A 115756-nucleotide genomic window follows, 5' to 3' on the forward strand; every position below is an offset into this window, starting at 1 on the left:
CCCCCGCCAAACCCCTCTGCACCCCTTTGTCATTCGCCCGCACCCCTATATTACAGTCCCCCACGCCATAAGAGCCCGGACCCCCTGGACTCCCACACCCCTGTACCATATCCCCCTATACCACAAGCCCCGCACCCCTATATCATGGCCCTTCCATACCACACCTCCCTGTACCATAACCTCCCGGGGCCCCGTCCACCCCTGCACCCCCACCCCGTGCCCCGTAAATCGTCCCAGTATACCCCCTCTCCTATAGCCCCATAGCACCCCCCAAACCATCTCACCCATACCATACCCCCCTGCACCCCAATACCAAAGCCCCCCTCTATCCCCACAGCACCCCCCAACCCTCGTGCTCCCCATCCCATCGCTCCTGTACCCCCATATTGCCCTGGCGCAGCCCCCAAACACAGCAGCCACACTGGTTGTCTCTCCTTTAATAGCTGTCCCCCGAGGGGTCCCCGCCAGCACCCCGATTGTCTCTCGCGCCCCCACCCTGCCGCCACCCCCGGGAGCACTCAGGCGGCCCGGCCGCCCCGGCACGGTTTCGGGGGACCGGTGGAAGGGGGGTGTAAACATTTTTGGGGGTCCCGGCCCCCCCCCAGAGTCACCTCGGGGCAGCGAAGCACCGTTTCCTCCTGGTGGTTTTTTTTTGGAAAAGAATAAAATTGGCCAAATTCCCCCCAAACTCTGTTTTGAGGGGAGTTAGGAGGGGCAGGGGGGCACAGGGGAGCCCCCCACGGCACCATGCCGGAGGTCGATGGGGTGTCGGGGGATCCCGGCCGACTCCAGCGCCAGTCCCCTCACGCACCCTGAGAGGCCGGAGCTGAATTTGCCAGCGGTCAGGGTGCGGGGGTCAGGGGCACCGCCTGCGGGGGGACACAGGAGGCACGGGGTGGGGGGCACGCATTGCAGGCACACACTGGGCCCACCCATATCCTGGCCTGGGACACGTGCCCGTGTCTATCTTGTGTCCCATCAGGTGTCCTCACGCCCTGTCCCATCCTGTGTCCCATCCTGTGTCTATCCCACGCCTCTCCCTGCGTCCCATCCTCTATTCCACCCAGTCCCATCCCATGTCCTTCCCGTGTCCCATCTCATGTTCCACCTGGTGTCTTATCCCAAGTGTCATCCCACGTCCATCCCGTGTCCATGCCATATCCCGCGCTGGATCTGTGTCCCACCCCATGTCCATCCCCTGTGCCATCCCATGCCTCACCCCGACTATCCCACCTCCACCCCATGTCCATTCCACGTCCATCCCACCCGGTGTCCCCCATGTTCCCCCTATATCCCCCCACATCCCCCCCATACGCCCCGTGTCCCCATGTCCCACCGTACCCACGTAGACGCTGCCCTCTGTGTTGGCCATGATGTTGGATCCGGGTGATTCCCCGCTCACCGGCTCCTCTCCATCCACCTGGAGCTGCCCACGCCGGCCCTCCCTGTGGGGCACTGTCAGCACCGGCACCCCAACCCCACCCTCACCCCACCCCGTGCCCAGACCCTGCCCACCTTGTCACCGACACCCGGTGCCACTCGCCATCATTCACTGGGTCTTCAGAGGTGATGGTGGCCTCGCCACTGCCCAGCTGGTAGCTGTGGGAGGGCACGGTGTCAGCATGCAAGGACCTTAGGGGGCACCCTGTGGGGCTCAGGAGACCCCTGGGTGGCACACGTCATGCCAGGGGACCCCGGTTGCCCCCTCACCTGAACACCAGGTGCCCATCCTTCAACCCGAGGCCAAGGAAATCTTTGGCTTTGCCACCCTCGGTGGGCTCCTGTGGGCGCAGCAGGGGGTGAGCAGAGGGGGCACCCGGACCCCCACCCCGAGGGGGGTCTCACAGCCCGGTGCCCTCCCTGTCACCCCGTTCCCCGTCTCACCGCGCCATGCCACAGCAGCAGCCCCTGGGCGCTGCGCGTCCGCAGCTCCAGTTCGATGGTCTCGGGAGCCTCGGGGGGGCTGCCGGGGGAGGGGGTGGGTGTTGGGGGGGGTGACTCAAAAAGGGGGTGATGCCGTGGGGGGGCTGCAGCACCACAAAAACAGGGGGGTGGCATGGGAGGGATGCAGCACCCGTTTGGGGTATCCCGAGTCACTCACCCACGAGGGAAGAGGTGCCCAGGAAGGGCCAAGTAGGATCCGTCCTGGAATGCAGCGCTGAACTGCCCAGGGGCATCTGCGGGAAGATGGGGGGTTAGGGGGGGATGGGAGGAGGGGGCCCCACCTGCATTTTGTGGGGAAAAAGGGGAAATGGGTGCAGGGACCCACCGCCACCCCCGCTGCCCTCCTGCCAGTCCTGCTCCAGCTCTGCCAGTGCCGAGCCTGTGGGAGAAGAGGGGGTAAAGGGGGGGCAGTATCCCCTTAGTGTCCCCAGGTGTCCCCCCACCATGTCTCCGGGTGCCTCCAGTTGTTCCCAGGTATACCCACGTATTCCCTAAGTGCGTGTCCCCGCCATGTACAGGTGTCCCTCTGTGTCCCCAGTCAATCCCCAAGGGTCCCCCCCCTGTCCACAGGTATCTCCAAATGCTGTCAGGTGTCCCCCCGCTATGTCCCCAGGTATCCTCCAAGTGTCCCTGAATGACCTCCTCCCATGTCCCCAAATGCCTTCCCACGTCCTCACATGTCACAAATTGAATCCAAGTGTCCCTAGGTATTTCCAAGCATCCCCAAGTGTTCCTGGGTGTCCCCTTTGTCCCTCCATGTCCTCCAGTGACCTGAGATGTCCCTCCATGTCTTCAAGTGTCCCCAGGTGTCCCCCCTTGCTCTTCCATGTGTTTCCCCCTCACTGTGCTGGCAGTGTCCCTGCATGCTCCCTGTGTCCCCAGCTGTCCCCAAGGTGTCCCCTCATGTCCCTGTGCTGTCCCCTCACGGTGCTGGCAGCGGGCCCCACTGTGTCCAGGGGGGCAGCGGCAGGAGCCATGGACACAGGAGCCACCGTGCAGGCAGGGCTGGGAGGGGTGACAGCCTTCGGCCTCCTCCTCCTCCTCCTCCTCACAGCGCAGACCTAGGGACAGTGGGACACGGTCACCGGAGGGGACAGGTGAGTGTGCACGGCATGCTTGAGCACAGCCCCCGCAGGGCACACTGGGCACAGGTGTGTGCAGTGAACAGGTGTGAATTGCGTGTGCGCATACAGCCCACACACGCAGTGCACACACAAGCAGCATATGCCCACGCACACACACAAACACACGCAGTGCACACACAGAGTGCACACACACACACGCAGTGCACACATAAAACACACACACACAAACACACACAGTGCACATGCAATCAGCACATGCCCACGCACACACACAAACACACGCAGTGCACACATAAAACACACACAAACACATGCAGTGCACACACACACAAATGCACATGCACTGCATACACACATACACATGTGCAGCACACACATGCAGAAATCCGTGTGCAAACACACATACACACCCACATGCAGTGCACACACAGAATGCACACATACACACACAAACACATGCAGTGCACACAGAGTGCACACACACATACATGCCATGCACAGAGTGTACACATACACAAACACATACAGAGTGCACACACAGAGTGCACACACACACACAAACACACAGAGTGCACACAAACACAAACACATGTAATGCGCACAGAGTGCACACACACATACATGCCATGCACACAGTGCACACACACACACAGAGTGCACACATACACACACAAACACATGCAGTGCACACACAGAGTGCACACATACACAAACATGCAGTGCACACAGAGCGCACACACACACAAACACATGCAGTGCACACACAGAGTGCACACACACACACAAATGCACATGCACTGCATACACGCATACACACGTGCAGCACACACACGCAGAAATCCGTGTGCAAACACACACACACACGTGTGCAAACACACCACATCACCCCCCGCTCCCGCTCTCACCACGGGTCCCTGGCCGACACGGGGCGCGGTGGCTGCAGGGACGCACCCCCCGGCTGCGCAGGAACCGCTCCCGCAGCTCCAGCCGCTTCCCACTGACGGACACCTGTGGGGACACCGCCCCCGTCACCTCCCTGCCGGTGGGGTGACTTCCCGACTGGGACATCGACGGGGTCAGCCCCCGCAAAGGGGACGCCAGTGAGAGTCACCTCTCCAATGAGGGAACATCAACAAGGGAACACCAATGGCACCATCCCCCAGCCAGGAGGGTCACTTCCAACCAAGGGGACACCAAGGTGTGGCATCACCAACCCGCTGAGGGAACTCCAACAAGAGGATGTGAAGGGAAGTCACCTCCCCACCAACCGGGTCACCTCCCAACCAAAGGGACACTGCCAGAGGGGTCATTTTCCCAAGGGAACACCAAGAGGGGTCATCCTCGCAACAAGGGGACATCAGTGGGGGGTCACCTCCATCCCCACCAAGGGGATCATGCCCCCAATATGGGGGAATTCCCTCCGCACCTGAGGGAGGTGACCTGCCCTCCAAGGGGGCACAACGGGGGGGGTCTCACCTCTCCGATGCAGCCACGGAAGGAGGCATTGGTGGGGGGGCGCAGGGGGGGCTCGGCGCCCCCCAGGTACAGGGGGCTGCGCAGGTTGAGCCCCTGGCTCTTGCCAGGCGAGGAGCGTTTCACCGGGGCGGCATTGTCCACCACCAGTGTCCCATCCTTGTGAACCCGTTCAGCTGTCACCCAGTGCCACTGGCCCAGGGCCACTGGCTCTGCGCTCCGCAGCACTGCCGGGCCTGTGGGGAAGGGGGTGGTGTTACAGGGGATGCTGGAGGACAACCAGGGATGTTCGGGGACCTCAGATGTGCCCCGGGTGATGCTTGGGGACCAGAATGACTCCCAAGGACCTCAGTGACTCCCAAAAACCTCAGTGATGTTTGGGGACCCCAGTGGTGCCAAGGGACCCCACTGTCCTTCAGGGACCCCTTTCATACCAATGAACCCTGGTAATGCCGTGTCACGCCTTACTCCCACAGTCCCCGGTGTCACCTCTCCACAGTGTCCCCTGCCCTGTGCCACGCACCTGAGCCCAGCTCGTAGCGGAACTCGAGGTGGCCACCAATCATGGCCAAGGCCACGAAGTCCTCGACAGGGGCAGCTTTGCCGGCGCTGAAGAGCAGGAGACCGTCGGGTGCCAGCGGCAGGAACTCAACCTCCAGCCGCAGCTCGTGGTGCACGTTGGTGAGGGGCGGGTACGAGACAAAGGCTCCCTCCTCATCGAATGATGGCACATTCACCACCTCACCTGCACATCCCAGTCAGTGTCCAGCGTGGGATCCCCCATCCTTGGTGGGACCTCCAGCTCCATCCTCAGAGCAACATCCATCCCCAATCTTCACCCCCATGATGGGATCCCATCATTCATCCCCAGCCTCTATCCCCAGCCTCCAACCCCACAGTGGGATCCAATGTCCAACCCCTTGGTGAGACCCAACCTACATCTCCAGGATGGGACCCTAGCCTCCATCCCCATGGAGCCCATCTTTCCAGCTGGTCCTTATCTTTTGCCAGTGTCCCCAAGGTGGTACCCAGCCCCACTCCATCGCCATCCCCATTTCACCAGGCTGGTCCCAGCCACATCCCCATTTCACCAGGCTGGTCCCAGCTATGTCCCCCTTTCACCAGGGTCGTCCCAGCCACATCCCCATTTCCTTGGATGGTCCCAGCCCATCCCCACATCCCAAGAGGGTGCCAGCTGCGTCCCTGAGTCACTCACCCTCAGTGCACCTCTCCCCAGTCTTGCCCAGGTGGCAGCGGCAGGAGTAGCCCTGCCCGTCCGGCCGGTTGACACAGGTAGCATCGGGCCCGCATGCCTCTGTGGGGTGAGAAGCCATGAGTGTCCATCCTGAAAGGACCCTGGGATGTCCCCATGGACGGAGTAAGGTCACCTACCCGGGTGACAGTGCAAAGCCTGCGAGTACTCGCAGTTGCTGCCAGTGAAGCCGTGGGGACATCGGCAGATGTAGGTGCCACTCTCATCGTCCTGGCACACGCCGCCATTCTGGGTGAGGGGTGACATGGGTGTCAGCAGTGGGCAGGGATAGGTGATAGGCATCACCTCCTTGCCTCCATCCTCACCTGGCATGGCCGGTCCTGGCAGGTGGGACAATTGATGACACCATGTGCCTGCAGGTCCATGTCCCCAAAGGCCACCTCTTCCCCTTGGATGCGGAGCTGGCGCACGCAGCCTGTGGGATGGCGGAGATGGGCAGAACTGTCACACGATCCCCAGCGTCCCCACTCCCTGGTGCCCCCCAGAACCCCTCACTCACCCATGAAACCCCGGCTGAGCCCCGTCTTTGCCACAGCACTGATGTCGGGGTACCCGCCCAGGTACAGCTCCTCGTTCAGATCCAGCCCTTGGAACTTCCCCTGCAGGCACGAGAGGGTGGGCACCACCTCCAGCATCCTGATCCATGCCCCACACCCCACACCCCAGCCCAAGCTGATACCTGGGAGGTGCCGTTCACAGTGGGGTGCCCGTCCAGGCCCAGCGAGCCCCAGGTGAGGTTGCGGAGCAGCCGGATGGTGTGGTACTGGCCCAGCCGCAGTGCTGTGGGGTGACGGATGGTGGCCATGCCCGAACCAGCATCAAACCTGATTTTTTTGTGGGTACAAAGGGTGTGGGTGGGTGCTGGCACCCATCTCCCACCTCTCCCATAGCACCCACTCATAGTTCTCACCTAAATTCGGGGCGACCACCCACCAACCCAAAGGAGATGAAGTCAGCACCGCTGTTTTTCCGCTGCCCGTTGTAGAGGAGAAGCCCTGAGGGGTGACAGGGGATCAGATGGGACAGTCCCCATCCTGAGGTGGGGAACACGTCCTAGGGGACCCCAAAATCATCCCAGAATGGAGGAGAAACCCCCCATAAACTGGAGGCTCTCAGACGCAGAGAATGGGAGACAAAGGAGGGCAAGTGGAGCATGAAGGGAGGATGAAGGCAGGGAAGGGAGGGGGAAGGGAAATGATGGAGAGAACATGAAGGGGGACACAAAGGACATGTGGGGCACAGGGACTCACCATCAGCAGCATCAGGTCGGAACGTGATGAGGATCTCAAATCTCTTGTAGGCATCCTTGATGGTGGGCAGGGGGAGGAAGGAGCGGGACGACTGCCCGAAATAGGGGATCACGTGCTCTGCAGGGATGGGGGGGTAAGAAGGGGTGGCGTACATCACCCCCACTCCCATCCATCCATCTGTCCCTCTGTCTGTCCTCACCTTGGACCTTCAGCACATAGTAAGCTGTCTGCTGGCCACGGTGGTTGGCGGCCACGCAGGTGTAGACGCCGGCATCCTCGGGGCGCACAGCCGGCAGCGTCAGCACATTCCCTTGCACCCTGGCACCTGCTGGCAGCTCCCCCTCCAGCTGTGGCACAGTGGAGGGGGGTCAGCACCCACAAGCAGCCCCCACAACCCCTGCCACATCCACCCCTCCATGGCACCTTGCTCCAGGTGATCTCTGGCACTGGGAAGCCGGATGCCAAGCACGGCAAAACAGCTGCTGATCCAAGGGACACCTCCTTCACCTCCGGCTGCCCGGCGATTTGAGGAGCAGCTGGGGACACACAGAGGTGTGACCACCCTGCAGTGACACGGTGTGCATCCCCACCTGTGTGTCTCCATGCTCACCTTGCACGTGGAGGATGACGTGGGACTGGACGGTGCCCACGGCGTTGGTGGCGGTGCAGCGGTACTGCCCGGCGTCCGACCGCTCCACCTGCTCAATGGTGAGGGTGCCAGCGCGGACCAGCACCCCGGGGCGGATGCGACCCCCCACTTTGCTCCAGGTGACGTGGGGACGGGGTTCCCCCAAGCCCAGGCACTCCAGCTCCACTGTTGTCCCTGCCAGCACTGTCTGCACCGCGGTCCGGATGTTGATCAGGGCCCTGGGGAGAGCTTGGGGGACAGTGGGGTTATCAGGTGAACCCCTGGAACAGGGAGGCATTGTGATCTGGCACTGGAGTGGGAGATTGGGAGAAGTGGGGTTTCTGAGGGGATGAAGGACAATTGGGGTGGCTGTGGTAATGGGGAGAGGTCAGAGGTGTTGGGAGTCCTCATGAGCACGGGGTGACATGGCGGGTACCAGGGTGGTCACGGATGTGGGGACAGGGGGCACTGGGGAATCCGTGGCTCTGGAGAGAGGCTGATTGTGTCGGGGTGTCCATAGGCATGGGGAAGGGTGGGGGGTATTGGGATGCCTGCAGACTTGAGGAGAGATTTGTGGTCACCATGGGCATTGGGGGGGTATCAGGGTGCCTATGTGCATAAAGAAATGGAAGGTGCTGGGGTGCCCCTCAGTGGGAACATGGATGTCCCAGGGTGCCCTTGGTGCCGAGGGACAGGTCAGGGGGTGGACATGTCCCCTGGTATTGGGATGATGCTCCTACCCTGGACAGTGAGGGTGGCCCGGTCCTCTGCCTGCCTGCCCAGGGCAGTGGCCCGGCACACGTACACGCCCTGGGCCCCCGAAGCCAGCTCCGGCATCCTACGGGGACACAGCCAGGGTGAGGGACCCCACAGGGGACCAGTGTGAGCATCCCACCTCCCTGTCCCGTGTTCCTTACCGCAGCACCCCGTCCCGCACACTGTGAGTAGGGGGCAGCTCCCCACCTTCCTTCAGCCACTCCACACGGGCACGGGGGTCCCCGGAGACAGAGCAGGCGAATTCGGCAGTGCCACCCACCCCCTTGACGAGGCTCCCTGGTGTCACCCGCACCACCAAAGGACCACCAGCGATGTCCCCACCTTCACCAGCATCACCTGGAAGGGATGCAGAGCCACAGTGGTACCCACTGGCAGTTGCATCATCCCTGCAGGATGCAGACCCCCGGTGATACCCAATGGCACCACCCAAGCGGGGTGTGGAGCCCCGGTGGTACCCGTCAGCACTGCCACTGCCTGGCCAGGATGCAGGGCTCTGAGGGCACGTGGTGGCACTGCCACCACCCAATGTCAGAGCACCAACGGTACCAGGCTGGGGATGGGCTCACCATGAACAGCCACACGGGCGAAGGCCTCGGCGCTGCCGACGCGGTTGGTGACGAGGCAGCGGTAGGTACCGGCGTCGGCAGGGGCCGCAGGGCTGAGGCGGAGGAGGCCGGCACGGTGGGCCACGCGTGCCGAGAGGCTGCCATTCACCTTGTCCCAGGTGTAGTGCAGCGGGGGGGTGCCGTGGGCCAGGCACTGCACCTGCAGCGCATCACCTGCCCGCACCGCCATGTCCTCTGGGAGGATGGTGGCATATGGAGGTGCTGCAGGAGGGGTGGAGCCGTCAGCCGTGATGAGGCCAGGAATGAGTCAGTGGGGTAAGAGGGGTGTTGGTGAGGGTTGTAGGGAGAGATGGAGATGGGTGGCTGCTGGGATAGATGAGAGTTAGATGGATCCATGGGGATGGGGTGGATAGAGCAGTGTGAGAGGAGACGGAGATATGGATGGCTGGGATGGCAAGGAGTGATGGATGAATCTACCAGGGAAGGAAGGGATGGATGGATGGATGGATGGATGATTGGAGAGTTTGAGAGGAGGTGGGGAGTTGGGTGTGTGCTGGGATGGATCAGATGGATGATGCACAAAGAGGAGATGGATAGTAGAGTTAGGAGATGGATGTGAGATGGGATGGTTGCGTGATGGATGAGTCCACAAGGAAGAGGTAGATATGTGGGTGGATGAATCAATGACTGGCAGAGCTTGAGAGCAGATAGCGAGCTTGGCATGTGCTGAGATGGATGAGATGGATGATGCACAAGGAAGGGATGGATGGAAGGGTGTGAGAGGAGATGGAGAGATGGTGTGTGCTAAGATGGACAAGAGATGGGTGGATGCTCAAGGATGAGATGCGTGGAGGGGTGTGGGAGGTAACAGAAAGAGGAATGTCAGCTGGAGTGGGTGAGCAATAGATGAGTCCAGCAGGAAGCGATGGATGGAGGGGTGTGAGAGGAGATGGAGAGATGGACGTGAGCTATGATGGATGAGATGGGTGAATTCACAAGGACAAAATGGATGGAAGAGTAAGGAGATGGGGAGATGGGTGTGTGCTGGGATTGATGAATCCACCAGGAATAGAGAGATGGAGAGGTGTGAGCAGAGATGGAAAGATGGACATGAGCTGTGATGGATGAGTGATGGATGAATCCACAAGAGAGAAAGGATGTTAGAGTAAGGAGATAGAGAGATGGGTGTATGCTGGGATGAATGAGATGGATGGATCCATGAGGAAGAGATAGGAGGAGAGATGAGCAGAGATAGAGAGGCGGATTTGAGCTGGGATGGATGAGCCATGGATGGATCCATGATGAATGGGTAGATGGAGGGATGAGAGAGCAGAAGTCGAGAGGAACATGCACAGGGATGGGACAAGCAGGTGGACAAATCCACGGGAAGGGTTGGTGACGGAGCCTGAGAGGAGCTTGAGAGGAGGAGGATGAGCACTGCCATGGAGCGAGGAGGGTCCCATGAGGAAGGGCTGGATGTAAGGGTGGAAATGGAGATGGAGGTGGCCACATGCAGAGGAAGGATGGTGATGGCCACAGCAGAGGTGGCAGAAGGAACCCAAGGGCACCCCAACCCCCCGCTGTCCCCTTCTTACTCTCCACATCAAGGGTGATGAAGACTTCGGTGGAACCAGTGGGGCTGCTGGCATTGCAGATGTACTGGCCCGAGTCCTGCTGCGCGGCACGAGGGATAACCAGGCTGCCGTTCACCACACGGTGCTGCCAGGGCAAGGGTGCCCGCAACTTCGACCACTCGATCCGAGGCACCGGGTCACCTGTGACCACATCATGCCCATCACTGTGGCGTCAGGTACTGCTCAGGACATCCCTTCTCTACCCCTGTCCTCTAGGCTGCCCATACCTCTGGCCATGCAGTGCAGTGTGGCAGTGTCCCCTGCTACCACGGTGACAGTAGATGGTGCAGTGACCTCGGGGGCCCCAGGGTGCCGCTGCGCTGACTCCACACTGACGTCCACCCGTGCCTGCGCTGAGCCCAGGGCACTGTGTGCCGTGCACACATAGGTCCCGGCGTGCTCTGGCTTGGCTGGTGAGAGCTGTGGAGGGGACAGGGTGGAGATGAGCACCGGGCACTCCCCAGTGCCCCATGGTGCCCATGGGTGCCCCCTCACCTGCAGGATGGCCTGGCTGTCCATGTGCAGCAGTGTCTGGTGCTCCACCTTCTGCCGAGAGCCCAGCCGGCTCCAACGCACCAGTGGCCGCGGCTCGCCCCGGCCCAGGCACTCTAGGCTCAGGGATTTTCCCTCCTTCACTGTCACAGGGCCTGGTGGCATCACTGACACTGTGGGGGCACCTGGAGAAGGAGGAGGGCATTGGGGTGGGGGTTGGGGCACCACCATGAAGGGCACCTGGAAGGTGCCTGGCCATAGGGGCACCCATCACCCTGGGCGCGTTGGGAGCATGGGAGGAAATGAGCATGAGTGTGTGGATGGGGACACAACATCTCAGGAGCATCCAAAACCCATGGAAGACATCTGCACAGGGATGGGAACATCACAACTCCTGGGGCCCCTGGAAGGACACCAGCATGGGGACATGGGCACCACCACTTCAGGAGCACCTGAAGCATGGAAATGAGATGAGGATAGGGACACCATCACTCCAGTGGTATCTGCATGACATGGAGGACATCAGCATGGTGACAGGGAGACCACCCTGAGGGCACCTGGAGCACATGGAGGACACTGGTGGGGACACCAGTGCCCTATGGACTCCTGGAGGACACGGAGACAGGGACAGGGCCACCCTGGCCACCTCATACCTTGCACGACAAGGTTGACGACGCTGCTGGCAACGCCAAAGCGGTTGGAGGCCATGCAGTGGTAGGCGCCCTGGTTGCCCACATGGGCATTGGTGATGGAGATGACTGAGCCGTTGGCACTGATCTTCACATTGTCTGGGCAAGGAGGAGACATCAGCACCAGGGCCACCCTGGGGACCATGCCAGGGCCACCCGGGGGACTGCCATACCTTGGAGGTGTTGGCCAGGCCCCATCCGCCAAGTGATGTTGACAGGCTGGGCTCCATCGTGGACACGGCACTTGAAGGTGGCATCTTGACCTGGTGCCACCGCCATGCTGTGTGGGTCGATGGAGATGATGGGGCTCTGCAGACCTGTGGGGACAAAGGGACAGAGAGGCTACGAGGTCACTCACATCACCCATCTCCCCTCAGAATCCTCCTTCAACCTGTGCCTGCACTCACGGTAGCTGGAGCTGTCACGGGAGGTGACAGTGACAGAAACAACGGCCTCACGGGAGGCGCTGCCTGTGTCAGCCCGGCACACGTACTCTCCCGAATCGGCCACCGAGAGCTGTGACAGCCGCAGCCGGGACCCCGAAATCTGGAGACATCATAACAGAAGGTGGTGGTATCACCCAGCCATGCACAGCAACCACCATCCCCCACCCCAGTGGTGTCCCCACCTACCTGGTGCTTGGCTGGGAGGGCCCCACCGCGCTTGTACCAGGTGATGGTGGCCTGTCCCTGGCTGGCCACCACACAGTCCAGGTCCAGAGTCTGTCCCTCAGTGACGGAGGATGCTGAGGACTCAATGTGGATGGGTGGCGTGATGCTGCTGGCTGCATGGGCAGGGTTGAGGGTGAATGGCCCCAGTGGTCCCTGACACCAGTGGGAACCTGTCCCCGGGAGGGTGGCACTCACAGTGGGATGGGTTGTCTCCGTCATCGATGGTGACGATGAGGGACGTCTCCTGCGTGATGCCGCCCGATGTCACTCGGCACACGTACTCCCCTGAATCCGCTGCTGTCACCTGGGGGATGCGCAGGCGGGTGCCCGACACCTGGAGGGAACAATCAGGGGATAAGTCAGCACTGTAGTGCAGGGAATGGGACAAATTGAGAGTGACCTTCCCCTGTCCCCTACCTGGTGGCCAACAGGCAGGGAGCTACCACGCTTGTACCAGGTCACAGTGGTGGGGCCAGACCCTGCCACCACGCAGTTGAGGTCCAGGGTCTGTCCCTCGGCGATGGCCGAGGACAAGGACTCGATGCGGAGGGGCTGGGAGATGCCAGAGGCTGGGGGAGGACAGGGAAAGGGAACATTTGTCACCATTTGACACAACTGTCCCCAGGTGCTGCCCTCTCTCAAACTCACTGTAATAGACGTTGGCATTGCTGGGCACGGTGACAATGACAGATGCTTCCTGGGTGATGGTCCCCAGGGTCACCCGGCACACGTACTCCCCTGAATCGGCCACTGCCACTTGGGCAAGGCGCAGGCGGGTCCCCGACACCTGTGGACATGACAAGTTGGGGACACATCAGTACCTGACGCAGGGTTGTGGCCTGCAGGACAAAGCCACCTCCCCCATGTCCCACCTGGCTGTTAGGTGGCAGAGCTCCCCCACGCCGGTACCAGGTGACATGGGGATGACCCTGTCCTGCCACCATGCAGTTGAGGTCCAGCGTCTGTCCCTCGGTAACAGCAGCGGAGGAGGTCTCGATCCTCACAGGTGGCGTGACACCAACAGCTGGGGGTGGCAATAGGGTCCACAGGGTCACCACTGTGTTCTCACCACGTCCCTATGTCACCTCTCACCCATCCCAGTACCATAGGAGGAGCCAGCGCCAGTCTGGATGGTAACTATGAGGGATGTCTCATGTGTGACACCGCCTGATGTCACCCGGCACACGTACTCCCCTGAATCAGCTGCTGCTACCTGGGGGATGCGCAGGCGGGTGCCCGACACCTGAAGGGGTGATACACATGAGAATGGGGACATAAACCCCTCAACACCACCAAAAATCCCTTTTCCACTCCAAAAACACTCCTCAGTATCCCCTACCTGATGCTTGGCTGGGAGGGAACCCCCGCGCTTGTACCAGGTGACAGTGGCCTGTCCCTGTCCGGCCACAATGCAGTTGAGGTCCAGAGTCTGTCCCTCGGCCACAGAGGAGGACGAGGACTCAATGCGCACTGGAGGGGTGACACCAATGGCTGGAGACAGAGACAGGAGGGTCACCCCAAGGACTGCAGCACTGTCCCCCAGTCCTCGGTCACCTCCTCCTGTCCCCACTCACGGTAGGTGCTGGCACTGCTGGGCTGGATGGTCACCATGATGGAGGTTTCCTTGGTGGTGGCCCCGCTGGTCACCCGGCACACATACTCGCCCGAGTCAGCTGCTGTCACCTGCAGCAGCCGCAGCCGGGAGCCGGACACCTGTGGGGAGGGGACACCGGGGTCACAGAGACCATCAGCTCTTGCAAGGGGTCATCTGGGACTGCACAAGGCCACTCGAGCTTGCACAGGGCCACTCTGGGTTTGCATGGGATCATTTTGGCCTCCTTGGGGTCACTTGGTCTTCCACGGGGTAACTCAGGCTTCTGTAGTCATGGGGCCACCAGGTTCTGCCCAGGACCAGCCAGCCTTGCACAGGGTCCTCAGGACTTGGTGATCTTGCCCAGACCTGTATGTCATCCCTATCCTCCATGCTTGGTGACAACCCCGCTCCGTGTCGCCTACCTGGTGCTTGGCTGGGAGGGTCCCCCCACGCTTGTACCAGGTGACAGTGGCCTCTGCGGGGCTGGCAATGACACAGTTGAGGTCCAGGGTCTGTCCCTCGGTCACAGGGGATGACAGGGATGAGGACTCAATGCGCAGTGGGGTTGTACTGCCTGGGGCTGTGGACCAAGAAGGGTTAGAGACTGACCACCACCACACCATGCGTGTGACCGTCCCAGGGACACTGGGAACAGTGTCAACCCGCAAGGGTAACCTCCCGTGTCCCCTGTCCCCACTCACAGTAGGCACCAGCGCTGCTGGGCTGGATGGTCACCATGATGGAGGTTTCCTTGGTGGTGGCCCCGTTGGTCACCCGGCACACATACTCGCCTGAGTCAGCTGCTGTCACCTGCAGCAGCCGCAGCCGGGAGCTGGACACCTGTGGGGAGGGGACACCGTGGTTACTGGGGACACTTGGGATTCTCTGGGGCCACTTGGGATTCTCTGGGGCCACGTGTGCTTGAATGGGACCACCAAGGCTTGAATGGGGACACCTGACGTTTCATGGGCTACTTGGACTTGCGTGAACTACATGGGCTTCCATAGGTCACCTAACCCTTCATAGGCCACCAGGGTCTATGATGACATGGTGTTTCCTGATATTGTATGGGGTCACCTGGGCTTGTAGGGGCCACCTGGGCTTCCATGGGACCATCTGCATTTGCACAGGTCACCTGGGCCTGCCTAGGACCAGCTGGCCTTGCATAGGCCAACAGGACTTGCACGGGCCACCTAGGCTTGCCCAGAGCTGTTGGTCAGCCACATCCACCCCCTTTGGTGACATCTTGTCTCCCTGCCCCCTACCTGGTGCTTGGCTGGGAGCGTTCCCCCACGCTTGTACCAGGTGACAGTGGCCTGCGCGGGGCTAGCAATGACACAGTTGAGGTCCAGGGTCTGTCCCTCGACCACGGCAGAGGACGGGGAGTCGATGCGCAGCGGAGTCACGTTGCCTGGGGCTGGGGACCGAGACAGGAGGGTGACACTAGTGACCACAACAGGACCTCGCCAGCACAGGCACCTGAGCCCTGGCTCAGTGCTATGACACATAAGGACTCCCCGCTGGCACTGCCACCCTGTCCCCACTCACAGTAGGCACTGGCACTGCTGGGCTGTATGGTCACCATGACCGCGCTCTCCTTGGTGGTGGCCCCGCTGGTCACCCGGCACACATACTCGCCCGAGTCGGCCGCTGTCACCTGCAGCAGCCGCAGCCGGGAGCCGGACACCTGTGGGGAGGGGACACAAGGATGACCAGAGCCACCGGGGCTTGCACACGACTGTGCATCAACCCCAGCCACCCTTTGCATCATCACCCTCTGCTTCCCCTACCTGGTGCTTGGCGGGGAGGGACCCCCCACGCTTGTACCAGGTGACAGTGGCTTGCCCCTGCCCGGCCACAATGCAGTTGAGGTCCAGGGTCTGTCCCTCGGCCACGGTGGACGAGGATGCCTCAATCCGGACAGGGACACCTGAAGCTGGTGGTCCTTCAGGGGAGGACAGAGGTGTGACCATCTGTTGGGAACCAGCTTGTTCCCTCCAGTGCTGCTGAGACCAGTCTTACCATAGGATGAGCCTGATGCAGCCACGACGGTGACAGTTACAGATGCCTCCCGGACAGCGGTCCCCAAGCTTGCCCGGCACACGTACTCCCCTGAATCAGCTGCCGTGATGTGGGGGACACGGAGCCGGGACCCTGAAACCTGCAGTTGGGGACATGCTTTGGTATCACAAAGCAGGGGACAGGGCAGCATTTGGGGTGCTGCCTGCCCTGCTGTGCCCTACCTGGTGGCCAGCAGGCAGAGAGCCCCCACGTTTGTACCACGTCAAGGTGGCAGAGCTGGGTCCTGCCACCACACAGTCCAGGTCCAGGGTCTGTCCCTCGATGACAGATGGGGACGAGGACTCGATGCGGACAGGCGGCATCACCCCTGTGGGGAGCAAAAGGGGTAACATGGGTGGGTTGTAGCCTCCCCCAAACCATCCCAAACACTGTTGGTGTCCCCCACCCTCCTCACCTGGTACCACGGCCACCTCAATAGTGGCGCGGGCCGTGCCAGTGGCGCTGGTGCCCACGCAGAGGTAGATGCCACCATCAGCCGCTGTCACAGCAGGGATGACGAGTGTGGCAATGTCACCGTGCTCCGTGCGGGACTGTGGCACGAGGGTGGGTGTCAGTGGTACCTGTGGTGCACCCGCACCCCCTGGAACACCCACGGGTGCCAGCACCCTGCTCACCTGTGGCGGCAGAGTGCCTCCCTGCTTCTCCCAGGTGATGGTGGCAGTGGGGGAGCCCGAGACCCGGCAGTAGAGCCGCACTGTGGAGCCCTCCTGCACCTCCGTCCGCTCCGGGCTCACCTGCACCTGGGGGGTGCCTGCGCCTGTGGGGAGGGGGATCAGGGCGGTGCTGGGGGCAATGGCGGGGTGGGGACAATGGGAGTGACATGAGTGATGGAGATGATGAGGGTGGAGGGCACCGTGGGATGATGGAGGCGATGGGGATGATGGGGGACAAATGACAGTGGTGGAGATGATGGAAATGAGGATGATAAGGGTGATGGGAACAATGTAATTATGGGGATGACAGAGATGATAGGAGTGATGGGGATGTTGGGGGCAATGAGGACAATGAGAGCAATGAGAACCATGGTGTGGATAGAGATGATGGAGATGTTAAGGGTGATGGGAACAATGGAATGATGAGGAATGATGGGATGGTGGAGATGAAGGGACAATGGGAGATGAAAGGGAAGAAGAGTAGGGACAGTGATAGTGACAGGGATGGTGGGGACAATGAAGGGCTGTGAATGGGAGCTGACGGAGACAATGGTGGTAATGATGGGATGATGGGGACAAAGGGATGATGAGATGATGGGATGGTGAGGATGAGGGGGATGCACAATGGGAGGTGACAGGGATGATGAGGGTTATGGGGATGATAAGGATGACAGGGATGGTGCAGACCATGGAGACAATGGAGATGGACAATGGGAATAATGGGGAGTGACAGATGATGGGTGATGATGGGAGCAAGAGGGGTGTCAGGGACAATGGGGACAATAGGGGTGATGAACATGACAGCAGTAATGGGAATGATCAGGGTAACAGGAATGATGGAAATGATGGGGATGGGGATGATGGGGAAAATGAGGTCACTGATGATGAAGATGATGGGGATGAAAGGGTCAGTGGGGTGACAAGGACGATGGTGATGTCGCTCACCTTGCACATGGAGGAAGGCACGTGCTGTGTGCTGCCCGGTGCTGCTCTGTGCCCGGCACTCGTAGTGCCCCATATCAGCGGGCTCGACAGCATCAAAACGCAGCGTTCCGCCCTGAACCACGGCCTGCGGCGGCAGTGCACCTGCAGGTACACGGCCTGCCATTACCCCTGCTTGTTGCGTCCCCCTACATGGTCCCGGTGTCCCCCTGGCCCCAGTGGGCACCTACCGAGCCACTCAAGGGTGGGCTGGGGGCTGCCGGTGACCACACAGCGGAACTCGGCCGGCTGCCCCGGTGCCACGCTCAGCTGCGCCGGCTCCACGGTGGCGGTGGGGGCGCTGGCAGTGCCGGCTGCGGTGAGACCCAGGGGGGCTTAGAGCTCGCCAGGCCCCCTGGTGCTGTCCCCGGGCAGTGGGGCGGTGGGAAGCGGGGTGGCGTGGCACAGCCGGCGTGGGGCGCATGTGGAGCCCCGGCATGCAGTGGGTGGGGGGAGCGTGTGGACTCCCAAGAACCCTCCCCTGGTGACTTACCCGGTCTGTGCCCCTCCATGAACTCAACGGGTCCATAGAACATCTGAGTTTTCGAGGCAGCTGCAGGAGGGGGTGGGTCTCAGAGGAGTGTGCCCATCACCCTGGAGTCCAGGCACCAAACTTGCCCACCACTGTGGTGTGCAGGCACCAAACCTACCCATCCCCTTGGCACCTAGGCATGAAACCTGCCCATTGCCCCATTGTCTGGGCATTCAGTGTGCCCATCATCCCAGCATCTGGGCACTATGCATGCCCATCTGCACTATCACTGCAGAGCCAGGGTGGTGACTGAGCCCATCACCTGAAGGACTGGGCACCAAGCAAACCCATTGGCCTGGTATCCAGGCATTGCAGGTGTCCATCACCCTGGCATCTGGGTGTTGACATCCAAACAGCAAGCGTGCCCGTCAAACCCGGCATCTGGGGGCCAAGTACAACCACCGTACCGGTGCCTTGGCACGGTGTGTGCCCATCGCCCTGGTGTTGCCCCATCACCGCATCACCATGGGGTGAGCCACAGCGTCAAGGCTCACCCTGGACGTAGAGCGTGGCAGTGCCCTGGTCCATGTCCAGCATGTTGGAGCCGGTGCAGACGTAGACTCCAGCGTCCTGGGGCCGCACATTGCGCAACGTCAGGATCCCGTTGAAGTCCATGGCGCCTGCCGGCAGCGTCCCGTGGTTCTGCCGTGTCCACACCAGGGTGTAGGCGGGAGACTGGGCCGGGGACAGAGGTGGGGAGGCCTGAGGTCACTGGGATGGGCACATGGTGGGGCACGTGCCTGGCTGCGCACCCACAGGAGAGAGGTGGGCATCCAGGGAAGTCCCACAGGGATGGGAACAAAGGGGCTTGGGAGGTCCATATGGGCACAGCTGCTCCTGTGCTCTGGATGTTCCCATGACTACATCCTTGGGTAACCCTTTGCTCTGTAAGACCAGGTGGGCACCCAGGGGCATCTCCACACCCTGAACATCCCTGCATACACCCAGGGGTAGCCTGCAGCACCGCTGCCATGCTGTGCCCCCTTCCCCTCACCTTGCTCTTGGCAGTGCAGACGAAGGTGACATCGGCGCCGGGCTGCACCCGCTGCACCCGCTTCTCCTCGACGGTGACAGTGATGGGCTTGTCGGGGGTCTCTGCACCCACACAGAGAGGTGAGCCCTGCTCCTGCCTCCCCAATATGCACGCCCCCCTGCCTCGGTGACAACGACCTACCAGTGACGATGACCTCAGCGCGGCTGGAGTTGCTGTGCCGGAGGTTGCGGCAAGAGCACACGTAGACGCCGGCTTCAGAGGGCTGGATGCTGGGGAAGTGCAGCTCCTCACCTGGAAGGACACGCAGGTGACACCCCACACCCTGGGGACACCCCGATGTTCCCCCCTGGAGCCACTCAGTACCTTGTCGGCGGCTCTGGGCGCCCTCAGGGAGGGGCCGCCCATCCTCTCGCACCCAGTGGTAGTAGAGCGGGGGCTCTCCGGCGGCGTGGCAGCGCAGGGTGACGGCGCTGCCCTGCGGCACCGCGGTGCGCACGGGGTGCACGCGCACGGCCAGCGCGGGCGGTGGCCCCACGGGGACACAGCCATGTCCCCGCACCGTGGGGTCACCCGTGTAACCCGGGGCACAGCTGCAGGGAACAATGGGGACACTGCGTTTGTGGGAGCGTAGTAGGGTACGAATGGAAGGAAGCATATTGGGGTGGGTGCATCGGGGTGTGTATGGGGATGAGCGTTTTGGGGTACACAGGGTGGGTATTTTGGGGTGTGTATGGGTGTGTATATTGGGGTACATAGGGCGGGTACATTGGCGTGAACACATCACAGTGAGTACATCAGGATGAGTATAGTGGGGTGGTGACTGTATCAAGGCAGGTATAAGGGTGGGCACTTTGGGGTGTCTGTATTGGGATGAGGCCATCAGGGTAGGTGCACTGTGTATTGGGGTGCATATGTCAGGCTGAGCTCTTTAGGATGCAAAATTTGGGGTGAGTTCCTAGCGTTGAGTACATCAGGGTGGGTGTAGCAGCAGAACATTGGGGTAGCTATATTGGGGTGGGTGTATTAGGGTGGGTATATTGGGGAGCACTTTGGGGAGGGTCTGTAAGGGAAGGCCATCAGGGTGAATATATCAGGGTGGGTATATCAGGGAGCACAAATTGAGGTGAGCATATTGGGGTGCATATGTCAGGGTGAGTATGTAGATGCTCTTTGGGATGCATATATTGGGGTGAGCTCATAGGGGTGAGCACATTGGGTGGGTATGTGTGGGTGGACATATGAGGGTGAGCCCATCAGGGCATGTGAGGGTGAGGCAGCGGAGGTGGGTTTTGGGGATAGCTATATAAGGATAACTCAATCAGGGTGGGTTTTGGGGTGGGTATATGGGGGTCAGCCCATGGGATGGGGTTTTGGGGTGGGTATATGCAGTGAACCCATCAGGGTAGGTAGAGCAGAGTAGGGGTGAGCCAATGGGGTGGGTTTTCGGAGGGGCATATTGGGGATGGTTCTGGCAGCGAGTATATTAGGATGGGGTTTGGGCAGGGGGTATAGGGGGGTGAGCCCACGGGGTGGGGTTTTGGGGCAGGTTTTGGGGTGCCAGCAGCCTCACCGCTCGCAGTACTGCCCAGTGTAGCCCGGCTCGCAGGCGGTGCAGCGGTACCCGCCGCCACCCAGACTCTCGCAGGTCCTGGAAAACCTGCGGGGACAGAGCAAGGTGAGGGCACGTCCCTGCCCTGGCACCCCCAGCCCAGCTCCCCTAGCCCAGCACAGGCACCCACTGGTTTTCAGGGTACGGCAGGGGACAGGCACAGGGCTGGCAGTCCTCAGGGGTCCCAGCGGTGGCATCCCCATAGAAGCCAGGGGCGCACTGGTCGCAGAAGTCCCCTGCTGTGTTGTGCAAGCATCCCTGGGGGAGAGTGGGGACAAAACTGAGGGTGTCACGGCTGGCATAACACCACAATCCCCCCAAAAAGGTTCAGAATATGGGGCCTTACGGAGCAGGCGCCGCTCTCGGGGTGGCAGCTCTCGGAGTGGCCGTTGCACTCGCACAGCTCACAGTGCCCCAGGTACAGCCCCCCACCTGTGCGCGTGTACCCAGGGGCACAGTCCTGCAGGGAGGGACAGCGTTGGGATCCCCCCTTGCCTGGGGAAGGGGCATGGGGAGGGGAGGAGATGGGGCTTGGGGGACAGATGGGTGATGGAGGTGCTGGGGAGTGATGAAGAGTGATGGGGTGATGGGAACAATGCTGGGGGGAGGACAGAGGAGTGATGGTGACGATAGGGGGATGCTGATGGGATGATGGAGAATGATGGGGGTGATACTGAAGGGAGGATGGAGGGGTGATGGAGGGTGACGGGGGTGATACTGAGGTGATGGGGGCGATGATGGAGGTGCTAGCGGGTGATGAAGAGTGATGGGGCGTTATTGGGGGGATGCTGAAGTGCTGATGAGGTTGACAAAGGGTGATGGGGATGATCCTGGGGATGATGTGAAGATTCTGGGGATGCTGAAGGGTGATGAGGATGTGAGGGAGGGCACTGGGGATGGATGGATGATGATGGGTATACTGGGGGGGTTGATGGACCGTGCTGTGGGTGATGCTGGGTGGGAATGTGTAGGGGTGATGCTGGGGATGAGGGGGAGGATCATGTGGGGGTGATGATGGGGCATGATATGGAGGGTGATGGGGGTGCTGGGGATACTGGGGGAAAGCTGGGGGCTAATGGGCAGTGATGGGACTGCTGGTGGTGATGATGCTACAATGATGGAGGGATGATGAGGGTAATGGGGGTGATGGAAGGAGTGATGTGGGGGTGATGGAGGGTGATGAGGGAGTGATACTGGGGGAAGAATGGAGGGGTGACAGCGGTGAGGCTGATGGGATGATGATGAGTTTGAGAGGGGGATGAGAGGATAGAGGGACGATGATGGGGGGTGATGATGGGGGATGCTGGAGAGATGATGGAATGCTGGGGGGCATGGTGGGGGGATGGAGGGTGATACTGGTCCTGATCAGGGCATGCTGGGGTTGATGATGGAGACAATGATGAAAGAAGTGATAGTGGTGATGGAGGGTCACCCTGGGCTCATGGTGGGATGCTGGGGAGTGATTGGAGGGATGATGAGGAGGTACTGGGGAGGAGGGCAGGGAGGTGATGGGGGTCATAGGGTGACACTCGGAGGGGCTGGGCTCACCTGGCAGGACAGTCCGTGGTATCCGGGGGGACAGCGACATTCCTCCACCTCAGGAGCTGGGGGCAAGCCAGGCTGGGGGGGCACAGCCGTGTCCATGGCCACGTCGGCGACGGCGGCCACGGCTGTGCTTGTGGAGTAGGTGGCTCGGATGAGGATCTCATCCAGGTCGGCCAGTGCCATCAGCAGGTGCTCCCGAGTCGCCGGCTGCCCGTCTGGCCGCTGCCAGTATTGCTGCAGGAACAGGGGCGTTAGCGGGGGACACGCTCTGGGAAAGGGGGACATTAGGGATAAAAGCTGCCCACCACCTCCTACCTCCCGAAAAATGATCTCGAAGGCCTGGGGGGTCCGCGGGGGCAGGTCAGGCTGGTAGGCCACCAGGGTGATGTCATTGCCCTGTGGACAAGGGCGTCAAGGGGGTCAGGGGGTCCTGATGCCCCCCGGTGTGTCCCTGTCCCACCCCAGCCAGAACCCCCGTACCGTGATCTGGATGTCGGTGTCGGGCAGGGGGGCTCCCTGTCCCGCTGGAGCGTACATCAGGGTGTAACGGAGCCGACCACCATAGGAGCCCACCTGCACCGGGACACGGCGGGATTGGGATGGCAGTGGGAAAGGGAAGAGGAGGAGGATGGGCATGATGGGGATGAGACGAAACAGGGATGAGGAAGAGGAGAGGGAAAAGGGAGAGGGGAAAGTGGAAGAGAAAAAGGGAAAGGATAAAGAAAGAGGATAGGGATGAGGAAAGGAAAAGGATGGAGAGGAGAGGAGAGGAGAGGAGAGGAGAGGAGAGGAGAGGAGAGGAGAGGAGAGGAGAGGAGAGGAGAGGAGAGGAGAGGAGAGGAGAGGAGAGGAGAGGAGAGGAGAGGAGAGGAGCGGGGATGGGGATGGGGATGGGGAAAGAGGAGAAGCAAAAGAATGGGGATGATGATGGGGACAGGGGATGGCACAGAACATGGATGAAAAAGGCAAAAATTATGAGAAAAGGAGAAAAAGGAAATGAGAAGGAGCAAAGAGGAAAAACACAAGGTGAAAAAGAGGAAAAAGAGAAGGGAAAGGGGAAAAAACCAAGGGGAAAAGGAAGAAGGAAAAGGAGAAGAGCAGAGACAAGGAAGCTGTGCCCACCGCCCCCCCAACAGTTCCGAGGGTGCCCATGGGGAGGGGCTGCAGCCCCTGGTGGGGCATTCCCATGGCTTCCATGGGCACCCCTGTCCTCCTGGGGGTCACCCCGTTACCTTGTCCCCCTGGTAGGGGGGTGGCAGCTGCCAGTAGTAGGAGTCAGGGGGCAGCTCCCCAAAGCGCTCGTAGGTCAGGCGGGGCTGGGGGTGTCCCAGCTGCACCTCAAAGCCACTGCCCACGTGGGTGCTGCGCTGCCGGTTCACCAGGGCGAACCCCTGGGCATCCCCCGGGGCAAACGACGTCCGGATCTGTGGGATCGAGGGGTGAGAGGGGTCTGGGACAGGTGGGGACACCCTGGGGACATGTGGGGACAACAGAGAACACTCACGGTGCCACGGGTGTAGGTGGTGCTGGTGCAGTGCTGAACGATGCCCATGCAGAAGCAGGGCAGGCACCCAGCTGGCTCATCCCTGCTCAGGTGGAAGTGGTGGGGACGGCACGTGGCACAGTGGGGACCCTCCACGTTGGCCTGGAGGGGAAGGCAGTGTGACGGCATTGCCCCGTCACCCTCCCGGGGTTGGGCACACACACACAAAGGCTCACCTTGCAGTGACACTGCCCGCTGGCATCGCAGCCCTCACCGGTGCTGCCACGTGGGTCACACTGGCAATGCGCACCGGGGACACCTGGCACTGAGGGGTGACACAGTCAGCCACAACCCCCCTTAGTGCCACCACAGGCGACAGCTCTTTCTCCCTGCCCTGTGACACTCACCTTGGCATGGCTCTCCCCGCAGTGGGTCCCCCACATACCCGGGCAAGCACCTACGGTGGGACAAACCAAAGTGAGGCAGGGAGAGGAGCATTCACCCCAAAAACACCTCCCAGCCCACCCCAGCACCCCTGTTACCTCTCGCAGAGGCGCCCGCTGTGCCCTGGGGCACAGGCACTGCATGTAGGCTGCCCGTCCGTGTCCTCAAAGCAGATTTTTGTCACCCTGTGGAGGGGACAAAGGGACAGGTGACACCCAGTCGGTGTCCTCAGAGATGTGACAGACCACGGAATGGCACCTACTGGGTGTCCCCATGGGGTCCGTGGCAGGGACAGGGCTGGCAGTCGCCCGTAGTGCCCCGGGTGGCATCGCCATAGTAGCCAGGTTGGCACTTGTCACACTGGGGACCATCTGTGTGATCCCGGCAGCCCTGCAAAGAAAGGGGGTGCTGGCACTGGTGTCCCTGCCATGGGGGCTCCCGGGGTGTCCTCTGGCTGCCCCCAGCTGACCTGGCAGACACCGGTGTCAGGGTGGCACTCGCTGGCATGGCCATGGCACTGGCACGGCTCGCAGGTGCCCAGGTAGAGCCCGGCAGTGCTGCGGGTGTAGCCGGTGTCACAGTCCTAGAGGGGACACAGTGGCAGTGGGGTGGGACACGGCTCAGCGTCCCCACGGTGGCAGTGAGCGGACCAGAGGTCTCACCTGGCACGAGGCCCCGCGGTACCCAGGGGGGCAGGTACAATCCTCCACCTCCAACGCAGGTGGGCGGCCGGTGGCATGTGGCACTGCCACGTCCAGGCTGACATCGGCCAGTCTGCGGGGCCAGAGGGGAAGTCAGTACCACCCTGCCACCCTGCTGTGTCCCCTCCTGACCCCACAAGGAACTGACCTGCTCTCCTCTGGCTGCTCCGAGTAGGACGCCCGGATCATGAACAGGTCCACGTCGGCCAGGGCCATCAGGAGGTGTTCACGGGTGGCCTCATGCCCATCCGCACGGCGCCAGGCGCCCTGTGCCACACCAGGGTGACATGGGGGCTGCCATCCCCCACTGCACCCAGCTCAGCCCCTGGGGCAGCCAGGGTGACGTCCCCATGGCACCCAGTCTGACATCTGGGGGCCCCAGACCAACCCCTCCCTAGCATCCAGCCTGACGCCCTCCCTCCATGACCGCTCTCACTGGATGTCACACAGGGACCCCTCTCACCTCACGGATGGGCACAGTGACAGCGGTGGAGACGCCGGCTGGGGGGGTGGCACTGGAGAAGTGCTCCAGGAGGATCCCATTGCCCTGGAGCAGGACGTCAGGGTGGCGGGGGCCCAGGGGAGTGCCAGCTGGGGCCCGGTGCGTCACCGTGTACCGCAGCTCGCCACCGTACGCCGTCACCTGTGGGGACACTCAGCATGGCTCGAGGTCACCCACGCCCTGAACTGGGTGCTGGGGACACGGAGAGGCACAGAGGCGTCCCCCGGAGCAGCTGTGTCACCTTATCCCCGGCGAAGGGGGCAGGCAGCACCCAGTAGTGAACGCCCCGCGGCAGCTCTCGGAAGGCATCGAAGCGCAGCTCCCGTGGGGACACAAAGTGTGGCACGGCTCCCACCAACCGCGTGCCCGACAGGTTGGCCAGGGGCAGCGGAACCGAGTCCTCAGAGCTGAGCAGCACCTGGAAGAGGGATTGCGGTGGGCATGGCCTGGCACAGCACAGCACTACATGGCCTCATGTGGCACAGCATACTGCCGGGACAAGGAGTGCAACACAACATGTATGCTGTATTACATGGCGCCACGTGGGATAAAATGGCATGACAAGGCATGACGAGGCACCACACGGCATAGCATGGCACGGCACGTAAAGGCACGCCGTGGTATGGCACAATGTGGTGCTATATGGCATTACACGGCATGGCACGGTGTAACAGGACATACCATACAATGACATGGTAACGTGTATCATGACAGTACGTGGCATGGCAGGGCACCACGTGGCGTGACACTACGTGCAATGGCACATTGCTGCACGACACAGCAAGACACGGAGAGACGTGGCACAACATGGCATGGCATGACACAGTTTGGCCCAGCACTTCATGGCGTTTCATGGCATGGCTCGGCTTGACGTGACACAGTACGGTCCAGCATGGCACGGCACAACGCGGCACTACTATGGCACGGCAAGCCAAGGAATGACACGTCAAGACAATGACGAGACATGACATAGTCCAGGATGGCGCGGCCTGTCCCGTGCCGTGGGGTACCTGGTGGCGGTGCCAGGCGGAGCTGGCACAGGAACGGGACAGCCCCATGCAGAAGCAGGGCAGGCAGCCCGCGGGGTTGGCAGCGCTCAGGTGGAAGGTGCCAGCGGCGCAGGAGTCGCAGAGCCGGCCGCGGACGTTGGGCTGGGGGCACAGGGCAGGCAGGGGTGAGCAGGAAAATGGGTGGGACTGGATGCAGAGGGTGGGATGGATGCTGGGGGAATTGGTAGGACTGGTACCCCAGGGACCAGACTGGGTGCTGTGGGGGCGTCAGACTGGGTGCCATGGGGGGTTGCCGTGGGTGCTGGGGGGATTGGAGTGGGTGCCCCGGGAGTCAGACTGTGTTATGGGAGATTGGAGTGGGTCTTACTGGGGCATTGGGCTGGGTGCCATGGGGCAGGGTGTGGGACTGGTGCCGGGTAGATTGGATTGGGTATCCCAGGGATTGGACTGGGTGCTGTGGGGAGTGGGACTGGGTACTGTGAGGGGGTGGGACTAGTTGCCTCAGGAGATCTGACTGGGGGTTGGACTGGGCACTATGGGGCAGATGTAGGATTGGTGCTAGGGCAGGGACTGGGTACCTGGGACCAGGCTGGTGCAGTGGGGATGGCAACACCCAGTCCCCCATTGCCCCCGCATTGTCCTCAGCAATATTATCCCCACCGTCCCCCCAGTCCCCTGTCCTCACCTTGCAGCGACAAGTGCCACCTGCCTCATCCTGGCCCCCACGGGCATCACACTTGACGAGCTCCTGGCCTGCAGGCAGCGAGGGTGAGGGAGGAGGGCACCCAAGGGTGCGGGGACCCCCCAGCCTGCACCCTCCACTCACCAATCGGGGTGCACTTGCCACCCGGCTGGATGGGGTCTCCCTCGTAGCCTGGAGCACACCTATGGATGGGTGGGGGACGGGTGGGTGAAAGGTGGGTGACAGGTGGGGGGGTCTCAGGTCGGGGGGTTACAGGGAGGGAGCCCTACCCACCTCTCACAGCGGCGGCCGGTGTATCCAGGGGCACAGGCATCGCAGGTGGCCTGGCCATCTGTGTCCAAAAAGCACGACTCTGAGAACCTGTGGGTGACAATGATGGTGACACCAGGGTAGTGACATCAGGGGCTGGTCCCTGGTGTCGGCACTCACCTGCGAGATGGCTCAGTGTAGGGACAGGGACAAGGGTGACAGGCAGTGGCTGTGCCCTTGGTGGCATCGCCGAAAAAGCCAGGTTTGCACTTCTCACACTGGGGACCCTCCGTGTTGTGCTGGCAATTCTGGTAGAGGGACACACGTTAGAGGGGAATGGTGATCCTGGGAGTGGTGATCCTGTCCCTGTCCCCTTGGCACCTTGTCAACCCCTCCCTCCTTACCAAGCAGTGCCCAAAAACGGGGTCACAGGTGCTGGAGTGGCCATGGCAGCCACAGCCAGAGCAGATCCCCAGATAAGGTCCCCTCGTCACCCGCTCGAAACGGGGGGCACAGTGCTGGCACGATAGCCCTGTGTAGCCCACGGGGCACCTGGGGACAGAGCAGTGTGACAGTGGCATCACAGCAGCAGTGGCCCTGAGCCCGTGACCTTGCTGCCAGTGGTCACCTGCACTCCTCGACGTCGCCAGCCGGCCCCAGGCTGGTGTCTACTGTGCTGGTGATGTCCATGGCCACGTCGCTGAGCCCTACACTGGCCATGCGCCCGTCGTACACTGCCCGGATGAAGATGCCCTCCAGCCCCTGCAGCACCAGCAGCAGAAGCTCCCGGCTCACCGGGGCACCCTGCTCATCCTCCCAGTGGTCCTGCCAGGACAGTGACAGCGGTGTCACAGCAGGGAGATGGTAATGACTGGTATCACCCACCTGGCGCCACCAGCATCAGGGCCCATCATCAGCATCATTGCAACCAGCATCACCCACCCTTCATCAGTATCTCCTTTCCATCACTGGATTCACTCACCTGCCACTACACGACCCGCCCATCTCCCCTGGCATCACCCACCCACCACGTGCATCACCCACCACCACCACTATCATCAGCACCCACCCATCACCAGCATCACTCATCCACCACCACTGGCATCACCTCCCCACCATCACCACCACCACCACCATCACCATCGCCATCACCACCACCATCACCATCGCCATCACCACCACCATCGCCACCACCATCGCCACCACCATCACCATCACCATCCCTTCTCACACCCACCTCGGTGAGGGGCACATGCCGCTGGTTGAGAACGTCTGGCTGGGTGTCACCAGCACGCGCCTGCAGCTGCCGCCCATGGCCCCGCAGCAGCAGGTCGGGGTGGGTGGTGGGCTCAGGGGGCCCCCGGCCCAGCCGGTACCGCACCCCGTAGCTCAGCGCTCCCCCGTAGGCGTCCACCTGGCAGCACAATGGGCTGTCAGTGACCAGACCACCGGTGTGCCCATCCCTGACCCCACCCCGACATCACCTTGTCCCCAAGGAAGGGCTCTGGCAGTGCCCAGAAGGCATCTAGTGCCAGGAAACGGCGGGACAGGTCCAGGAGCTGGAATTCCTCAGTCCCCACATCCACATGGAGCTGGGTGGCCGAGAGCACTGGTGCGGATGGCGCTGCCGGCACCGTCACATTGACACCTGCAAGGAAATGCTCAGCCTCTGCTGTGTCCCCACAACTGCCCCTTGTCCCTTGTCCCCACAACTCACCCTTGAAGTCATCAGGGCGGTTGAAGCGCAGGTGGAGGCGGTGACGGTGCCGGGTGGTGGCGCGGCAGGAGGTGGTGACTCCAAAGCAGAAGCAGGACAGGCAGCGGGATGTCCCTGTCACCTGGAAGTGGCCCTCGGGACACGGCCCTGTGGGAGATGAGACAGCTGGTGATGGCGACGGTGCCACGGTAGGATTGGTGTCATGGAGGTGGGAGGGGCCGCTCACCAGGGCGGGTGACGGTGAGGATGCTGTCAGGGATGCCGAACACCATGCCCAGGGTGTTGATGGCTTCACAGGTGTAGGCGCCTTGATCAGCTTCTTTCACGTCCCGGATAGTCAGGGTGCCCTGCCCAGCCTCACTCACGATCGACACCCTGTGGGGCACATTTGCTACCCAGAGCCTGGCACAAGTGCAGCCTTGGCACACCCAGGAGCCACACACACCCTGTGCCCAGCACATGTAGCACCTGACACACCTGGTGCCTGCACACCCAGTACACCCAATACCCAGTACACCCAGTACACCCAATACCCAGTACACCCAGTACCCTGCACACCCAGTACACCCAATACCCAGTACACCCAGTACACCCAATACCCAGTACACCCAGTACCCTGCACACCCAGTACACCCAATACCCAGTACACCCAGTACCCTGCACACCCAGTACACCCAGTACACCCAGTACCCAGTACACCCAGTACCCTGCACACCCAGTACACCCAGCACACCCAGTACCCTGCACACCCAGTACACCCAGTACACCCAGTGCCCTGCACATTCAGTGCCCAGCCCCAGCACAGGAGCCCATTCCCTCTGCATGACCAGCTTACACCCAGACCCCACCACAATCTCAAGTTCCTCCCATTGCACATGCCCCGCCCACCACATGTACACATGGCTGTTAGCCCCGCCCACACCCCAAACCCCGCCCACACAGACCACACCCTGCACATAAGCCCAGCCCCGCCCCACCACCTCAGCCCCCAAACAAACCCTGCCCATACAGGCCCCACCCCAAAGGGAAGCTCCTCCCCCTGCAGACCACACCCAATCACTGGTTCCTCCCATGTCAAGCCATGCCCCTTCCTCCAATCAGCAACCAGCACCCCTTAGACCCCGCCCCCAGCCCCGCCCACCTGTGGCTGCTGGGGGTGTGTCCCCAGTTCAAGCGCCAGGTGACGATTGGGGTGGGGACACCTGTGGCTACACAGGTGAAGGTGACGGTCTGGCCTGGCACTGCCCTCACCGACTCCCGGGGCAGCGTCACCACCTGTGGGGGCACTGCCACCACCAACCAGTCATTGTCACCGCCAGCGGCACCACCCACACCACACAGCGCCCCTGGGGGACAGGGACACTGCCACCACCACCCCCCCATCATTGTCACTGCCCCTACCACTAGCGCAGTCATCACCCGCCCCAGGTGTCGAGGACACTGCCACTGTCACCCCAGTCATTCCGGACTGCCACTACCATTGGCACCACCTGCCCCGCTTGCACCCCAGGAAACTGGGACACTGCCACTGCCACCTTGTCATTGTCAGTGCCACTAGTGCCGTCTGCTCTGTGTGACACCACTGGAAAATGGGGACACTGTCACCACCACCCTAGACCCACCCGGGGACAGGCTCCTTGGCACTGTGTCACCAGTCCAGCTTGGGGACAGGGTCCCCAGTGTGATACCCAATCTGGTTCTGTGACATATCCCCAGCACGGGGGACATGGTACCACCTGGGGACAAGCTTCCAGCACAGGGTCCCCAGCCTGGTGCCGTGGCACAGGCTTCCCAGTGTGGCACTGCCTGGGGACAGGGTCCCTGCTGTGGCAGCCAGCACTGTGCCACAGCACAAGGACCTAGACACAGTGTCTCAGTAGGGTCCTGTGGCACTGGGCATGGCTCGGGCACAGAATCCCAAGCCCAGTACCATGACACAATGTCCCCAGCCCAGTGCTATGGCACGAGGTCCCTGGGCAATGTCCCCAGCCTGGTGTCAGAGCCAAGGGTCCCTGGCACACCTCAGACACAGAGTCCCCAGCCCTGTATTCCAAGGACAGCTTGGGCACGGTGTCCCCATCCTGGTGCCACAGCACCACATTCCCCCTGCATCACAGCACCCCTGGCACAGCATCCCTGTCCCCTCCCTGCTGAGCTGTCCCCTCCGGTGCCACTCACCACATCCAACCTCGTCGCTGCGGTCGGGACAGTCGGGCTCCCTGTCGCACTGGTAGCTGGCTCGGATGCAGCTCCCGCTGGATACGCATCGGAATTCTGCCGGTCCACATACTGCACCAGGCGCCTTGGTGGCTGCAGGGGGTCACAGTACAGTATCAGCTGTGTCCCCACGTCCCCACACGTGTCCCCGAGCCCCCTACTCACGGCAGTCTCTCTCGTCGGAGCCATCGCCACAGTCGTTCTCACCGTCGCAGCGCCAGAGCTTGAGGGCGCAGTGCCCATTGTCACACTTGAACTCGTTGGGCTCGCAGGGGGATGGGGTGCCTGGGGGCATGGGGCAAGTCAGCACCCAGAATCCCAGAATCAGTTCGGTTGGAAAGAACCTTTGAGAGCATTGATGACCCAACACCACCTTGTCAACCAGACTATGACACCAGGTGCCACATCCAGGCCTTCCTTAAACACGTCCAAGGATGGTGACTCCACCACCTCCCTGGGCAGCCCCTTCCAATGCCCAGTCACCCTTTCTGTGTAGAGCTTCTTTCTAATGTCCAGCCTAAACCTCTCCTGCACACCTTAGGGCTGTGTCCTCTCATCCTGTTCCTAGTTCTCTGGGAGGAGAGCTCAAACCCCCACCTGGCTGCACCCTCCTGTCAGGGAGCTCTAGAGTGGTAAGGTTCCCCCAGAGCCTCCTTTACTCCAGGCTGAACCCCCCCAGCTACTTCAGCTTCTCCGCACAGGACTCGTGTTCCAGACCCTTCACCAGCCTTGCTGCCCTTCTCTGGACATGCTCCAGCATTCCTAAACTGCCGAGCCCAGAACTGGACGCAGCACTCGAGGTGTGGCCTCACAAGTGCCAAGTGTAGGGGAAGAATTGCTGCCCTGGTCCTGCTGGCCACACCATTCCTGCCCCAGGCCATGATGCTGTTGGCCTTCTCAGCCACCCGGGCACAGCTGTCTCATGTCCAGCTGCTGTCCATCAGTGCCCCCAGGTCCCTTTCTGCCTGGCCGTTGTCCAGCCACTCTGTCCCCAGCGTGTAGCAACGCAGGGGTTGTCGTGAACAAAGTGCAGGAACCGGCACGTGGTCTTGTTAAACCTCACATCGCTGGATTCATCTCTTGGATCCAGCCTGTCCAGGGCCCTCTGCAAAGCCCTCCCCTCCAGCAGAGCCACACTTGAACCCAACTTGGTTTGGATCTCAATGCGCTCACCCAGATCATCAATAAAGATATGGAAACACCGATCCCTGGGGGACACACCTGGTGACCAGACACCGACTGCGCCACCTCCCAGCGCTCTCTGCGCCCGGCCATCAGCCAGCTCCTAGCCCAGCACAGAGTGAACGTGCCCAAGCCACGGACTGCCAACTTTTCCAGGAGTTTCCCATGGCAGACAGCGTCCAAGGCTTTGCTGAAGCCCAGGTAGAGCCCCCCCCGCCAAACCCCCGCCGTGCCCCAGGACCCACCGCAGGCGTCCTCGTCGGAGCCGTCAGCACAGTCGCGCTCTCCGTCACACAGGTAATCCCGGGGGATGCAGTGCCCGTCCCTGCAGGCGGCCTCACCCCCCCGGCACCCGCCAGCCGCTGGTTTTGGGGGCCGTGGGGTGAAGGGGCGCAGGGGGGATGCTGGGGTGGTGCCCGTGGGGACGGTGCTCAGCGGGCGCGTGGTGACCGGGCGAGCGGTGCTGCTGGGGGGTGGCCGTGGGGAGGGCTCTGGGGGCAGATAAAAGGGGGGTTATGGGGGGACCCAGGGGGAATGGGGGTGAAGAGGGCGGGTTTGTGTGGGGTTGGAGGGGAGGGGTGCATGGGGGGTTATTGGAGGGTTGTAGGGGCAAAATGGGGCGCAGACGGGTTATAGAGGGGAAAAAAGGGGTGTGAGCGGTGTTTATGGGGGCATAGCAATAAAATAGGGGTGCAGGAGGATTAAAGTGAGAAATGGGGATGCACAGTTGTATAGAGGGGTATAGCAGGCAGAAGAGGGCGAGGAAAGTGCTTATGGGGTGCAGGGGGTTTGGGGGGAAATGAGGGCGCAGTGGAGTATAAGGGGGTATTGGGAAAAAGGGGTTGCAGGGAATGTTTATGGGGGTGAAACAGGGTGCAGGGGGGTTAAAGGGGGAAGTGGAGGTGCAGAAGGAGAGTATAGGAGGGTTACAGGCAGGAAAGAGGGTGCAGAGGGGGAGCGACAGGGCCATGGGGTGGGGAATGGGGCGCAGGGGGGTTCGTGGGGACAGAGGGTGCTGAGCTGCCTCACCACATCCCTCCTCATCGGAGGCGTCGTGGCAGTCAGGTCGGCGGTCGCAGCGGTATTCCAGGGCCACGCACTCCCCACTCCCACAGGAGAATTCCCCCACGGTGCAAGCACGTGGCTGGGGGATCACTGCGGCGGGGAGGAGGCACACGGTCAGGGGGTCACCCCGAAACCCACCCCACCCCAATTTGGCCGGGGTGAATACACGCCAGGGTGTGAGAGCCAGTGGAGTAACATGGGTTGGGATGTGGTGCTCTGAGCCTCCTGGGCCCAAACTGCTCCAGAGCATCCCAAAACTCCCTCAGGCTCCCCCCAAAGCCCCACCCGGGCTCACCGGTTCCCAGACGACGGAACTGGAAGCCCTGGGGGGAGGTGAGGTAGGAGGCGATGGAGCCACCGGCCAACAGGTCCAGCAGGACCCCCCTGAGCTGCGCCTCATCCCCGTTCCCCTCTGAGCCCACATCCAGCTCCACGAACACATCCCCGTCCAGCTGCCTGGGGGACAAAGGGTCAGCATCCCAGAATAGCCACACCGCACCCCCAAACCAGCCCTGAGCCTCCAAAGTGCCCACATTACACCCCAAGAAATCCTCATTACCTCAAATCCACCCCATCACCTTCAAATGTCTCACTCACCTCAAAAACTCCATGCACTCCCAAAAGCTCCTCACCATACCCTGAAATGTCCTCATTGCACCCCAAAAGCCCCTCTTTGCAACCCCAAAACATTCCCATCACCTCCAATCCACCCCAACACCTACAAAACCTCTCTGTCCTCCCAAAAGGTCCTCATTCCACCCCAAAACTTCCTCATAGCACCCAAAAAGCCCCTCATTGCATCCCAAAACATCTCCTTCACTTCCAATCTGAGCCCATCACCTCCAAACATCTCCATCATCCCCAAAACCTCCCTGCACTCCCCAAAGCCCCTTGCTGCACCCCAAACCCTTCTTATTTGTGTCTCCGAATCTACCCAGACGATACCTTGCTCCCCCAGGCCCTCCCTGCTCCACCTGTTTTCTTGACCTTCCAAAACCCTCTGGTCCCCCCCAGACCCTCCAAGCCCCTCTAGACTCCCCCAAGCCCCTCTAGACTCCCCCAAGCCCCCAAAGCTCCTCAAGCCCCTCCACTCACTTGATGAAGACCACACTGACCACCTGCTCCCCAGGCACTTTGTAATACTCTGACTCCAGCTGTCGAGTGCAGAAAATGAAGGGCTCAGGATGGTCCCTTGGGTGCCCCCCATCCCCCCAACCCCGTGTTTCCCCAGTCCTCACCGTATCCACCACGGCCTCGGAAATCTCCCGAAATTCCTCGGAATCAGGGTCCTCCAGTTGTGAGCTGTAGTCGATGCTGCGGGTGAAGTTCACCAGCGCCCGGAAATAAACTGGGGGCGGAGAGTGCCAAACTTGGGGGGATGGGGCGTCAAAACTGGGGGGGTGGCACCTGCACACCCAAAAAATCCCCCCAAAATGACCCTCACCTAGCTGTGACCCCCCCCATTCAGATGTTCCTCCTGTTCCCCAGCTGTGTCCCCTCCCAGGGATTAGGATCCCACCCAATGAAGCACAGAAGGAAGAAAAATGGGGGTGCAGCAAAGGGGGGTCCCCAGAAAGTGTCACTTACTGATTGGGGGGTCTTCCTCGGGCTCGGCCACCACCATGCCCACGGGCGCGGGGCGGGGCCCGGGTGCTGCCCCCAGGGAGGAGGAGGAAGAGGAAGAGGAGGATGAAGAGGAGACAGAGGTTGAGAGCAGTGCCAGCAGGGACCAGCGCAGGGCCGGGCGCCATCCAGTGTCCCCTTACCGGTGGGTGCCAGCCCGCTGCTGATAGCCGGGGTCATGACTGTTGGTGGCCAGGGAACACCGCTGCCATCCTCCCCGCTGCCATCTGCTGTGGGCACAGCGTGAGGGTGGCACCCTCCTGTGGGCCCCCCACATGCGTGGACACCCACCCACAGTGACACCCACCCACCCACGGTGGCACCCAATGCCACATTTGCCACCACATGCCACCAGATCCTAGTGCCATCCGTGATGGCAACAATGTGGTGGCACCATGGGGGGCATCCACACGTGCGACATACTCCCATGGTGACACACACCCATGGCAGCAACCACATTTTACTGCCAGATGCTGCCAGGTCCTGGGGCCACCTGCCCTGGGGACATGGTGGTATCTATGGTGGCATCTACCCATGGTGACACTCACTCATGGTGACATTCACCCACAGTGATGCTCATCCACTCAGTGCCACCCTGCCACCAGCTGCCGCCAAATCCTGGTGGCATCTGTGATGGGGACAGCACGAGTGTCCCTCGCTCACAGTGACATCTACCCACTGCCACCTTATCACTAGATGCCACCAGGTCCAATGAAGACAGCATCCAGGGTGGCACCCACATACCCAGTGCCACCTGAGTGCTGGATGCCATCAGGTCCATTTCCCATCTGCAATGGGGACAGTTGAGTGAGTGGCACCCACCGTGGCACCAGCTGACAGTAATACCCCCGCCTGGTGACACCCTGACACCCGTTCGTGTCACACCCACCCACGGTGACATCCAGCCACAGTTACTCCCGCCCCTCCTGGCACCAACCCACCCAGTACCACCTTACCACCCAGGTCCCAGCGCCATCTGCAGTGGGGACTGCAAGCGGCACACGGGGTGGCACCGGGACCCACCCACCCTAGCGGCCCCTGGGGTCCCCTCACCTCCAGAGGCCACCAGGTCCTCGTCATCTGACAGGTGACGGTAGTAGCGCCGTCCCTGCGTGTCCCCGACGTGATCAGCCACTGTGTCCTCGGGGAAGGTGTCGGCCCAGCCGCGGGCACTGCCGGTGACCTGGGGGATGGGGCCGCCATGGGACGGGGCCACCCGGGGGACACGGCCCTGCGGGTGCCCAGCCACGTCACCCCGGGGGGGCAGGGGTGGGGGCGCGTGGCTGTGCGGTGGCGTCACCGGGAAGAGGAAGCGGGATGAGCTCATCACACACCCTCTGCCACCGGCACCAAGACGTGTGCGGGCACGGAGCGTGTGCCAGGGAGTCCGGCGTGCACACGCGTGTGCAGAGACACGGGAAGCGTGTGCGCACACGTTTACACTGCTCCACGTGTGCGCTGACACGAGGACGGGTTGTTCACTGACACTGGGACACGTGTGCACTGCCACACGCAGGAACTGACACGGGGACACACGGGTTTGCACCGCCATGTGCACACGCGGACGCGGGGACAAGCGTGCAGTAACATCCGGCTGTCCACACGTTTGCACCGGCGCGTGTGTGCGCTGCCACACACGTGGCCTGTCACAGCGGTGTGTGCACATCGACACGCGGCTGTGCACGCGCATTCGCACACTTTGTGCATGCACCAACACAAACGCACGTCCACACCCGGCCGTGCACACGTGTTTGCACCACCACAGGCTCGCACCGACGTGGGGATGCGTGCGGGAGCACACACCACGGCAGTCACCAACGGGCAACTGGGCACAAACACTGGCACCGCCACACTCGCGTGTGGCCCAGCTGGGCGTGCCCCGGTGCCCACAGGTCCGTGCACACGCGTGTGCCGCGCTGCGGGTGCCCCCGCCCCGGCCCCCGCAGGAATCCGTCGCAGCAGCACTTTGCTGTGCAAACAAGCGCCGGGGGATTAGGCGGGCGCTGGGGGGGACGGGACACGGGGGGAACACGGGGGGACAAGGAGGGGACACGGGGGGGGGACACAGGGGGGCACACGGAGCACAGATGGGAGAACCCAACACTCCAAGGGGTCTGTCTGGGGAAGCCCCTCGTGGGTGTCAGCCCAGCCCCCATGCAAGGGGGAACTGAGGCACAAGGCCGCGTGCGCTTGGGGGGGCCTCTGCTGCTCCCCACATGTGCGCTGTGTGTGTGGGTGCTTAGCCCCCACATCCCCACACGTGTAGCCAGCGTGTGGGCGCTCTGCCATCGTCCCCACACCTGTGGCTGCTCCACACCGAGCACGTGGGACCTCTGCCATCATGTCCCCCAGGCACGCCCCGAGGCCGTGGGTGCTCGGCCCCTGCTCCCCCACGCCTGGGTGTCCCGGGATCGCCCCCCACTCGTGCACCGAGCCCGTCGGTGCTCAGCTCCGGCACCGCAGCCCCAGCCCCGCCGGCGGAAGGGCAGCTGCGTGTCGAGTGTCCGGCGGTGTCCGGGCAGGGTCGGGGACAATCCCCCTCTCCGGTTACCGGAAACCTCTCCGCGCCGCGGCCCCGCACCCCCGGACGCCTGGGCCCCCCCGGACACCCGGGTCCCCCCCGCTGCCGCCGGGGCACCGCGCCCGGCCGGACGCCACGGCCTCGCCGCCGCTCACATTTTCCACTCCCCGGCCCAAATCCTGCCCCGCACCCTGGGGAAAAGTGGGGGGAAGGGGAGCGAGGAAGAGAAGGTTGAGGAAGCGCCACCCTGGCCACCTCCTGCTTCCAAGCGGCACCCCGAACTGGGGGAACACCTCAAAGCCCCTTTATCTGGGGGTGCCCGCCAATCTGAAAGTCCGACCCCGCCAGTTTGGATGTTCCCCCACGAAAATCTGGATGTGGCTCCTCAAATCTAGAAGTGGCCCCCAAATCTGGATGTGCCCCCCCCCCCAGTAATTCATCCGGGCAAGGAAGAGGAGGTGACGCAGCACAAGAATAATAACCGGGGGGGGTTATTAATAGCAGTCTCCCCCGGCTTATTGTTCCCCCAAGGTCGTGTTAAAAAGGTGTTCGGCCCCCTAAAAAAACCCTCCTCTCCCCTTCCGGGGGTCTCCAAGGACTGAGCCACCCACAGTTTGGGGGGATGGGGCTCACCCCGGGATTTGGGGGTGCTGCCAGCCAGCACAGCTGTGGGATGCTGGTCCCGGGGGGGACAGAGACAGCTGCTCTCCCCCCGCCCCCCGCCCCTGGATTTGGGGGTGAAACAGCTGCGGGGGCAAAGCCACAGCCGGGCAGGCAGGGGGCCCCCAAATATGTGTCTCCCCTCCCCCCTCCCTCCCTTGCATTCCTCCCTGCTGGCATTGCCTAATTTATCCCGAAAGGGCTTGGACCGGGACGGGGAGGGGGGGGGGGGGCGGGTTGCCGCGATCTGGACGTTTTTGGGGTCAATGGGTTTTGGAGGGGAGGGTTTTTTGGGGGTGATTTTCTCGGGGGGGGGGGACTGGTGGGAGGGTGATGGGTTTTTGGGGAGGAAGATGGGGTTTGGAGAGTTGACATGAGTAGTGGGGGGCTGATGGGTTTTGAGGGGGGAAATGGATTTTTGCGGGATGGGATATGGGTTTTTTGGGGGGAAAAAGGGTTGGGGGGAGATGGATATGGATGTGGAGACGGAGTTTTTTTGGGGGGATAGATGGATTTTTGGGGGAGATTTTTTTGGGGAATAGATTTTTCTATGGGATAACAAGACTTTTGGGGAAAATACCGGGTTTTGATGGTGAGGGGGAAACCCAGGAGTCCTGGCAAGGACCCAGCGTCTGAGCTGACCTTCCTCCCCCGCTTCCACCTCCTCCTCCTCATCCCAACCGGGCCATCTTTGGTGATGGGAAAGAGCCGAAGGCAAGAAGCCATGTGCGCTGCCGGCCCGGAGGGTCCCCAAGTGTCCCCGAGCACCCCCAGGCGGCCCCAAATGCCCCCAGGTGTCCCCAGATGCCCCCACCTGCCCCCAGGTGTGACGCGAGCCTCCCCAGCAGCGCGGGGTCCCCCAAAGCGGCCTTGGCCGTGCCCCCCCTCCATGCGAGCCCCGGGCACACGAGTGTGCAAGAGCGTGCTTGCACGCGGGGAGGTTTTGCGTGGGGTGTCCCCCCCTTCCCCAGCCCTTCCCCCCGGGCAGGGTGATCTTATCGCACATTCCTGCTTCGCCCTCTCCTTCCCCCCACCAAATTAACCCTTTGAAATCCTTGGGGGTGGCACGCCCGTGCCCCACCTCACGCCAAAGCCCTCCGTGGACCGCGTGGGACACCCTCCCCCCCGTGTTTGTAGGGGGATGTACGGCCCAGCATCCCGGCCAGGGGGGTTATTGGGGTGCTCGATCTGTAAATCGCCCCCCGTGCCTCAGCAGAATGGGGGGATGGAGGATGGTAAAGTGGGAACCCCCCACTTTGTCCCCTCCAGCCCCCCGAGACGTGGGTGGGAGCCCCACGGAAAGGGGTGGGGGGGCGCTGCCAGCACGGCCCCGAGCACAAGGCCCCCTCTGTTCTCCACCCCGGGCACCCGCCCAACCCCAAACCACACCCCTGTCCCCCTCTAACCTCGGGCCCACCCCCCCACCTCGCCATCACCCCCGCACTCCACTGAGGGAACCCCCCCGAAATCGGGAGTGCGCAGCGCCACGGCGCAAAGCGCCCTGCAGCCCCCCGGGGGCACCCAGAGGTGTCACCCCTGCCCCACTGCCCCCAGCAGGGTGGGGATCCCCCCAGGGGCACCCCCAGATGCAGCGCCCCCACCCCCCACCCCGGGGGTATTTTGGGACGGTTATTTTTAGGGTGACCGGCGCCACCATCACCCTTTAAATTTAGCTGGGGCGGGGGATGGGGTCGGGGTGCGGACGGGGTAGGGGGGCACCCCAAAAGCAGGATGAGCCCCTATAAGTGACCCCCACTCACGGCGGGGTGTGGGGGCGAGGCGGGGGCTGGACCACCACGGGTGGCTTTATTGGGTGATGGGAGCCATCCCCACTCTGGGGTCAAGGGGGACCCCAATTCCCTGAAGAAACAGGGTGGGGTGATGAGGACCCCTCCGACTGGGGCCCCTAATGGGGGTCATGGGGACCCCAGTTCCACAGGGGCATAGGGATGGGTGACCCTATGTACCCCCAGTCCCTGGGGGACCTCAAATCCCATAGGAGGCAGGCAGGGGAGACCCCACACACCCCATTCCCAGATGGGACCGGGCATGGGGAGAGGGACCCCACCTCTCCTGTGGGTGGATACTGCAATTCCTGGATGGGACAGGGTGGGCCCTGGGGTTTCCACGTGACTCTGGTACAGGGGGGGACCCCCAGTCCCTTAGGGAGCGGCCAGGGTGCCAGAGATCCCTTGGTACAGGGGGGACACCCCAATCCCTTAAAGAACAGGGACCCCCACATCTCCTTGGTGTCCTGGGGGACCCCAATTCCATGATAACCCTGGGATCCCTGCACCCCCTCTGCACACGTGGAGGGACACCCCAATTCCCGGAGCGGCCAGAGCACTGTGTGGGGACTCCTGCGCTGGGGGCTACCCCGATTCCCTCCAGGCACAGCACAACTCCCCCAACTCCTTTAGGGGACCCCCAACTCCCACAAGGATCCCCAAATCCTTCAAGAGACACTACGTGGGGGACCCCAACTCCTACAAGGATCCCCAGCTCCGGGAAAGGGGTCCGAACTCCTCTAGGGGACCCCAACTCCTTCAGGGGACCCCAGCTCCGTGGTACCCAAATCCTTTAAGGAATCCCCAAATCCTGTGGGGACCCCAATTCCTTTAAGGGCCCCAAGTACTTCAAGGGATCCCAAAACCACAGCGGGCTCATAACTGCTCTATGGAATTCCCGCTCCGAGGACCCCAACTCCTGTAGGGGACCCCAACTCCAAGGAAGTTCAACTCCCGGGACCCTGACTCCTTTCGGGATTCCAGCTCCGTGGGGGGAAATCCAACTCCTACAAGGGACCTCAGCTCCTTTAAGAGACTCCAAGTCCGCGGGTAGAGACCCCCGCTCCCTTCAGGAGCCCCAAATCCTTTGGAGGTCTCCAATTCCTTCGCGGGACCCCAACTCCGGGGCCCCCAACTCCTTTACGGGACCTCCCGGCTCGGCGATGGGACCTCAACCCCGCGGGCCCGGGACCCCCGGCCCCACTCACCACCAGGAGAGTCCCCAGCAGCAGGAGGCTCCCCGGCGCCGCCGGGCCCCGCCGCCCCATCGCGCTCCGGCCCCGCTCCGGCCCCGCTCCGGGAGATCGCTCCGCTCGCTCCGCTCCGCTCGCGCCGCCGCCCCGGGGCCGCCCCGCCCCCCCCGGCCCCCCCCGGCCCCCCCGGCCCGCGGGGCGGGGCCACGGAGCGCGCGCCCACCGGGGACACGCGGGACACGGGCGGGGGGCGTCACCGGGGACACGCGGGGGCGCAGGGACACCGGGGGACACCGCGGGACACCCCTGGGAACAAGCACGGGGACACGGGGACACCCCTGGGAACTTACACAGGGACACCGTGGGACACCGCGGGACACCCCTGGGAACTCATACAGGGACACCCCTGGGAACTTACACAGGGACACCGGGGGACACTGCGGGACACCCCTGGGAACTCATACAGGGACACCCCTGGGAACAAGCACGGGGACACGGGGACACCCCTGGGAACTCATACAGGGACACCCCTGGGAACTTACACAGGGACACCGGGGGGGCACGGGGGTACAGATGGTGGTGCAGGGACACCGTGGGACGCCCCTGGGAATAAGCACGGGAACACCTCTAGGAACTTATACAGGGACACCGAGGGACACCGTGGGTCACCCCTGGGATCAAGCAGGGGGACACCACGGGGGCACAGATGGGGGCGCAGGGACACCGTGGGACACCCCTGGGAACAAGCACGGGGACACCCCTGGGAATCTGCGCTGGGACATGGGGATATGTGGAACAGCCCTGGGACACGAGGGACAACTCTGGGATCTTAACCCTGGGACACAGGACGACGTCCCTGGGAACGTTTATAGGGAGACGGGGAAGTTGCAGGCACACAAGGAGCTCAACTCTGAAAAGTTATATTGGGACACGGGGTGCATGAGGACACAGCGTGACACCCCTGCGAACTCTTGTGGGGACACCGGGGGATACAGGAGAACACCCAGGAGCGCCGGGACACCGTGGGACACCTCTGGGAACTTGCACTGGGACACGGGGATATGGGGGACACCCCTGGGAACTTGCACTGGGATATGGGGGACACCCCTGGGAACTTGCACTGGGACACGGGGATATGGGGGACACCCCTGGGAACTTGCACTGGGACACGGGGATATGGGGGACATCCCTGGGAACTTGCACTGGGACACGGGGATATGGGGGACATCCCTGGGAACTTGCACTGGGACACGGGGATATGGGGGACACCCCTGGGAACTGCACTGGGACACGGGGATACGGGGGACACCCCTGGGAACTTGCACTGGGACACGGGGATATGGGGGACACCCCTGGGAACTTGCACTGGGACACGGGGACATGGGGGACACCCCTGGGAACTGCACTGGGACACGGGGGGACTCTGAGAACTTATACTGGGAGACGGGGTGTATGGGGACACGGGGGGGACACGCCTAGGAACTTTTGGGAGGGCATGAGTGTGCGTGGGGACACGGGGGCATACGGGTGGTCACCTCTGGAAACCTATACTGGAACACATCGGTGCATGGGGACACCCTGGGACACTACCGGGAACTTTATGGGAACACAGGTGTGGGGGGGAGAACAGTGGGGTACCCCTGGGAACCTTTACAGGGACATGCGGTGCAGAGCATCATGGAGCACCTGTAGGAACATTTACGGGGACGTAGGGTTGTGTGGGGACATGGGGGCCACCTCTGGCCAGTTGCAGGATGACACGGGAGTGTGTGGGGACACTGTGGAGCTGCTGTAGGAACTGTTGTGGGGACACGGGGTGACGTGGGGGTCACCTCTGGGAACTTTTACAAGGACATGGGAGCGCATGGGAACATCTTGGAACACTCTGGGAACTTTTCAGGGACACAGGGGTCACCTCTGGGAAGTTCTACAGGGTCATGGGGGTGCTTGAGGACACTGGAGGGGCATGGAGGACTCCCGTGGGAACTTCCACGAGGTTTCTGGGGTGCGTGGGGACACCACAGCCCCCTAGGCACGTGAGGAAGTTTGGGAGCAAGGGGGGACATGGGGGGGTTATAGGGATTCTGGGAGTGCCAGGGAGTGTGGGGGCTATGGGGGCACAAGAGAGTTATGCTGGCACCAGGGGTGTGGAGTAGAGAGGGCACTATGGGGGTGTAGAGGGGCTATAGGGGCTATGGGGGTACCAGGGGCCAGGGGCTATATGGATGCTGAGGTTTATGGGGTCTATGGGAGGCACCAGGGACATGAAGTGATGGGGGGGGGCTATAGGGGCACAGGGGGGCTGTGGGAGTCATTGGGGCACAGGACAATATAGGGGGATATGGGCAACACAAGGAGCACAGCAGATACGGGGGGGCTATGGGGGCACAGGGGTTTATAGAGTCCAGGGGGTGATTATAAGGGCTATGGGTTCTGGGGGGGGTTGTGTATGAGGGCCAGGGGGGTCAGGGTGGGCTCCCAGGGGCAATGGGTATATGGGGAGCACAGGGGAGGGTGTGTATGTGCTGGCCACAGGAGACTGTATGGGAACATGGGGGATACGGGGGGCGCAAGGCTGGTTGGCAAGGGGCCATGGGGCAAGTAAGGGTGATCAGGGGGGCTGTGGGGGCACAGGGGTTGTTCTGGTGCTATGGGATCTGGGAGGAGGGATAAATGGGGCCATATAGTCCATGGGGGCTATAGTGGCCATAGGGGCCATATGGGGACACCAGGGGCATGGGGACTATAGAGGGCACCTGGGATGGTTGTAGGACCTATGGGGGTCCAGGAAAAGAGGATATATGGGGCACTGAGCCCATGAAGGCTACAGAAGCCATATGGGCACACCAAAGGCACAGGGAATATCGGGGAAGAGGGCTTGTTATAGAGGCTTGGGAGATCCAGGGGTCAGGGTGGGGAGGGATTTGTGGGGGCCAGAGGGGCCTGAGGGCACAGGGAATACGGGGACTGTGGGGGGGCACAGGGTGGTTATGGTGACTATGAGAGTACACGGGGGTCACAAGGGCTCTGGGAGGCACGGAGGTGACTGTGGGCGCTGTGGGGGGCACTGGGGTAGTTGTAAGGACTATGGAGCACACAGAGAGGTATGGGGTCTATGGGAGGCACAGGGATTGGGTCATCGGGACTAAGGGGGGCACAAGAGCAGTTAGAGGGACCATGGGGGGCACAGAGGGACCAGAGGGCCTAGGGAAGACATGGGGAACTCTGGGGGTACAGAGGGGGTACAGAGGCAGTAGGTGACAAGGGGGTTTGGGACCCGTACAAGGTTTGCCAGGTGCCAGTGCCACGTCCCCCAAGGTCAAGGTTAATGTTTAACCCCCCCACCAAGACCCAGCTGGGCACTGGGTGCCCATTCCCAGGGGTGCCCTTGGGTGCCTCCGATACCGGCGGGGATTTAAGGCTGGTGGGTGCCCGGGGTAGCCACACTTGAGCCATGGCTGCGATGCTGAGCCTTGTCCTGCTGCTGGTGGCTGGCGGTGAGGTGTCCCCTGACCCCCTCCGTGTCCCCAGGCTTGGGCAGGTGCCCGGTGGGTGACGGTGCCATGTCCTGCAGGTGTTCGCGCTGCGGTGCTGCCGGACTCCCGGGTGGTCAACGGGCAAGATGCGGAGCCCTACAGCTGGCCCTGGCAGGTGAGGGGACAGGGGTACAGGGGCACGGGGCAGCGGCACCCGTGCGGGGGCACGGTGGCACCCAGCGGTCTCTCCCCCCCAGATCTCGCTGCAGTACGAGCGGGACGGCACTTTCCGCCACACCTGCGGGGGCACCTTGATCGCTGCCAACTGGGTGATGACGGCCGCGCACTGCATCTCGTGAGGGCACCAGGGCTGCAGGGGTGCAGGGGGGCTGCAGGGAGGAGTGCAGGGAGCTGCACAGAAGGGATGCGGGGTGCAGAGATGGGTGTTGGGGTACGGAAATGGGTGTTGGATACAGTGGTGGGGGTGGGGTGGGGGATGGTGCAGGAAGGCTTCAGAGTGCAGGGATGGGGGCGGGAAGGGTGCAGGGGTCAGTACAGAAGGGGTGCAGAGGGGCGCATGGGGGTGCAGGGAAGGGTGCAGGTTGGAGAGGTGGCCGCAGTGGGAGTTTGGGGCACAGGGAGTACAGAAGGGCTGCAGGAGGAGTGCAAGGTACAGGGATGGATGCTGCAGTGCAGGGATGGATGCAGAAGGGTGCAGGGTGCTGGGGGTGCAGGGACAGAGTATGGAGAGAGTGCAGGTGGGTGCTGAGGTGCAGAAGGCGTGCAGGGGAGTGCAGGAGTGCAGGGATGGGTGCATGGAGAGGGTTCATGGGGGTACAGGAGGGATACGGTAGGGTGCAAGGAAGGAGTCCTGAGTGCAAGACGGAGTTCTGGGCGCAGTGAGGGCATTCAGGGTGCAGGGAGGTTTGCCACATGCATGGAAGGAGTGCATGGAAGGGGTGAAAAGCACAAAGTGGGTGTAGAGATGATGCGTAATGTAGGATGGATGCAGGGAGGGGGCTAAGAAGGCAGGGAGTGAATTTGGGTGCAGCGTGGGTGCATGGGGAGGTGCATGGGGAGGTGCAGGGAGGGGGGTTCAGGGTGCAGGATGGGGGATTTGGGGGAAGGAAGAGGTTCAGGGTGCAGAGAGGTGAGTTTGGGTGCAGATTTGGTGCATAGAGAGGCGCAAGGAGGGGATTTAGGGGAAGGAAGAGGTTCAGGGTGCAGAGAGGTGAGTTTGGGTGCAGATTTGGTGCATAGAGAGGCGCAAGGAGGGGATTTAGGGTGCAGGGCAGAGCGTTTGGCTGTGTGAAAGGGTCCCGGGAGCAGAAGGGATGCCGAGGGAGGGCCGCACCCGCTGACCCCACCCTTTCCTGGCAGCAAATCCCGCACGTACCAGGTGGTGCTGGGCGAGTACGACATGAGTGCCGCGGAGGGCCCCGAGCAGCGCATCCCCGTGAACTCCGACGACATATTCGTGCACCCCAAGTGGCTCAGCTTCTGTGCGGCCTGCGGGTGAGCGGGGTCCCTGGGGGGCTGGGGACGCCGTGCCCCCTCCGGCCGACCCTCTGACCCGTGTACCCCCGCATGCAGCAATGACATCGCCCTGATGAAACTGCAGCGCCCGGCTGTGCTCTCGGCGGAGGTGCAGGTGGGGCGGCTGCCGCCCGCCGGCACCATCCTGCCCAACGGGTACCCCTGCATGCTCAGCGGCTGGGGACGGCTCACCAGTGCGTCAGGGAGCGGGAGGAAGGACAGAGACGGGCGGGCACGGAGGGATGGGTGGGGAGCCGGGTGGAGGGGTATATGGGGAAGTGGATGGGAAGACGGAGAATGGGATGGGGGATGGAGAAATGGTGGATGGATGGGGGGGTGGATGGGGAGGTGGAGGGATGGCTGGGGAGATGGTTGGAGAGGTGGGTGTAGGGATGGACAGAGGGACGGTGAAGGGTTGGAGGGATGGATGGGAAGATGGAGGGAGGGATGGGGGATGGAGAAATGGGGAGATGGATGGGGAATGGTTGGGGAGATGGAGGGAGGGAGGGAGGGAGGGAAGGAGGGATGGTTGGAGTGATGGTTGGAGTGATGGTTGAAGGCATGACGGAATGGGGAGGTAAGGGAGAGTTGAGTGGAGGGTTAGAGGAACAGATGGGGAGATGAATGGGGACATGGAGGGAGGGTTGGAGGGATGGAAGGATGAGAGGATGGAAGAATGGATGGGAAGATGGAGAGATGTTTAGGAAGATGGTTAGAGGGATAGATGAGGGATGAGGGCATGGAGAAGGGGTGGAGAAATGGATGGCGAGATGAAGGGAGGAATGGAAGCGTGCAGGGATGGAGGGATGAAAGGAGGGCTGGAGGTCTTGAAGGATGCAGAGGTGGATGAATGTGGGATGGATGGATGGATGGTGGATGGATCGATGGATGGATGGATCGATGGATGGATGGTGATGGATGGATGGATGGTGATGGATGGATGGATGGATGGTGATGGATGGATGGATGGATGGATGGATGGATGGATGGATGGATGGATGAATGGATGGTGATGGATGGATGGATGGTGATGGATGGATGGATGGATGGATGGATGGATGGATGGTGGATGGTGGATGGATGGATGGTGATGGATGGATGGATCGATGGATGGATGGATGGATGGTGGATGGTGGATGGATGGATGGATGAGTGATGGATGTGGGGTGAAGGGCAATGGGCAGACACTGGGGTGCTCTGATCCCACAGCTGGGGGGTCGCTGCCGGACCGGCTGCAGCAGGCAGAGCTGCCAGTGGTGGACTATGAGCACTGCACCCAGCCCGACTGGTGGGGGGCCCTGGCCATCCGCCAAACCATGATCTGTGCTGGCGGCGCTGAGAAGGCCGGATGCAATGTGGGTACCTTGCCGGGAGGGAGGGGGGCACATCCTGGGCCTACTGTGGTGCTGATCCTGCCTCATCCCACTCCTCAGGGTGACTCCGGGGGCCCGCTGAACTGCCAGGCTGAGGATGGGACCTGGGAGGTCCACGGTATTGCCAGCTTTGTGTCAGGCTTGGGTTGCAATGCCGCCAAGAAACCCACCGTGTTCACCCGCGTGTCCGCTTTCGAGGACTGGATTGCAGAGGTGACACAGGCTGCCAGGGTGCCAGGGAATGGGATACTGGGTTGTCAGGGTGCAAGGGTGCCAGAGAATTGGGATGAATTGGGATGTCATGGTGTCAGGATGCCAGAGAACTTGGGTACCATGGCGCTGGGGAACTGCGATGTCACATCAGGGTGCTGGGTGCCAGGACAAGGGGATACCAGGGCTCTGGGCTGCTGAGGTACCAGGGCACCAGGGGGAAAAAGGGCCAGGCTGCTTGGCTGCTGGGGTGCCATGGTATTGATGTAACAGGTTGTTGGGGTGCAGAGTATTGGGGTGCTCTGATGCTGGGGTACCAGAGGATGGGGCTGTCATGGTGCCATGGTGCTAGGGTACCAGGTGTCACAGTGCCACAGTGCCATGGTAAAAGTGCTCTGGGGTGCTGGGATGCTGGAGTGCCAGGGTACCAAGCTGCTGTGATGCCAGGGCAACGGGGGCCGGGGGTAGGCAGTCAGGATACCATGGCACCAGGTCTCTGGGGTGCCAGGTTGCTTGGCTGCCAGGACAACAGTTTTCCAGACCTCTGGAGTGATTGGATGCCAGGGTACCAGGGTGCTGGGTTCTAGGGTGCCAGGGAATTGGGGTGTTAGGGTACTGGGGTGCCAGGGAACTGGGGTATCAGAAGATTGGGGTGCCAGGGTGACATGGTGTAAGTGTACCAGGACTCAGGGATGCCGGGGCACGGGAGTGCTGGGTTGCCAGGACAGTAGGGTACCAGGGCTCTGGGTTGCTGGAGTGCCATGGTGATGGGTTGCTGAGGTGCTGGGCACTGATGTGTCAGGCTCTTGAGGTGTTGGAATGCCATAGCGCTGGGGTGCCGGGGTCTTGGGTTATTAGAGTGTTGGGTGTCAGGGTGTTGGGGTCTTCTTGCCTTAGAAGCTTCTCTCTTCCAGACCATGAGAGACAACTGAGTGTGGCAGCATCCTTGTCATCGACCCCCCTGCCTGGCACGAGGCAAATAAACCACCAGCAGCTGGCACCAGTGTGTCCTTGTGTTTGGGAGGGGTCTGGGGGCAGCATGGGCTGCACCATACCCAGCGGATAGTACTGGGAGCACCCAGATGTGCCCAATGTTACGGGGATGGACACCCAGAGATACTCAATGGGGATAGGTGCCCAGACACCACAGGGATGGTACCCACAGGTGCCCAGATGCCATGGAGACGGCACCCTCAGACACCCAGATCCCACAGGGGTGGGTACCCAGGTGCCATGGGGATGGATTGCCTCAGACACTCAGGTGACACAGCGCCAAGCACCCCGAAGTGCTCTGTGCCATGGGCGCCCTGCTGCCAAAGGCACCCCAAGGCACATCAGTGCAGTGGCTCTCGGTGCCCTGAGGACACAGGGGTGACTCCAGTGCCACAGTGACGGGCACCCAGAGATGTCCTGTCCCCCCATGGGGCTGGGCCCCCCCGAGGCTGCAGGATGGCCCCCTTGGGGTGCCCCAGGGCTGGACGCCCATGACCGTGGCCCTGCTGGCCTGGCCGTCGCTTCGCAACCGCCGGCACCAGCGCGTGACCAGTGAACAAAGAGCCCTTTCACCAGCGCCCCCGCCGTGAGCGGCACCCTGGGACCCCCAACGGGGCACCCCAGGGCCCTCCCCCCCCACCCAGGGACCCCACAACCATAGGTGCTGCAGCACCCCTCAATTCCCACTAGGATCTGGGTGGAAAATTCCAGCACCAGGGCTGTATAAGTTTTATGAGCCCCTTGTCACCATGTCCTTGGGGAACTTTGCTCTCCCGGTGATGGCCCTGGCGTCGCCTGCCCTGGCAGCCCCTCGCTATCACCGGCCCTTTGCTCCAGGGGAGGGGGAGGCTGAGCTCCCCCAACTCGTGACACCCTTGCACAAGTTGGGGCCACCTGGCAGACGCCCAGAGTGGTGGAAAAGGTTACCCAGCGCAGGGGGTGAGGGTGGGGAGCACCAGCCATGACCCTGGTGCCAATGGCATGAATTATTGATGGGATGCCGTCGGGTGGTGACACCTTTTGGGCGCAACCCCCCTGGGGTGGCAGTGGGGTGCAGGGACAGGAGTGTGGCAGTACCAGGGAGCTGGTGTGGGGCTGTGGGAGTTGTGTGGTATCGTGGGACTGGTGTAGGTGTCATGGGACCGGTGTGGATGCTGTGAGACTGCCATGGGTGCTACAAGCATGGCACAGGCGCTGTGATACAGGCGGTACACGCCTGGCAGAGGTCCTGTGAGGCTGGCATGGGTGCTGTGCATGTGGGATGGGTGCTGTGGGCATGGGATGGGTGCTATGAGAGAGGGATGGGTGCTGTGAGACTGCCCCGGGCAATACAAAGCATATTGTGAGTACTGTGAGCCTGCCGGGGTGCTGTGGGCAGGACATGGGTGCTGTGAGCCTGGCATGGATGGTGCAATCCTGGGATGGGCTCTGAGAGCCTGGCATGTGTTCCATGAGTGCGGGATGGGTGCTGGAGTGTGGGATGGGTGCTGTGGGTGCGGGATGGGTGCCGTGAGCTGGGTGTGGGTGGTGCGAACTTGTTGAAGGGGCTACAAGGCTGGCAAAGGTGCTGTGAGCATGGCATGGGTGGTCCACACCTGGAGAAGGTGAGGAGTGAGACTGGAACAGGTGCTGTGACACTGATCCAGGTGTTACAGGGTGACAAGGGTGCTGTAAACCTGTGCAGGTGTTATCAGAGTGACACCCATGCTGTGAGTATGATACAGGTGATATCAGTGCAACACGGGTGCTGCCAGCTTGGTCCTGCTGTTGCGGGCATGGTGTGGGTGCTGCGAGCTTGGCACCGGCGCTGCGGCTGGGCATAGGAGCTGTGAGCCTGGCACGGGTGCTGCGAGCCTGGCACCGGCGCTGCAGTACTGGCACAAGCACTGCAAGCCTGGCATCGCTGCTGTGAGCCTGGCGTGGGCACTGGGAGGCTGGCAGGGGCGCTGGGAGGCTGGCAGGGGCACCGCGAGCCTGGCATGGCCCCCCGGCTCCCCGGGGCAGCTCCTCCCTCACCGGTGGTGCCAAGCGGCTGCGAACCCCCCGTGTCCGTGTCCGTGGCCTCTGGCCGGACCCACCCCCGCCGGGTGACTCAGCCCGAGAGGCTTTTCCTTATATAACGCGGCACCGCGCTGAGCCCCACGGAGCGGCCCCTGCCTCAGTTTCCCCTTACCGGGGCGTCACTGTCACTGCTACCACAGCCGCCGCTGCCATGTGGATGGTGTCACCGCCGGTCGGTAAGTGTCACCTGGATGCCGCTCGGCCCCTTTGCGAGGTGTCCCCATCCCTAAAAATCATCATTTGTCGGGGGCTAGTAGAAAAAATAGGGTTATCAGGGCAGAAAACTCTAAATTGCATGAATTTGCCCCCCAAAATAGGTTAACTTTGCGCTTCCTGTGGCTGAACCCCTTTTCCCTGCACCTTGGGGTGCGTGTGGGGGGTGAGATAGCCCTGGGAGCACAACCCCTGGAAACACACCTGGGAAGAACCAAGATCACTTTGCTTTTTCCCCGAAGCAGTGATAAAAGCAGCGGGAGCGGTGCAGGGCTAAGGAATTCCCTCCCATCCCGGCACTTCGATTTTGGGGCGGGAACGGGCGAGTTTGGGAGCCCCGGCAGCGCCCGGGTGCTGTGACGCTCACAGGTGCCTGGATCCGGCGCTGCGACAGCTCCGGAACATTCCCAGCGCCCCGATCCTGCCAGGTGCTGGGAAGGGACGGCCAATCCCCAAATCCCGAAGTTGAGCTTTTGAAGACCCCAAACTCACCCCAACTTAAGGGATAAAAGAGGGGGCGTAGCAGCCGGCACGGCCTCAGAGCCCCCCAGAAATCCCTGGTTGCGGTGCAAGCCCGGCCGGGGCTCAGGGGGATTTTCCCGGCTCAGCCCGTGCCGCCGGCTCCGGGCGCGGTGTCCAAAGGTCGCTCCCGCCGCGGCGCTCGGAGCCGCCGACCCCCGGCGCTTCTGCTCTCCCGCGGTTCTTCCTGGTTTTCGCACCTGGGGACCTGTGCTGGTGGCACTCCGGCGATGAGCCAGCGCGGGCTCGGCCCGGAGCAGCTCGGGGGGGCTCTGAGGGGGCTCGGGGGGGTTTGTCTTGCTCTGACGTCCTGTTTTCTTTCAGATGAAGGATCTGCCTGGCTTTGGGACACGGCAAAGGCGGGGGGCAAAGGACAGGACCCTTAAATTCTTTCCCTAAAGCTTAGCCCGATAGGTATATAAGATCCATAGAGCTTAAACCGGGGTCGGCTTTTAGTCTAAGCTTGGGTTTGGCTTAATTTGTCTTTATTTTATTATGTTTTACGGTTCTTTTATTAATTTCTTTGCTTTTTTGGCCTCTTTTATTCCATTTTTGTCCACCGGTGGGGAGCTCAGCAGCAGAGCTTGCACAAATCAATCCCCTGCTGCTTCCTAAACAGATTTTGGGGGATTTTGGTTTGAGGAGGGGGAACCCCTGCACCAGCCTGCTATGTTTTGGGGGGGCTGCAGCCCCTCCCTGGTTGGAACACGGTGGGGGGCTGTAGGTATTTTGCAGTCCACCAAGAAGCTGGTGCTCAGCGAGCAAGCGGGACGAGGACGGGCACTGGAATTCCTCCGGAAAAACGTGGCGAACGGGCTCTCTGTGGCCAACCTTCTGGCTGGGCTTTCCTCCATCCTCTGCAGTGTCAACAGGTGGGGGAAACTGGGAAAAATGGGGTGGAAAAATGGGGCTGGGGAGTAGGAGTCACCCTGGTCGTACTCTGTGGCCAAGCTGCTGGCCAGGCTCCCCTCCAGCCTCTGCAGCATCAACAGGTGGGGACAGAAGGGAGAAACAGGATAAAGAGAGGAAATGTGGTGAAAAATATGCACAGAAGTGGGGGTCACCCTGGTTTTTCTGGAAAAGGGGGAAATGGGAAGGCAGATGTGGTAGAAAAGTGTGGTTTGCCCTGGTTTACTGGAAAAAGGGGGAAAGGGGGGTAGGAAAGATGGAAATAGGGTAAAAATCATGTAGAAAAGTGGGGGGCAGCTAGGTTTTGCTGGAAAAATGGGGGAATGGGGGAAAAAGGGGGATGAGAAGTGGGGACACGGTGGTTTGGCTCTCTCCATGGTCAAAGGCTCCTCGCCTTTGGCCTCTGCAGCATCAATAGATGAGGGGGGAAAAGTGAAGGAGATGGGTTGAAAAGCAGTGGAAAAGAAGGTTGAAGAAGGTTGAGAATTGGGGGTCACTCCAGTTTTTCTGGAAAATGGAGAAAATGTGGTGAAAAAGTGTTGGGAAATGGGGGTCACCCTGCATCTGCTTCCATAGCCAACCTCCAAAGTCAGGCTCTCCTCCACCCAAAGTAAGCGGGGGGGAGGAAAAAAAGGGAACTGGGGGAAAAAAAAAGGATGAAAAAGTAGGTTGCAAAGTGGGTGTCATCCCCATTTTTGCTGGAAAAAAGAGGAAATAGGGCAGAGAGAGGATGAAAAGTGGAGATCACTCCAGTTCTGCTCTCTCTGTGGCCAATCTGGTAGCTGGGCTTATCCACACCCTCAATAGATGGGGTAAACAAGGGAGAAATGGGGTGAAACAGAGGCGAACAAGGGCTGAGAAGTGGGGTTCGCCCCCAGGCAATACCAGTACTCCTGCTGGCTGCTGCTCTTGGGCTTCCTGCTGGATCTGGCCGACGGGGCCGTTGCCCGACAGCTCGACGCCTGCTCGGCGCTGGGTGAGTGCATCCCCCCGGCCCAGGGGTGACCCGCGGGGTGTCCCTTGTGCCTGGTGCCCACCTGGCACCTGCCCCTCGCTGCCCCCACAGGTGCCAAGCTGGACGACTTCGCCGATTTCACCACATTTGGGCTGGGCACGGCACTGTTGCTGCAGCCCCAGGGTGTACTGGGGGCGTTGCTGACCCTCGCCTACGTGCTGGCCGTTTTCGCCCGCCTCTGCTTCTTCTCCAGCGGTAAGATGAGCCCCTGGGGGGTCGGCGGTTCGGGGTTCTGCCCCCCACATTGAACTCCTGACACCCCACAGGGATCCCCTTCACCTACCGGGGGCTGCCCTGCCCCTACGCCTCAGCGCTGCTGGCCAGCACCTTCCTGCTCACCGGGGGACACGTGGCCCTGCTCCGCGTCGCCGCAGCTGCCATGATCCTGTTCATGGCCGACTGCGGCTTCTACCCCCACGACAAGGTGCTGGAGTCACAGCTCTGGAAGAAACTGGTTTATGCTGGAGGTAAGGACGGGGATGAATCTCTCCGGATGGTGTAGGGGGAGGAAGAGCAGATCCCCAAGGATTCTCCTGCTCTGTAGGGGTGGTGGCTGTCCTGCTGGCACCGACGGCGGTGGCTGCTGTTTACTGCCTGGCCTGGGCCACGTCCTACATCATCTTCCCTTTCGCCCTCTGGAGCTGCAAGGCCTGAGCCCTCCCTAGAGCCTAGTAAAGCCTTCCTCATCCTCGTCCTCGTCCTTATCCTCCTTGTCCTTGCTCCGGGTGCTGCTTCCTCCCTTCACTCTTTCCACTGAACGCAGGTGGCAGAAGGAGCCTGCTAAGGTGAGAAAAAGGCTCAGCTTCAGGGAAGCCCCAAAATCCCTATCCTTTTGGGGGGGGGGGAGGGGAATGGGTGAGGGAACCCCCATCCCCCCACGCCAACAGCAGAGACCTCCAAATCCTTGGGAAAACAGGAAATTTAGCCCTGACAAGAGACCCCCAAGCCCTTCTCTGCATAGGATGCTGAAGTTTAGGGATCACTCACACTGCCCAGTGGGAATTCGTTACAAAGGGAAGTTCACACTTCAAAAATGAGGAAGGCCCTCCCTGGGTGGGAGGAGGAAGATGCCGATCAAACTTCCAGAGGGTTTCGGACATGGGATTCACTGGGAACAGTCTGGAATTTACCACTTAATCCGTGGCTGCAATACCATCCCAAATGTGATTTATTTTCACCTCCTCAGTGCGACACCACTGGGACAGGGAAAGGGGGGAAGCAGGCCTTGATCCAAAGTCTCTGGAAAGCCGGAGGCTGCTGGACAGCGGTGGCTGGAGCACAGAGGGTGTGGGTGGAGGAAGGAAATGAAGGTCAAACCCGGTGCTGGAGAAACACTCAAGATCCCTGGGCTGGCTCTGGCAGCAGGAACAGCTGCAAGAGGTGGCTCCTGCTGCATCCCCCGGGAAAAATCCCAGCTCTGGGAGGGCAGGACCCTTCCCTGCGGCAGGGAATGTCGGGATGAGGCCATGGCTGGAGCTGACACCCGGCAACACAGCTGTTCTGGCATCGGCCCTGCTCTGGCCTCCCCCACGCCGTTCCCACCCGGAGCAAGCAGGAGCTGGGAGACAGAGAACTAGCACAGACTTTATTGATATAAAAAGGGCGATTTGATAATAAATACCGGGGGGGTTAGAAAAGGGGGGCGGGGGGGACAGGGCAGGGGCCAGGCTGTCATTCCCCGGATCCCTGCATCTGCTTGCAGAAGGAGTCGAACTGCTGCTGCTCCAGCTCCGTCATCACCCGGTTCAGAGCGTAGATCTGGGATTGGGAAAGGGCAGATGGCAAAGGGGGTTCGGCCACGGCCTGGGCCGCGTCCCTCCGCATTCCCACGTTCCCACCTCCGCCCGCTGCCGCTGCTTCAGCTCCTGCTGTGCCGACCTCTGCTTGGCCTTCTCCAGGCGAGCCGCTGGCTCCCGCGGCTTCGGCCGCTCCTTCCGCGCCCCCACGCCCGGATCCATGGCTGCGACACGGGGGGGGGTCACCCGGGGACCCCGGACCCACCCATAGGGCCTCCCACATCCGTGACAGCCCCCAGACAAACAAGGCTCCCATGGGTGCCCCAATGGCATCCTCACAGGGGAATCCCCTCAAATCCATCCTGGGCCTCAGAAGTGACCCCCCCAACCCATTCTGAGCCTTACAGGTGACACCCCAAATGCATCCTAAGCCTTACAGGAGGTCCTCAACCCCATCCAGAGCCTGCAAGGAGACATACCCCCCAACCCATCCTGAGCCTCGCAGGTGCCATCACACCCCCAGAGACACCCTGTCCCCCACAGGGGCTCGCCAAGGCTGCAGCCCCATTCCCTACCCCCCTCATCGGCCCCATCTCTTCACACTTCGCCCCCCAGCACCCCGCCCGCTATCGGTCCAAGAGCACCCCCAACCCCATAAACATCCCTATCCCAAAGCCCCCCAACCCCCTCTCCATCCTCACAGCCCCCTTGCACCTCACTGCCCATAGAGACCAGTGATGCAAGCTTCCTCAGCCCCTCAGAAATCACAATCCCCAAACCTCACCCCTTCCAGTGCCCCACAAGGGCCCCCCCCCCGCCATGCCCCACAGCCTCCCCCCCAACCCCACAGGCATCCCGGTCCCACAACCCCCAGCTCTCAGTGTGCAACAAGGTCCTCCCCAGGCCCACAGCGACGCCTCAGCCCCCTCCAAGTCCCCGGTGCCCCCTCACTCCCCCAGCCAAGTCCCTCAGGCCCCACGTTTCCCCAGGCCCCGGTGCACCCCCGCGGCCCCCGGTACCGGAGGGGCAGCGCCCGGGGCAAGATGGCAGCGAACCGCTTCCGCCTTTCGGCGCTCGATTGCCCGCCCTGGGCGCACGCGCGGAGCCGGCGGGCGGGGTGTCACAGCGCCGCCTGGCGGGCGGGGCGGGGGCTGCTCCCAGCGCCCCCCCAGCGCTCCAGCGTCCTTTGCTCCCTGGCGCTGGCATGTCCCACTCCCTGGGCATCACCCTCCAAACAGCCCACCCTTACACACCACCGCCCTGCCCAGCGTTCCTCTAAATAGCCCACCCCTATATATCACCATATACCCAGCTCATATACAGCTCATCCCCAGTACAGCTTGCCTCCTAAATATCCCTCCAATTATACCATAATGCTGACACAGCCCAGACCGTAACCACTCCCCCCATATATCACTCTACTGTGCAGCCCACCCCTATGTAACACTGCCCCACATAGCCACCAGATATCACCCTCCATATACCATACCCCTATATAGCCCACCTCTATGTATCACACCCCATACAGCCCATATAACCCCCTGTGGCACATCCCTATATAGCCCACCCCAATGCATCACACCCCCTGTACAGAATACCCCCTCTGTATTATATCCCAGCACACAGCACCTCCTCTGTACCACCTCCTGTATACAACCCACCCCCCATATATCAGACCCTCTGTACAGCCCACCCTACACAGCCCAGCTCCTAAACATCCCCCCTGTACATTCCAATACATGCAGTGTCCTCTACATCGACACACAGAGTCCTGCCCAGGGTTGGAACACTGGCACAGCCTGCCCCAACACAGCACATTTGGCATGGCCCAGCACAGTACACGTAGCACACATCAGTACAGGTCCCTGGCACGGTGACCCCCGACACGGTGTGACATCCATGGTACCCCCTAGCATGGTGAGAGACCCCTGCCATGGCAGAGCCCACCATGGCACAGTGCCACAGACCAGGGCACAGTGGCCCCAGCATGGTGACAGACCCCTGCCGTGGCACACCACGTGCCCCCAGCACAGCACCCCCACCCTGGGGCTCTCCACCACCCAGCCCCTTCTCTCCAAATCCTTTATTGCCATATCCCAGCCCCCTGCACTGGGATTCCCTGGAAGCACGGGACCGAGAGAAGCAGGCAGAATGCCAGATCCTGCCCAGCACCGGGACCAGTTCCTGGAGTGGGAAAACACCCGGCAGGGCAGGGGGACACCCCAAACCCCCCCGTTAGATACGGACAGTGTTGATCCGCAGCGGCTGGACGTTCTTCCCGTTGGCATGGCTCTGCCCAGGACTAAAATACGAGCACAGCTTCCCGGGAAACCTCTCCCGGAAGGTGTAGAGCCAGGACATGTCGTCAGCATTGTAGAAGATGAGGAGCCCCTTGTCGTAGTCCAGGAAGACGCCCACCTTCTCCAGCTTGCCCTTGACATTAAGCCGCGTCCAGGGCTCCGTGCAGGCGCTGTACTGGTTCCCGTCGTGCATCACGATGCAGTAGAACCCGCGGCTCGGCTGGATCTGGATGCTGCCCTTGCGGGTCACGGCCTCATGGGCCAGGCCGATCATCCACTGGGTTTTTTCAGACACCACCACCTCCCAGTAGTGCACCCCAGCGCCAAAGGCTTCGGTGCCCAGCACCGACACCTCCACGTCAAAGCGCCGGGGCGAGTCCTGCAGTGGCTGCGGGTGTAGGTTGCCGTAGGCCACGATGGTGCAGTCGTCCGACAGGATGAGGCGGTGGTGCGCAGTGCCGGGGTCCAGCGTCAGTGCTGCTGGCACTGGGACAGCACGGACGGGGGGAATGAGGGTTAGTGCAGCCCCCGAGTCAGTGCAGGTGCTCTGTCCCACCGGGGTGACAACTGGCATGGGAGAAGGTCACGGGGATGGCCCTGTCGCCATCCCTCACTGGGATGTCCTGTCCTCATGCTCATCCTTTGTCAGTGATGTCCCCATCCCTCACTGGTACGTCCCTGTCCCTCACTGGTGTATCCCTGCTTCTCATCACTGACGTCCCGGGCCCCTGGCAGTAATGTCCCCATCCCTTGTCAGTGACATCCCTTTCCCTCACAGGTGATGTCCCCTTCTCCAACCCTCACTGGTGTGCCCCTGTGCCCCTGTCCCTAGAGACCTCCCCATCCCTTGCCACTGCCCCATCCCTGTGCCCTCACCAGGATGGATGTCCTGGAACAGGGATTTCCAGATGGTGTACTGCAGCGGGCCCATGTACTTAGAGGTGGGAAAGTCCTCATAGGTCAGGTTGGTCTCGTGGATCTTTCCCTTCAGCCTGTGGAGAACACACGGTGCCGAGGTGGGGGTGACAGCAGGGACCCCGCCATCCCCTCGCTGCCACCCACCTCTCGGACAGAGACGCCATGCCAGCCAGGAAGACATGTTTATCTGCCTCAGCCAGGCGCTCCTGCAGGATCTGGGTGCCCTCCTGGACCTTGCGGAGCTGCTGGCTGTAGCGCTGGATCTTGTGCTCGATGTCGCTGAGCGTCCGCGCCGTGTCAGCCTCCAGCTCCTCCAGCATTGCTTTCTGCCGCTCCCGCAGCAGCCGGTGCAGCCGCTCAAACGCCTCCCCAATCGTCGCCCGCAGGCTCTTGGCTGAGGACTTGAGGTGCAACAGGGGATTAGATGCACCCAAAGCTCTGCTGGTCACTCCATGAGTTCCTTAATCCCCAAATAAATATCTAAAAGGGCATCAGATCAGGGAATTCTGGGGGCTACAAGGGTTCATTTGATCTTGGACCCTTAAAAAACGGACTAAAAGGATCCTAGAAGAACCACACAAAGAGCCTCCCAAAGAACCCTAGGAGAACCTCCCCCCCAAAAAAACTAAAAGAACCCTAAAAAACCCTCACAAAGAACCCTAAAAGAGTGCCCCCAAGGACCCTAAAGTAACCGTAAAAGAACCTGCCAAAGAACCTAAAAGGACCTCCCAAAGATCCTACAAAAAGACCCTAAGGAATGTCTCCAAGAAACCTAAAAGAATCCTAAAAGAACCTTCCAAAGATCTTTAAAACAATCTCCAAAAGAACCCTGGATAAACTTCCCAAAAAACTTCAAAGAGCTCTTAAAGAACCTCTAAAGAGACCCTTTAAAAACCCTAAAAAACCCCCCAAACCCTCTAATAAACTCCAAAACCTCTCAAATTACCTCTTAAAACCCCCTAAAAAAAACCCTAAGAAACCAACCTAAACTAAAAAACTCCCCTAAAATAACCCCTAAAATCTAAAAAAACCCCACCTCAATTGCTGGTGGGGATGGGGAGAAAATTGAACCTCACTGGACACTGAACCCCTGAGTGAGGAGATAATTAAATTAATTAAAAAGATAAATCAAAGCAGTACTGCAAGAAATTACAGAGGGATGAGCAGCACCATTGGGGTACCACAGAAGGAAAAAAATCAGGAAATCCACAAAATTGTAGAGTGTGGAGTGTTTGGAAGTCACAAAACCAGGCTGGTGAGGGTCAGAGTTGGGGTGTCATCAGAGTGGCAATGAGGTTCACCCCAGTTCTGCTCTGGGGGGCTGTGAAGGGCTGGGCAAAAATGGGGAGTCCCCAGGGGTGACAGTGGTGTCCCCACATGTACCTTGGTCTCAGCCAGCTGCTTCTTGAGGAGCTGCAGGGCTTCTGTGTGGCCACGCTCACTCTCCTGCAGCCCCTGGAGCTGCTCCTTCAACTCCCGCTGGGGACAGGGAGGGAAAATCCATAAATAGGTGATTTGAGGGAAAAAGGGATCCCACAAGGAGCTTTCCCACCCAAACCAACCATGGGGTTATGGGGCTGTGGGATGGCCAGGCCATGGGTGTCCCTGTGGAATGAGGGTCCTGCCTGGGGTGGGGGGTAACAGGTCCTGGATTAGAAGGTCTTCCTTGGGGGGCAGCTCAGACATGGGGTGATTTGAGGGTTTCCAAGGACTCCCAGTGGCGATGGAGTAGGGAGATCCCAGGGGGACAAGCAGCAGAAGGATGGATGGATGGATGGATGGATGGATGGATGGATGGATGGATGGACGGATGAATGGATGAGCCTGACCCCAATGCAGACAAAAGGGCTGTGGGGACAGACAGACAGATGGGAAGAAGGCATGGAGCTGACCCCAGTGGGGACAGGAGGGGTGAGCGACAGACAGACAGGAGGGAGCCAAGGCACTGACTCCAGTGGGGAAAAAAAGGAGTGCAAGGAAACACAGGGTGCAGGGACACATGAGCAGGAGGAAGTCACAGGCCTGACCCCCATGGGGACAGGAGGGGTGCAGAGACAGCCAGATTGATGGGGAAAGGCATGGGACTGACCCTGATAAGGAAAGGTAGAGGTGCAGGGACACAGGGACAGACAGGAAAACAGCACACGGATGAGAGAAGAGCTGCAGGGACAGACAGACCAGAGGAAGCCGTGGGACTGACCCCTCTGAACCTCCATGGGGACAGGAGGGGTGCAGGGACATACAGGATGACAGGACACTGATCCTGAGAAGAAAAAGGAATGCAGGGACAGATGGACTAGAAGAAGCCACAGGACTGACCCCAAAGGGGAGAGATGGGGTGCAGGGACAGACTTACAGTAGGAAGGCACAGGGCTGACCCTGAGAGGGAAAAGAAGGGGTGCAGGGACAGACAGATGGGAGGAAACCACAGGACTGACCCCCACGGGCTCAGGATGGGTACAGGGACAAAAGGGAAGGGTACTGCCACGGAGGCGAGAGGATCCAGTCAGATACAGCAGCTCTGAGGAGCCCCTCAGGGCAAGGAATCCCACAGGGACCCACCTGCAGCTCCTCGAAGGCATCGTCCACGTTGGTGACCTGGTGCTGCTCATGCATGGCTGGCTCGTCACAAAAGAAGCAGACAACGGCACGGTCGGTGAGGCAGAAGAGTTTCACCTTCTCGTGGTCCTTGCAGGGGAAGGGGCTGCGCTGGGCTCCCAGGATAGCGTCCAGGGGGAAGGCGCTGTAGCGCTCCACAATGTTGGCCAGCTTGAGGCTGGGGGCCAGCGTGGGCTCGGGGAAGGTGCGGCGGCACTCGGGGCAGTCACGGGTGCCCTGCGGCTCCTGGCGCACCCAGTGCTCGGTGATGCAGCGGCGGCAGAAGTAGTGCTCGCAGCCCAGCCCCACTGGGTCCTGGTAGATGCTCAGGCAGATGGAGCACAGCAGTTCGTCCTTGAGGCTGCACGCCATGGCCGGGGACTGGGGAGAGGGGCACAGGGTCAGGGGCGCTTGGGGAGAGGGTGAACGGGGGATTGTGGCAAGAGGGACCATGGGGGGACAGGGTGAAGGGGGGGCTTGGAGTGATGGGAAGAGCGTGAAATAGGGGCTTTGGGTGGAGGGGAAAGGATGAATGAGGGGGCTTCAGAGGGGGGAGGGTAAAAGGGGGGCTTGGGGTAGGACCAGTTGTGGGGGAGCAGGTGAGTGAAGGCCTTGGATTGATGGGGAGAGGGTGAATGATGGGGTTTGAGGCGGGACGGTGAAAGCGGGGCTTAGGATGGGAGAAGGCTGGAGGTGGAGAAGATGAATGGAGGCCTTGGGATGAGGGTGAGAGGGTGAATAGAGGCTTGGGAGGGGAAGCTGGGAGAGTGAGTAGAGGGCTGGGGGTGCGGGGAGGTCGAGGGGAAAGTTGTGGGGGGAGAGGATGAATGAGGGTCTGGGGTGGGGGAAGTTAAGAGTGAGAGGATGAGTGGGGAATTGAGGGGGTGAATGAGGGGACTTGGGGTGAGGAGGAATAGGGGAGTAGGGGTGAGGATGATAATAAGGGATATGGAAGTCAGGCGGGAATGGGATGGTGCAGGATTTGTAATGGGGGGCAAGATGGGGGTTGGGATGCAATGTAGGCTGGAGTGGCTGCAGTGGGGATTAATAGGAGTGTCAGGAGGCAATAGGGGGCTGGAGGATTTACAAAGAGGGGGAACAGGGGGTCAGGATGCAACTGGGGCTGCTGGGAGGGTCACACTGTGGAAAATGGGAGGATCAAGCCACAGCAGGGGGATGGAGGGTTGCAGTGGGGGACTAAGCTGCAGTACGGTCGCAGTGCAAGGGGGGAACTGGGGATCAGGATACAATAGGGGGGCTGGAGGTGTTAGGAGGACCAGGATGCAATGGGGGGGGGGGTCAGAGTGCAGTGGGAGGAATGGGAGCATCAGGATGTAGTGAGGCAGATTTGGGATAGAAGTGATCAGAGAAACACTGGGAGGGGACACAATAGGGTTGCAATAGGTGTGAGGCTGGGGGTGAATCAGATACAGAGCATGCGGGGTGGTCTGACAGGGGCACCTGGGGGTACCAGTGATATTGGGGGTGGGGCTGAGGCTGCATCAGGGGCCCTGGCAGAGGCTGAATGGTCGGGGGCAAGGGATGGGGCTGATTTAGGGGCGCAGGGGTGGGTGGGGCTGAGGATAGATTTGGGGTCCGGGACTGAGGCTGTATTTGGGGTTCGTGGCAGAGACTGGATCTGGGGGGTCAGGATTGAGGCTGGATTTGAGCTGGTCGGGTTCAAGCCAGATTTGGGGGCCGTGGGTGAGACTGGACTTGGAGGGGTCAAGGCTGAGGCTAGATTTGGGGGATCGAGGCTGGGGCTGCCTGCACCGGAATCCGGGGTTCGAGCCCGCCCCCCACTCCCGACAGGACCCCGGTTCGACACCGGTCCCCGCCAACCCCCGTCCGATGCCACCCCGCATCTCTCTCAGCTGCCGGCGCTGGTGCCCTCACCCAGCCGGTGCCCAGTGGTGTTCTGGTGCCGTGCCGGGTTCCCAGTGCCGGTGGGGTCGGCGGTGCCGGTACGATCCGCGATCCCGCCGCCGCCTCAAGAGCGGCCCGTGGGTAAGCAGGAGGGGGCGCGGCCGAGCGGCACTTCCTGCCCGCCCCCCCCCCGCGCCCACAGTGGGCCCGCCCCCACCCCATTGTCCCCCGCGCGGCGCGGCCTCACCGGCGCGTACCATCGCCCGCCCGCGGGGGGCGCTTAAAGGGTCTACGGCCTCGCCAGCCGTGTTCCGTCCGTCTGTCCGGACAGCCGGGCATTGACCGTTGCCCATCCTGACCTTAGGCCCTTTTTCTATCCCTGTCTGTTCCTTCGTCCATCCCTCCTTCCTCCACCCAGCCATCTTCCTGTCCAGCCCTTGATCCATTCGTTTGTCCGTCTTTCTGTCTCTCTGTCCTCCGATCTCTCTGTCTGTCCTCTGTCCATCCGTCCTTCCGCCTACCTCTTGGTCCCCTGTCCAACATTCTTCCCTTCCAGACCTTAATTTCTCTATCCATCCATTCATCTATATTCATCCCTCCACATCTCCTTGTTACTCTGTCTGCCCATTTCCCTATCCAGTCCTTAATACCATAATCTGTCCATTTGTCCACCCCCTTGGACCCTCATTTCTTCATCCTTCCCTCCCTCCATCTGTCCCTCCGTCCATCCATCCATCTAAAGACCCTTGCTCTCCCACCCACACATTTCTCTTGTCCAGCCCTTAATCTCTCTGTCTCTCCATTTGTTTATCTATCCTGTCTATCCTTCCTTCTCCCTGTACTCCCAGCCCTCTATCCCTTTCTTCCTCCCCGTTTTCTGCACCCACCAGTGACCAGAACCAGGTGACCCCACAGCTGACACTGACAAACCTAATGCTGAGAAAACACCACTTTCCCCCAAAATGTACCAATTTACCCAAAAGTCACAGAGAGGAGTTTTGGGTGCCAAGCATCTACTGTGTCATCGCGATGCTTGGCTGTGGTGGAACCAGTCAGGACCAGCTAGGACCAGTGGCAGCACTCTCTGCCTCCATAATGAGCCTTCCACCCCCTGAGATTCCCAGGGATCTTTCACTCCCCCCTTGAGGGGCCAGAGAGACAAAGGAGGAACTGCAGGGTGGGGGTAAGGGTGGCTGGAGGATGGAGTGGACAGTGGGGAAGGGGACAAAGTTCCTGAGGGAATGTTGAACTGCATATTTGGGAAAAGGCGTGACTGTCTGGCCAGGAGCCAACAAGAACAAACACCTTGGCTTTCACTGCTGGATCACCCCACTCCCACTGCTGGCACTCTCCTTTCCTCCCCCCTAACTCAGGTACACCCCATCTCCCGGTTATCCCCATCCCCTTCTAGGGAATAACCATCTGCTCTATTCCTCTTCCTGCTAGGCCCCAAAAGCTTGGAAACAGCTAAAAAAAATAATCAACCCACATGGAGTTGTTTTTTTTCCTGCTTGTTTTCCTGCTTTAGGAATTCAGGTCATGTCTCCCCTCTGGGACCCTCTGGGGACTGAGGAATGGCTGGAATGGTATCAAATAACCATGGAAAGAAGGAAAAATCCTTTTTTTCGCCCCAGATACAGATTCAGGGCTAGCAGATCACATCCCATGTAATTAATGGGTTATTTAACTGTATCCTAAGCATTTGGCTGAAATTTCCAGGAATTTGGGGCAATGGAGAGCATCATCTCACCGGAGCACGTGGTGCTCAGCCAGCACTGCCAACACTCATCCTGACAGATCATTGGGCAACGAAGAGAAACCGCAGGGTGGTTTGGGCAAACAGGGAAATTAATCCCAGTTAATTAGTAAATTGGCTTTGTTACCTCCTGGTAAACCCTGTGTGAGCCGGGGGGGCTCCACCGTGCCTTGATTCCCTATCTTTTTATGGGATACACAGCCCTTCCCTGCTGCGGTTCCAGCAGGCTGGAGGATTCCAGAGTGTGGCAAGAGTCTGGGTGATCCAGCAAAGCCGGTGGGCAGGGAACAACGGTCTCCTCCCCACGTGTGCTGCGTGTGCCGGGAATGCTGGTGGGAAGGGAGGGAGGCCCCGAGGAGCCGCAGTGCTGGAATGTTCCCCCTTGCCTCTGGCAGGACTGGCATGCTGGGACGCGCCTGCTCAGCTCTTGGCTTGTGTGTTTCCATCCTGGCATGGAAAGACACCCTTGCTGGAATGCTGGGAGCATCTCGCCTGCTCCCGGAGTGCACCATCCACTGGGTTTAATCCCAACTTTGTTTATGGACCCCCTTCCTGAGGAGGATCCCACACTCCTCCATAGAGGAAGCAGGAAGCTGCCCCACACTGACATGTCTCACCTCGGCAGTGCTTTGCAAACAGTAACTAATTAATCCTAATTAACTCGTTACCTAATTAGAGCCCAAGGGCTCTCCCCTTTGCAGGGAGATGGGAAATTCTGGCACCTCAGGGGATTTTTTTTTCCCAGCATTTACTAAACATCCCAAAACCTCCATGTTTGCTTTACACCAGCATCAGACAGTGCTCTTTGTACTCCTTATCGCTGCCATTCCAGGGAGAAAAAACTACTTTTTGGGGTTGCTAATGCCAAGAAGCCTGGAATGAGCATTTTCCCTCATCTGGATAGCTGGCACTGGGAATACTGGCATCCCCAATGCCTGGTGTGCCCACCCATCCTAGGGGAGCCCACTATGGTAGGTGCTTTCAACCATTTTTTAATAGAAAATGAGGGATTTTTGGGGAAGGAAACAAGTAGCTGGGTGGGATGAAGGTATTTCCCAAAGAATTCCCTTTATGGTGTGCCATGATCCGGGACACGGGCTTTGGGAACACTGGAAAAGTTCTAGGGGATCCCATTATCACCACTCCAGGACCACATTGCTCACTGGAAAATCACAGTTTGCCATCCATAAAAATCTCCTTTTCTCTGCTGAGTCAACTGGAGGTCCTGGATGGATCTGGCTTCCTGGTGCTGCTGGAATGGGCAGGATACACTGCTCTGCGCAGGTCTAACGGCCCTGTGGCTTTGCTGAAACCCTCTGGTGGTGATTCCAGCATGATTTCCTTCCACTCCTGCCTTCTGTACCTTTTAATCACAGTTGGATCTATCCTGGGAGCAAAACCAGCCTTGGAATCATATTTTTCAGCAGGCAAGCACTAATTCCCTTTATTTTCCAGTCTGGAAAGGAGCTTGGCATGGGTTTTGGTTTTTTGTTTTTTGTTTTTTTTCCCCCTGCATACCAACCACCTTCCCAGGAAAGGGGCCCCTTTCCCACACCCAAGATTAATCTACCCAAAATAGGGTCATAAAAAAAGCCTGGAGTGTCATTTATTCCAGCCAGTCGGAACAAGGAAAATCCCAGGAGATGGTTCACCAATCCTTGATGGATCCCACAAGCTCAGCAGGGACCCACACCATCTTCTCCCAATGCAGATTTGGGACTGGATAGATCCACTCCCCCTGCAAAATAATCAGAAAATGCCTAAGTTTGTGCCGAGGTTTAAAAACCACCAGTTTATTAATCACAGGGAAAAAAAAATCCCACAGCAGAAGTGAAAGCCCTGATGGAAATTAACTGAGTGAGGGAGAACTCAGACATCAGGAAGTTTTGGGGGGATCCAGGCTCTCCCTGTGTTCCATTTTGGGGTGACACCAATGCTAGTTGGCAACTTCTGGGTGTCAATATCTGAAAATCAGATTAAAAGGGACTTTTAGAGCTGCTGGCTCAGGTGCTCGGCTGAGGCATAATAATTAATGGATCTGGGGACCTTGTAGGATGGGGAAGTGCTGGGTGATGGGGGATCCCAGCTGGAGGGCTGACTGAGCAGTGGGAATGTGGGGAGTGCCGGGGACAGGCCCAGAGGTCCCACAGGGGACAGTGCCTCTGTCCCAGCTCCATTGCCAGGCCATCTGTTTCAGGGGCTTCTGACACCCTGGGCAGCTGCAAAGCAATGTCCACTCTGTGGTGTAGATCTCTTGCATGCCCATCCCATCCCAATCTTCTTTCCCATTTCCCACCTCTCTTGGTGGGAAGCACCATTTTCTTTCAGGACATTCCTTTCCTCTCCATCCTCCTCTGTGACAGAACATTTTGGGAAAACATGAGAAAGAGCCTTAATTTTATGGGTTTTTCTTTAAAGTAATTTTTAAAGTGGAAACTCAGAAGCTCCAGGGGTCAACCCCCTGAACCTAGAAGAAGGAGAAGGAGAATGGATGGGATTTGCCCCTCTTTCCCTTCCCCTGTGGGTGGTATCTGTGGATTCGGGGGGGCTGCAAGAGACCCACAGAGGAGCTGGGGGGACCCTGAGATCGGGCAGGACCCTAAGAGGGGCTGGAGACCCCCTGGGAAATGGAGGGACCGTCAGGGGGATGAGGAGGTACAGGGAGGAGTGAGGGTGTCCCTGAGGGGGCTGTGGAGCCTCACCAAGGGGCTGGGGGGAACTGAAGGGGGCTAGAGGAACTGGAGGGCAGGGTGTTAGGGGAAGTGGGAAGGGCTGGGACCTGGGGAAATTTGGGGAGCTAAGGGAGTTCAGGGGGGTTGAGGAGAACTGGGTGAGGTTTAAGAAAACCAAGGGAGCTGAAGAGAATCAGTTCTGAGGAACTTTGCATGGATTGAGGGGAAATGGAGGGGTGACAGCTTGGGGGGAGCTGAGAGGAATTGGGAGCATGAGGAGCTTTGGGGGGGGCTGAGGGGAATCAGAGTGGAAGAGTTTTAGGGGAGGAGACCTGGAGGGGGTTGAGGGAACTGGGGGTCTGAGGAGGTTTTGAGGGTCTGAGCAGATTTTGAGGAGTCTGAGATTTGTGGGGCCTGAGGAGATTTTGGAGGGATCTGAGGAGATTTGGGGAGGTGGAGACATTGAGGAATCCTGGAGGTGCTAAGGGAATTGGGGGGGGGTGAGGAGATTTAGGGGGGCTGGAGGAGGCTGAGGAGAATGGAAGGAACTGAAGGGATCTGGAGGATCTGAGGAGATTTGAGGGGGATCTGAGGAGATTTGAGGGGGATCTGAGGAGATCTGGGGGATGTCTGAGATTTGGGGGGTCTGAGTGAAACTGAAGCTCAAGGGGGATCTGGGTATTTGAGGATCTTTGGGTGGGCTAGAAGGAACTGGGGGACTGAGGAGATTTGGAGGTGCTGAGGGGATTTTGGGGGATTCTGAGGAGATTTTGGAGGTGAGGACACCAGGAAGTCCTGGAGGCAGGGAAAATGGGTGTCTGTGGAGATTTTGGGGGTACTGAGGTGAACTAAGTGCACTGAAGAGATTGGAGGGTTGTGGAAATTTGGGTAGGCTGGTGATACTGAGGAAGTGGAGCAGGCTGAGAATGGAGGGGATTTGGGGGGTGAGGAGACTTGTGGCAGGTGAGGGAACCAGAGAGGCTGAGGAGATCTGGGGGCCTGAGGGAACCAGGGAGCCCTGACAGGGCTGAGGGGGCTTGGGGGGCTGAGGAGGTTTGGGGGCCTAGGGAGGCTTTGGGTGGCTGTGGACCCTGGAGAGCCCTCCCGGGGCTGAGGAGGTTTGGGGAGCCCTGCTGGGGCCGAGGGGACTGGCAGGCTGAGGAGGTTTTGGAGGCTTAGGGAACCGGGGAGCCCTGACAGGGCTGAGGAGGTTTCGGGGAGCTTTGGACACTGACGCGTCCTCCCTGGCCTGAAGGAACCAGGGTATGTGGGGAGCTTTGGGGAGCCCTGACGGGGCTGCGGGGAACGGGGGAGCTGAGGGGGTTGGGGGCCTGATAGAGTTCGGGGAGCCGACGAGGTTTGGGGAGCCAAAAGTGCTTGCGAGGCTGTGAAGACCGGGGGCCCCTCCCGAGGTTGAGGGGAGTGGGGGCTGCGGAGCTTTGCGGAGCTCTCCTGGGATTGCGGCGCTTTCGGGGGGCCACGGGCCCCGGGGAGCCCCTTCGCGCCGGGGTGCCCCAGCCCAGCCCAGCCCGTCCCTGGGCGGGCGGTGGCGGTGGCGGCGGCGGGGCCGGGCGGGCCGGGGGCGGGGGCGGTGGCGGGGGGACGGCGCGGGGCTCCATCTTCCTCCGTGCGGCGGAGCCGGCGGGACGGCGGGGCACCATGGCTGTCGGTATAGGAAGTGTCTTTTTTTTTTTTTTACCTTCCCCCCCTCGCTTTATTTTTTTATTTATTTTTTTTTTTAATATCCCCCATCCCTCCCTTTCCACCCCCCCGTCCCCTCTCCAAAACACCTCAAAACCCCCCTCAACCCCCCTCACCCCGGTGGCGAGCGGGAAAAGAGGACCTTCACACTTCCCCCCCCCACCCCCGCCGCGCTGCTTTTTATTCATTTTTCATCTAAATCAATATTTTTTAAAAATTTCCCTCCTTTTTTCCCCCCCTTCCCCCTCCCCTCAGCCCTGCAGAACATGGCGTCCCCGTCCTAGCGTTTTAAAAATAAGCCGGGGCTGCCATTTTTGTTTGCCTTTTGTCTGCGAATTTTAATAAAAACGTCTGAGAATGTGGGAGAGGCGGCGGATGGAGGGGGGATGGGGGGAGCACCCAGCCGGGCCACCCCCCCTTCCCCAAACCCCCCCTTCCACCCCCATCCCCCGGCCTTTTTGTCTGGCAAACCACCACCCCCCCCCCCAAAATCCCCTCCCAGGTTGAGGATTTCAACTTCACTTAACCAAACTTCGCCTTTTTCCACCTCTTTTTTTCATTATTATCATCGTTATTCCACCACCCCCCCCCCCCTCCAAGCAGGAAGAAGAAGGAAAAGAGAGAGAAAAAAGGGGGAAAAAAGGGGGGAGACATCGAGGAAAATACCCATTTATCAGGATTTTCCCTTTTTCTTTCCCTCTGGATGGTCTAATGGAAAAGTTAATTGCAGCCGAACGTACCTATTTTTGTGGATGTTGCATGTTTGGGGGGGGTTTTGCTTTTTTAATGCATTCTTGGCTTTTTTCTGACTTTTTTTGCTTACAGGGGGTGGCAGAAGCAGCGCAGGGGCCGAATATTGTTATTACTATCATCATAATCACCATTATTATAATTTGCACCGTTTTAATTGTTTTTCTCCTTCCTCTTTTCCTCCTTTTCTTCGCTGTTTTCTGCATTAACTGGTTTTGTCTAGAAAAGTGGTCTCGCTGGCTGGAAGGTCTAATGGAGGGGGTAGACTTTTTTCGTGGCGTTTTTGGCAGGAATGCGGCAGCTTTAGCGAGGGACCCAAATTTCTGTGGCTGTGTCCCAGAGGTCTGTCTGTCCCTCTCCAACATATATTTAGCCATATACTATTTATACATCCATAATCTCCGGGCCACGTTGGGGGGCCTTGGGGGGGGAGCTTAAAGCCGCTGTGGCCACAGTGATGGATTTGAATCCAGAGATGATGAATTTGACAATTTTGATTTCTTTTTCTCCCTTCAAGGTTGGAGGATGCTCCTTGTTGGGTTATTTTTCCCCCCCAAGCCTGCGGTCCTTTGGATAGCAGCCGGGTTTTTTCACCCCGGGAGGATGGAGCAGGTGAAAGCGGCTTCGAGCTCGAGGCCTTTGAGATTATAAAGTGATATTTTTGCAGAGAGGTAAAAAAGTTTTTTAAGTCCCTCACAGTGTGTGATTTGCCGAGAGGCAGAGGGTCCAGGGTGAGGGGATGGATTTCACCCCCAGTTTTCCAGCCAGCTCCCCATCCCTCAGCTTTCCCAACAGCTTGGGGGTGAGCAGGGCTATAAAAAAACCACACTTTTTTTTTTTTTTTTTTTCTTTTCTTTCCTTTATTTTCCTTGTTTTTTTTGTTGTTTTCTCTCTATTTTCAGGCAAATCCCCATGTTCCCACGGGTCGGGTAGGTCGGAGCCGCTTCGCTTTTGTTCCTCCGCTGTGGGATCTCGCGCGCCGGGGGCTGGCGGGGGGTTCGGGGTGTGTGAAGTTGTCCTCCTCCTTGTCCCCCCGTAGAAAAACGCCCCACGTGCAGCACCCGGTCTCAGCTAGAGCTGGAGATGGACGCGGATAAGGGGAAGCAACGCCAGTACTCGCAGAGGTGGGCATGATGGCTGGATGGAGGGGATCACAGGGAGAAAAAAAATCCCTGCTTTTGTACATTTACATCTTAAAATAGCATCTAATGTAACAATGTGCATGCATGTGATTATACGTGTGCTTATAAAAATAACATATATATGCACACCAGAATCCAGGTATTATATGTGGATATATATATTTCTGTATAAGCAGGGGCATGGTGTTTTTTTGTGGGTGTTTTGGGGGTGTGAGGGGCTCCTTGCCTGCTCCCTCTGCAGGGAAGGGACCCCGCTCCTGGCATATGTGTGACCCCTTGATATTTACCCTTTAAGAAATATACCTTTATATGCATAAAATAATAATGTTCACCCTCAACCCCCCACCTTCTGCTTTTTCCCTTAAAAATATGTATTTTTGGTCGCTGGGTGCATTGTCATGACAAGTGCATGTTGGATCCGGTGCTCTCACTCCCTTCTCGGGGTGATCCCCTGTCTGTTCCTCGGTTTCCCTGTGTGCTGTCGCCCATGGGTGACAGCCCTGTGCTGCTGGGGATGAGCAGTTGCCCGCAGGCTGGTTTGTAGTGCTGCCTTTGCATTGTAGGGTGCCTAGCTGGTCTCTTTTGGAGGGTGGGTGTATTTGGGGTCTGGGGGAGCAGGACCCCCAAGCTGGGGAGTGATATGTTTTGTGGGGCATGTGTGCCTTGTGTCTGATGTGTCACGCCATGGGTCTGGGTTTCCCTGCGAGCTGCCCCCACGTCCCCTCTGCTGGGTCACTTGGCCCAAACTGTGGATTTGGGGTCACGCTGCCTTGGCCCCCATCGGGTCTCCCCTCCTCCACCCCTGAGTTGGGAGCCCCACGGGGGTCTCTAGTTTGGCTTTGCCTCCCCTCCCGCTTGCCACTGGTGCTTGGCTCCTCACCCTGCCCTGCGCACCCCTTTTCCTGCACAGGGACCCTCGCTCCAGGCTGGGGGCTCGTTTTGGGTTGGTTTTGCTGGAAATGCAGAAGGAGAAGCCCCAAGCCAGGGCCCTTCGGGGGGCGGAAGCCGGGGTTTAATTGGTTCCATCTTGGGTGAATTCTTGTGGCGTGCGGGCCACCCCCTCCCCGAGCCACAGGGAGCTCGCCCGGCGTTCCTGCTTCGCAGCTATGCCTGCCTTCTGCCCCCTCCACTTTGGGGTGAATCCCTCCTGGATGAGGACAGTTTGGGCAGGGAGGGATGTGCGTTCCCCGAGGATGGTGCTAGATGCTGGTTCCTACCCTGGTGGCTGTGGGACACAGGTTTTGTGGATGGGCGCTTGCTTCTCCTCCAAAATTCTTCCTGCTCTGGGTAAACCCCAGGGAAACCTGTTCTAAAGAGGGGACAGGGACCATGGCCTTGTGTTTTGCGGGGGAAACTGAGACATGGTGCAAGGCAGAGCTGGGGTCCCTGGCCCAGGAACTTGCCGTCACCATCCCTGGTCTGGCCTGCATTGGGAAGGATGTGCTGGGATTTGGGAGGGGGAACGCACAGGGGACATCCATCCCTCTGCTTCGTTCTCCCCAGTGCGCCGTCTGTGGCCGCCGCCGGCTTTCCTGCGCTCGCCGCTTCGCATGGGGGGGTGGGAGCTCTGCCCTGATGCTCTTGCTGGGATATTTGGGGACACCCAAACTCTGTGTCTTTCTTGGTCGAGGACACGTTTAGCTACCAAGAGCTGCTCTGGTCACCCCAAATCCCTCTCCTCACCTCCCAGATTCCCCACTTTCAGGCTGTACCAGGTCGGTGGTCGTTCGCCGGTCCCTGGGAGCTTTGCCTTTTCTCTCAGCGGTGCCGCGAAAAGAAATCTCTTGTTTCTTTTTATTTCAGCGAAGGCGAGACAGAGAGGGCTGCCAAGGTAGAGGCGTTCCCTAGAGAACTGTAGCTTGACTTAGCGGCAGTTGGGTAGGAAGTTGGAAGGCTCTAGTGAGCTCGTGCCCACCCGTGCCATCATCTACCTCCCATCAATCTGGAGCCTCAGCGACACGTCTCCCCAGGCAGCTGCGCCCACCTGGCTCCAGAGGCCACCCTGTGAGTACCAACCACCGCCGACCCCAACGGCCCTGGCACCGCCGCCCCCTCGCTGCCAGCGTCCCTGCTCTCCCCTCGCCACCCCCAGCCCTGGCTTGCTGGCTTCTCCTGCTCTTCCCTCCCCATGGGTGCGGAGGCAAGGAGGCTTCTGGTCTCTTTTTAGGGTGCTGCTGCTTCCCCCCTTGGCCCGGCTGAGCGGTGATGCCGGGTACTGTGCTGTTCTGGGGAATTTGGGGTTCAGCCCGTGGTTTTGGGGCTCTTTGCATCTTCCTGCTTGCTCTTCCCACATCTCTCTCGTCTGGCTGGGCTGCTTGGGTCTCCACCATGCTTTGGGCACCTACCTTGTCCCTGGGGAAAACCTTTGACAAACCCTCAGCAGGCAAATCTGGTGCCTGTGGAGGATGTCAGAGGCTGTTCCCGCCATGGTTTGGACCACAGGACCCCACGCCATTGGAGAGGTTACCCAAGGGGGGTCCCCCCTGCCCAGTCAGAAACTGGGGGGGCACAGAGAACCCTACCACCCCCCCGTGCCCTGCAGAGCTGGGGGGAGACGTGCCGCAGCATTCCCTACCCTTCATAATTTCCATTTTAATGGATTTTCTTTTTTTTTCCACCTTTGGTGCATGTCAGCTTCCATTTTTCATAGTTAGCTGAGAATAGAGAAAAAGGCAGTTTGTATATATATATATATATTTTTTTTTTTTTTTCCCATCTGCTTTCTTCCCCCTCCCACTCTGTTTCCCAGCCCCAGAGAAAGGGACGCCACTCCCGACAAAACACCACACGATTTGTATCATTAAATCGGGACAGGAACAGGGATTTTTATAATTATTTTGGCAACGCTGACCATTTCTTCCCTCTTTTCATCCAGCTTCGAGTGTGGTGGTTTTACAAATAATTTCTGAATTCTTTACTAAGTCCTCCTCAGGTGGGGGTGGGGAAACATGTGATATTTATGCTTTTCTCCCCAAAATATCCTTTGTGCCTTTCCACCCCCCTCCAGCTTTGCAGGAAGGTTCCTGGGACTGGTGTAGGGATTGGTGCTGTGTCCTGGTGATGGTCTGGGGGCCATGCTGGTGTCTTTGATCCGTCTGGGTGCTGCTGCTGGCTCCGCTGGAGCCCAGCATGCTATCAGGACAGGGAGAAGGATGGACAAATGGACGGATGGGAAGGACAGAGGTCACGGGGCACCTGCTGAGATGGGGGATCAGCTCCAAAAAACCCTTTTCTAATCATAGCTCTGATTTCCTGTTTTCCCACGGCTGCTCTGGGATGGGGGATTGGTGCCGGGGTGCTTGGTCATGCCAAGGGGGCTCAGAGCCCTCCTGCCTGAGCTCCTGCTCCCTGCTGCCAGCTCCACTTTTGTCCCTGATTCCTGGTGTCCAGCCCCTCATGTTGGCATTGGCGTCCCTCATCCTGTGCCCATCATCCCAAGAGATCTTACCTACTTGTTTGTGTATATACACACGTGCGTGCACACACACGTAGCCGGTGGGTAAATGCATGCTGTGGGTGACCTGTAAGTACGTATATAATTATACAAAATAGCTGGCAGCAGCTATGTCCGTGCATGGTAAGGTGCATTTAACATCCTCAGTGAATTCCTGTTCTGTGGCATGGAGCAGGACTTTGGTCCGCCCGTGCCACTGGGATCCGGCCCTGCTGTCACTTCAAACCCCTAAAATTTGGTGCTTGAGCAGCGGGGAGGTAACCTGGAGTGGTTCAAGACTGGGAAGGGGAATTGCCAAAGCCAATGTCTGGGTGGTGTCCTGAACAGGCTGTGGTATTGAGGTCTGCCACGAGAATTTGCTCTCATCCCTTGGTACCCTGGAACACACCTCGTCCTGTGCCAGGCTGCTCTGTATCACGAGGGCTGGGTGGTTCCTTCCTCCCTGCCTTGGTTTCCCCTCAAAATGGGGATGGTCCATCCCACAGCTTCTTCAGCCTGGGGTAGCTGTTGGGATGTTACATTCTGGTGGGACCAGGATTCCCTTTCTCTGGGTGCTATCAACCTGCCTATGGAAGAGCTCAGAGCATGTTTGAAACCTGGGGCAGCAAGTGTGAGGAGGAGGAGAAGGAGGAGGAAGAGGAGGAAGGCTCATTGTCCCCAAATCCCGCCACTCCCAAGGCTTCTGGGGATGCACTTTGCTGGAGGCATCGCTCTAGTTTCTCCTGGAATCCTGGCCATGGCCTGGTTTATTTTGGAGCCAGAGCTCTTGGGGGGCCCCCCTCCCATACATCCTATCAGGGTCCTATAGGTGCTTACCCTTGTTCCCCCATAATGGGATTTGCTGTGATGGTGGTGCCTGGTCATGCTGGGCTGCTCTGCTGGGATCATCCTCCTGCTGCCTCCTTTCAGCTGTTTCCCATTACCCAAAGATGGATTTAGAATTAATTTTCCCAACGCCTTCAAGCGTCTCCATAACCAGCCCTGCTGGTTATGGGTGTTCCTGTTGAGCCCCTCCTGGCTGTCACAGACTCTTCACTTGTCTTTGGAGGCATATTTTGGGGAGGCTTCAGCTGGAATTGCTGTTGGGTCCAATGTGCTGTGGTCACCTTCTCCCATGGCAGCGTCCCATCCACCTCTAATCCCTTCCTGGATGGGAGAAGTACATCCAGAGCTTGGTAGATTTGGACGTTTTCTCCAAATTTCAGCTTCCTCCTTTTTGAAATTGTGTCCCAGTGCACTCACCAGTGTTTTGTGGTCTTGGAGGCAGGCAGGTGCTTGGTGTCCCCCTAATGCTACAAGAGTTTTCATCTGGGAAGATGCTCAGGGGGTTCTCCAGCCCTGCCCCCCACCCCTGCTCCCTGCCTTTGCTCAGTCTGGGTTTTGCTTTGTGGGGGATGATGGTTTGTTTTGGGGGGTTCAAGGTGGAAGGGTGGGGGTCCATGTGGCAGCCAGCGATGCCCCATAACCAGCCCCCTCTCTCCTCAGGATGGCGGAGCCTCGGTTCAACAACCCCTACTTCTGGCCGCCTCCCCCCACCATGCCTAGCCAGGTAGGACCCCTGCACTGGGATTTTGGGAGGAGGTAGGATAAATGGATGTGGAGAACAATGAGGGGGATGCTGGGGGTTCCCAAGGGTCCCAGTTCCTCTTCCCTCACCCACCTCTCTGCCTTCTCCCCCCTCAGCTGGACAACCTGGTCCTGATCAACAAAATCAAGGAGCAGTTGATGGCGGAGAAGATCCGCCCCCCACACCTGCCTCCCACCTCAGTGGCCTCTCAGCAGCCCCTCCTGGTGCCCCCCTCACCCGCTGAGAGCAGCCAGTCCATCATGTCCCTGCCAAAGCTGCAGCAGGTGCCAGGGCTGCACCCCCAGGCTGTGCCCCAACCTGACGTGGCCCTGCACGCCCGGCCGGCCACCAGCACCGTCACAGGTACTGCCGTCGGTCCTGCCAGTCTGGGGGGGCAGAGGGGGATGTGGGTCCCGCCAAGACTAATACTCTTATCACGTTGCCCACTAGGGTTGGGGCTGGCGTCCCGTGCACCGGCCGTTAGCACCTCGGAATCCAGCCCAGGAACAGGGACCACCACCCCCTCGACCCCCACCTCTACCAGCCAGAGCCGCCTCATCGCCTCCTCACCCACCCTAATCTCAGGAATCACCAGCCCCCCCCTCCTTGACTCCATCAAGACAATCCAGGGCCACGGCTTGCTGGGAGCGCCCAAGGCTGAGCGGGGCCGGAAAAAGATCAAGGCAGAAAACCCTTCAGGACCGCCGGTGCTGGTGGTGCCCTACCCCATCCTGGCCTCAGGGGAGATGGCCAAAGAGGGGAAGACATACAGGTAGGCACACCCCTGCCCGCTGTGGGGGCTGGAGGTGATGGCGGGGAGCCCCCCCACCCCAGCCCGGTCCCTGCGGGGTTCTCCCCCACACCCTCCAGGTGTAAGGTCTGCCCCTTGACGTTCTTCACCAAGTCGGAGATGCAGATCCACTCCAAGTCGCACACAGAGGCCAAGCCCCACAAGTGCCCCCACTGCTCCAAGTCCTTCGCCAATGCCTCCTACCTGGCCCAGCACCTGCGCATCCACCTGGGCGTCAAACCCTACCACTGCTCCTACTGTGAGAAGTCCTTCCGCCAGCTCTCCCACCTCCAGCAGCACACCCGGTGAGGGCCCCGCTGAGGGGCCGGGGACACTTGTTCCTGTTGGCCAGGGAGGGGGGCAGGCGGGCACCCCAAACCCACCAGTCTCTCCTGACTTCTTTTATGGCCCTGCTCTGCTCGTTGGTCCTGCTGTCATCGTCTCCTTCATCATCATCCCTATCATCTTCAGCACCTTCACAGTCTCCACCACATTTTTCGCTTACACTGTGCTCATAGATTCCCCCCCACACTGGCTGTTCCCATTGCTTTTATCGTCCCCACCGCACTCATCATTTTCAGCACTTCCATGGGCTCCACCATGCTCCTCATCTCTACCTTCATCATCCCCACCAGTCTGACTCCACAGCCTTCATTGTCCCCACTGTGCTCAACATCTCCACCACCTTCATAGTCTCTTGGTGTCTCCATTAGCTCCACTACCTTCTCTCTGACCACATTCACCATCACCACTATGCTCATCGTTTCCATTACCTTTATTGCCCCCACCATGTTCAGCCATCTCCACTGTGCTTTTTCCCACAACTTTCTTCATCCCCACCATGCCCCCATGCGCCCACCACCTTCAGTGACCCCGCCACGGTCATCTGTCCGTGCGTGCCAGTCCATCTCACCCACACTCATCATCCCAACCACCTTCACAATTTCTAGTGCTTGCATTCTCTCCCAACCCCCATCTCTCAGCCCCATGTCTCCCCTCCTTCTCCCCTGTCACCTCCTGGGCCACTGATGTCACTGTGCCCACTGTAACCTCCCACTCTGATGTGACCCCGTGCATGGGATCAGCACTGTCCCTGGTGGTGGAAGGGGAGGTGACAATGACCCAGTGTGTGTGTCCCCAGAATCCACACCGGTGACAGACCCTACAAGTGCCCGCACCCCGGCTGTGAGAAGGCCTTCACCCAGCTCTCCAACCTCCAGGTCAGTGTTGGGGGACCTGGGCTGGGGGGCACAGGATCACCGTAGTTCCCCCTGACTCCCTCTGTTCCCTCAGTCCCACCAGCGCCAGCACAACAAGGATAAACCCTACAAGTGCCCCAACTGCTACCGGGCGTACACGGACTCGGCCTCGCTGCAGATCCACCTGTCTGCACACGCCATCAAGCATGCCAAGGCCTATTGCTGCAGCATGTGCGGCCGTGCCTACACCTCGGTGAGTATGGGGGCTGCCCCAAAACCTGCCCCCGGCCCCCAGCCCCCCACTCACCCCTGTGCCCCCCCCACAGGAGACGTATCTGATGAAGCACATGTCCAAACACACGGTGGTGGAGCACCTGGTCAGCCAGCACTCGCCGCAGCGGACGGAGTCGCCCAGCATTCCTGTACGGATCTCCCTCATCTAAGCCAGGAGGAGACAGGACCCCCACAGCGTGAGGAGGAGAGGGAGGAAGAGGAGGAGGAGGAGGACATGACCCCCAGCGCCGCGGGCCGTGCCCAGGCCGTGCTCCTGCCCGGCTCCCGCAGGTTTGGTGACATCCAAAGACGGTTTCAGAGCACTTTGAATCTCTGCGGTTTGGTTTCTTTGTGGGGGGCAGTAGGGGTGGGGGTGTCCCCCCCACCAGGCCCCACCCCCCATTTTTGCATACAAATATATATATATATATATATATTTATTGGCCAAGAACTTGGTGCTGCTAAAGACCAGAAATTCACCCCAAAAACGAACCGTGGATGGAGCAAAAAGCAGCTGGAGGTGGGGGGAAGTCCCACATCCCCCCCCACAGATTCTGGGCCCAAGCGCCTCCATTTAGGGTTGATTTTTAACCATTTTGGGGTCTTTTTTTGTGTTTTTTTGGGGTCCCTTTTGAGGGCGAAGCCACGGGCAGAGCTGCATCCCCCGGGGACAGTCCCCCCATTCCACATCCCTAGTTTTGGGGGGTTTGGGGGTCCCCCTGCTTTGCCTTGTGCCTGCCTGTACATACCCCCTGTATAGAGCTGGGGGCACTCCCCCAAAACTCATCTATATTCTGTACTTTTTGGTTCATTTTGGATATTAACTGTGTTATTTTTTATACACTTTTTAAGCCTTAACTCAGCGTTTCTTTGGGTTTTTTTTTTTTTTTCAGGGTGTTTTATTTACCTTTTATTAATTTTTAACCCCATTCCCTTATTTTTTACCTCCCCTATTATTTTTACTCCCCATCCCCTTATTTTTTACCCCCCCATTATTTCTCCCCTCGATGTTGTACGATATCAATATTGTAACCTTTTTTGTCAGCATGTTAATACTGTGTAAATATGCCTCTTATACACTTAGCCTCCCCCTTTTTTCTCCTCTTCCCCCAAACTTTGGGGCTTTTTTATTTTCCTCACTGCCCAGCCAGGCCAGGCCTCCCTAGAGCTAGTTGGTACCTTATTAAAAAAGGGGAAAAAAAGGAAAAAAAAAAAAAAAAAGAAAAAAAAAAAAAAATAACAAAGAGGAGAAAATGGACAAAAAGTCGCCCCTCTCCCTGGTGTTGCCACCCCCCTGTCCTGCATTGTGGTTCCTAGAGAAGCTGGGGGGGGACCACGGCCTCACAGTGTGGACAAGGAGTGAAACCCCCCCAGCCCAGCCCCTTTCCAAAAAAAGAGAATAAAAGAGAACAAAAAAAGACCAAAACAGGAGTTAATGAAACTGGGGGTGGGGGTTGTGTCTGGGGGGAGGGGACACCCCTGTGGGGATGCCTGGGGACACAGATGGTGGCCTGGTCCCTGTGGGGCTGCAGGAGGGGAGGGTGAAAGTAGGGGTCATCCTCAGCAGCTGCATCATCCCCAGTTTCCCCAGGGAGATGGGTGGCACAGCGCCGGGTGACAGCAGACACCGGTCAGTGCTGTCTCAGGCTGAAAGTGGTGCTCTGGTCCTGGTGAGAGGTGAGGACATTGATGGGGACACCAGCTCTGGGGACAGTATGCTGTGGCCACCACTGCTGGCAACTTCCCACTGTGGCCTGGGACACCTCACCGTGGCCGTGAACTCTGGTGAGACCTCAGTGTGGCCACCTGGGAACCCTCCAGGAACCTGTCACCACCTCCAGGGACACTTCATTGTGGCCACAGCTCTGGGCTCACCACACTGGAGCCACCAGCCTCAGTCTCATGTCACATGTCATGTACCATCTTCATGGCCACCGGCACCAAGGACTTGTCACCACCGTGGCCGCTAGCTGTGGGGACACCTCGGCATCGCGCGTAACAGCTTTTGGGACGCACCACTACTGAACTCGGTGCTTGGGGACGGTGCATCGTGGCCATGTCACTACCACAGCCACCATCTCTGGGACACCTCAGTCCAGATGCTCCATCTAAGGACCCTTCACCAGGCCCATCAGTTCCAGAGATGTGGCACCCCCCCAGGACCATCTCCAGGGACATGCTACCGTGTCCCCTCCTGTCCCTCTTCCCACCTCACCTACTTCGGGATCCTGTGTCCCCCTAAGCACTGGGACTTGGGGGACACCTGGAGGTGTGGAGGGTCCCACTGTCGCCACAAACTCCTAGGAGGGGAACGTCACCCCCACCTCCCAACTTGGGGGGCAGTGGGGATCCTCAGAGTCACACAGGTAACACCAACCCTGTCCCCATTGCCCACAGGAAGTCCCACCACCCATGGCAGAACTTGGGGACATTGCCAAGTTGCTGCCTCAGTTTACATGAGAGAAACAGGTGGGAAGTGAAGAAAACTGGGAAGGTCCCAAGCTATTTGGGTTTTTTTTTCAGTGTTTATTAAAAACAAAAACAAAAAAACAGGAAAAGGGGGGGTGGGACCATGTGTTTTTTTCAAATTTTTTTCCTTTTCTTTTCTTAAAAAGACCGTGCTGGCTGAGGGGGGTGTGAAGGGATCTTTACCTGCCTCGGGGGGCCCCCACCACTGTCCTCTGCTAAGGTGCCCCCAAGACATCCCAGAGTGTGGGCGTGTGTGTGAATGGGGGGGGTGACGCCTCCTCTGCGCCCCCCACCTCTCCCTGACCCCCTTTGGGGGAAAGTCCAAGCCTCCCTGGGGGCCCCAATCCCAGCTGGGGGAGGGAGCACACGTTAAGGCAACCGTCCTGCTTGGCTCTGCTGACCGGGGGGGCATGGAGGGACATGTGGGGACCCCCCCCTTCCCTGCTGGAGAAAGGGGTGTCCCTCCCCAAAACTGGGGGGTGTGGGGGCTCTAGAGCTACGGGCTATTTACACCCCCCAGGGGGGCAGTGGGGCTGGGGTGTGCTCACAAGTGTCTCCCCCCCCTTGCCTCCTCCCTGGGGCTGCGTCAGGGGTCAGGGGTCCTGCAGGGGTCCCGCGGGGGGAGTGGGGTCCTGTGGCCCCCCCCTCACGAGTCCTTGAGCATGTTGATGCGGGCATAGATCTTGAGCGCGGGGCCCAGCTTGATGTTCATGGTGCTCATGAGATGATCCTCCTTGAGCAGCAGCAGTGCCTGCCCGTCGATCTCCTGGGCCCTGAACTCCTCCGCAATCTCCTGGCAGCCTGCGGGGAGGGGCAGCATCAGCAAACCCTCTCAGAGCCCCAAGAAATACAGTCAGGGGCTTCTCTGTGCTTAAATCCCCCAAAAATTGTATTTAGGGAGTTATCATATGTAAATCCCCTCCTTCAATTATCCTTTAGGTTTATCAGTGAGTAAATGCCCCTGCCCCCCCAAAATATTAATGTGTTTGTGAGTAGAATCTCCCCCCCCCCCCCAAATACTTATGGGGTTATTGGTGAGTATAGCATCCCCCAAAAATATATTTGTGGGGTTATCTGTGTGTAAATCCTAAAAATATATTTAGATGGTTCTCTGTGAATAAATCTTCTCCCCCAAACCACAATTCTGGGGTTATCCTTAAGTAGATCCCTCTTTGAACCTGTCACGAGAGACCCAATTCTTCCCAACACTACACTTGGGTATCCACGGTTAGATCCCTCCCTGCCTATCCCATGACATTCCTCACCCGGCAGCGAGCGGATGAACTCGTAAACGTCCTCCACATTCCACTTGTTGGGCTCGCTGGGCAGGAAGCGGTGGCCGAGGCCGGGCAGGTCGCGGCCATGCACGTCCGGCAGCTCCATGTCTCGCAGCTCCAGGTCCCGCTCTCCCTGTCGGCGCCGGGACGTGGAGGAGCTGGCGGAGATGGGCGACAGCGGCTCCTCGTAGCTGGAGTTGTCAGAGCAGCGGCTGGAATCCTCCTGGCTGTGGTTGAGCTGCAACGACGCCGTCACCGACCCCGCTGGGACAGACCCCGTGGGCTGCGGGGGCAGTGCTGGCCTCAGCACCCGCCCCACGTCCTCAAAATTCAGGGACAAACCCTAGCCTCAGCACCTATCCCACGTTCCCAAAACTCCGGGACAAACCCCAGGTTGGCACCCACCCCGTGTCCCCACAACTGGAGGGGCAATCCTGCGCTCAGCACCCACCCTGTGTCCCCAAAATTCAGAGACAAACCCAAGCTTTGGCACCCATCCCACATTCCCAAAATTGGGAACAAATTCCAACCCCAAGGCCCACCCAACTGAGGAAAAACCCTGGCTTCAGTGTTCACCCCGTGTCCCCCAGCTGAGGACAAGCTTCTGACCCCCTCACCTGTTTCTTGCTGTCCTTGCTCAGGGTGGGCAGAGTCCCTTTGCAGCTGCGGCGCCGCCCGTGGGGGGGCCCTCCTGGTTTCTGGAGTTTGTTGCGATCTGGGTGGAACAGTCCCACCCTCTTCGTGCAGCCCACATTGTACCTACCACAGAGCCAGAAGTCACGAAGGGGTCTCCCACTCTGCTGAGGGAATTTTGGGCATACCCCTACCTCACCAAAGAAGAGGGGGAGGGTGGATTTTTTTGGATTTTACAACTCCCATGCTGAATGGATTTTCAGGTTACCTTTCCCCTGACTTGTCGAGTGGATTTTGGGGTTATTCCCACCACCTCAGGTGGATTTTTGGGGCTACCTCTACTCCACTGAAGAGACTCCAGATGTGTTTTAGTGTTACGACTGCTCACAGGTGGGTTTTGGGGTTGCCTCTACCCTGCTTGGGTGGATTTTGGGCTACCTCTATCCTGCTGAGGAGGGGCCTGGGTGGATTTTAGGGTTACCTCTACCCCACCATGAAGGGATGGAAGGGAGGGTATGGGTGGGCTTTAGGGGTTACCTCTTGGCACAGGCCATGGAGCAGAAACGCTTGGAGCGCTTGAACTTGTAGGCGAAGTCAACACGGCCACAGAGCTCACACTTCAACTTGGGGGGGTTCCCCTCCTCTTTGGATTCTGGGGGGCGTGGAGGGACACCCAGAGAGAGAAACCAGCCAGCTCAGCCGGGGAACTCTGGGGAAAATCCCAGGGGCTCCCAGGGGGCTGGATGGGCTGGGGGCCCGAGCGCTACCTTGCAGGTACGGCTCCTCCATGTCTGAGTCAGTGGTGGTGGTGTTGTCCTGTGGCGGGAGCTTGTCCGGCAGCAGCTCCTGCGCATACTGCTTGTGCAGGGCTCCCACCAGCAGCGAGGAGCGGCCCACCTGTGCAACACACCTGGCTGCACCTGTGCCCCAGTGCCACACGGACTCCTTCCTGTGTCCATGGGGCTGGCAGGGACGATCCCAAACCCCCCACATCCATGGATGAGGGTAGGGAGAGGGGGATGTGTTACCAGGTACTGCTCTGCACCATCCTGGGTGGTGGTGACATGGGTGTGGGTTTGGGGTCTAACTGTTCTTTGAGCGACCCAATCCTGACCCCTTGAATCCAGGAGTAAGGATAAGGAGAGGAGGATACATTACCAGGAAGGATTCTACCCTTCCTGGATGCTGAAGTGCTCAATAACAAGGGTTTGCGGGTTCATAATTGTCAAAGTAACCCACTCCCAACCCCCAAATCCCAGTGCCCCCTTCCCAATCCCTCAGCTCCAGGAAGGACAACAGGTAAGTTACCGGGAACAGTTCTGTCTCTTCCCAGATGATGGAAATGCTCAATAATGTAGGTGAGGATTTGGGGGCTCATGATTGTCTGGGCACCCCATTCCCAGCCCCCCAAATGCAGGAGCCCTCTTCCCGATTTCCCACATCCAGGAACAAGGACAGGTAGAAGGGGATACATTACTGGCAATGCCTCAGCCCCTTCCTGCACAATAAGAAACTCAAAACCGTGAGGATTCGGGGATTCACAATGGCATGGATGTCCCATCACCAAGCCCCCAAATCCAGAAGCAAGGATAGGGAGAGGGGGATACATTACGAGGAATGGTTCTGCCCCTTCCTGGCCAATGTATTGCTCAATACTGTGAGTGACAATTAGGGGGTTCACAACTGTCTGGGCACCCCATTCCCAACCCCCCAAATACAGGACATCCCCCACCCCAAAAATCCAGGGAAAAGGATACAGATTGGTGGATATGTTACCAGGAACAGCTCAGTCCCTTCCTGAATGATTAAAAACTCAATAACGTGGGGGAAGATTTGGGGGTTCACAAGGACCTGGATGCTCCACTCCCAACATCCCTCTGTCCCAGAAATAAGGGTAAGAAGTGGGGGGATACCATACTAGGAACGTTTTTGTCCTCTCCTCAGTGAGAGGAAGCCCTCGACACAGGGATGGAGGATTTGGTGGGGGGGGTGGGTGGGTCGGGGGGGCCTTGATTGTTTGGATACCCTATTCCCAACCCCCCCCAAATCAGGGATAAGGATACAGGGACACAGATAGATTACTGTGAATGGTTCTGTCCCTCTCTGGATGACGTCCTTGATGATATGGGTGAGAATGTGGGGGTTCACAACGGTGGATGCCCCATTCCCAACCTCCCAAATCCAGGAACAAGGGTATGGACATTGGGATACGCTACTGGGAAGGGCTCAGCCCCTCCCTGAATGCCAAAACGCTCAATAATGCGTAACGATGCAGAGCCCCAAATTATGGGATGAAACTACAGATTGTGAGACAAGTTACCGGGAACAGCTCAGCCCTTTCCTGGACGATGAAGCAGGAGAAGATTTGGGGGTTCAAGCCCGACTGTGTGCCCCCATTCCCAAGGCCCCAAATCCAAGAGCCTTCTCACCGCCCGCAAGCCCTGGCTCCGGGAGAGCGGGATACGTTACCGGGAAGGGCTCGGCGCCCTCCTGGATGACGAAGCCCTCGATGACGTGTGTGAGGATCTGGGGTTTCACGATGGCCTGGGGCGGCTTGTTCTCACCATTGTGGGGGGCGGCGCCGGCGACGGTGGCGGCAGCGCTGCCAGAGCCCGAGGTCATCCCGGGAATGCGGGGCTGCGCATGGAGGCGCTCGGGGGGCTCTGGGGACAGCGGGGGACACGCGGGGTGAGGGGCGGGCGCTGACGCCGCGCTGACGCGGAGCCGCGATTTCCATACAGCTGGAACAGGGAGCAGCTGCTGCCGCTCCCAGCGCCACCAGTGCCGCCCAGAGAGCCCCGAGCGGCCCTGGAGGGACTGGGAAAGGGGTTAAAGGGCCCCTCAAAATAACCGGAGGGGTCCGGACACTCCCTAGAGACCCCAGGGAGGACCAGGAAAGCCTCAGTACACGTCGCTTTAAGGCGCCAGTAAGGCCGCATCTGCCCCAGTACAGCCCCAAGAGGGCTCGATCTACCCCGGAAAACCTCGATCTCCCCCAGTAAGGCCCTAACAAGGCTCGACCAACCCCGGAAAGCCTCGATCTCCCCCAGCAAAGCAGAGTACGACCCCAGAAAAGCCCGAACTACCCCAGCAAGGCCCCAGTATATCCCAATGAAATCGTAGCAGGGCCCGATCCACGCCCGTAAGATCCCAACAAACCCCAGGACACTCCAATAAAGCCACAGCACTGCCCAGCGAGACCCGATAACCCCCGGCCCACCCCGCCCCGGCTCCTCGCCCCTAGAGGCCGCCTCGGCCCGGCAGGCCGCGGCAGCCCCATCACCTTTGTCCGGCAGCGGCGGCTACCGCTGCCCCCACCCCTCCCTCGCCCGAGCCGCGGGGCCGGGCCGGGGCCGGGGGCGGATGCGGAAGTGAGGTCAGAGCCGCCGCCGCCGCCGCCCCGGGCCGGGCCGGGCCCCCGCGATCGGCGCTCACTCACCGGGCGCTCAGGGGGTCGGGGGGGCCATGGCAGGGGGGGCCGGGCCGGGGCTGGAGCGGGAGCGGCGCCGGGAGCGGGGCCAGGGCCGAGCGGGGACAAAGGCGGCGGCGGGGGCGGGGCCTGGCGCGGACACGCCCCCCCGCGCACCCATTGGCGGGCGCCGCCGCCGCGCGCGCCGGAGCCTCGGAGCGCGGACACGCCCGCCTCACGAGACCCCGCCTCCCACACCCCCGCCACAGGGGCGGAGTCTCGCCCCACGAGGGGCGTGGCCGCAAGGCCGCGACCGCGCCCCCGTCCCGGCCGCACCGCCTCACGCAGCTGGGGCGGAGCCCCTACACGTGGCCACGCCTCCCCAGCCCGCGCGCCAGACCCGCTCCTACAGAAAGGGGCGTAGCCACGGCCCCGCCCCTCGAGCGCCTTCCGCGCGCGAGGCCGAAGAGCCCGCGCCCCTCCTGCCGGCGGCGGCGGGCGCCGTTCCCGGCCCGAACCCCCGCGGCAGCCGTCGGTTACGCCGTGGGCGCGGCCGGGCTGAGGGAACTCCCCGCAGCACGGCCCGGGCCCGCGCACCCCCGGCCTCATGGGGTGAGGGCTGCTGCGGGGGTTGGGGGCGCATCACCCCATGAGTAGGTGCCTGTCGGAGTGGGGCGGGGGCTTACCGTGCGTGAGGGGCCGCTCGCCCTCAGGGGTGTCGGGGCCCGGGGGGGCGGTGGGCGGCGAGAGGGCGGGGGGCTGCGGCGGGGCGGCAGGCGGGCTCTCGGCGGTCCTCGGCACGGGCAGCGGGTCCCGGCGGGCGCCCTCGGGGACCCCGAGGGAGGGCTGTGGTGGCAGGGACACGCGTGGGGCAGGGTCAGGTGTGCGCACGCACCAGCGGGGGTCAGGGCAGATGCATGTGCAGGTGGCACAGGGGCATGCACCTACATGCCTGGAGTCTGCAGACCCGTGCATGTGTCAGACAAGCATGTGCCTAGAGCGGGCATGCACATGTACATGTGTGTCACAGTCAGGCACGTGTCCACACACACCTGATCTGGCATGCACATTTGCACAGACGTGCATGGAGCCTGTCCATACCTCCCACACGCACACATATGCAGGGGTCTGGCATAAGTGTCACACACATGCATAGGCCTGACACACGAGTCAGGCAAGCACGTCTGCACTCATGTGCATGGACCAGGCACACACGTAGCTCTGACGCATGCACGTGCATAGACCTGGAGTGAGTATGCACACACATGCAGGGAGCGGACACACATGCACATGTGCACACATACATGTGCATGCATCTGGCAAAGCTGTACATGCAGATGTGTATGGCTCCAGTATACACATGCATGGGTCAGATATACAAGAATCAAACACATGTGCACACACACAAGGATCAGCCACATGCTCCCCATGTCACAGGGCCAGGTACACACAGACACATAACTGCCACGGATGGGGTAAACCTGTGCACACAGGTGTGCATGGAGCAGGTACACACATGCAGTATGGTCTGGGCATGCACACCTGTACATCTGCAGACCAATGTGACAACTGGGCCCCCATGCACATTTCAGAAACATACATGTGAGCAGGGATTGTGCACTTGCACACCCACGTGCACATGCACACATCTGATTTCCTAACATCCCCCATTCCGACTCCAGTGCCCCCATTCCTCCTTCCCTCCCCTGAGCTCCCCTCACCAAGGGGCTTTGGGGGCCCCTCACTGTGACAGTTTGGAGGGAATTGGTGGGAGTCTGCAGGGAAGTTTGGGGGCCACTCACCAGGAGGGTTTGGGGGGAGTTTGGTGGGAGGCTTGGGAAGGCTTTGGGGGATGTTTGGGGGCCCTCCATCATGAGGATTTGGGGGGAGGTCTGGGGGCCCCTCACCGTGGGGCCGGCAGGCTGCAGCTGCAGGATGACAGCCGAGGCGTGCTGGAACTTGCGGGGGGCAATGTGGCAGCCAGGGTGCCCGTTGGGGGGGCCACCCTCGCCCCCTGCTCCCTGGGGGACCCCTGTTTTGGGCTGGGGGGCTGGGCCCGGGCTGGCAGGGGGCAGGGGCTGGAGCTGGGGGGCAGGGGGGGGGCCCGAGGGGGGCTGCCCACGGGGTCCCAGCTGCTGCTGCTGCTGCTGCTGCTGGATGACGAACTGCTGCTGCTGCTGCTGCGGTGGTGGTGGCTGCGGCTGCATCGGCTTCGGCGGCTGCTGCAGGAACTGGGGGGGCTGCAGTGGGGCATAGGCTGCGAGGACAGCAATGGGGACAGAGATCCCCCCTCATCACCAGCACCTCAGCCCCAAGGGACCCAACCCCAGGATCCCCCTCCAGGAGGCAGCTGCTCACTCTGTATTTGTTCCCTCTGGACAGTCCCCTTGGACAATCAGCTTTGCTCCTGCTGCTGATGTGGGAAGCTGTGCTCAGGCTGTCCCGGGGGGAGTCCCCGATTTTGGGAGCCATGCCAGTGCAGCACCCCAGGCTCCAGCACTCCATTGAGTCCCCTGGCTCACACCCTCACTGTCCCAGCCCCCTGCATCCCACAGGACCCTGTGATCCTATGGGTGCTGAGACCCTCCTGGGCAGGGCCCCTGCCAGTGAGGGGATGGACCCACAAGGTCCCAAATACAGGCAGGTGACAACATACAGGACACACCAGTGTGGGCCATCACTAGGTTTCAGAGCAAATAGCCTGTGACTCCCCCAGCACCCAGGGGTGTCCCCTGCCCCAGAGCAACCCCTTACCTGGGGTGACGAGCGGGTGGGTGGCAGCGGGGGCGGTGGTGCGGGCCAGGGCATGGGTTCGGCCCTCGTGCCCCTCGGCCTTTTTGAGGTGCTCGGCGGGGGGGTCGGGCGGGGGCCCCCGGGGGGGGCCAGCCCGGGGAGGGGCACCCCCGGGGGGCTTCATGGCCAGGGCAGGGAGATGGGGGCCGGCGGGGCGTAGGGCCAGGCTGTGCACCTGCAACGGCAGCGGGTCAGGGGTGCCAGGGCAGATTTTGGGGGGCTGGCAGGGGTGGGGAGACTCACCTGAGGGGTGGTGGATGGTGGGACAGGTGGCGGGGCCGGTGGAGGGGCCGGCGCGGGGCTCTCGGGCCGGACAGCGCTGACAGGGCCCGTGGGCGTGAAGATGAGCTGCGGACAGGGAGAGTGGGTGCATGGCTCACCATGTCAGGGGTGGCACACCCTGTGTGTCCCTCCTCTGTGTCCCTAGAGGGTGGCACATGGGTATCTAGCTATGTAGGGTAGGGACAGGCAAGCCCAGTGGGGAGGAGGGTCCCAACACCCCCACCAAAGGCAAAGAGTACCTGTTTGGGCACCCCCAATGGGGCTCTGGGTACCTTGTGGGTACACCCTACATGGGGGTTGGGTTCCCTCAGCAGAGTGAAGGAACCTTATGAAGTCTACACACCTCACAGCAAGGTGATGGGCACCCTGTGGGGTGGGTGGGGGGCACCCCATAGGCTCTGGAACCCTATGGATCCCCATGCGTCCTGGGCATGCCATGCAGAGCAACGAGCACCCCTACAGGGTCACAGCACAGCCATGGGCACCCTAATGGTCCTGGGCACCCCATCAGGATGCTGAGGCACGCCATGTCCCAACCCAACCCTTACCATCTGTGCCCGCAGGTACATCTGGGCCTGGCTGGCGGTGAGGGCAGGTGAGGCAGTGTTGCCCAGCAGCACAGCCTGCTGAGCGATGCCCGATGCCCCAGGCCCCACGCTCTGTGCCCGGTTTAGCAGCTGTGCTGCTGCCGGCGACGTCGCCAGGTTGATCTGGAACGGGGTATCAGGAGACGGTCGGGGTGCTGGCACAGGTGAGCATGGGTGAGTTGGGTGTTGAGAGGCTAAGGGACTCACCGTGGGCTGCTGTGCTGGGGCTGGCTGGGTGCCATTGCCCCCCGAGGAGCTGCTTTGACGGTTTGCTGCCAGGCTTGCCTTGGGGAAAAGCTGAAGGTGAGGGGTGTGCCAGCCCCAAGTGACCCCCAGTGCCCGTGGGGTGTCCATACCTGCTGGACAGCAGCCAGGCTCTGGAGCTGGGCGCTGGTGAGGTGCTGCTGCTGGAGCGCAGCTGTCTGCAGCATGAGGTGCTGCTGCTGTGCCGCGTACATCTGCTGCAGATACTGCGCCGCCGTGTTGGGCTGCCGGTGCAGCGCCTGCTGGATCACCTTTGGGGGGGAAACGTGGCCCTGGGCTGCACCACGAACCCCCCCAGTGCCCCCCAACCCTCCAGTGCCCCCCAGCCCCATACCTGCACGGTCTGGCGGTCGGGGATGCCGCTGTAGACAGAGATCTGGGGCCCGGGTGGACGTGTGGCTGTGGTGCTGGCCGGCGTTGGGGCTGTGCCACTGGCGCTGCTGGTGGGAGCCGGAGCTGGGAGCTGCTCATTCTCCATGGCGGGGCCGGGGCAGGATGGAGGGAGTGGGTCAGACTAGAGCTGGGGGGGAAGTACCAGAGTGAGGGGGCATCCCTGGTACCTCATGTCCAGATGAGAACAGGGGGCTGGAATCACAGAGGAGGAGGAAGGTGGGCTAGAGGGAGAGTGATGGGAGACCCTGCGGTACATACTCCTCCAGCAAAGTGGGGGTCAGCGCCCCAGCGGAAATGGGGAAAGGGAGCATGGACAGGAGGATGGACAGAACAGAAGGAAGGGATAGGACAGGAGGAAGGATGGACAGAGGGAAGGCTGGAAGGCAGAGAGATTGAGGTGAGGAGGGAAGGAAGGATGGACAAGAGGATAGACAGAAGAAATGGCACACAGAAGGAATGATGGCTCTAAGAACGGAAGGAAGGAATGATGGACAGATAGAAAGATGGACAGAATGAGGAAAGGATCCAAAGATAGAAGGAAATGCTGAAAAAAAGCAGGAAAGTGAGGGACCAAGGGACAGAGGGAAGAACAGACCAGAGAGGAGGGAGGAAGTATGGACAGATGAAAAGACATAAAAGGGAATAAAGGATGGAAGAAAAGCTGTATGGACATAGGAGAGGGATGCAAGGAAGAATGGACAGAGGAAATGGATGAGGGAAAAGGCAGATGGAAGAAGAGCGATGAATGTACAGCAGGAGGGGGATGGACAGCATGACAGAAGGACAGGAAGAGAATGGGGACAGTGCTATGGCGGCCAGAGAGGGGGGGGTTTGTGGGTGGCACCTCTGTCACCATGGCCACTGTGGTGGCCATAAGGCTCCACAGTCACCGACAGCCACCCACAGCCACTGCACTCCACCTGTATCACCCATCTGAGCCCCTGCAGTGCCACCACAGCATGACAAGGGACAACAGTGTGGGACGCTGCAGACTGTGGACAGCAGCCACTGAGGGTGGCCTTGGCGGCCGTGCCAAAGCACAACCCCACCAGGCCACCCCAGCTTGGCACATCAGGGATGTGGCAGCAGTGATGTCATAGCCTCGTGTAGCCCATGGGGCTTTGTCCCCTGAGATGCCACTGTCGTAAAGCACAGGGTGGGTCATCCATGTGTTTATGGGGGTGGCAGTACATGTGGCCTGTGACACTTCCCACCCTCTGGTCTGCATCTGTGGCGTGTGTCCACCATCAGTTGGAGAGGTTTTAGGCAGCACCTTTCCCACCAAACACCCACGGAAATGTTTTTCCCCTCTGAGTGAGGTGAGTTTGAGTTTACGTGGGGTCACAGCAGTGACTGAGGGATCACACCAGGCCCAACTGGAGTCAATCCCTCAGGGGTGGGCACAGCCCAGGAAGCCCCCAGCAGCTCCCACCCATGTAGGTCCAAGCCCCCTGTCCTCACCAAACCCCATTAGGGAATTTGGGGTGTCAGATGGGGATACCTCAATTTTGACACACAGGTGAAGAAACCTGCTCCAAGACCCCCCAAAGCACAACACACCCCCAAAATAATTAAAAACTGGATGATTTTGAGTACAGCTGGGACCCACTGGGGAGGGGGAACATGGAGGGGGTCCCACAGCCAGCACAGGAAGAGCCAGGCAGCTGGAATTCCCTGAGCTGAGCCCAAAATGTGGGTGGCAGAACAATGAGGGGATAGAGAAATCTTGGAGGAATGAGATGGAATGGGGATACAGACAGGTTGTGGGGGCAATACAGCATATAGAGAGGAAAGATGGGAGAGTGAGCAGCAGTATGGAGTAGTATGGGGGGAATAACATGGGGGTTCAGAATAAGGGGGGGATGCAAGATGCTGGTGAAGAGTGGGATATAAGAGAGGAGGTCAGATAAAAGAGTAGAGATGGGAAAATGATGATGGGGTGGAAATAATAATAAGGGTGCAAAATCAGAGAAGGGGGTGGAAGATAATGGGAAAGAGGGGAAAACAGTAATGAAGGGGTTGGATAAAAGTGAGGGAGGTCAGATACGATATAGGGGGTCAGAGGTAACAGCAGGCACTGGAATTGATTGGGGGTGAATAATAACAATAATAAAGGGATGCAGGATAGGGAGCAGCAGGATGTAATATAGGGAATGATAAGTGGGTGCAAAAAAAGAGGGGGGATGCAAGTTGCTGGTGAGGGGTGGAAAACAGTAGTGGGGGTGGGACAGAAAAGACGGGGTCAGATGTAATAAAGGGGGAGTCAGATAAAATAGTAGGGACTGGAACATGATGGTGGGGGTGGGAATAAAAGTAACTGCAAAATCAGAAAAGGGGGTGGAAGATGGGGAGTAGGCTATGATGGCAAGGGGTGGGATAGAAGACAACGGTGTCAGATATAGAATAGGGGTCAGAGATAACATGGGGGCATTGGAATATGTTGGTGGGCGGTGGGCAATAATAATAATAATAATAATAATAATAATAATGGAATCCAGAACTAGAGGAGGGGGCACAGGAGAAAGGGAACGGGGGAAGACACGGATGGGAGTGGGAAGTGGGGGCCCCACGGGGGGCAGGGAGCGGCAGGGGCCACGGCCCGGGTGGGGAAACTGAGGCACGGCGGGTGCGCATGCGCGCCCCCCCCCCTCCCCTCAGCCCCCCCCCGGCCCAGACAAAGCCGCCGGCACCCGGTAGCGGCGGCATGCGCGGTACCTGCGGGCCGGGCCGGGCGAGGCGGCGGCGGCGGGCGGGCTGTGCCATGGCCCGGGGGGCGCCGGGGGATCCCGGAGCGGGGGGTGCGGGGGTCCCGGCGGGGCCGGGCCGGGCCCGCTCCCTCCTCCCTCCCTCAGGCGGCGGCGCGGCGGCGGCGCGAGGCCATCGCTCATTTGCATTCCTGCGCGCATCACGTGGGGTCGCCGGGCCAATCGCCGCCCCTCCCGGCCCGCGCGCCCCGCCCACCGCGCCGCGCGCCCGCCGCTCGCGCTCGCCATGGCAACCCCCGGGGGGGGGGGCGGTGAGCGGGGTCGCCATAGCAACAGAGAGAGGAGGGGGCGCGGACGCGTCCGAGGGGAGGTGGCCGGGACCGGCGTGGGGGGGGCGGCGGAGATCCGGTCCCCAGCGATTCCAGGAGGCGTCCCGGGGCTGCCCAGAGTCAGGCCCGGCGGAGCGCTGCAGCGTGGGGATGGTGGCACCGGTCCCTGCCGTTACCGGGGGTTACCCAGGGTGACCCCGAGGATGCTGAGGACCGCTTCGGGCAAGAAGACGCAGCGTGAAATTGGTGGCGCCGGTCGCCGCTGCTGTATGGGGTCGCTCGGAGCCACCCCGGCGCTGCCCAGGGCGGGATGCTGCAGCCTGGGGATGGTGACGTGGGTCCCTGGTGCTGTTGGGGTCTCTCGGAGTCACCTCGGGAGCGCCCCAGGATCGGCACCGGCGGGATACTGCACTGAAGGGATGATGGCACCGGCCCCGCCTCCGGCGGTCACCCGGGGATGCTGAGGGCATATACCGGCCGGATGACTTGGCGGATTGTAGGGACACCCGTCCCTGATGTTTCCCGAGGTCAGTCCGGCGGTAGCCAGGGCCGGTGCCAGCAGGAGGTACCGGTGGCTAGCACCGCCTCCGGAGCTATCGGGGTTCGTCTGGGGAAATTCCCGGACATGCTCAGGATGGTTACCAACGGGATGCTGCAGCGGGGAGGAGGTGGCACCGATCCCCGGTGTTTCCTGTGTGACTCCGGGCACGTTCAGGGTCGGGACCGCTGGGCTGTGGTGGAGGGGGGAGGGTGGCACCGGTCCCGGTGCCCCCATGGATCACGATGGGGCTTGTGGCTCATCCGTGGGTCACTCGTGGCCGCCAAAGCCTTTCCGACTCGGGGTGCCTCCGGCCCACCCGGCTGTGCAAGGACAGGATCCGCTCCCCGCACTGTGGACGCTGGGAGAGCTGTGTGGAATTCTGGGGACACGGAGGGGGGATATGGGGGGACACTGAGCAGTCGGGGGAGGCTCTGAGCCTATTAAGGGGCTGTGAGGGCACTGTGGGGGCTGTGAGGAATGTGAGGGGGCACTCACATTAGGGGGCAGACTGGGGGGCTATGTGTGGGACCCCGGGGAAGCCTACTGAGAGCACTGCGGGGAGATCAGGGGGCAATGAGGGGCTGTGGGTGGGGGTACTGGCGGGCCATGGGAGCCCGGGCTGGCTCTGAGGGTACTGGTGGCACTGGGCGGGCTATTGGTCTGCTGGGGGGATATGGAGGTACTGGGGGGAGCTATGGGGGCACCGGGGATCTGTGGGGGCTCTGGAGGTCTCTGGAGATACCGGGCAGCTATGGAATATGGGGGCTCTGGTAGCTCTGGGATCACGTCCCGATCCCCTCGGGGACTCCGCGGCCGCGAGGTCGCGCCAGGGCCCCGCGCGGGGCTCGGGCAGGAGCGTGCGCAGATCCCGCCGATCCGGCCGGCCCCGCTTTCCCTCTGTATCCCTGCTTCCCCCGGATTTCCCTCCTTTCCCCCCTTTTCCCCATTTACCTTCCCCCCCCCCCCCCCCATTTCACTCTTCTTTTTCTCTGTCTCCCCTGTTTCTCCTATTTCTCCCTGTTGCCTACCGCTTCATCTCTTTCCCCCCCGTTTCCCCCGTTTTCTCCTGTTTTTCCTTGTCATCCCCCTTTTTCCTGTTTTACCTGCTTCCCCCCCCTTCCATCTCCTTTCTCTCTTTTCTTATTTTTCCTCTTTTCCCGCTTTACTCCTGTTTCTCCTCTTTATTCCCTTTCCCCTTTTTTCATTTTCCTCCACTTCCTCCTGTTTCCCCCTCTTCCTCCGCATTTTCCTTCCTTTATTCCCCTTTCCCCATGTTTTATTTCCAATTTTCCTGTCTTCCCCCCTTCTCCCTTGCTTTTCCTTCTTTCCCCCTTTTTTCCTTCTTCCCCATTTTCCCCTTTTCTTCTCTCCTTCAACTCTTTTCTCCCCTTTTCCCTCATTCCTCCACTCTTTTCTGTCATTTTCCCATTTCGCCCCCTTCTCATCTGTTTTCTGTTTGCTGCGCCCCCCCCCCCCCCCCCCCCCCCCTTATTTTTTCTTTTTTCCCTTTTCTGCCCCAGGACCTCGTAGGATCCCAGATTCCCGCATCCCACCCCACCACCCGTCCCCACAACCACCTCAGAAGAGTTCATGGCCCAAATCCTGCCCTTTCCAACCCCAAAAAGCCACGTCCGGTGACAACATCACCCCCGGGACAGAGGTTGGGAGCACCGCGGAGGCCACGGAATACTGGCTGTAAAATACCCTCTGGGATTACCGGGATGTTAAATATCTTCCCGCCGGAGCTGAGGCTTCCCTTGGGATGGATCCCCATTTCCCATTCTTCCCCTCAGCCCTGGAGCCCTATCATTTATGGATGAGACTCCCATTCCACGTCCTGCCCCTCATCCCTGGATCCCTAATATCTTGGGATGGGATGGGATGGACACCCCTGTCCCGCATCCCGGATCCGGCTCTCCACGTGGAACCCCCCGAAATCCCAAAGGAGCCCCGGGAGCGCCGCTGCTCCGCGCTCATCCCGCCGGCTCCGCGCCACGATGATGCCGGCGGGATGCAATTCCGGATCGCTCCGGGGAACCGCGCACGAAAAGCTTTTCATCCCAAATCCATATTGTTCGCACCCAGCGGGGCGACCATTCAACCTCCCACCAGGCGCAGGGTTGGGTTTCCAGCCGAAAATTTCCGTCCGAAGGTACAAAAAGTCACATTTGGCCCCAAAAATAAAGGTGGGGGGAGGAGAGAAAAAAAAAGAAGAAGAAAAAAAAATTCCTCGTCCTCCTGCCCGCGCATTGGGGCTCTCCAAATATTTATGTGGATCCAAAGGGGTCCCGAGGGAACAAAGCACGGACACGGCGCGGCTCCCCCGAACAATGGGGCCGGATATTTTCTGATGTGAGCGGAGCCGCGGCCGGAGTCGGATCATATCCGGCCTGCCCGGCACCAATCTCAGGGATTTTAGGGGAAATTACTTTTTTTAAAAAATGATTTTTAATTTTTTTTAATTTTTTTTTTTGGGGGGGGGAAAAAGTAGTGTTTTCTGTAAAAAGACAGTTGCTGGATTTTTTTTTTTTTTAAATTTGCAAAAAGGCTCTTTTTTTTCCCTTGAGAAAAAGAGTTTTGCAGAAAAAAAGATGAACTCTCCCTGGAATAAGGTCCTTTTTTTAAAAAAAAAAGTCTTTGAGGGGAAAAGGGAGGGGTTGGGAAAAAGAGAAGGAGCTTTTTTTTTTTTTTAAAAAAAACAAAACCAAAAACACCTAAGGCACTTTTTTTTTAAAAAAATGCACTTTTTGAGGGCAAAAAGTGTTTTTTTTTTTTTTTTTTTTTTTTTTTTTTTTTTTTTTTTTTTTGGGTTTTGTTAAGAAAAAGCTTTAGGGGAAAAAAAAAAGAGGCGCTTTTTTTTTTTTTTTTTTTTTTTTTTTTTTTTTTTTTTTTTTTCCTCCCCCGTGGAAAAAACAGGTTTCCTGGAAAAAAAGAGTGGTTTTAAAAATACAAAATAGCCAAATATTTACAGGAAAAACATAAGTCTAAAGTCCAAAGTCCATAAAATGGACTTTAGAGCTCTACAAAGAAATTCTCTACATTCTAGAATAAAAAGTGGATTTGGAAAAAAGGGAGGGCTTTTTGGAAAAGGCACTTATTGGAGAGAAAAAACCTCCTTTTTCTTGAGTTAAAAAAAAAAAGTGCTTTTTTTTGAAAAATTTTTGAAAAAGTAGTTGTGGGTTTTTTTGGTTTTTTTTTTTTTTAAGAGAAACAACTTGGGGAAAAAAGGTCTTTTTGGAGACACAAATGTGGGTTTTGTTGAGAAAAATAAAGACATAAAAGGCTTTACTGGGAAAAACTGGGGGGGGAAGTGCTTTTTTTGTGGGGGAAAGAAATTTTTTATGGAGAAAAAAAGAAACTTTGGAGTAAGAAGTTTTTTTTGGGGGGGGGAAGTGTTCTTTTCTTTACAGAAATAGGGCTTTTTGGAATAAAACTGGTGATTTGAGGAAAAAGGGTCACTTTTTTGGAGGGCGTAAATGTGCATTTTTTTGAAAGAAAGGCCTTTTTTGAGGAAAAAAGACTGCTTCTGGAGGAAAGAAAAGGCTTTTTTTTAAAGAAAGAAAGAAAGAAAAAAAGCCCTTTCTGAGAAAAAGAGTCTTTTTGGGGGTACAAAGGTCTTTCTGGGGGATGAAATTCTGACTTTTTCTGAGATCTGGGCTCCAGATCCTCGCTGTGCTGGAGGTTCCGCTGGACTGATCCCCAGGTGCCACTTCCCAGAGTCACTGTGTCCTTTCCCCAGCAGAGTCCGGGGCTCAGTGTCCCTCCAGGACACCGAGGGACCCCCAGACATCCCCTCCATCCCTTCCACTCACCCGGGATGCAGAGGTCACCCCAAACGCACCCCCTCTGCCCCCAGAGCCCTCTCTCCATCCCCACCACCCCCATTCCAAGCCGGGAACCGTCAGAAAAGACATGACCAAGGTTACATAAATATTCTGAGCTGCCTTTGGGGGTTGATTCCATTTCTTTGCCATGGATTTGGGCACTTTTCTGGAGGAAATCTCATGCTGACATGGTCTGTTCGTCCCATCCTGGGACAACCGCCCCCCCCCCCCCCCCCCCCCTTTTCTGGATGCTCCTACTGGCCTTTATTTGCACAAATTTATCTGTTTTGGGGTGTGTTTTCTGTTTTTTTGTTTTTTTTTTTTTTGTTGTTGTTGTTGTTGTTGTTGTTGTTTGTTTGTTTGTTTGTTTTTGTGATTTTTTTTTGGTGATTTTTTTGTGGTGGTGTTTGTTTGGGTTTTTTTTGTTTGTTTGTTTTGGTGTTTGTTTTGTTTTGTTTTGGTTTTATTACGCCTCGTGTTTTCCCCAAATCTTCTGTTTTCTGCTCCCAGAGCAGGAATTACAATTTCCATCCACTTGGTGTCAGCTCGGGCCCCACCATCCATCTGTCCATCCCAAACCACCCCAACCCCGCCAGCGCTGGCTGTTTTGGTGGATCCATTCACTCCCCTGCAGTTAAAAATCCGTGATATACCAGCATTAAAAATGACCAGCTCATGATGATCCTACGGGATCCATCCAGGAATTCAGCCCATTTTCCAGCTGGAATCCTGCTGGGTGCAAAATCAGCCCTGGGAATCCACTACCTTGCAGAGCTTTCAACCTACACCATCAATGTGTTAATTAACAGCCCCTCCCCGCCTTTCCTTCGGCTTAGTTTGAAAATGGATTAAACTCTGGGATGGGGGGAATAGCCCGAAACGGAGCCACTGCTTTTGGTTGTGATGGGAATTTTTTTACTGATGTGTTTAAAGCAGGCTGAGCCGAAAAGCTATTGGGGCATTGAGCTCCGGTGAATTTAGTGCCTAGAATATTAAATGCCTGAGGAATTTAATTCTTGGGATATTTAGTGCCTGAGGAATTTAGCGTTGGGGTATTTAGCATTCAGGGAATTTAGTGCCTGGGGAATTTGGCACCGAGGCTTTTGGCTCCAGGGTATTTAGTGTTGGTGCATTAAACACCAGGGCATTTAGCTCCGGGGAATTTAGTGCCTGAGGAATTCCTTGCCTGGGGAATTTGGCATCGGGGCATTTGGCTCCGGGATATTTATCGTTGGTGCATTAAACATCAGTGCATTGAGCTCTGGGGCATTTAGTCCCCGGGGAATTTGGCATCGGGACGCTGAGCTCTGGGGCACTGAACTGCGGAGTATTTACTATTGGGACATTAAGCACCCAGGGAATTTTGTGCCTTGGGATTTTGGCATCGGGGCATTTGGCTCTGGGATATTTAGGATTGGCGCGTTAAACATCAAGGCATGGAGCTCTGGGGTATTTAGTGCTTGGGGAATTTAGCACCAGGACATTTAGCTCCGCGGTATTTAGCATTGGGGTATTTAGTGTTTGGGGAATTTAGTGCCTGGGGAATTTGCCAACGTGACGTTTAGGAAGAGGGCACTAAGGATCGGGACATTTACCAACAGGGCACCGAGCCCTGAGGCATTTAACACCGCGGCACCGAGCTCTGGGGGTTTAGTGTCGATGCATTTAGTGCCTGGAGTATTTAGGGCTGGGGCATTTAGCAAAAGAGTGTTCAGAACTGGTGTGTTTCCCAGCGGGATATTCAACTCTGGGATGTCTTACACTGGGACGTTCTCACATCGGGGCATTCAGCATCTGGGCAGAAAGCGCCGGGGAGCGCTGGGTGACAGACATTGGGGTATTTAGCTCTGGGATACCCCAGATAGGGTTGAGGCATCAAATATCAAGATGTATAGCTCTGGGTATTTAGGGTTGGGGCATTAAACATGGGTATGTTTAGCCCTGGGGTGTTTAGGGCAGGGTAGTTCAGCTTCAGTCCCTAAAACATTGGGGTATTTAGGGAAGGGACTTTTAGTGTTGGTGCATTTGGCACTGCAGTGTTAAACATCGGGATAATGAGCTCTGGGGCATTTAAGGTTGGGATATTTGGCACTGGAGCATTTTGATTAACACATAAACCATCAATTTAGCTCTGGGGCACTTGATGTTGGGGTTTTAGCACTGGAATATTAAGCATTGGGGCATTCAGCCCTGGGGCTTTCAGGGCTGGGGCACTAGCAATAGGACATTGAGCTCTGGGGCATTAAAATGGGGGAATTTAGCCCCAGGCGTTTGGTGTTGCAGCAAAAAAGTATGCTGGTGTGTTTAATCCTGGGGTATTTACCCTGAACGTTTAAAATACCGGTGAATGTTGCACTGGGGCATTTGGCTCTGGGACATTAAACATAAGTGTGTTTAGCTCTGGGACATTAAACATCAGTGCATGAAATATTGGAGCATTTATCACTAAGCCATTAAGAATTAGTGTAATTAGCACCAGCTCATTTAGCACTGGGGCATTTAGATCGATGCATAAAGGGGAATTTAGCTCTGGGGTATTTAACATCAGGGCATTGAGCACTGGGGTATTAAACACTGGGGCAACTAACTTTGGGACATTTATTGTTGGAGCATTGAGCACCCCGGCACTTAGATCAGTGCTTAAAACATTAATGAATTTAGCTCTGGGGCACTTTGTACTGGGGCATTAAACATGGGGATGTTTAGATCTGGGTTATTTAGGATTGGAGCATTTGACACTGGAGCATTACACACTGGGGGACTCAGCTCTGGGATATTAAACCTTTAGTGTTTAACTCTGGGATGTTAAACATCAGGGTGTTTAGCTTAGAGTATTTAGGGCTGGGGCATTAAACATGAGGGAGTTTAGCTCTGGGGTATTTAGTGCTGGGTCATGAAACCATTGGTGTGTTTATTTCTGGGGTGTTTAGTTTTGGCGCATTAAACATTTGGGGATTTAGCTTTGGGTCATTAAACATGGGGATGTTAAGCTTTGGGGTACGTAGTGTTAGGGTGTTAAAAACTGAGGCATTGCACTGGGTATTTAGGGCTGGGCCATTAAATGTCAGCATGTTTAGCTGGGGGCGTTTGGTTTTGGGGCATTTCACATTGGGGTGTTTAGGGCTGGGGCATTAAACATGAGGGTGTTTAGCTCTGAGGTATTTACGGCTGGGCCATTAAATATTGGTGTATTTAATATCCTTGCAGGTCCTGTTGCTCCCTGAATGCTGCACTGCAGACCACCCCTTGAGGCCCCACTGAGGCCTCAGAGAGGCCTTGGAGTTCGCAGACACAAGGGATTTGCATTTGAGGGATTTTCACTTGGACCCAGACTCCCACAAAAATCCCAGCTCTGGGTTGAGCTGGGCTCTCTCACCCTGTGAGCCTGCTCCCAGTGTGCCCATTCCAGTCCTTTGGATTTTGTAAGTGCAAATAAACCTTCCCCAGTGGAGTCTGAGCCTGGGAACACACAGAGAACCAGGGAGAGGGTGGGAGTGCAGGGCAGGGGGTGCCAATGCCAGGGAGAGAGTGGGAATGCAGGGGAGGGGGTGCCAACGCCAGGGAGAGGGTGGGAATGCTGAAGAGAGGATAGAAACGTTAGGGAGAGGATGGAAATGGTAGGGAGTGGGAAGGAGTGGCAACACCAGGGAGAAGGCAGCAGTTGGAGAAAGGCTGACAATTCTGTGCAGTGTGGCAATGCCAAGGAGAAGGTGGCATCTCTGGACACTGCACTGCTGTTTCCAGGGCCATGGATCTCTCCCACCAGCTGCTTTTCCTTGGCTAGGGATGCTTGGGATAGTGTTGCACAGGCATCATCCTTCTTCTTCGTCGTAGTCGTCGTCCTTCTCCTCCTCCTCCTCCCCTGCTCCAGCCGGGAAGCGTCTGGCTTCGGCTGCGGGAAACGCAGCTGGTCCAGCAGAGAGCAGTGGTAGCACACCGGCATCCCGCCACCTCCCTCTTGCCCATCCCGGCCTTTCCAGTAAATCTTAATTTCCCTGGAAAGAGAAAAGTGGAATTTGCCAAAAAACTTTGGAGCTTAATTAAAAAAACACCCCAGTTTTCCTGGTGGTGGAGGTAGAATGGGAGCGGACAGGGCTGGCAGAGAGATTTACTGCCTGAATCGAGACTGGTAATTGCAAAGAAAATTAAAAAAAAAAACACAAAACCCCAAACAACTCATAAGAGCAAGAAAAAAAAACCCTTGTAAAAATAAATTATCAGATTCTCTATTAAATTATTCTGCCCCGCTGGAGCGGGACACCCGTGGCTTTTGATCCTCCCGCTGCCGTCCCGTTCCCAGCCCGCGGGACGGGGCCGAGGGGTCCCGGATGGTAATGGGCCCTGACAGCTTGGAAAAGCGAGACGGGCTCTTCGTTAATGAGCCCTAACGAAGCCAAGGGGCCCGACGAGCCCGGCGGCAGCTTCTGCTGAGCCGGCGGGGCCGGGAGCACCGGGGTGATGCCCCGGCTCTGTGCCGGGGGCGAGGGGCGGCGGGACGGGTGGGATCTGATGCCTCCCTCCATCCCTCGTTTTTCCAGAGGGGGCGGGGGGGGGGGGGAGGAATCATTAAAGAAAGTTTAACAGTAGATCCAAATCGAAGGGTGAGGGCTTGCGGGGGCTTCTTGCAAATGGGAGATGAGAAAAAAGAGATGAGAGCTCGGCTTACTATGAGCTTGCAATGCACCAGCAATAGGCTTGCAACGGATTTGCAATGGGTTTACAATGGGTTTACGTAAGGGGGTTGCAGAGGGACTGAAACAGGCTTGCAATGGGTTTGCATTTAGTTTACAATGGGTTTGCAAGTGGTTTGAAATGGGCTTCAAGGTTCCCCAATGAAAGAGCAAAGAGCTTGTGAAGGGTTTGCAAATGGGTCCATGATGGGCTTAAGAGGAGTTTACAACAGGGTTTGCAATGGGCTGCAAGGGGTTTGCAAGGGATTTGCAATGGGTTTGCAAAGGGTTTGCAATGAGTTTTCAGTGAGTTTACAAGAGGTCTTGAAATGGACTTTCAAGGTTGCCAACCTTGCAATGGACCTCCGGGTTTTGCAAGATGTTTACAGTAGGTTCACAATGGACTTGAAAGGGATTTGCAAGGGGCTTACAATGGGCTTGCAATAGCCTTGCAATGAGCTTGCAATGGGCTTGCAAGTGGTTTGCAAAGAGTTTGCAATAAGCTTACAAAGGGTTTGCAGTAGGCCTGTGACTGGCATGCAATGGACTTGCAAGGGATTTACAAGGAGTTTGCAGTTAGCTTGCAATGGGTTTGCAATCAGTTTGCAATGGATTTGGCAAAGGGCTTGCAATGCCTTCTCTCCACATGGGCACATCCCAGGAATCCTAACATTAGTCCCTCATCCTGGGGAGCCTCCTGGCTGTGCTGCTCCTGCTCTCCCAAGGCTGCCTCTGGCTTCAGTCCATCCCGGGAAAGGATTTATCCCCCTATCCCACCCCGGGCTTCGCTCTCCACGATTTAAGGAGAAACAGCTACTCGGGTGGGAGATCAAAGATCTCACTGGAGCCCCGGGAGGGTGGAAAATCCCCACAGCCCCGGTGGGGAGGATCCGAAGGGCTGTGGCTGCGTGGAGCTGTGGTGGTGACGTGCGGGATGGAGCTGTGATGGAAGCCCTGGAGCCTCTGTATAAGTGGAACCAGAGAGGAGGGGAGTCCAGGCTGGGAAATCAGCCAGGAGAGGTTGGGAGCAGCAGGGTTCCTTTGATCCCAGCCTCCAGGCTTCCTCCTTCCCTTGCTGCTGGGATTGCAGGGAGTTTACAACAAACTTGCAACAGGCTTGAAGTGGGCTGGGAATGAGCTTGCAAGGGCCGACAGTGGGTGTACAACGGGCTTGTAATGCATTTACAGGGGGCTTGCAACAGGCTTGCAAGGGGCTTGTAGTAGGTTTACAATAAGCTTGCAACAGTCTTGCAATGAGATTACAACAGGCAGTGGGCTTGCAGTGAGCTTGCAAGGGACCTACAATGGGCTTGAGATAGATTTACAGTGGGTTTACAACAGGTTAGCAAATAGTTTGCAACAGGTTTGTGACAGTCTTGACAGCCTTACAGTGGGTTTACAATGGGCTTGCCATTAGAATGGGACAGAAATTAAAGTAATAACTAAATATGCACATAAATCGAGGGAATTATTTGCATCTTTACCATTTTGGGTGAATTTGATGCTTCTTTCAGCCTCTGTCATGGATTTGTAACACAGAGAAGAAAACCCACCCTGGACTTTGTTGGATGAGCAATGCCATAGCAATTAAACAAATTTACATGGATTTGACTTGGACAGCTGCAAATATGTCATATTTCTCAGTTTTTTTCTCTTACTGCGGCTACTCTACTGGTGGAATTTCACTTTTCTTTGGAACTTTTAGCTGTTTACAGCAGGAGCTAAGGGTGGTTTCGGTTCCCATTTTGCAGCGGGGAGGATATTCAGTATCACCCCCTGAAAAAATTACATGTATCAAGGCCCAAATTGCAACAGATCAGGGATGGAAATGCCTTTTGCTGGAAATCTGCCTCTTTGCAATCCCAAATCTTGGAGCAAGATGCCAAGATAAAAACCCAGAGGAGGTATCACTTTGGGATGAGGTTGGACATTGCACAACTGGCCTGAGAAATTCCCAGCCCATCCCAACCTCATGGTTTCATCCCTAAATAAGGGAAAAGGAGTTGGGTCAGAGGATTTTCACCCATGTTGATGATTCATCCAATCCCACAACCCATCCAGTCACCCGTGGGTGCGTGGGAACCCCTGTAGTGGGTTCGTACCCTTGGAGAAACCTCCTGGAGAACTTGCTTCTGGTGTTTTGAATTCTCCTAGGGGGAGGAGAGACATAATTACTGGTAAATCCTGGGGAACTTATCTGGGTTGCTTCTGTCCAGCCAGGAATGTCCTACAAATCAATCCAAGGAGGGGAAAATGCAGGGACACCCCACACTCTTACAGCAAAATACTCCTCGTACTAGTGTTGTGATGAGGATATAAAGCTGTAAACCCCTGAAATCCTTGGTGGATCAGCATTTTTTTGGGTAGCAAATGGATCTGTGGGTTTTTCCTGTGGATACAAGGTGTTTATCCCTCCACACTTGCAGCGAGCAGTAATACGATGCATTCTCCACGCTCCTCCCCATGGCTTGGGACACGTGATGATGGTTTGGCACTGCTGGAGACACTGCCGTGGCCCTTACCAAGCTCCTGGGAATCTCCCAAGGAGGCATGTTCCTCAATAAACCACCAAAATTTGCAAAAATTCCATTTTCTTGAATAGAGATGAAGTGCTGATAATGATTAACAATGAATTGGGACCATTGGAAGCATCCCAGGAATTTGCTTGGCCATCCCGCTTTTGGAATATGCTGGAGAGCCCCATCCCCACATTCATTCATCCATAATTTGGACATGACCACCTCCAAAATCTTTGCATACCAAGACTGGCTTTGATGAATATGTTATAAACGCGACAGAGTTGCCTAATATTGGGAATTTCTCATCAGTTAATCCCTTGGATGGTTCCACCACCCACCGGAAGTGATGTGCTTGGATCTTGGGAATGCTGGCAAGGAAAAACAAACAGGGTGAGCTCAGGGTTATTTAGCATGGGAGTGAGCCAGGCTCCGCATCACCTGGAATGGCAGAGAGTTGATCTGGATTCTGGCAGTAACGGGGGTTCGGGATGTGAGCTGATCTCTGTGGGCTGTTCAGGCTGGTGTTGACAACCTGAGGACAAAATTGGCTGGAAATTGGTCTCTTTCAACCAAATCTTGAGTCTTGAAATGGGTGATCAAATCCCAGAGCTGCCTCCAGTCTCATTCCACGTTGCTTTTGGGGCACATCTGGCGGATTTGCGGCAAAATGTGTGATATCATCTCCTGTTATTTAACCCACAGACACCTGACCCCAAATAAACACAAAGTTTAGGCTCTCCCCTCTAAGAGGTTCATGAATTCTGATGTTCTTCCCATGTATCCTCTGACATGGGATGAAGCTGGGTCAGGGCAGCTTCAGCCAGGTGGTTTTGAGGACTTTGGGGTCACTGACCCAAAACCTTCCACCAGCTCAAACCCTCCTTGTTGCTTTGTCAGTGGATGTTGGGACCAAGAGCTGCCTTAGTTCCTCTGGCATGAACTCTTCCCCCTCACTTTGCTCAGAGCTGATCTGGTCCTGCTTGAGTTTCTCCTTCACCTTTGCTTTCTGGCTTATACTAAACCCACAAAGCTGCCTCAGCTTCCTCACGTTGGGTGCAAGCAAGAACCAGGAATGTGCAAAGTTTCAAAGGAATGGACATCTCCAGCTTGGCCTTATCTTCAACTTTTGCTCCAGCTCTTCCTTTTCATAGCTCTGGTTCTCCAGCTCAGCCTTGTTGCTTCATCCCCTGCCCTCCCCAAGACCTTCACCTCCAGTTCACACCAAGAACTGCCCAGGTTGGACATGTGATCCCAGGTGAGATCCTATTCCCACCACGGATCCCATGGGGTCACATCCTCCCTCTTTTCTTTCCTGGCCTGTGATTATTTATCTACCCCTTGGCTTCTTCCTTTTCCCACCCTTTGAAAGAGTGCTTTTGCTTCCTTTTGAGTCATCTTGGAGTTCCTGCTCTCTCCAGCTGAAGAGGTGAGTAACGGGTTGGTGGGTTGAGGGTTGGATGGACCATGCTGATCTGGAGAGAGGGATGAGAGAGGAGAAATTGGGATAACAGACTGTCTCTGCTGACCAGGAGAAGCCACAGCCCCATGACCAGGGAAGGTGCCAGATCTCCTCGAGGAATGAGATGTTAACAGTGTGACCAGTCAAGACATTCAGGCCTTGGGTTGGTGTGACCTTCTTGGGACACTGTGGCCAGTAGAGACCCTCCAAGGTCAAGTGAAATAGGAGAAGGACGGATGCAGGGTCGCAAATATTCCCAAGCCAACACATGTTGGGAGATGGGTGGGAGCTGGGCTGGGAAGGGGTGAAGAACAGGAGGGTGTCCCCAGCTGGACAGAGCCAATCCTGCCTGAAAGTGTCCCATTCCTGGAAGTACCCAAGGCCACGTTGGAGTAACCTGGGATAGTGGAAGGTGTCCCTGTCTATGGCAGGGAGTGGAACAAGATGGGCTTTAAGGTCCATCCCAACACAAACCAGACTGGGGTTCTGTTCTAGGTAAATCCAAATTTGCCTCAATTCCATGCTCCAAAACACCTTTTCCACAACACGGGGCAGTACAAGCCCTGGAGATCCCCAAATTCCCCCCTTTTCAGCCTCCTTCCCTTCTTCGCATTTTATAACTGGGCTAACCTTGAACTAAAACCTGGGGAATTATTTCAGCTCAACAGGTCGGAAAGAGGCCAAGACAATGGAGGCGCTGTCGCGTTGGATTTTCCAGTCCTTTGCATCGGCAGGAGAAATTTAATGTAAATAAACCCCCACTTACATCCTATGGCACGTCCAGCCTCTATGTGGGTGGGAGAGACACCCAGCACCCGCCTCCCCATCTGGCTTGGCATGAAAATCCATGGCCAACGTGTTCACTGAGTGTTTTTTCCTCCTAAACCCTTGCCGGCAGAGTTTTCTGGAAGGCAATTCGGTGTGGATTAATATCCCAGCATCGGGGATATGTGGAGGGGGAAGATGCCCAAGGAACAGGGTTCACCTTGGTATTTCAAATGAAGAAAAAAGGGGGATTTAGGGCTATTTATGATTTTTGTTGTCCTGGGGAGGGGAGGTTTAAATCCCCCAGGCTGAGCTATCCCAGGGATTACAAATTATGCATATAATCTTTATCTCTAAACAGCTAAACTTATTTTTGCTTTTATATATTAATAAAATTATAGAAATATGTGTAGTATATAAGTATAAATTATTGTATGTATTAACATCTTCTTTTTTAAAATATAGATATGCAGAGAGAGAGGGGGCAGTGTTATATAGATATTTCTATAAAATATAAATACATAAATTTACAACCCCTTTTCCCAGCAAAGGAGGTGACTTGGAAAAGGAGAATTCAGCCTCAAGCTCAGCTGCCTCCAGCGTAATCCCCTGCCAGCTTCTAACAAAGAATAGCCCCATTATTAATTAAAGAATGAAATTAAACTATAGACGCCTGAAAATATTTCCTGCTGGGGCACGTGCCCCCAAATCCCTCAGCCAGGTTTATGGGAATCTCGATCCCTAACACTGCCCTCAATCAGCCTCCTGCAGCTTTTAGGCTTGGTTTTAAGGGGTTTGAGGGGAAATAAGTGCTTGTTCCTGCCTGGAAATCAGAAAGAATCTCCAGGAACAGGAATGAATGCTAAAAATCCATCCAAAGTAAACTGGAGTTTCTGGAGAGAAATAATGAGAAGCTGTGGCCTTTTGCGTTTAACCAAAGCATTAAACCTAAATTTATCCCTATTTTATCTGTCAAGATGCCCTCAGACTTTCTTTCATGACCAGGGATCCATCTTCATGTTTCGACGCAGGAGGCTTCATGTCTGGGAAAAGGCACCCCGAGTTTGCACAGTGAGGTGGCAAATTTGCAAAAGGAGGTCTCAGGTTTGTAAAATGTCACCCCAGATTTAAGAAAAGGCACCTCAGGTTCCAAAAATGGGGTCCTGGGTTTACAAAAACAGATCTCAGGCACAAGAATAATCCCCCCAGGTTTAAGAAGAGGAGCCCTGATTTCCAAAAAAAGACACCCCCCAGATTTAAGAACCATTCCCAGGTTCCCAAAAAGGGGTCCCAGGTTTAAGAAAAGTTCCCCCAAGTTTCAGAAAAGGAGCCCTGATTGACAAAAAAACTCCTCAAGTTTAAGAAAACGAGCTCCAAGTTCACAAAATGAGGTACTATTATTGAAAAAAGTGTTTTTTATTTGGTCAATGAGGTTCCAGGGTTGCAAAAAGACACGCCAGGTTCCCTAAAAGGGGTCCAGGGTTCCCTAAGAGGGGTGCCAGGCTTAAGAATAGTAACCCTAAATTTAACAAAACGAGTCCTGATTCATAATCTTCCTCCCCAAATGTGAGAGAAGACCCATGTTCCAGAAATGGGGTTCCAGGGTTGAAAAAAGGCACCTCAGGTTCTCTAAAAGGGATACTGGGTTCCCTGAAAATGGTCCCAGGTTCAAAAAAAAGGAGCCCTGATTCACCAAAAGGGACGCAAAACTTAAGAAAATTTCCAAAACCTCCCTAAAAAGGATCCCAGATTCCCTAAAAGGCATCCTAGGTTCCCAAAAAGAGGTCTCAGGTTTGCAGAAAGTCCCCCCATTTTCAAGACACCCCAGATTCCCAAGATGAGACTCAATGTTCGCACCAGTGGGTCCTGGTATCCACAAAAGCCTCCTAGACTGAAGAAAATGCCCTCCAGATTGGAATGTCGGGCTTCAAGGGTCCCATATCCTGCACGAAATTCCCACCCTGTTGGATGTGGGAATCGCCCTTGAACCCTCAAGTGGACATTACCCTCCCCAAAGCTGAGTTTTGGGAAATGATGGAGCTGGCAGCAATCCCCCAGGGCTCAGTTCCATTATCCATGGATAATCCTCTAATTCCTTGAGCCCCACACTCCAATCCCAGCGAAAATCTGTGGAAAAAGCAGCAAAAGTCCCTGTTTGGAGCAGAAAAGGCTTTGTCAGGGCTAATTATGTCCCAAAATCTGTGTGATCCCCCAAACTGGAATTTAGGGGTTCCTTCCCCAGAGTTAAACTCGTGAAATTGAAAGCAGGAGGGATTGTAGGGCAGGGTCCCCCAGTGAACCCATTTTTGCACGTGGGGTCTCACTGGAAAAGAATTTTTTGAAGCATTGGAATTTCCCCCAAATTTTTGCAGCTCAGAATCCCCCATTGGGGGTCCTCTGTAGGATTGGAGTACCCCAAACCACCAATTTTGCACTTCTGGGTCCCTCAAGAGTCCCGTTTATACAGTGGGAGATCCCAGCTGAAAAGATTGGTTTTGGACTATGGGGTCCCACAAAAGACCCTTTCTTGCACTTCTGGACTTCCCCAACATACCCTATTTTTCCAGCACGAGGTCCCCAGCAAGACCTAATTTTAAAGTATCTCCCCTAAAAAAATCAATTTCTGCAGCAGAGGGCCCCCCAAGAATTCCAGCTGTCTTTCTTGAGGGTCCCCCAAAGCACCCATTTTTGCAGCTTCAGGATCCCCCCCCAAAGGATCCATTTTTGAAGCATTTGACCCATTTCTGCATCTCTCCAGGGACCCAGTTTTGAGCTCCTGGGGGTCTCCCACAAAACCCAGTGTTTTTGGCATTGTGTGGTTCCCCAAAACACCCAGTTTACAGCTCTGAGCTCCCCAATAAACCTATTTTGGAGACTCATTTTGGCAGCGTGGGGTGCCCCAACTAACTAATTTCTCCCCCAGGAGACCCCATCTTCCACCTCAGGGTCCCCCATCAGGTTTGTATAATCAGCACCAACGGACTCTTCCAGAAATTCACTGTCCCAGCCCAACATTCCCCAATTAATAAACCAATTTAGCACTGTGCCCCCCAATAAATCCATTTTTTCCAGGGCGGGGTGCCCTGGATGCGGGTCCCCACAGAGTTCTACCTCCACAGCCTCCGGAATTTTTCATCTGGCCCAGAGATAAACCCAGCCTAAAAGAACCATCCATCATTTCTGGTACCCCCAAACCCTTTCGTGTTCCACACCCCATCACCCAGGGATCCACTCTCTGTAGTACTAATAACAACAACAGTAACAGCAACAACAATTACAATAACAGCAACAATTAATGATAATTTAAATTATTTGGGAACTTTTTCATTTACTGGTTTAAATGGGATTTTAACTGGATTCCCCCCCCAATATTTTATTAAACTCAAAAGGTAACGTTCCCAAATTGGAAGTGGCAGATGGAAAATGCCCCTTTAAAGCTGGATGTCCTGAAAAATGTTTGGGCAAAGGCAAAAATTTAGTGTTTTAGTGGCAGAATAAAGGGGAAACAATAAGAAATAATATGAAAATAAAGGACTAGAGAAGGAAAATTATATGGAAGCAAATAGTGTAAAAGATAATGAAGGGAATTTAAAATAATGGAAAAAAGGAAAAAAAAACAACAAGGAGAAGGGAATAAATGCAGGAAGGTAAAAATGGGAATAAGGAGATAAAGAATAGAAAAGTGAAATAATGGGAAAATAAATCCAGGAAAAGAAGGATAAAATCAGGTGAATGCAAAAAGAAACTAAAGGAAAAAGAAAAATAATATAAAATATTTTTAAAAAGTAATAAAATAATACAAACCCAAAATAATACATAGTAAAGTGATAATAAATTAATTACAAATAAAAATGGACAAATAATGTAGTAAATTGGATAGAAAGGGAAGACAATGGAAATTAAAAAGAATACAAAAATGAGAAAAATATAAAAATGAGAAGATATAGGAATAAAATAATGTAAAATAGAAGAATAGAAATATAAAAGAATATAAAATATGAATTAAACCCAAAAGAATATAAACACACATTATACAAAATAAAAGAATATTAAAAATAATTAGAAATTAATAGAAAAAATGAATTAACAAAAATCTGGGAAAAAAAGATGAAATGAATGATAAACGAATATTAACAAATTCATACCAATTGAAATAATATTAAAAATTATTAAAAGACTAAAGTTAAGACAATATAAAGCTAAAAAGCACCCCCAAAACAATAAACCCAAAGAATATTTAAATAAAAATACAGAAAATAAATGAAAACTGAAATACAACAATTCCAACTCCGAGCACATTAAACCCCAAGGATGTTCCTGGCCCTTTGTTCCCCCCACAAAGCCACATTCCGCCGTCAATAGCACCGGGAGGGGTCTTTTTTGCGTTTCCTAAATTAAATAAACACTTTTTTTCCCCCACCTTTCTGGAATTTTCCTGCCCCGAGAATGGCCCCAGCCGGGCTTGATTTGATTACTTTTTATTTTATTATTTTTAAGTTTGTTCTCTGGCTGTTCCGGGAAGAGGAAAACAACGCATGCAGGCACCAAGCCCCCAAGATCTCCCTGGGCGGGGAATCAGAGCCCAAAAATACCTGGAAAAAATTTCCATCGTCGATTAAACTTGTTAGAAAAGGCTTTTCTTTGAAAAAAAAAAGATGGATTTGGGCGATTTGAGAGGATGCTGCTGTTCCTGTATCCCTGTGGTACCCACAGCCAGTGGGATGCAGGAGGAACATGCCAAAACCCCTTCATCTGTGGATTGGCTTCTGATGATGGAGAATGCTCCCCCAGAAATCACAATTCCCGCCCTTGATGGAGCTTAAGAGGAAAATTTGGGTAAAAGTTTGAAAACCTGTCCCCAAAAGTCACTATTTCCCTTCTCAGTGATATCTAAGGGGAAAGTTTGGAAAAAAATGTGGGAAATCCACTCCGAAACATCAAAACATCACAATTTCTCTCCTCAGTGGGAGCTAAGGGGGAAATTTTGGGGAAAAAAAAAAAAAAATTGGACAGTCTTCACCTGAAAACTCACATTTTCCTCCTCCTATTTAAGGGGAAAATTGTGGAAAAACTGTGGAAAATTTTCCCCAAAATATCACAACTCCCTTGAGTCTTCCAGTGGGATTTAAGGCCTCATGGCCAGTCCCATGAGTGTCACAAGTCTGCGTGGTCTCAGGCTCTCTCCAGGCTCATCAATCCATGGATCAAGCTTTCCTAAGGTATGGAAATTCCACTCCAAAAAGGCACATTTCCCCCCATTGGTGGAATTTAAAGGGTGAAAATTTGCCAGAATTATGGAAAATACACACACACACCCACACAAAATCAACATTTCTCCCTACCACAAGGGTTTAAAGGGGAAATTTTGAAAAAAATTATGGAAAATCCATCCCAAAAATTGCCTCCTTCAGTGAGAGCTGAGAGCTCAGGGCTGGTGCTGTTGGAGTCAAGGGCTCGCCCTTCTCCCAGCTGGGAGTTTTTGCTCCACTTTTCCTTGGGAAAAGAGACTGAAGGATGAAGAAGTGTTTCCATAGTATTTGAAAAATTAAAATATGGAGTTTTGGGAGTATTTATTGAGTATATGCTATTAATTCAGTTTATTTTAGTCATCTTCAGACAATATTATATTAATATTGAAATATGGATACTGATTTGATTCTATTTTATTATTCTATATTATATCGGTACTATCTTCATTATCCTATATTCTTTTATCACACAATACTATATTGCCATATATTCATTTTACAACACATCCCAGTGAATTAATAACATATTTATATTATGATTAGATTGAGATTATATTTATATGACACGTTGTTATTTTTAATTAGTATATTAAATATAGATATAAATTTGCAGTCTTCTAGTGAAAAAGGCCCCCAATGCCTCACATATAATTATTTTTAAATACATTTTTGTATCTTCCTGACACAAAAAATACCCCAAACCCTCCATATATGTAAATTCATGTATAATTTTTTGGCCTTCTGCTGCAAATCCCACCACAAACCCCCTCTACATTTGTATTTAATTTTACAGTTTTCAAGTGCAAAAATGATCCTCATATCCCCCTTATGTATTTTTTAATACAGACTTTCATGGCTTTCTAATGCAAAACTACTGTCAAAATAAGTTTTATCTAATCTTACAACTTCCTAGTGGAAAAACAACCTCAACCCACCTTATATGTATTTTAAAATATATATTTATATTTTCCAGCTTTAAAAAAAAAAAAAAAGACCTCAAAACCTGCATACACGTGTCTTACTGTGGCTTTCTTGTGAAAAAAAAATCCCAGTTAACCTCTAAATTGATACATCTAATTTTGCAGCTTCTTAATGCCAAACCTACCCAAATCCTCCTGTATATTAATCTATGACAAATAATTTACATATATTTAAAATATTAATGTGTCTCAGCATCTCAGCCCCTCCTTCCCTGGCTCATCTCAAACCAGCATCCTCAGAATTCTTCTCCCTCCGTTCCTTGGAGGCAAAACGTATCCCTAAATCCTTAAATCCATGAATAAACCCCTTCCACTGTTCCCTTGTGTCTCGTGTCCCAGATCCTGATGTCAATCAATTTTTAATGGATGCAAAATGACAATTTCCCCAAAATTTTTGGAAAATTTGATTGTTTGGGCGAGATCCTCCATGCAGAAATGTATTTATTATAACTTTTTAAATTTTTTTGTTCTTTCTTCCGAATTTCTTTTCCCACCATCTGGGGAAATGACTTTTCAGGACTTTAGAGGGAAAATAAATGCGGATTGCTGCCTACAAACCCCAGAAACATGACGGTTTTATTCACCGGGACATGAATTTTTCAGGTGGGAAATGCAGGAATTCACAGATTTGGAGCCTCGATGGAAAATTACCACCGGGCAAACAAAGAAATCTGGGATTTGGGAATAAACAGGCGGGCCAGGAAGCTGGGAGGAAACCTTGGGCAGGGGAAGGGAAGAGAGAGAAAAGCTCCCACCGCGGGGGGCGGCGAAAATAACCCGGGGGGGTGCAGCGCGTGGGAAAGGGGCTTCAGGGCTTCTCGGAGGGACCCCCAAACTGGGATTCCACAGCGGGGGGCAAAACGCAGCTCCAGGTCAGGGGGGTCAGGCCTGCACCCCCAATCCCGTGCTCGGGGGAGGGTTCCGAATTCCGGGGGCAAAGAGAATGAATCTTTCCCTGGGTTTATCTGGCCTCATGGCTCTTCCTGAAGGGCAGGTGTGCAAGGCAGGGAGAGTGCAAGGGAATGGGAGTGGACAAGGGAATGAAGGGTGTGTAAGAGAATGAGGAACGTGGGAAGGAGGGAGTGAGTAAGGAAATGGGGAGTGTGCAAGGGGGGAACACATACGAAGGAAACAGACGAGCAAAGGAGGTGAGTGTGCACAAGGAGCAAGTGTGGAAGGAAGTGAGTGTGCAAGGAGAACAATCCTAGAAGGGCACCAAGCCGCAGAAGGCCTGAGTGTGCAAGGGGAGTGCACAAGCAAAGGGAGTGAGAGTGGAAGGGGAACAAGTGTGCAAAGGGATCGAGCACAGAAGGAGAGTGAGTGTAAAAAGGGACCAAGTGTGCAAGGGCGTGTTGGAACAAACACATGGAAACAAGCATGCAAAGGCACAAGTGTGCAAAGGGCACCAGTGCTCCAGGGGAGCAAACTTCCAAAAGGCAGGGGAGCGTCTGTGTGCAGTGTGCATGGGAAGCAGGTGTGCAAAAGGAGGGAGTGTGGACAGGGGAAAAAGGGAACAAGGGTGCAAGGGGAAGAGGCGTGGAATGGGAGTGAGCGTGCAAAGGGAGCAAGTGCAGAGTGAGGTGAGCAGGAAGTGAGTGTGTGAAGAGTGAGTGTACAAGGGGGTGAGTGTGAACCGGGAGTGAGTGTGAGCAGGGAATGTGCAAAGGGAGTGTGAAAGGGCCCCCATGTGAGGGGCTGTGGGGCAGCCAGGCTGTGCAATGCCCGCCCCCATGACTGACTCCCACTGGAGCCCCCGGCATTCCCATTCCCCTTTGGCTGTCCCAGTCTTGTAGAAAGGAAACTTCAAAACATGTCCATCAAAAATGGTCCCTGAGCTGGATGAGCTCCCAGCACCCGCACCTGGCATTGGGGGCTGGCAATATTTGAGAGGTTTTTTGGGAGCAAATTCCCTAAACCTAGATCCTGAGCGAGCAGGTGGGATGCGGGGTCGTTGGGGGATACAGGTGCTGGGACATGCCTCAGCTGAGTGGTTGTTGCCATGGAGTGTGACTCTGGGAAAAGGGCTTGGGCTTGATGCTGCTCCCCAATACT

General features: G+C 57.7%; 7 protein-coding genes across 15 annotated transcripts; 3 read left to right on the forward strand and 4 right to left on the reverse strand.

The window, feature by feature from the left end:
• Positions 1-421: 421 nt before the first annotated feature.
• Positions 422-41618, reverse strand: HSPG2 (heparan sulfate proteoglycan 2). 5 transcript variants are annotated; one of them, XM_040084355.2, is made up of 94 exons: positions 41545-41618; positions 36422-36551; positions 35512-35595; positions 35333-35398; positions 34984-35093; positions 34841-34899; positions 34041-34201; positions 33710-33835; positions 32926-33171; positions 31664-31783; positions 31460-31591; positions 30423-30567; positions 29508-29656; positions 29282-29428; positions 29049-29212; positions 28802-28978; positions 28193-28389; positions 27969-28116; positions 27745-27872; positions 27589-27675; positions 27439-27497; positions 27298-27365; positions 26613-26753; positions 25844-26020; positions 25564-25743; positions 25249-25367; positions 25062-25173; positions 24869-24982; positions 24662-24789; positions 24498-24584; positions 24363-24412; positions 24192-24280; positions 23977-24117; positions 23705-23896; positions 22953-23045; positions 22788-22868; positions 22476-22706; positions 21274-21387; positions 21058-21185; positions 20889-20975; positions 19682-19908; positions 19499-19609; positions 19319-19419; positions 18819-18999; positions 18286-18345; positions 17984-18106; positions 17757-17897; positions 16773-16915; positions 16553-16688; positions 16320-16465; positions 16099-16237; positions 15867-16021; positions 15625-15763; positions 15342-15493; positions 14778-14916; positions 14499-14656; positions 14057-14195; positions 13822-13973; positions 13587-13725; positions 13355-13506; positions 13131-13269; positions 12900-13051; positions 12678-12816; positions 12444-12595; positions 12219-12357; positions 11985-12128; positions 11776-11910; positions 11126-11307; positions 10858-11050; positions 10592-10771; positions 8997-9257; positions 8571-8766; positions 8394-8491; positions 7636-7902; positions 7449-7561; positions 7225-7372; positions 7026-7142; positions 6686-6770; positions 6455-6599; positions 6275-6374; positions 6081-6190; positions 5895-6003; positions 5719-5817; positions 5026-5247; positions 4506-4738; positions 3935-4037; positions 2871-3005; positions 2270-2323; positions 2102-2177; positions 1885-1963; positions 1711-1781; positions 1516-1599; positions 1342-1445; positions 422-869 (listed from the first exon to the last, which is right to left on the reverse strand). In XM_040084355.2, the coding sequence occupies exons 1-94, from the start codon at positions 41602-41604 to the stop codon at positions 706-708; spliced, it is 12588 nt and encodes a 4195-aa protein (XP_039940289.1). In that variant the 5' UTR covers positions 41605-41618; the 3' UTR covers positions 422-705. The 5 variants fall into 5 exon arrangements, with proteins under 5 accessions (XP_039940289.1, XP_058279281.1, XP_058279279.1 ...); XM_058423298.1 differs by having other exon boundaries at positions 13822-13952; positions 35512-35598; XM_058423296.1 differs by having other exon boundaries at positions 35512-35598.
• A 3365-nt stretch (positions 41619-44983) lies between these two features.
• On the forward strand, positions 44984-49056 carry CELA3B (chymotrypsin like elastase 3B). Its single transcript, XM_040084582.1, has 8 exons — positions 44984-45026; positions 45104-45180; positions 45263-45360; positions 46386-46520; positions 46599-46735; positions 47751-47896; positions 47975-48127; positions 49039-49056. The coding sequence occupies exons 1-8, from the start codon at positions 44984-44986 to the stop codon at positions 49054-49056; spliced, it is 807 nt and encodes a 268-aa protein (XP_039940516.1).
• A 2170-nt stretch (positions 49057-51226) lies between these two features.
• Positions 51227-54522, forward strand: TMEM269 (transmembrane protein 269). 2 transcript variants are annotated; one of them, XM_040084682.1, is made up of 7 exons: positions 51330-51354; positions 52235-52276; positions 52635-52782; positions 53698-53795; positions 53886-54029; positions 54101-54301; positions 54379-54522. In XM_040084682.1, exons 1-7 carry the CDS (start codon positions 51330-51332, stop codon positions 54486-54488), a joined length of 768 nt encoding a protein of 255 aa, XP_039940616.1. In that variant the 3' UTR covers positions 54489-54522. The 2 variants fall into 2 exon arrangements, with proteins under 2 accessions (XP_039940615.1, XP_039940616.1); XM_040084681.1 differs by lacking the exon at positions 52235-52276 and having other exon boundaries at positions 51227-51354.
• Positions 54523-55398: 876 nt separating this feature from the next.
• SVBP (small vasohibin binding protein) lies at positions 55399-56654 on the reverse strand. 3 transcript variants are annotated; one of them, XM_040084680.1, is made up of 3 exons: positions 56590-56654; positions 55673-55794; positions 55399-55592 (listed from the first exon to the last, which is right to left on the reverse strand). In XM_040084680.1, the coding sequence occupies exons 2-3, from the start codon at positions 55790-55792 to the stop codon at positions 55506-55508; spliced, it is 207 nt and encodes a 68-aa protein (XP_039940614.1). In that variant the 5' UTR covers positions 55793-55794; positions 56590-56654; the 3' UTR covers positions 55399-55505. The 3 variants fall into 3 exon arrangements, with proteins under 3 accessions (XP_039940614.1, XP_039940613.1, XP_039940612.1); XM_040084679.2 differs by lacking the exon at positions 56590-56654 and having other exon boundaries at positions 55713-56116; XM_040084678.2 differs by lacking the exon at positions 56590-56654 and having other exon boundaries at positions 55673-56115.
• A 52-nt stretch (positions 56655-56706) lies between these two features.
• On the reverse strand, positions 56707-63402 carry ERMAP (erythroblast membrane associated protein (Scianna blood group)). Its single transcript, XM_040084312.2, has 6 exons — positions 63283-63402; positions 61351-61767; positions 60172-60267; positions 58933-59189; positions 58747-58862; positions 56707-58356 (listed from the first exon to the last, which is right to left on the reverse strand). The coding sequence occupies exons 2-6, from the start codon at positions 61756-61758 to the stop codon at positions 57806-57808; spliced, it is 1428 nt and encodes a 475-aa protein (XP_039940246.1). The 5' UTR covers positions 61759-61767; positions 63283-63402; the 3' UTR covers positions 56707-57805.
• A 6573-nt stretch (positions 63403-69975) lies between these two features.
• ZNF362 (zinc finger protein 362) lies at positions 69976-79984 on the forward strand. 2 transcript variants are annotated; one of them, XM_040084309.2, is made up of 9 exons: positions 69976-71060; positions 71171-71255; positions 76213-76276; positions 76411-76657; positions 76745-77066; positions 77165-77389; positions 78226-78304; positions 78378-78536; positions 78610-79984. In XM_040084309.2, exons 1-9 carry the CDS (start codon positions 70871-70873, stop codon positions 78724-78726), a joined length of 1488 nt encoding a protein of 495 aa, XP_039940243.1. In that variant the 5' UTR covers positions 69976-70870; the 3' UTR covers positions 78727-79984. The 2 variants fall into 2 exon arrangements, with proteins under 2 accessions (XP_039940243.1, XP_039940244.1); XM_040084310.2 differs by having other exon boundaries at positions 77199-77389.
• A 1077-nt stretch (positions 79985-81061) lies between these two features.
• On the reverse strand, positions 81062-93433 carry PHC2 (polyhomeotic homolog 2). The gene is made up of 15 exons (XM_058423330.1): positions 93379-93433; positions 90605-90790; positions 90363-90521; positions 90214-90291; positions 89968-90129; positions 89381-89485; positions 89099-89312; positions 88252-88601; positions 87031-87190; positions 85405-85598; positions 83703-83832; positions 83473-83587; positions 82920-83061; positions 82291-82585; positions 81062-81826 (listed from the first exon to the last, which is right to left on the reverse strand). Exons 2-15 carry the CDS (start codon positions 90746-90748, stop codon positions 81672-81674), a joined length of 2403 nt encoding a protein of 800 aa, XP_058279313.1. The 5' UTR covers positions 90749-90790; positions 93379-93433; the 3' UTR covers positions 81062-81671.
• Between the last annotated feature and the right edge of the window lie 22323 nt (positions 93434-115756).

The sequence above is a fragment of the Hirundo rustica genome, chromosome 22, assembly GCF_015227805.2.
Source record: "Hirundo rustica isolate bHirRus1 chromosome 22, bHirRus1.pri.v3, whole genome shotgun sequence".
Lineage (NCBI taxonomy): Eukaryota > Metazoa > Chordata > Aves > Passeriformes > Hirundinidae > Hirundo > Hirundo rustica.

Coding starts and splice junctions, on each gene's coding strand:
- ZNF362 (XM_040084309.2), top strand. CDS start 70,871: ATGGATTTCACCCCCAGTTTTCCAGCCAGCTCCCCATCCCTCAGCTTT. Junction 76,658..76,744: donor GGCCACCAGCACCGTCACAG/GTACTGCCGTCG, acceptor GTTGCCCACTAG/GGTTGGGGCTGGCGTCCCGT. Junction 78,305..78,377: donor CCCAGCTCTCCAACCTCCAG/GTCAGTGTTGGG, acceptor CTGTTCCCTCAG/TCCCACCAGCGCCAGCACAA.
- HSPG2 (XM_058423296.1), bottom strand. CDS start 41,604: ATGGGGCGGCGGGGCCCGGCGGCGCCGGGGAGCCTCCTGCTGCTGGGG. Junction 23,046..23,704: donor CCCCCTACCAGGGGGACAAG/GTAACGGGGTGA, acceptor GTCCCGGTGCAG/GTGGGCTCCTATGGTGGTCG. Junction 2,178..2,269: donor GGAGGGCAGCGGGGGTGGCG/GTGGGTCCCTGC, acceptor ATCTTCCCGCAG/ATGCCCCTGGGCAGTTCAGC.
- ERMAP (XM_040084312.2), bottom strand. CDS start 61,758: ATGGCGTGCAGCCTCAAGGACGAACTGCTGTGCTCCATCTGCCTGAGC. Junction 59,190..60,171: donor AGCAGCTGGCTGAGACCAAG/GTACATGTGGGG, acceptor TTGCACCTCAAG/TCCTCAGCCAAGAGCCTGCG. Junction 58,863..58,932: donor ATGGCGTCTCTGTCCGAGAG/GTGGGTGGCAGC, acceptor TGTTCTCCACAG/GCTGAAGGGAAAGATCCACG.
- TMEM269 (XM_040084682.1), top strand. CDS start 51,330: ATGTGGATGGTGTCACCGCCGGTCG. Junction 51,355..52,234: donor GATGGTGTCACCGCCGGTCG/GTAAGTGTCACC, acceptor GTTTTCTTTCAG/ATGAAGGATCTGCCTGGCTT. Junction 53,796..53,885: donor CGACGCCTGCTCGGCGCTGG/GTGAGTGCATCC, acceptor CTGCCCCCACAG/GTGCCAAGCTGGACGACTTC.
- SVBP (XM_040084678.2), bottom strand. CDS start 55,903: ATGCCATTGGGGCACCCATGGGAGCCTTGTTTGTCTGGGGGCTGTCAC. Junction 55,593..55,672: donor AGCAGCGGCAGCGGGCGGAG/GTGGGAACGTGG, acceptor TCCCAATCCCAG/ATCTACGCTCTGAACCGGGT.
- CELA3B (XM_040084582.1), top strand. CDS start 44,984: ATGGCTGCGATGCTGAGCCTTGTCCTGCTGCTGGTGGCTGGCG. Junction 45,181..45,262: donor CCTACAGCTGGCCCTGGCAG/GTGAGGGGACAG, acceptor TCTCCCCCCCAG/ATCTCGCTGCAGTACGAGCG. Junction 46,736..47,750: donor CGGCTGGGGACGGCTCACCA/GTGCGTCAGGGA, acceptor CTGATCCCACAG/CTGGGGGGTCGCTGCCGGAC.
- PHC2 (XM_058423330.1), bottom strand. CDS start 90,748: ATGGAGAATGAGCAGCTCCCAGCTCCGGCTCCCACCAGCAGCGCCAGT. Junction 87,191..88,251: donor TGCAGCCTGCCGGCCCCACG/GTGAGGGGCCCC, acceptor CTGCCACCACAG/CCCTCCCTCGGGGTCCCCGA. Junction 83,588..83,702: donor GGAGGAGCCGTACCTGCAAG/GTAGCGCTCGGG, acceptor CACGCCCCCCAG/AATCCAAAGAGGAGGGGAAC.